The sequence below is a fragment of the Hyperoodon ampullatus genome (assembly GCF_949752795.1).
Source record: "Hyperoodon ampullatus genome assembly, chromosome: 15".
NCBI lineage: Eukaryota > Metazoa > Chordata > Mammalia > Artiodactyla > Ziphiidae > Hyperoodon > Hyperoodon ampullatus.
Genome location: NC_136928.1, coordinates 69,539,018 through 69,668,586, shown reverse-complemented (window position 1 = coordinate 69,668,586; position 129,569 = coordinate 69,539,018). Strand labels below are relative to the sequence as shown.

At 48.9% G+C, this 129,569-nt stretch overlaps 3 protein-coding genes across 4 annotated transcripts; 1 reads left to right on the top strand and 2 right to left on the bottom strand.

Moving 5' to 3' along the window:
- Window positions 1-10,761: 10,761 nt before the first annotated feature.
- Window positions 10,762-13,641, bottom strand: PTRHD1 (peptidyl-tRNA hydrolase domain containing 1; the record flags this gene model as incomplete). Its single annotated transcript, XM_079721288.1, has 2 exons — window positions 13,327-13,641; window positions 10,762-10,932 (listed from the first exon to the last, which is right to left on the bottom strand). Exons 1-2 carry the CDS (start codon window positions 13,576-13,578, stop codon window positions 10,762-10,764), a joined length of 423 nt encoding a protein of 140 aa, XP_079577414.1. The 5' UTR covers window positions 13,579-13,641.
- A 457-nt stretch (window positions 13,642-14,098) lies between these two features.
- Window positions 14,099-25,592, top strand: CENPO (centromere protein O; the record flags this gene model as incomplete). Its single annotated transcript, XM_079721287.1, has 6 exons — window positions 14,099-14,144; window positions 15,718-15,887; window positions 22,502-22,619; window positions 23,313-23,572; window positions 24,530-24,701; window positions 25,456-25,592. 6 exons carry the CDS (start codon window positions 14,099-14,101, stop codon window positions 25,590-25,592), a joined length of 903 nt encoding a protein of 300 aa, XP_079577413.1.
- A 1,428-nt stretch (window positions 25,593-27,020) lies between these two features.
- On the bottom strand, window positions 27,021-117,733 carry ADCY3 (adenylate cyclase 3; the record flags this gene model as incomplete). Of its 2 annotated transcripts, none has more annotated exons than XM_079721136.1 (21): window positions 27,021-27,767; window positions 28,557-28,681; window positions 29,325-29,445; window positions 31,465-31,584; window positions 32,154-32,300; window positions 32,823-32,981; window positions 33,978-34,059; window positions 35,542-35,607; window positions 35,902-36,161; window positions 37,974-38,090; window positions 38,935-39,022; window positions 40,310-40,471; window positions 40,631-40,773; window positions 42,390-42,509; window positions 46,426-46,603; window positions 47,369-47,527; window positions 48,840-48,967; window positions 49,145-49,256; window positions 49,648-49,778; window positions 76,282-76,431; window positions 117,059-117,733. In XM_079721136.1, 21 exons carry the CDS (start codon window positions 117,731-117,733, stop codon window positions 27,585-27,587), a joined length of 3,426 nt encoding a protein of 1,141 aa, XP_079577262.1. In that variant the 3' UTR covers window positions 27,021-27,584. The 2 variants fall into 2 exon arrangements, with proteins under 2 accessions (XP_079577262.1, XP_079577263.1); XM_079721137.1 differs by having other exon boundaries at window positions 35,902-36,023.
- Window positions 117,734-129,569: the final 11,836 nt, after the last annotated feature.

Here is a 129,569-nt window from a genome sequence, read left to right as displayed (position 1 = left end):
CATTGCCACAAGAGCTCTTAACAAGATTGAAGAAATGCAAAGCTCTGGCCTCACTCAACACATTTTATTGTCTTTATCCAAGGCGCTAAGGATATGGTAGGATCCAGACAGATGTGAACCCTGCCCTCCCAGAGCTTATATTTACATGGGGGGACGTACATAGTTATAATCACAATTGGATTAAATGATATAAAGGAGAATTAGAAGTTGCTTTGTGAGTGAGACCTTGTCTGGAGAGTGAAAGGTTTCCTTGGGGAAGAAATGGCATTTGAAGTGAGGTTTGCAGGATGGGGAGGAAGTAGCTCAGTGAAGAGCAGGCTGAGAATTCTGAGGACTAGCTCGTGTGAAGGAGGGCCCGGAGGCAAGAAGGAGCCCTGGAGAGTTGCTTTTTTAAACTGTGAACCAGTGTTCTGAGTTCTCAAACATGTTATTAGAATTATGTTACCTGGTGGGCTGCAAAGTAATTTAAATCAGCCTTTGGCTCCAGGAGGGACATGAACGGGCTTTGGGATCCTCACTTGGAAATTGTGTCAGCCAGTAGCTAAGGTCTCTTCCATAACTAGGCCTAACCAGCCAGAAGTGCAGGCTTTTACATCTTTTACATAATCTGTTGGAGCTGATGAGAATAATTTTTAAAATTCAGGGAAAATAAATTTGCACTGTAACATTTCTAAGGTGCTTTTAGGTACATTATCTCATTTAATCCTCTGCAGTCCTTCAAGAGAGTTGTTAAGAGAAAGGTCAGGACACAAACACTGTCTTTCAGTAGAATTGGGACTGGAACCAACTCTTCTAATTCCAAATTCTGGAGTAACTATCCTGAACTATATGATTTAAGATTCATTTGGAGTCTGCAGACTTTAATCTCATTGTGTGACCTTAAGCAATGCTTTTTTACATGAAATAACTTAAACAGGCTTTGAAAAGAGGCCTGAGAACTCACGGGTCTGCACGGGCTGAGAAGAGAGCACCTGGCCCCTTCTCTGGAGGCAGTCAGAGAGCCTGACCTTTGAAAGCCTAAAAGAAGGTGAGCTTTGGCGTGAAGTCAGCAAAACTGTCCCGATACAGTTTTGGGAGAGGCATTCTGTCCCTGCTTATCTTAACAGAAAATGAAGGAGGGGCTCCATGAAACTGCAGTGTCATCCCCTTAGCTTAAAAGAACTTTGGAAAATGTGGGTTCCTTGTGGGGCAGGTATAAAATGACTGGCAGATGACCCCTTTTGTGAGGTAAAAAAATTTGGTTTCTTGGAGGAGATCATGGAAGCATTCACTTTTCCCTAACTCTTGATCCTTTTGCAGACAACGAATCTTTCTTTTATGCTGGAGTTTAGCTCTGGTCTAATCATTTGTGCTTATCTCAGAACTTTGGTAGTTTGTGCAACCAGCAGAACTAAGCAGTGTCTAGAGGTATTTGTAGCAAACCAGAGACATTGGCTTGAGAAAAGAAGAATTAAAATGTTAAAAGGAATAATTTCTATTTCATCAGGTTTTCCTCCCACTCCAATGCCCAGAGGTCCTCAGGTACAGAATAAAACAAAAAACTTTAGACCAAGTTTTCAGTACTTATGCCATTTTTGATGAGCTGTTGCAGTACAGACACTGTGATAGGAAGTGTGGGAAGTACAGAGACACTTGCCTGAAGCTGCCTCCTTCCTAATAATGGAGATTATTATAATCAGTTAAATACTTTCCATTTCTACTCTGCCAGGCAATATGCTAGGCTAATACTCTTGTGCTAATAATTTCTTAGTTTGTACAGCACATTCACATACAGTATGTCATTTGGTCTTCAAAATCCTATGAAGCAATTAGAATAGGTCATAGTGCCATCTTACAGATGGTGAAACTGAAGCTCAGATGAATGGTCAGGTGGCTGGTAAGTGCCAGACCCAAGAGTCTGTCCTTGGGCTTTGTGATGAAACCTGCCATTGTTTCCACTGCCCAATTCATCTATTAAAGATAAAAGCACCCTTAGACAGTGACACATAAACACTAGGAATCCTGATGAGTTAAAAGTTTTTCTCTAGAATTCAAGTTCCTTAAAAGCTTGTAGGGGTTTCCGTTTTGAAAATAAAACCTGGGCACTAATTTTGAATGTGTTAGAGTACTGATTTTTTTTTTTTTTTTTTTTTTGTATTTTAAACTTGTGTGAGGGTAATAGTTCTCAAGCAAGTCCCTGCCTCTCCCTGAACAATTTCACCTTTTCCCTTGAACCCAGTACTGCTTACATTTATATGCATCTAAAGTCCACTCTTCTAGCCAAGATCTCTCTTCAAGATCCAGTCTCTAATTTCCAACTGGTGAACATCACAACGTGGATGGCTCCCACCCCACAGTCAGCACCTCAAACTTAAGCCCCAAACCAAACAACTTATCTCCCCACAAACAGCTTCTTTGTCCCTTACCTGAATTAATTGTATCATCATTCTGTTAGTGGTCCTTTTCAACAACTGCCTCCTACTCATATTACCGAATTGCAAAAAGTTGTCTTTTGTAATCCTCATAGCTGTCTTCTCTTTTCTAAGCCTATTGATCAGAGATCGAATTCCAGACTTTTTATGGTGGGGGTGATTATAGTAACTACCTTCATATCTTTTACATTCATCCATCACACGGTCATCAGAGAAGTCTCTCTAAACACAGCCTTCAAAATCTGTTGGTGACTAATTCTTGCCTATAGTTGATCTGAAATCTACCTGCCTTTTAAGCTTCAGGACCCTCTACACCCTTTCTAAACAAAGGATCCTGCCACATTGATCTGGTCTTTATTCTTGGATTTACTATCTGTGTTCCCACTTCCATTGCCACATTCATTCTCTTCCCCCCAACCTGTAATGCTCCTCCTTTCTCCTCACTATTCATCCTTCATGGCTTCAATTTATTTTTATTTTTTTGAATTTTATTCTTTTATACAGCAGGTTCTTATTAGTTAAACATTTTATACATATTAGTGTCTACATGTCAATCCCAGTCTCCCAATTCATACCACCACCATCCCCCACCGCCACTTTCCCGCTTTGGTGTCTATACGTTTGTTCTCTACATCTGTGTCTCTATTTCTGTTCATGGCTTCAGTTTAGATGCCCTTTCCAAGAAGCCCTCCCTGGACCCCACACTTAGATTAGTCCCCTCTTCTGTACTGCCTTGTGCAGTGTTGGGGCCTCCATTTGGCACTTGGCTATATGTACATGTTTCTCTCCACCAAATTGTAAGCTTCTTAAAGAAGAGGTTCACATCTCTCTTCCCCGCCCTCCAGTGCCTTCCACATAGTAGGCTCTCAACTGCTGATTGAAGAAATAGATGCAGGAGCAGTATTTTAAATAAGGGAAACGAGCTGATAGACCAGGTGCTGAGTTGTCTTCCTAGAGTCTGGATTGTTAAGCTAATGGAAGGTTGCAAAGTATCCAAGAGTTCAAGACAAGATCATGATTCTATCATGATGATTGTTTCTTTTTTTTTAATGAAATATGAGCCTCTACATATTTGGAGAATTTACAAAACATTAGCAGTTATCTTTATTACTTCCATTTTTTTAAGGACCATGTCTAAAAAAAAATAATGCACATATAAGTTACTCAAAAGTAGTACTTCATTACTTACATGCTCAAGCTTTATATTTATTGATGATACATGCTGCTGTTAAACCCTTTACTTTCCTCAGAAATTACTTCCCCACTGAAGATAGCTGATTGGATTGACTACACTTAATGAGAAAATAGAAAAAGGCAGATCAGGAGAGACAGTCCCTTCTGGTTTTCCTTCCCAAAGTGAGTATATAGAATGTCCTACTAGTCTTTCACCTACAGTATAATGCCACTGAGAAGTGATTCATGATGAAATTGAACAAGAATAAGATGGCTTTTTGTGAAATTTCTAATTGGCCTTTAAAACCAGCGCCTCTGGAAACTGAGTGACTTAACTTGGAAAATAAGACAGATGGGAAAGGTCAATGAGCAGGAAGACCTTCCTCTAACAGAACAAATGTGGAATTTTCCTCATACCTGAAGAGCCAGCCCTACTCAGTTCTGCTTTGTTTGTTTTCAAATCTAAAGCAATTTATCATACACCTGCCTGTACTAAATTTTAGGCTGCATATTTCCTATTCATTGTCCTTTTTAACTTGCAAACTTTTATAAAATAGGTATTAATTTTTTTTAATTAGCTTTTCTTTTTAACATTCTTCTGATGTTAGCAATTGTGTTTTAAATGATAATTACTTAGTAAGCTAGACTTTAAAGTTCAACCAAACCAACTGGGAAAAAGGCTCTACATAGAAAATGCTCTGTTTAAAGACTCATGCACGTCTAAGCCTCGGCTTTAAAATTTCATCCTACCTTCTCTTGAAAACTTTTTTAAAGCTTTTTAAGAACATTTTCACGTGTATGTGAAAGTAGAAAGATTAGTATAAGGAACTAGTTCTAGGTTTTTAAATCAGCCTTTGGTATGTAATTTTTATAACCCCAGATAAAGAGGTGACTTCAGTCACTCTTTCCACGTCAAAAAGTAAGTTGTAGTTAGTCTTGGGAATCTTTAGACTTAAGGGTTTGTCTCTTAAAACATTGCACAATAGCTACTTTAAAGAATGAATATTTTTAATATAATAGTAATAACAACACATATATTTTCAGTCAACAGGTATTCATTTAATACCTAGTATTTCCCAGGCACTATTCCAGGCACTGGGGCTACATCCATGAAGAAAATGAAAATCCTTGCCCTCATGGAGCTTGCATTCTAATGAAGGTTGACTGACAAATGAACAAAATATGTGCTGTGCCAGAAGATTAGTGCTATGAAGAAAAATTAAGTAGGGAAGGAGGGATAGAGAACACTACTGGAGGAGAGTGGTTGCAGTTTAAAACAGGACAGTCAGGTCTTCAGAGAAGGGGACATTTGAGTGAAAATATGGAGAAAGAGCTTTCTAGGCGGAGGTGTGAAAGTCTTGAGGCTGGAGCAGAGTGAATGCAGAGAATTGTAGGAGATGAAGTCAAAGAGGTAATGAGGGCCAGGATGCTGTAGGGCCCTGTAGACCAATGTAAGAACTTTGGTTTTGACTCTGAGATGGGGAGCCATTGGAGGATTTTAAGCAGGGGAGTGACCTGATCTTACTTGGGTTTTGGAAGGACCACTCGGGATTTTGTGTTGAAAATAATTGTGGAGAAGGCAAATGCAGCAGCAGGTAGACCTGTAGGAGCCTATTGTCATAGTACAGCCGAGAGAAGATGAGTTGGACCAGAATTGTAGCAGTGGAAATTGTGAGAAGTGCTGAGGTTCTGGATGTATTTTGAAAGTAGAGACAACAGTATTTGCTGACATATCAGATGTGGAGTGAGAGAAGAATCAAAAACAACTCCAAGGTTTTTGGCCTGAGCAACTGGAAGGATGGAATTTCCATTAGCAGAGATGGGGAAAAGAGGCAGGTTTAATTTATTTTCTGTCATGATAAGTTTGAGATTCCTATTAGACATCCAAGAGGAGGAGATGTCAAATCTATTGGATACAGAGGCGGCTGAAATTTAGGGAGTAGTTGAGGCTAAAGATACAAATTTGGAAGTCATCAGTACATAAATTGGCTTTTAAAGCTATGAGACTGAAAGGTAACTGGAACCCAAGTCTCTTAACTAGGCCATCTCCCTCATATTAAATAATCATGCCAAAGTAGGGTTTATTCCAGGAACAAAGATGGTTCAGTATTTGAAGTCTTACACTGCAAATCACCACAGTAACAATGGAGAAAACCCATATGATCATCTCAGTAAATGAAAATATATATATATATATATAAATTTTTTAGATTTAGCAAACCAGTGGCAGAAGGGAGCTTCCTTAATCTGATACAAAGAATTTGCTGAAACGTTCAACAAATTAACATACCTAACAGTGAAGATTTAAAAGCATTCCCATTGCAGTCAATAATAGCAAGTCAGGGATACCTATAAACACTGCTAGTATTGTACTACAGGTCCTAGCCAGTGCAAGAACCTGAACTGACCTCTCCATAATGCAATAAAATGAGAAAAAACATTGAGTATAATGATTGCATTGAAAGAGACTAAATTGTCTGTGGTGATGATAGATATATAGTGCTTTTGTAGGGTATTGTTTAAATTGATCCTTACATTTGAATTGATTAATTCCCGTTAGGAATTATTTGCAGATAAGGAAACTGAAGCAAAATTGCATAGCCATTAAGTAGAAGAGTTCAGCCTAGCCTTAATCTCAAGTCTTCTGGGACTGTCACCTGCCTTGCTCTTTCTGTTTATACCATAAGGAAGTAATTTCTTAACGGCTCAATTTTCATTTTGTAACCACATCATCAGTCTTGTGCCTTGATTATTTCACACAGCTTCCTTACTGATGTCCCAACTTTCCTTCCCATTCCCAGCAAATACATCTTGTACCTGTTGCCAGAACAGTCTTCCTCTTGGATCATTAGTACTTCTTCAGAATTCCTTACATCCAGTGCTGAGGAGGAGGTGGAATGCCTTATCCCCACTTCTTCCTTTACAGAGTGAGTTTAATAAACATAATGCTTCTATGGAGTCTATTGTTCCACCCCTTGTTCTTCTTCCTGCAGTTTGAATGAATAGTCTAGTTGGTGGCTGATTGCTTTTGGTCCATGTTTCTCATTTGGGTGGAACTAATCAAAGTTTGATAGATTAAATGTGGGGGATTTATTCTCTCTCTCTCTCTTCTCCATGTGACCAGTAGGAAGGAGCAACTTTCGTGAGTATCAGGACAGGAAATTAGCAAGCCCATTCAGGCTATCACATAAAGCTCTATCATCTAACCTACTGATGATAATAAAAGTGATATTTTGCTTCATCACCTGCTTTTTATCTTATTTCTCAAAAACCTAGGTTCAGAACTTGGGTGCCACTTTTTTGGCCCTTGCAAAGCCCCCAAAGCTAAAACTTAGGCCAGCTTTTAAGACCTACCATATCTAGATCTCAAAGTAGAAGAGAAGCTGGGGCTGTGCTAACTTGACCTCAGAGGACAGCTAAAACTTGTGAGGTCATAGTAGCTGAGGGCAGTGGTTCGTGGTTCTCAGCCATTTTTCCACACTAACACCTTCTCATCAGTAACAGTGGCTCACCACTGCCATTATTCTCAACCAGAGAGCAGTGCACACCTGTAGGATGGCATCTCAGAACGTGTGGGGAAGATATGTTGATTAAACAACAATAAAATGAGACTTCAACATGCCCCTCTAGGGGAGCCCTCTGCATTCTGCCAGCCCCATGAGAAGCATTGATCTAGGTGTTGATCCTCAGCTTTACAAGTTCAAAAGCTCAATTTTGTCAGCTCATCCACTTATAATTGTTCCCTAGGGTATTGAGTCACACAGCTCATAGTCACAGGAGACTGATTTATAATCCAGAATGTCAATTAACCAATTTAAAATGGAAGATACAGCTTCCCAGCGCTTGAACTACTCATGACCCCTTTTCAAACCACCCTTTAACTAGTATCTAGATGGCTGAAAATCAGATGAGTAACCAGCTATGAGAGGTTAAGAGAAAATTGGACTGACAAAAGACCTGATTTTCAATCCCAGTCCTGCCACTGACTTTGATCTTGGGCAAGTCAAAGCCTTTCTGAATCAGTAACCTTGAGACAAGACTGCCTGCATCACAAAACTGTCAGGATTGATTAACACATATGGAAGCACTTTGTTCATGATAAAATATTTTTTCACATGTAGGAAACTTTCCAAAGCATAGGAGACTCTTTTTCAAGGATTTGTCACCTATTCTAGGTCTTGCAGCACAGACTTTGCTCCATTGGAGGATCTGTTTTTTTGTAAATTTGGTATACGAGGCCAGATATAGTGTACTTAGTGCCAGATTCTTACTCTCCATCTTGACTCCTTCCTGTAAGCACATCATACACTATCCTAATGTGTTGATTCTAAATCACACACTTTTATCATACCCTTTTTAGGTTGCCTGCCTCCTGGAACCAGGCTGCTTCTAGCCAACACCAGAGTTTCCCATTCAGTAGGTCTGGGGTAGGGCCTGAGAATTTATATTTCTAATAAGTACCCAAGTGATGCTGATCTAGGAACTATGCTTTGAGAACAACTGATCTAGTTCAGATGATAATGAGCTTAGCTGATTCTAATAAGAAAATCTGCCACTTCCCTGCTACTGTTTTGTTCTCACTTGGGTCAGCACATGAGTGCCTGTCCTTTCCTCACTTGGGTAGAAATTTATGCTATTTGTGCTCCCTGCTTTAGGGATTTACCAGAGCGCTATTTCCCAGCTGTGTAGACACTCATCTCTCTCTGGCTTTCTCACTGTCTTACTGCAGAATTTGAATTTTAAAAAATACATTAAAAAAATACAGTGTCATTTGGAGACGTTTTCCTAATTGTCTTGAAAGGAAGTAGCAGGGAGTGGCTGGCATCACTCCCTAGCAGAAAAGGAATTAGACTGGCTTACGTGACTCATGGCTTTCCCTTAAGGAAAGCTCCTTAAGGGCCATGTCTTATATTTTTATGCTCAGGTTCTAGCACCAAGTGCCCCAACATTGTTCCAAGGGATTTGTACATACAGACACATCTAATCCACATAGCACTCCTGTAAATCGCTGTTGTACAGATGAAGGTCCTGGGGCTCAGGGAACTTGAGTGAAGTGACTTGCCCAAGTTCACACAGCTGAAATATATGAGAGCCAGGATTTGGACTCAGGCTGTTTGCTACCAGAGTCTGAACTTTAACCACTATGTTATGCCGTGTAATACAGTGCTCAGTAAGTTTGTTCAGTGTTGTGAAAGGCTATGTGCTTCCCGCTTCGTAGAAGAAAATTAAGTCAACAGGTATTTCTTCCACTATAAACTTATGTATATTCATACCTTTTCCCCACTTCCTTTCTTCTAGTCTCAGAAAAGTTTTCTCTCTCTCTCTCTGTTCAAGGCTTGTCCTTCCTTATGCCCTTGACCCCAACCTCTTCTCATTTTTTCCTGAACTTCTTTTATCAGTTATTCCATTTAGTAACTTCAGTCTCCCTTCTCAGTTATTCCATTTAGTAACTTCAGTCTCTCTTCTCCTTCTCCTTCTCACCTATTAACTTGCTCAAGCATCTAAGAAAATTCCCCTTTGGGACCCAGCATTCACCTTTCCAGCCCCCATTGTCCTCTCTCCTCCCATTCAAGCTTCTTAAAATAGTCCCCACCTCTTAGCTCCCCTCCCATTCTTGTCCATAGGTTCCAATCTGCTTCCCACCTCATATACTATTTAAACTGCTTTCACCAAGTTAATCAACATATTCCCAATTGCTAAATGTTTTCATTTCTTATTTAGTGAAATTCTGTGCTGCCCTTGATTGCCCTCTCCCCCTTGAGACTCTATTCACTTGGGTTCCTGGGGTTGGTTCTGCCCTTAGCACTCTACCAGTTCTCCCTGGGAGACCCTATCAACTCTCCTAGTTTCAAGTGACCATCTCTTATAAAGGAAAATCTTCCTATCTAGTAGCTTGGCAGTCTTGGTATCTAGAGGGTGGGGAGAAGTGTACCCATTTTACCTTGTACATTTCTCTCTGTATTAATATCTATATATCTGTCTTCTCACTAGATTCTTCACTACCTGAGGGCGAAAACTTTTATCCATCTTTGTATCCTCAGCTCTTAGTACAGCCTGCCACAGTAGACATGCAACAGATATCTGTTGAACAAATGACCCTTTATAAACTTCGCTTCACAGATGTCCAAACAATTTCAGTAGATGTCTCCAAATGTTTATAGAACTATTTTAAGCACTCAACAGTGTTATAATAGATGTTCAGAGAAGGGAGCTATCATTTTTGGCTGCGTAAGACTTTGTGACAGTGATAGCACTTGAGCCACAAAGTTTCAGTCCAGAGGCAGGAAAGGAAGGGGGAGAGTACTAACATTCGACTCCCAGGCCAGAGACTAGAGGGCAGCAACTGGAGTCTTCATTGATACGTCAAGTTTGGATAAGGGAATAGAAGATTCACCTAAAAAGGTAGGTAGGAAATATAAACGTGGAGGGCCTGAGGGCTAAGCTAAGGAATCATGACTTTATTCCTGGGCAAGTTGGAGCCTATAGTGAAAAGGGTGCTCAGTGATCCTATCAATACGTGAACCTGGTGGCAGAACGCTTGCTGCCTTGTAACCAGGATACGCTAGATGAGCAGACCAGTGGGACACTCGTGAGTGAAATGAGAGCCTGATTCAGGGTGGTGGCACTGGAAACTATAAGGAAGTAGATGTAGTACTTGACATATTTTATTAAATCAAATACATTTTAACATCTTTGAAATGAAATTACATGCCTCAGTTGGCAGCATTTCTTCTTTCTTAACAACATGTAAAATAATGGTGTATCTTAAAGTTGATGGTGTCCAAGATTCAATGATTACAATATCTGGATGTGAGTAAGAAATAGGGAACTCAAAGGAAAAGTTTTAAACCTGGGTAACTGGAAGAACTCTATTATTCCTAACAAAAAAGTAAGGGTATTTCCTTGATCCCTATATAGGAGTCTAACCAAATCTTCTATTTGATAATGACCCATAGATGATAATGCTACTCACCTACTTTCCCCATCTGAACTTATAATTAAAAATACTTATTAATGACAACTTTAATATGAACATGTTTTGACCCTCAAGAAACTGTCATAATTTAAAGGGAAGGGAATTGCCACTGAAAGGAGTACACAGTGCTTAGGGATGGACGGCGTGCAGTTTCTGGATCCAGCTGATATTCAAACATATCAAAGCAATTGATAACTTCAGTCATTTGAACAATCGGAACTTCTTCAAATACTGGTTCACTTCTTCCTTGGGGTAGGGACGGAGTGCAATGCAAGTGGGGATGTTCTCTGGCTGCTCCACCCACAGCTTGTGGTCAATGTTCTTCTGTTGCAGTGTCTCTGCCAGCAACTTTAAGGTGGTCTCATCTGGGGCCTACAAGGAGCAGAACGCAGACTGAAAAGCCCATTTGGTAAGTGACAAAAGGCAAAGGAAAAAAAAAAAGGATGGAGGGGGGCTCCTCTTAACTGAAACTGGAGGAACAGCTCCACCAAAGAAGGAACTGTAGAGCATGTCTCTAGAAACAACAGCTTCATTGCTCCATTTGCCATTCACTCTCTGAAGGGGTGGGAGTGGGGGTGGGATTGCATTGTCAGTAATTGTGCTCTACACATTTTCTAGTTCTGGTGCCTAAACAGCATCCCTAATCCCTCAGCCAGCTCTGACTTTAAGAGCTGACTACTGGAAGGATTTCTAAAATCACATCACCCCCACCTCCCTCCTACTTCCACCCTAGTCCACACAAACCTAGAAGGATTTTCTTTCCGCCAGGATAGTTCCCAGTTTTTAACTCAAGCGTGGGCAAACTATTTTCTAGTGTCCTTCTGAAATTGTCTCTCATCATCTTTATCACCCATGCTGAATCCCATTACAGCAAATAGTATAGCTATCACTCAGAAAATAAAGATACTTAGTGTGTTACGTTGCATAAGGTATATTTTTTTGCCTGTAGGCAGAAGCCACTAAGAAAACTAGAGGTTTGTCTTGATCAAATTAGAGGATGCCGGGATTGCCACTCTTAATCTAATGAGTCCCTTGGGCATGCGGAAGAAGAATGCATTGACTTCCCCTCCCTCCTTCTTCAGCACCAGGAGCAGCACAGTACAAGTTAGAGTGAGTCCAAACCCTTGCTCTACCACTTGCTGATTTGTGTGCTCTTTGATAAGTTATGTGACTTAGCTGAACCTTTGTGTCCCCGTTGTAAAATGGGATGATAATGCTTCCTAGTAGTAGTGAGGTTCAATGAAATCAGGCTCAGATCTGTGCCTGACACAAAGCACCCCGTAAATGGAGTTAATCTTGGCACTGTCTTATATTTTATTGGTCTTTATGGCTACAGCACCACCTTTATTTAATCAGTGGTGACTCCTACGTCCCTTTCTTGAGTCATAGCTAACAACAGAATCATGAGATGTCTTTTAAATTCAGAGGAGTCACTTAATCTCTGTGGGCTTCAGATGTCTCATCTGAGAAAAGGGGTAAATATTTTATCTGCCTGAAAGCAAGGGAGTGGGGGATGTCTGAACTACATGATTTCTTGAAGCCTTCCTATAAAATCCTTTAAAAAGAATCTAAAGGAAAAAGCTATATGTTTCTTTTCTGCCTACTTATATAGACTCTCAAGACATTTTCCTACAGGTTACAGTTTAATGTTTCATTACCCAACAGCAATTTTTCTCTTGAAAAATGATCTGCTTTTGCCAGCTGGCCAAGAAGGAATTACCCAACCCCTCCACCCCAGGTTTATTTATTAAAATAAATAAATTTTATGAGAAGATTGCTTTAAAATGAAAGCAATATTTTTTTCATTATAAAATGTGTGCTTAATGTAGGAAACTAAAAAAAAACAGAGAAACATTACAAAATAACCAAAATTCCACTACCCACTCACTACTTAATATTTGGATATATTTTCTTAGTTCTTACTTTCAAAATCTGGATCACTTTGTATGTAGAATATATAGTTCAATTAGAATCGCATCATGAGCACTCTTCCATGCCAGGTAAATATGCTCCCAAAACATGATTTATGCTAGTTTCGTAATAATCCATTATAAGGGCATAAGTTTAGACAATTCATCGTACTGGAAATTTAGTGATTTCCACTTTTTTTACTATTATAAAATGCTCCTATTCTTGTACAACGCTCTTTGGGTGCATCTTGCTATTTTCTTAGGATACATTTCTAGAGGCAGAATTGACAGAAGGTAAGGGTAAGACCTGTTTGGCTATCTGTAAAAAGAACCTTACCTCTGATGCTAGGTTCAAATTATACTAGGGTTCACATTTATTTTCAAATAATTTGGCGTCAGAACCAGGTAAATGCTCCAGTTTGACTTCACTTGCAATAAGGAACCCCGCGTCCTTACCCTTCTGGATCGGTTTTGCGAAGAGGGTTAAGGACAGTACTTTTCTGCGCAGCCATTAAAAGGCCGGCGCAGTGCACAGGTAGAAAGGCAGGTGTCGCTCCACCAGCCTCCGCCCTCACAGGCATCTGTTTAAGAGGGACGCAGGTAAGACCGAAGGGGTGCGGGAAGCATTTATAACGGGCCCGATGTCCACTCTTCACACCGTCAGGCCCCGCCCAGTCAAGGTAAGGCTCCTTGGGCAATAGCTCAAGCCCCAGAAACCTTACCAAAACTTGTAAGTCAAACACCCCTCCCCACTAATGCCACACCCACTCCATGAAGTTAGGCCCTCCGACTCAAGACCACACCCTCTTCCGGTCTCGATATCCTCAGGGCCCCTCCCCCTCCGCCCGGGCCTCACCTCGAGGACCACTTTGCGCATGCGCCCTAGCTCCCGGAGGTAAGCGGCCGTGTGTGGGTGGTCCCGGTGAATGTGCAAGGCCGCGGTGGCTGCGTGACAGGCCTGTGCTACCAGTGCGCCCGCTGGCCAGGAAAACGGCGCCTCTGATAGATCCTTTCGTAACACCAGGTACTGTACCAGTATCTGCGGCTCTGCGCCAGCGACCGCCATCCTCCCGCACAACTGAAAGGCCAGGCCTATCCCCCGATGCATGCCGGGATCAGGGAGGGGCCTTGAGCGCTGCCATGTTTTTGTACGGCGGGAGTGCAAAGCACGCTGGGACCGGTTGGCTTGGATTTGAAGGTAAGCGGGAACTCTCGGCCCTGGCCTGAGTGAGCCAGAGGAGAGGAGATAAGGGAAAGTAAGACCCAGTGGCGGAAGGGACCGTGACAGGGTGGAAAGCTGAACGGCATTCTTACAGCCCCTTCCGTGTGCAAGGAAGCCCGGAGGAACCGGAGGCGCCGCGCTTTAGGAGCGCGCAGGGGCGGGGAGTAGACGTGGACACCGCCGGCTCGGACCCGGGGAGCGGACCGGGCGGGTCAGGGAAGGGGTCCTAGCGACGACACTTGGGGTGTCCGGGGCGCACGGGTGCGTACCTGCGTTGCGTGTGCCTGCCCTCTAGGTTTGTCTGAATGTGAATCGATTCTTGCCATTTTATTTTGTCTCCAAGGACAGCCCTATTACTGGGGCTTGGACAGCTTTCTAGCAAGGCTCTTGGAAATCTGAGGAGGAGATGGAGCTGGCGAATACTCTAAGTCAAGACGGCGAGTCCAGAGGAGGTATTCAAAGGGTCGCCTTTCCCCCCTTACTACTGCTGCCCAAACAACGCGCAGGTTGAAAGTCCTTTCCTCCTCTAACCGAGTGTGCTGTTTGGGAGCAGGATGGTGAAAGGAACTAACATTGAAGACTTAAAGGGACAGGCAGCTAAGATCATTGGAGCAAGAAAAATTACTTCACATATTCTAGGCTCTTATCCCTTTTTAGACCAATAGGTTGCATTCCAAGTATGCTAAGCGTTCATATTCAGAGCTACAGTTCTAGCCAATGAGCTTTCTTTACTCTTCCCAGGATTTCGGGGGAGCCATTTATGCATTACTCCCGTGGAAGAGGCAGTGACTGGTATTGGTCAGACCTGGGTTGGAGTCCTGGCTCTGCCATTATAAATACTGTGGCCTTGGGCAAGTTATTTTACTTTTCTCTGCCTCAGTTTTTTCATCTGGAAAATGGAGATGAATAATAGCATTGTGGTGGTGGCTGTGGAAATTAGATAAGTAATTCTTTTAATGCTTTTCAAGTGAAGCATTTAGCACATGCCTAATGCGTAGGAAATATTAAATAAATGCTTTACTTTGCATGCTTTGCAAGTAAAGGATCTAGCACAAGTGTCTCTTTTTTAATAAATTTATTTAGTTAGTTTTGGCTGTGTTGGGTTTTCGTTGCTGCACGCGGGCTTTCTCTAGTTACGGTGCGCGGGCTTCTCATTGCAGTGGCTTCTCGTTGTGGAGCACGGGCTCTAGGCGCGTGGGCTGCAGTAGTTGTGGCACACGGGCTCAGTAGTTGTGGCGCATGGGCTTAGTTGCTCCGCGGCATGTGGGATCTTACCGGACCAGGGCTTGAACCCGTGTCGCCTGCATTGGCAGGCGGATTCTTAACCACTGTGCCACCAGGGAAGCCCCACAAGTGTCTTAATATGTAGGAAATGTTCACAAATGCTTCACTGCTAGAGTTGATTAGCATTATGAAACTGTGAGCTTTACTATATTGGTCTTTAGTCAGTCTCTTAGGATCTGAGATTGCCTCTGAATTTCTATCTGTTGGTGAGCTTGTTTTCCTGTCTGATACCCAGTAATATTGGTGGGTAATATTCAGTGTGTGCCTTTATAGTCCTATGCTCCTAATACTTTTCAGAGCTTCAGAGTACTTATTCAAGCCTCTGTGGACGTCTAAATCCAGTTATGCATTAGCACTTTGGGAAAACATGCGTAAAACCCAAAAAAACAATTCTGCATTAAAAAAAACAATTTCTGAGAGAGTCTGAATTTGGTGACCCTGTTTTCCTCTGGGTCACTATTATCATAGATGACTGAGATTAGCCATTTTCAGATGATGCCCTTTTTGAACAGTGTCTTGGTCAGGGACTGCTTGTAGGTCAGTGTTCGGCCTAAGAGGTTGATGATCATTGACTTCTATTGTGAGCTCCTCTTGTTTTATAAATTGTTGGCAACGTCTCCAGTTTAGCTGACCACAGAGTTCTGGAAAAAGGGTCACCCTCTGTTCTTCCCTGAAGTGCTTCCTGTTCCTGGGGTTAGAAATCCTTAGCTTCTTGTGAAATTCCCTTTTTACTTCCCTCAGGTGTTTTAGCTCACTTGGAAAGACTAGAGACTCAAGTGAGCAGATCCCATAAAAAACTGGAAGAGCCACAGAGCGCACAGGCAGTGGAAAGTGCTCTTGGAACCAGGATTCATGAACTGAGACGTCTGCGAGATAAGCTGAGGGCTGAAGTGAAACAACATCAAGCTAGAGTGAGTAAAGGGTGATGGACGTTGGCAGGCTTTCCTAGAGTGTAAAAAACAAACATGATCTGGGAATTAGCAAATTTGTGTAATATGTTTTACCTGTGGTCTTACTGGATGGATTTCAGTCCTTGATCCCTCAAGTGATCAAACCTGTAGAGTCGGCTAATGTCAATACCAGCTAACAGTTGGCAGGCATTACTGATGGGCCAGGCGAATTCTTCATAATAGTCTCTTAAACCTGCCCTCATAGACATGAGCCTGTTATCTTAATCTCAGCCAGGCTTGAGTCATTGGTACTTTTGTCATTAGCACCATCTTTCTGTAACCCAACCTGAAACCTCACAGTAAACTTTGACTTTTCCCTCTTTTCAGCTTTCTCTCTAGCCCAGGTTCAGTTAGTAAAACCTGTCAAATTCTTCTTTAGATTGTCTTTGTGCCCCTCCCCCACCCCTTGCTGTAGAGCACGTGTTATCCACATGGGTCCTAAATATTTACCAGGTGATTTAGATGGCGGTATTATTGCAGCAATCTACTAGTTCGTTTTCTTCTGGTATTTATACTTCTCTGATAAATTCCGCACAGCCAAGAAAATCTTCATAAAACACTACATTCTTCATTAAATTACAAGTTTCCTTGCTCAAAGTGTCAGTAATTAATTATTCATTGCTCCTGGGTTAAGGTCAGCCTTCTTTTTCTTATCTTCCCTCCCTCTCTTCCTTTTCCCCCTTTCCTCCATTTCTTCTCTTCCTCCCTCTCCCCTTCCTTTTCTATTAAAGTAAAAAAAATATATATATATATATATGTATACACATACACACATATGTGTATATATGTTGTGCACAAATCTGAAGATCCTTTTACAGAACGAACACACCCTGGTAAGTACCACACAGATCAAAGTGTAGACTACTACCAGCACCCCAGAAGTCTCCCTCTTAAATCCTCCGAGTCATTTCCCTCAAGGTAACTGCTATTCTGGTTTCTGTTACTGTACATTGGTTTTACTTGTTACGGAGCTTTACATAAATTTAAAAAGTATAAACTCTGTTATGTCGGGCTGCTTTTGCTGAATGTTCTCTCTGTGAGGTTCATCCGTATTGGTGCATGCTGTGGTCATTCTTTTATATTGCTATATAATTATTCCGTTTAAGAAATATCCCACAATTTATTTACTTATTGTACTTATTGGTGACATTTGGGTTATTTGGGTTGTTTCACTTTGGGGCTATTAAGAATAATGCTGCTGTGAACATTCTTGTTCCTGTCTTTTGATGTAAAAATATATACTTTGCTATTGAATTGCTGGGTCACAGGGTATGCAGATTATCTTTAGTAAATACTGTCGAACAGTATTTGAAAGTTATTGTACCAATTTTACATCCCCAGCAACAGTGTGTAAGGTTTCCATTGTTCTGCGTCTTTACCAATACTTTGTGTTGCCAGTTTTAGAAATTTGTCATTCTAGAATGTGAGAGTAAATCATTGTGGATTAATTCGCATTCGCCTAATAACTGATGATTTTAAGTACCTGTTTGGACACTTGAAAATCTTCTCTTGTGAACTTCTTAAGACTTTTGCAGAATTTTTATTGGGTTGTATATCTCTTATTAAATTGTAGAATTCTTTACACATTTTGGATGTGAGTTCTTTGTTGTGTATCTGTATTCCAGATCATCTTTTAAAGACCGGCTTGCCTTTTCACCCTCTAATGATGCGATGAGAAGAAAGTCTTCGTTTTAATGAAGTTTGATTGAGGAATCTGACTTTTTGCTTGCCGTTCTTGTTTCCTTTTAATCTTTGCCTAACTTTAAGAACATGAAGATATTTTGTGTTATTTTCTAACAGCTTTATTTTACTTTTTATTTTCAGAATTACAGTCCCTCTGAAATTGATTTTTGTGTATGGTGTGAAATAGAGGTCATACTTCTTTTGTTTTTTTCCATATGGATATCCAGTTCATCCAGTACTACTTCTTGAAGACCACTCTTTTCCCACTGTATTGCAGTGGGTCTTTGGGTCCACTGTGGGCCCGTTACTGGGTTCTGTTCTGTGCCATTGGTCTGTTTGTCTTTGTGCTAGTACCAGAGGTTTATTACTGAAAGTTTTGATACCTATAGTTTAGGTCTTCTTCACGATCATCTTGGCTATTGTTGGCCCCTCGAATTTCACATAAATTTGGGAATTGGCTGTCAGTTTCCAAAAAGAAACCTCCTGTACTTTGATTGGAATTGCACTGAATCTATATATCGATTTGGAGAGGATTGAAATCTTTATAGTATTGTGTCTTCCAGTCAGTGTACATGGCGTATCTTCTAGCTTCTTGGGATGAACACTTATTGTTTTTAAAGTCTTTTTTTCTCCTGTATGTGTTTAAGGTTATAAATTTCCCTCTAAGCATAGAATCTTAGTCCATATGGGCCACAATAACGAAAGTGCCATAAACTGGATGACTTATAAGCAACAAATATTTATTTTTTACAGTTTTAGATTCTGGGAAGTCCAGGATCGTGGCACCAGCAAATTCAGTGTCTGAGGACTTAACTACCTCTTTGATTGTGGTCTCACTGTAACCTCACATGACAGAAGAGGCATGCTAGCTCTTTGGCATCTCTTTTATAAGGGCACTAATCCCATTCATGAGGGCTCCCCCATCATGACCTAATCACCTCCCAAAGGCCCCACCTCCAAATACCATCACATTGGGCTTTAGGTTAGGTTTCTGAAGTTTGAGGGACACAAACATTCAGTTCATAGCACATGGCTTTAGCTATATCCCTCAAGTTTTGGTATATCATGTTTTCATTATCATTTCAATTCAAAATTTTTTTTTTTTTTTTTTAAAGGATGAGACTTAACTTTATCTGTAACACTTTATTTTTTTTTTATTTTTTTAAAGAAGATGTTGGGGGTAGGAGTTTATTAATTTATTTATTTATGGCTGTGTTGGGTCTTCGTTTCTGTGCGAGGGCTTTCTCTAGCTGTGGCAAGCGGGGGCCACTCTTCATCGCAGTGCGCGGGCCTTTCACTATCGCGGCCTCTCGTTGCGGAGCACAGGCTCCAGACGCGCAGGCTCAGTAGTTGTGGCTCACGGGCCTAGTTGCTCCGCGGCATGTGGGATCCTCCCAGCCCAGGGCTCGAACCCGTGTCCCCTGCATTAGCAGGCAGATTCTCAACCACTGCGCCACCAGGGAAGCCCCTCAAAATATTTTTTTTTTTTTTTTTTGCGGTACGCGGGCCTCTCACTGTTGTGGCCTCTCCTGTTGCAGAGCACAGGCTCCGGACGCACAGGCTCAGCGGCCATGGCTCACGGGCCCAGCCGCTCCGCGGCATGTGGGATCTTCCTGGACCGGGGCACGAACCCATGTCCCCTGCATCAGCAGGCGGACTCCCAACCACTGCACCACCAGGGAAGCCCCCCTCAAAATATTTTTGATTTCCATTGTAATATCTTCTTTTTCCCATAGGTTTGTTTTAGAAATATATTGCTTAGTTTCCAAAAATTGGGGGATTTGTTAGTAATTTTTTTAGTTACTGATTTATAGCTTAATTCCATTGTGATCAAAGAACATGACCCAGCATGTGGTCAGTTTTAATAAATGTTCCATGTGCATTAAATGTGGGTTTTGCATTTTTGGGTACTGTATTCTCTCTATCAGATAGACCAGATATGTTCATCATGATGTTCAGATATTTTATATCCTCACTAATTTACTTGTCAACTTGTTTTATCAGTTACTGGGATAAATGTGTTGAAATCTCCTGCTGTAATTGTGGATTTGTACATTTTTTTCCCTTTCATTCCATTTTGCTGTATAGTTAAGTACAAACAAATTTAGGATTGTTATATCTTCCTGGTTGACTTAACTTTTATCATTATGAAATGTTCCCTTTTCTTTTAGTTAAACTTCTTAAAGTCAACTTTGTCAAATATTAGTATCACTACAACAGCTCTTGTTCTTGTAAGTATCAATAGCATATAGTTAGACATTTTTAATCCAGCCTGGCAGTCTTTGTCTTTTAATTAAAGTATTTAGTCCATGAACTTTTAATATGATTACTAACATATCTGGATCTCAGTCTACCATGTTATTATTTATTATCTTATTTGTCCTTTGTTTCTCTTTTGTCCTTTCTTTCCACCTTTTGGATTGATCTTTTTTTATTATTCCACTTCTCTAATTATACATGCTTTTAGCATTCTTTTCGTGGTTATCCTCCACAAAACATGCTTTTTTTTTCTTACTAGAATATACTTTAGATTAGTACTTGTACCACTTTCTGGATAATTACAGAACCTTCTAACATCCTTTCTTTCCCACACATGCAGCCTTTCATGTTATTATTATCATATGTTAATTCTACATATACTTAAAACTGTATGAAACACTTTTGTTTGTATAGTCACTATGCCTTTAGAGTTATATATATATATATTTACCTTTTTCAGTGCTCATTACTTGCTGCATTTTCAGATTTTCATCTGGGATTATTTTCCTTCAGTGTAAGTAGTTCCTTTTGATACTACTTTCAGTGTAAATTTGCTGGAAATAAATTCTCTATTTTTGTTTGTCTGAAAATGCCATATTTCACTATATTTTTCATGTTTAAAGGAGTTTGTTTGTTTGTTTGTTAGTTTTTGCGGTACGCGGGCCTCTCACTGTTGTGGCCTCTCCTGTTGTGGAGCACAGGCTCCGGACACGCAGGCTCAGCGGCCATGGCTCACAGGCCCAGCCGCTCCACGGCATGTGGGATCTTCCCAGACCCAATTATAGATTGAATTCAATCTATTGAATTCAATTATAGATTGAAATTTATTTTCTTTTATACTTTAAATACGTTTTTCCATTGTCTTCTAGTTCCATAGTTTTTGTCAGATGTTAGTCTTACTGTTTGCATGTAGTGTGTCTTTTGCCCTTTGGCTGCTTTATGGTTCTGTCTTTGGGTTTTAGCAGTTTTGTATCATAATGTGGCTAGGATTGGTTTTCTTTCTTCATCCAGCTTGGTGTTTGTAGCACTCCTTAAATTAATTACTTGCTGTTTTTCATTTATTTGGAAAATTTGGCCAGCGTCTTTCAAATAATGCATCTGCCTCATTCTTTCCTTTATTTCTGGGGCTCCCAAGTGTGGAGTTTTTGTTTTGTTTTACTGTGACCTATGTCTTATATCTTTAATCTAGATTAAAAAATGTACCTATTTTCTACTTTTTCTGTGTGTCCAGTCAGCTTTTAAACCTGTTGAATTCCTGATTTTGGTTATTGTATTTTTTTGGATTTAGGATTTTCATCTGACTCTTTTTAATAGATTCCAGCCCTTTGGTGTGAGTTCTCCATCTTTTAATCTATTTTAATGACTATGCCTAATAACTCAAATAGCTGAATCCCTTTGGATCTGCTTCTGTTGTCTTCTTTTTTCTCCTGGTTTTCAGAGGTCTGTTCCTCTTCCCTGATATGCTTCATAATTTTTTTTTTCAGTGATGGGTATTGTATGAAAAAATATAGGGATTCTGAACTATGTTCTCTTCCTCCAGAAAGAATTTCATTTTTTTTTCTGACAGGCAGATAGCATATGGGCATATCACCTTAATCCAGTTGAAGTAGTCTGTTTCTGGTTTGCCCTTACTCCTAGGGTGTAGTCCTTTGGTGGGGGGCGGGGGGACCTCACTTGAAAGCTTGGGTGTGTTGGGAACAGATCTGTCAAGATCCCTCTTCTTTGGCAGGCCCTGATCTCCAGAATCTCTGCTTAGCTTTTTAACTTTCGGGAGCTTCTTTCTGTTTTGGTTTCTAAGTACCCAGTCACACATAGGCAGTTTAGGATTTGGCAAATGCCTGGAGGGCAAATTGTATGCAGAATGTTGGGTTCCCTTTTCTATAGTTTGACCCACAGGAAGGCTGCTCTGGTAACCTTGATCTCCAGTTTTTGTTTCCCTGGCATGGTGTGACTGCTACAAAATTTAGCCTGCAGCTTTCTATTTGGCCTGTATGCCTTGTGATAAAAATCAGCAAATGCTCTGAGGGGGAAAACCTCAGGAAATCCCAGCTAACTTCAGAGCATTTATCTTTAGTCTTCAATCTGGCTATTTTGGTGATTCTCCAGTGCCTTCGGGCCATTTTCTGTTTGTTTACTTGCATGATTGCTTATTCCTCTTTGGTATTTGATCCAGCTTGTGTAGTTGTCTCAGAGGGAGAGTTAGTCCAATACCTCCTACTGGGCCATATCTCGCAGCGTGTGGCTTAGAGTCAGTATTTCTCATCCTGGCACTTGAAAACCTGCACAGTCTGACCCAAACCAACTTTCCCAGCCTTGCCTCTCGCAGCTGTTTTTGCTTACCCTAGACTTTCCTGACATCCTTTTCTTTTTCCTCTCACAGTACTCTCCATGTCAACCAAATTCATTGTTGTCCAGGCCAGCACAATTTCTACTTCTGATTCCTAGCACTGTAACCCACAAGATTCTTCCTCTGCTGTGAATTCATAGCACCAGGTGGCTGGCCACTGTAGCATTTCTTGATCGATTATATAATAAAAAAATATTCTGCATTTAAATTTTTTCCAGGTAGGTGAGGGCATGGGACTTCTATTATGCCTGTTTGTACACAGTTTGATCTGCTACATATCTCGCAGGTTGAAGCATCTACTACCAACGTAGAACCCGACCAAACATTAGAGATTACTGAGCAAGAAATTTTGAAGAGAAAACTGGAAAACATGAAAGCCATTCTGCAGGCATATCGTTTTACAGGTATAGTTTTTTTCTGACCTGTTTCAATCTGGGTCTCTTGTCTCTAGTGAGTTAATTTGCAAGATTTATTATAAGTCCTGGACTTACTTCACGAACATTGACTTTTGCCCCCTTCAATATACACACACAGAGCTGGCCTGCTCTTCATAGGCAACTTTACCTACAAGATTGGCCTCTTTGTGCAGCAGAAGGTTGATTGGTGGCTGGCTTAGACTGTTCATTTTTAGCAATTTGACATGTGCTAGATGGTGTGCTAGAACTTTCTTTACTGCTGGCTTGCTTTATGCCACCAGTCAAATAGTTTGAACCCCTCAAGTCTCTGTTTCACCATTAAAATGAGGATTTATTTACCTATTATCTGTATCATAAGAGGATTGTGGGAAGACATGGGGACTACCATAAATTATTTGACACTCAGGAAAAAAGAAGCATAGGTAAACTGAAAAGTTCAAAATCTCTTCCTCAGTAATTTAATATTTAGGATGCTTTTTCTTTCCCCCCATTCTTCTGTGGTTTTATCAACTCAAAGTGAGCCAGAGTCAGTGAGAAGAAAGAGTCTGTTGTCATTCATTCAACGAGCATTTGAGCCCATGATGTATGTAACTAGGCAGTGCTGAGGGGACTGGGATGCACAGATGAATAGGATACTGCCTTTGCCTGACATCTCTTAAGGTATCGTCTTATTTGTCTCAGGGATCAGTGGGAAACTGACCAGCCGAGGAGTCTGTGTCTGCATCAGCACTGCTTTTGAGGGGAATCTGCTGGATTCCTATTTTGTGGACCTTGTCATGCAGAAACCACTTCAGATACATCACCATTCGATTCCAGTCTTCATTCCCCTAGAGGAGATATCTGCAAAATACTTGCAGACTAATATTCAGCACTTCCTGTTCACTCTCTGCGAGTACCTGAATGCTTACTCTGGGAGGAAGTACCAGGCAGATCGACTTCAGGTATCTGCGATCTTATAAAGCATTTTGTGAGCCCAGATAAGCTTAAAAGGAAAAAAAGGGACATGTACTTTCAAATGTTTCATAACTCTGAGCCGGAAGTTTGACCACTGTCCTTCTAATGCTTGTTTCTTATTAATATACAAGCTATTTTTCACCTTCTCTTCTGTTGAAACTCTGGATGATGTTGAAGCATGGATACCAGTTAAGGGATTATTCACTCATGAATGGCGATTCTCAAGCTTTTGTACTTGACCCTTCCTTCGCCTCACAAAGTGGTAGGGTACAGTTGCTATACTTTTAATTCAACAGGAACTTATAGAGTACCTACTATGTGCCGGGTGTCTTGCTGAACCTTGGGTATAGGTGCAAAGCAGAGTAATGGTTTCTTGAAATACCACAGAGGAATACTCTCCATCTTTGCCTAAGCTCTGGCTTACCTTCTATTTAGGGTTGCAGTTGAGCTTAGGGTTGAGGGAAAAAGGAACAAAAAAAGGTAGACAGGAAATGAATGCAAATAGGGAATAAGTGACTCTTAAAATAAGTGACTCTTATACCTCTTTATGCATTTGGAATGACTCTGAAGCTCCTGGTTGTCAGATAAACTTAAATTGATATGTAGTCTGGTTGTCAGATAAACTTAAATTGGTACGTGAATGTAGACATGAAGCATCTCAGCCATATATATGTCAATGCAGTTCTTGGCAGAAATAGTATCTCCCCTGTATCCCCAGCCCTTGGCCATTTACTTAGACTCTAGGCTGCTTCCAGTTCTTAATTATCTTATCAATCTCTATCATTTGTCCTTTTTTCAGGCCTTTCTCTGTCCTTCATTTATTTCTCTGAGAATTAATAGGCCCTGTTTTTGGTAGACATGTTTGAAGCGTCATAACCACTCACTGCCTTTGGAGTTGTAATTGTCATATACTTTGTGTCTCTTTTGATCCTCACCCCCATTAGAGTGACTTTGCAGCCTTTCTGGCTGGGCCCTTGCAGAGAAACTCACTGTGCAACTTGCTGTCATTTACTTACAAAGCGGAGCCGGAAGGCCAGTCCTTCCCATTTTGTGCTAGACTGCTGTATAAGGACCTCACGACAATTCTTCCAACTGACGTCACTGTTACTTATCAAGGTAAGAGGAAGGACACCTCCAGGAAGAAATTACAATATGCCTGGGTTCCTCAGGGTGATTGAAACAGGGTGAAATAGACTACATCAGCTGGGCCTCTTGAGACACTTTCTTCTGTTTATGTACTATGAACAGAAAAATACGAAGACAGATACCAAGAATATCTTCCTTGTTTCTACCAAATTTTCCTCTCCTCTCTGTAAGTAGTAAACATAATTATCCTAGCTTTCCTTTCTCCTTTGCTCCATCCAACTCCGCCAGAGTTCTTTCAGCTTATGATTTGTTTTCATTGGAGACGCCTCTTAGAGAGACAGCTAATGAGGCTGTCATAGGGTCACCGTGGTGGAGAGAGCCAAGACTCGTTTCACTGTGAAACCAAGTAGACATGACAAGTCAGCATATACTTAGCTCTCCAGAGACTCTTCTCTAAATGAGAATTTTTCAGGGATGGCTGAGACATTTGCTGTGACTTTGTTTTCATTAAATGTACCATAGTACATGGGCGATAATGAGAAAAAGGATAAAATGTTTTTAGGAGGCAGAAATTTTGAAGCTGCCACAGGTTTCACATCATAGGCTTTAGATTTCTCTGGGCAGAGTTTCTGGTCTCAAAATTTCATTGGACCAGTAAGGCGCAAGCCCCTCTCAGCTCCAGACCAAATTAAAAAAAAAGTTACATGGGTCCAGAATATTAGTGATCCAAGTTCTGATTCCTACAGTTGCACTAAATGAGATTGATAGGTTCTATCTTTTTTAGGGACGGATGCATTATCCACCACAGGGGAAGAACAGCGAGCAGCCCATGAAAATCTGTTTTTTACAAAGCCCCTGCATCAAGTGTTTACTTCATTTGCAAGAAAAGGAGACAAGTTGGATATGAGCCTGGTCTCCTAGAATATTATTTTCATTGGGAACACATCAGAAGTGAGTAAACTAGTACTGACCACAGTTGCAAGCAAGGTCCTGGGAACTGAAAACTGTTGAAAGGCTCAGACTCCTTGCCCGGGGACCATCCTTGCAATGAGAACAGACACCCACCTCACCAGCATGGTTAGGGACAAGTTTGAGTCTGTAGACCCTGGCATTTTCAGACAGTTCTCCATGATTGCCTGGGCACTTGTTATAATGCTCAAGAGTATCTCTTCTCTTGAGATATTGATTTGATCATACGTTTTAGCTGAAAATCAGAGTGGTCTGTGGGGTAAGAGAAGGCATTTTGTGAAAAAGGGAGTATGTACCATTCAATTGAGTATTTCTAGCTTTTATGATACCTTCAAGTTAATTTTGCCTTACTTTCCTTATCTGCGACTTTTGAAAAGAAAGTTCTTAGAACACTCTAGGTTCATGATATGACATGAATCATATAGTTAAGGGAAGTGTGTTTAATCTTTGGTTTGGAATGGAATATTCTAGGTCACTGCTTTACAAAGAATATGGCATGAGAAGGTACTATGGATAAAATAATCGGGGTTCCATGTATCTAATGTCGTTTCCTAGAACATGTTAGTAGAGCACAGAATGTATTAAGCTCAGCAGTAAAAAAGCATGATCAGAAGTCTCATAATTGGATCACTGCAAAGGGAAGCAGACCCCTCTCCTTTATCTCTTCCCTCTCCTGCAAGCTCCAGGCCCTGGCTGTACACGTGTCTTCCTCATCTCCTAGTCTAGTTAGGGTACCACTTGTAACCATGGCCTCTGCTCTGCTGGTGCTTTTTATTCCTTGGCTTGGGAGTATACGCAGGGCTAGTGCTGGGATGTAAAAACCTGTCATCGTGCTGTTTTAACTCCTGTCCCGTTTCCCGCCCCACCCCACCCGCCCAGTCACAAATAGGAGTCATTACCACCCGTATTGCCCAAGGCCAAGACCTGATGGCCATGCAGCAACCTGCAGGTGTGGCAGCCCCCACTAACTCTGGGAGGAGCGCAGGGGAATGGTCAAGCCAGCTTGGACCACCATTTAGAGAGAAGCAGCTTAAGAAGAGAGTAAGGTCCTAGTTTAAGCTCTTGCCTTGCAGGCACGTGGTGAGGACCAGTGTGGGAGGGAGCAAAGCACTTCTCAGGTGAGGGCTGTTAACAGAATTTTCCCAATGATCACATTCAAGCTGAATAAAGCTTTTAATAAAACAGTCTTGTTCTTTATCAATACCTGTAAATTCTCTTTTAAAGCAGTAGCAAACGCGACTATAGCAAGAGCTCAAAAGGCAAGGCAATATCGGAAAGTTTTTTAACAGAAAGTTAAAAATATAAATGTAGAAGATCTGTTTATATATTTTTCTTTCAGAAATAAAGTCCCTTTCCCTCCCTCCCTCCCACCAGGTAAAAGGAAATATTGCACTTTCTGCTCTCATGACTAAGGTGACTGGGGTTCCAGAAGAACCTTTCAAGATTATCAGGATGAGGCCCATTTCACGTAACTCGGACCACAGAGGCAAGCAGGTCTTCAGAATGAAAAGCACGGCTTCCAAGTTCGAGCTGGGGACAGAGCCGCTGCCAGCCCTCGCCGTAAACAGAGCTGCCCCACCTGTGCTCCCAGCCGGGCCCAAAGGCAGCAGCCTTGTTCCGCCTCTGGTACATTCCTGCTCACAGTGGCCACGGCCTCTCTGGGGGAGGAGGGCTGGTCAGAACTAGGGCTCTGGAAGGATTATTCCAGTACTATATGCCCAAGAGCCCTACTCTCTGGGGGAGCTACAGGCACACCAAGGAATACTATGGCCGCCCTCAGAGCCCACACATCCATAAACAAATGAACCTAAAGTCTATGTGAGTGTGCACTTCAACAGCTTGGGAATGTTGGGACTTGGTCATTTGTCCTTTCCCAAGGCCTGCCTTTGATTCCAGAAAATAAACTCTCCCTCCCGTGTGGACTCTCGTAGGGCTCGAGGCCATTCAGGAGTTGTCTACCACCTGGTGGGGCAGTGTAACCGAGGAGCCGTTAGGGAACGTGGCCGGCTTCTCTCGCCCCTTCAAGAAGAAGGTTAGCAGCTCCCCCTTCCCTTTCACGAAGATGGGTCCTCTCCTCACGAAGCGGAAGCCGTACTCTCGGAGGATGACTTGAGTTTCTTCCACCACCTGCAGAGGGAGAACCGAGAGCGTGGGCTTAGAGGGTGAACCTGGGCCGAGGGGCCCGGTGGTACCCATGCAGGGTCCCCGTCCACAGGCTCACGGCGCTCTTCTCCGGCCCCTTCCAGCCTGTGTACCGGTTGGGGGGTGGGGTTTGCCTGGCCCGCCCCTCTGTAACCTTCGTGCTTCCTCTCCTAGGAGGTCAGCCACAGGTCGCCTTGTTTGGCAACTTGTATGCCTGCTTTTCTGTCCCCTTTGCCCTTCTTGTGGAGCTTTCCTGCCAGAGCCAGTGATACAGATCAGGGTGGTTTTGGGGGGAGCTGTTGGAGGCCCAAGGTGTCACCGGTTCACACCAAGAGGCAGGACATTTTTTTGTTTTGTGGTACGTGGGCCTCACTGTTGTGGCCTCTCCTATTGCGGAGCACAGGCTCCAGACGCGCAGGCTCAGCGGCCGTGGCTCACGGGCCCAGCCGCTCTGCGGCATGTGGGATCTTCCCGGACTCGGGCATGAACCCGTGTCCCCTGCATCGGCAGGTGGACTCTCAACCACTGTGCCACCAGGGAAGCCCGAGGCAGGATATTCTTATCCAGAACTTAAACCTACATTTTGCAAATGGGGTTGAAGTATTTTCTCTGTTTTACTGAGGCATCTCTTCCCACTCTTGCCCTTGATCTCAGCATTGCCAAATTAATGTTCTGGGCCAACAGAAAGGAGGCAGTAGTGCCCTGCAAAACATGCATTATTCCGATTCCACTCCCTGGATCTGAGCACATGGTCGGCTCTGTTGCTGGACGTACCTGAATGTTGCCCATGACCCCTGTGGACTCCATCCTGCTGGCTACGTTGACTGTATTGCCCCAGATGTCATAGTGTGGTTTCCGGGCTCCGATGACGCCAGCCAGTACCCCTCCTTTGTTCATGCCTGAGGTAGAGGCACAGAATTCAGCACTGTCCCATCTCAGAAGCCACCAACTCTTCTCACAGAATTTGCCACCTGGCTCCCACCACAAAGCTCCTAGTTATGTAACATACTCCTCGTCAAGCCTAAGCTACCGGAGGACAGAAGTCACGTGTCCTTCTCACCCTCCTCACTCTGTGCTCGGTAAATGTCAGCCACCCCGATATGCTAACTCATTTAGTACAGAAGTTGCCAGTTTCTCTCTTGACACACCTGGTACTTCAAGTCTCCTGTGACCTTGCCCAGGATCGAGACCCCCTTCCCAGTAGTGGGTGGCAGGTGACATGAATCCTAACAGGCTGGACTGAGGTGCACAAGGCCCTCAGGCACAGAAGATTCCCTGGAAAGGTAGACAAACTCAAGTCCCAGCCGGATTGAGAAGGAAGGCCATCATTGTAAACAGCGTGGGACAGGGATGGCTGACCATTTCATCGCACTTTCAGTTTGATCATCAACCTAAAGACCCTTAAGGTCCCTTCCAGCTTAATGAGTATGATCCTCCCCAGCCAAAACGCCTAGGGTCTTTCTAAGCCCCGTCCTCCCTGATTTGCCAAGCCCCCTGCACCAGGGGGAGCACGGCAGGAGTGGGCGAGCCGGGAGGCCTTACCAATGCGCAGCATGAAGTTGTTGAAGGACTGGTTGTTGATATTGGTGAGCGTGTCTTTCATGGCGAGCGCGAAGTCGGCCAGATCTGCCAGGTGCTGCCAGCGCTCCTTGTCTGACTTCTCCTGCACGAGAAAGCAACCATGAGCGCCAGGGCCAGCCGGGCGCCTGCCTTCCCTTCACCTGCTAGTACAGGCCTTGTTCTGCACTTCCTCCCACAGGGGAGCCAGGGACCTCTCTAGCTCTGACTTGTCACTGTGACAGCTCAGCTGCGTCCCTCTGGGTCCAGGGCAAGGATGGGCAGAAATGGTGGGGAAGGCAAATCCCTCCCAGCCCAGCTGCTGTCTGCCATGCATCTGGCAGGGTCGTGTCACCACCCTGTCTGAACGTGGCCTTTGAATTTTGTATCGTTGTCCTCATTTTGTTTCTTCAAGTAGATTGTAAGCACTTGAGAGTGATGACCATTCTAGATGTTTCTTTAACCTCATCTATAAAGTGGAGATGGCAGTAGGACTGTACAGCACAGTTGTGAGATAACCTAGGGTAATGTTTTAAGAACAGCCCTTGGGACCAGGGTAACCATAGTTCATTTCCTCTCCCTCTGGCGCTAAGCACAGCTGGCCTCACAGGGCTGAGCTAACAGGAGAATAATCTGTCAGCCAGTGAGCGCTGACGACTTCCCTCCTAACAAAACCATTTCCCCAGCCTGGACATCTTCACTGTTACATAACTGGGTAGATAGTTCCTGCTCCCCGGTTCTTATGAAAGTATAGAACATTAAGAGGGCATGGCCACAGGCACATGAAAAGATGCTCAACATTGCTAATTATTAGAGAAATGCAAATCAAAACTACAATGAGGTATCACCTCACACCAGTCAAAATGGCCATCATTAAGAAGTCTACAAATAACAAATGCTGCAGAGGGTGTGGAGAAAAGGGAACCCTCCTACGCTATTGGTAGGAATGGAAATTGGTGCAGCCACTATGGAGGGTCCTCAAAAAACTAAAAATAGAGTTGCTATATGATCCTCCAGTCCTATTCCTAGGCATATATCTGGAGAAAAATTTGAAAAGATACATGTACCCTGATGTTCACTGTAGCGCTATTCACAATAGCCGAGACATGGAAACAACCTAATTGTCCATCAACAGATGAATGGATAAAGAAGATGTGGTACATATATACAATGAAATATTACTCAGCCGTAAAAGAATGAAATAATGCCATTTGCAGCAACATGAATGGACCTAGAGATTACCATGCTAAGTGAAGTAAGTCAGGAAGACAAATACTGTATGATATCACTTATATGTGGAATCTATATGATACAAATGAACTTATCTATGAAACAGAAACAGACTCATGGATGTAGAGAACAGACTTGTGGTTGCCAAGGAGGTCGGGGGTGGGGGAGGGAGGGACTGGGAGTTTGGGGTTAGCAGATACCAACTATTATATAGAGAATGGTTAAACAAGGCCCTACTGTAGAGCACAGAGAATTATTCAATATCCTGTAATAAACCATAATGGAAAAGAATATGAAAAAGAATGTATGTGTGTATAACTGAATCATTTTTGCTGTACAGTAGAAATTAACATTGTAAATCAACTATACTTCAATAAAATAAATTTAAAAAAAAAAGAGAATATGGCCACAGTTGCATAAATGATCTCATGCCCTGCCTAAGCTGTGGAACAGCAGTGGGGGGCCATGTGTGTTCCCCTCTCTCTGCTTATTAAACTCGTAAACCTGGTTTTATATTTGCACCACGTGGTGCTAGTTGGGTGTGTGTCTGTGACCCCTTCGCACAACAGTACTTAATGGCAGCTACTTTTTTTTTTTTTTTTTTGCGGTATGTGGGCCTCGTGCTGTTGTGGCCTCTCCCGTTGCAGAACACAGGCTCTGGATGCGCAGGCTCAACGGCCATGGCCCACGGGCCCAGCCGCTCCGTGGCATGTGGGATCTTCCCAGACCGGGGCATGAACCCGTGTCCCCTGCATCGGCAGGCGGGCTCCCAACCACTGCGCCACCAGGGAAGCCCAATGGCAGCTACTTTTATCCTGACATCATTTCCCACGTGCTCCGTGTAGGCCGCCTCTCTCTTGCCCCATCTCCTCTAGACATTGAGCTGGTTAGCTACCTTGTTGGAGCTGGTAAAGCCGTTGGTGTTGACATCTGGGGTGACTCCTGAAGCTGCCATGTAGGTGCTGCCAATGGTTTTGATCTTGGTGATGACCCGAAACTTGGGATTGTCCAGGAGCTGAGGCCAGTAGGAAGGAAGAGAGAACTATCAGCAGTCAAGGGAGATGAATGAGCCAACTAAATGACAGATTTGCCTGTTTACAACAAGCCCACGAGACATCTAAGATGTTTTCCTGTAACAGCTTCATCCAGCCGACATCTGCCACATGATCCTGGGCCAATGTACTGATATTCTGAGCCTCGGTTTCTACCACCTTAATACTGGGATGAAAGTGCCAGTCCCCTAGGGTGGGTAAGCATCTATGTAAAAGCATTTCCCCTGGTATACAAGTTACCTGATAAATGTCTACTGAATCTGAATTTGAGGGGAGGAGGAATCAGAGGGGCCTCAGGATCTTGTTTTGGCCAGACCTATAAACTTGTAGGTGATTTCCCAGGCTCTCACCCAGGACCCAACCTCTCCAGATGGCTGCAGAGGCCCCTCAGTTATGCGGACAGGCTTTTATGGGGAAACACAGCAGCCAGAGTAACTCTCTAACTTCTCTCTGACTTCTGCAGCCTTTCCTGGGCTGCAATCTGGAAGGGCTGGCTCTGTGGCAGGAGGAGGGGCGCGGGATGGTCACTCACAGAGTCAAAATCTGAGATGATCTCATTGAGGAAGCGCAGACACTCAATGCCACCGTTATTGATGCTCTCCTCCGTGTAGAAGTCAGCAAAGTTGGGCAGGGAGGCAAACATGACTCCAATCTCGTCATAAGACTGACTGTACAGCTCCTAAAAAGAGGCGGGGCCAAAGTGCTCAAAAACGTCTAAGTGAATAATGTGCTATAGAAATGAATCTGTCTTCCATACCCCTGACATGTGCACTCAGCTTTTTGGACACACACGTCTCCCAGACTATCCCAACTTTAAATTATTAGAAAGTAGCTCATCACAACATTTAATAACTAAAAAAGAGCTTCACTAGTCCCTGCAACAGCTCCAGCTCTGAGAAGAGGGTGGGGTGGAGCTGGGAAGTGAGGCATGAGAACCAGTCTGAGATGATCAGTCGACAGAAAGGTGGGCTCCACCAAGGCCTTGGCTTCTGAAATGGGCCTCCCAGAGGTGTGTGGCCCATGGAAGCAATGTCTATGGCAGTGCCCTTTACCAAAAGCCTGTGAAATTCTTCTTTTGTTTCTAGTATTGTGGTGCTGGGTAGGTCCAGCCCTACCTGGGCCCCCAGGCCATGTCATAAGAAGGCAGAAAGCCAGAAGATGACACACAGGCTCGTGGCTCCAGCACAGGGCCACCCCTCACCTCGTCTCTCTTCTTGGACCCCAGGAAATGGCGTGCCACGTGCTCAGGCAACATGTTAGTGACCAAGGCCTCGTTCCAGCGTCTCATTTCATAGACACGTTCCTTCTGGTCGTGGACCTCAATCTTCCATAAGAACAGTGTCCGTGCCAGCTTCTCCACCTACGGACACAGACATAGGTAAGGTGTGAGCTCTAAGCTGGCCATCTGAGGGAATTCCATCCTGGCCCAGTGGTTAGGACTCCGTGCTTTCACTGCCGTGTCCCGGGTTCAATCCCTGGTTGGGGAACTAAGATCCCACAAGCTGTTCAGCACAGCCGAAAAAAAAAAAAAAAAGAGAGAGAAAGCTGGCCATTTGATGGGAAGACGAAAAATGGGAACTTGATAAGTTCCAACATGGAAAAACTGAAAGGAAAAAGGCTAATGGCAAAGGAAATGAGACCCAGAAAGATTCACCTCATCAAAAAGGCCACCCTACAGGTGCAGTGAGGATCCCAGCCCCTTTGGTTACAGGAAGATGTGAGAGGTATTCTGGATGTGTGGGGCGTCCTGGGACCTAATTTTAGCTACAGGTCTGCCCTGTGGGTGGTGGCAGCAGTGGGATCTCCTAGCCCAGGGAGGAGGAGTCCCCATTTCCAGCAGGCTCCATTTGGTCAAGAAGTGGCTGGGGGTGGCTGTAGTTCCCCGACAAGCCACTGGGTGGCACCTGAGCTAACAGGGAAGTAAGTCCCTCACAAGGGTACTTCCTTCCCTCTTCCTCCTTTTCCTTTTAACCAAACAAAAACTTCATCAGCTTCTTTCCCTTTATTTTCCGGCTCTGTAGTCAGTGTGTTAATGACCCCCAGAGCCAGGGTGAGTGGAGATCCAGGAGCCGCTGGCCTAGGGAATAGAGATTTTATCCAGGCTTTTGTGCCCCTCCCCCAGGCTTCCTTCAGTTTCCCGCAGGAGGTCAGAAGGAAGAGGTAATAAGAACTGTTACTCCTGTACTACTGAGGAAGAAACCAGAAACTTGCAGAGGTGGTGGCCTGACCAGGGTCACATGCCACGTGGGGTAAGGGAACCAGCATTCCCCAGGAGCTTGGGTTCCTAGGTCCCGGGGCTGCTTCTCCAGAGGCCCCGACAGGTCCGCGCAGAAGAGGAGGGTGTGCAGGCACTCACGTGGCGGGAGAAGTAGTAGAAGCTGAGCATCATGACGAAGATCATCACCGTCATGGAGCACTTGGAAGGCACCAGGGGCAGCCTGTGGGGCGGAGAATAATTCAGCTGAAGGGCCCCGTGCTGCCGCTGACAAGGGAGCTTTATTCCCTCTCATCTGGCTGTGCTGTTTCCTGTCACCCAGAAAGTTTTCTCAGCAGCTTAAGCGCCTTCGCATCAAGTCCAGACGCCCACTGGGCAGCAAAGCTTTCTGAAATCATTGGGTTTTTGTCTTAACAGCCAACCAACTCCTGGCTCCTCCCGGCTGCACTTGGAATCCACATCAGGCCTTCGGGGATGCTCGCCAGATGTTGAATAAACATTGCATCACCTGACTGATCAGAGAAGTAGCTGCAACCATCTAGGAATCTGGAGACGGGAGAGACTAACTAACATCTCAGTGATGGGATGAGGGCACAGTTCCACCATGCTTTTGTATGTTTGTGTGTGGAGCTGTACATCATTTCCATTACTGTACAGTATTCTATTACATGACTATACCACGATTTATATATCTGTTCATTGTTGATGTCATTTGGGTCGTTCTCATTTGTTTTGGATGTGTGTGGCTATTATAAACAGTGCAACTGTGGACATTCTTGTACATGTATCCTGGGACATATATATGTGCATTCATTTCTCTAAGGTGTACACATAGCTGTGGAATTGCTGGGTCATAGGTCTACTTTCAACTGTACTTCTTAACTCCAAATTGTTTTCTAAAATGGTTGTACCAGTTTATACTCCCACCAGGAATGTATGCATTACCATCATTATACATGATGTGATCAGACTTCTTAATTTTCGCCAAACTGGTAGGGGTGTGATGGTCTTTCACAGTGGTCTTAATTTGCATGACCTCGGTTACCTGAATGCCTTTCATTTATTAGTGCCCAGTTAGATTTCTTCTTTTGTGAAACGCTCTTCAAGTCTTCTACCCACCTTCTGTTAGGTCATCTTTTTTTTTTTTTTTTTTTAACTTACTTAAAAGCCTAGTCAAGTCACTGAATCATACAATTCTAAAACTTTAGAGCTAGAAGGGACCTTGAAGAACTTCTAGTCTGATATCCTCTTCAAGAGATGAAAACTGAGACTCAGGAGAAGTGGCCTGCCTGAGGCCCCCCAGAGAATCACTGCGCAGGGTTCAGAATCCAGTTCTAGTTTGAATGCGATAGTGCTCCTTCCTGCTCCTGTTTCTGCTGTCTGCTCTGCCAGCTGGTAAACGCAGCTGTCCTCCATTTGGCTGTTCCTCTTTTCACCTCAGCCCAGCCTCTCTATCCCACCCTCTAAACCACACTGCTCGCCAGGCCTCGGTCTCTTTGACTCAGGAGAGGCCAGTGTGGCCAGATGAGCACTAAAGTCTGCTGCAGTCTCCTACAGAAACACACACTCACTTCTCTGGCTTGACTATCCGACATCACGTGCCTCTGGAAGGATGAGACCATGGGGCTTTGGCCTGTTGTATTCCCTGCCTCTAGAAGAAAGGGGCCGAAAACACAGACCAGGACGGGAAAGCAGTCACCCTTACCTGTCAGTGCCATTGAGCCCAGGGCTGGAAAGTACCTGCATCTTCTCTAAGGCCACCATCGGAAAGCTGTTGGGACAGATAATAGCACACTCAGGCCCCATTGGGTACAAGAGACTGGTGCCCAGCCAAACACTGAGGTGACCCAGGTCTTCAACTCCTCAAGAAGGGGAAGGATGTGTCCTGGGATCACAGCCAACCAGTGGCCCGTCTGTGAGAAACCACAAACCCTGATTCCCATACAAGCCGTGGATGAGCCCTAGAGACAGACGGCCAGCTCAGTGCAGACCCATGACCTTGAAACGGGGCCTGGGGGGTGGGAGGAAGGAGACTATGCAGATCCCCAAACAGGCTTCATCTTACTCGTGTTCCTGGAAGCGTCTGCGGTCGTATTCATCAAAGATGGGGCGCCAGGCGTAGATGTTGATGACGGCCACAGCCCCTGCGATGAGTAGCATGAGTGTCAGCTTGACCATGTGGCTGACCTGCACCAGCATGATGGTGGCGATGAGGGACAGCACAGCGACGTAGTTGTAATACTTGGGGTTCTCCACGCAGCCGTCCTCTATCTGCACCCCTGAGGTGCCGTTGGTGGGTCCCATGTAGTACTGGAGACAGCTAAGCTGGAGGCCAGGACCGTAGGGGAGAGCGCGGGGTGCAAGGGGACAGTAGACACTGGTCAGAGAAGGCGGGGCTGTGGCAGCTGCCACTTCCCACGGCTCCCTCAGAAACACCGAGAAAGAAGAAAAATTTACCAGGGGACAGTAATACAAAAGGCAGTTAATTCCTGCTAAGAGCTTTACCATTATCTCCTCTGATGGTCATGAAAATTCTCTGAGTATTTTAGTGCTGCCACCATCATAGGGAAAATTCGGAGAGGCCGCCCTTGCCCAAAGTGGGGCAATTAGCAAGCCGCAAAGCCAGAACCAGGAGTCCACTCGTTAGGTTTCAAACCCAACATGCACTTGCCCACAGCACTCTGTTGCTTCCGGAGGGGCCATGAGCCAGCCAGGCCACCCCTGAGAGCTTCACTGCGACGGCAGCCAGTCTCCACTCACAGACCCTTCATTTCTGGAGTCTGGTCGCCGGTCCCACTGCTGGGCAGACGTGGTCAATGGAAAGTGCATCCATAAACCAAATCGAACCTGCTTTTCTTCATTTTCACCCACTGGCGCTTGTCTGGCTTTGGGGAGGCTCTCAGCATGTGAGTCTAGCACGTGGAAATCTTCACACCTCCCTAGTTTTTCTCCCCTCCACAGGATTTCCAGATGTCCTGCCAGTGTCCATGACCCTGTCAAACAGTGGCCCCCAGACCTCGGCACCAGGCTCCAGGGGGGTGTCCTGACCCGCAAGGGGCCCAGGCCTTTTCTTCCCGACCCTGTGGCCACCAGCAACCCCTGGGCATGTCAGGTTCTGGAGCTCCTAAGTCCATTCCTGTTGGACTTTGGATCAATTGGCCCTAGGGCTTCTCACGTATACTGCTACCAGAATAAGTCTCCATTCTGACTTTTCTCCCATGCTTCAATTGTTAAAGATAATAAAGCAAATAATATAACATTATATTTGCAAAAATCAGGACTCTAAGAGAGTGTATCTAGTACAGTACTACCAACATTGAAGGGCGCTGGGAGGCCTGACCAGAGAGCACCAGCGACAGCTCCAAGTGCCCAGTGCTCAGCAACTGGCTGGTGGCTTCCCACTGCCATCCCTTCTCCCCAAGAAAGCCTCTGCTGCCCCCTCACGGGACCCGCATGAACTGAGGACAGCAGAGCAGAAGATTTTGTCTACCGCTAGCCATCTGGGCTCAGTGAACCTGCCGTCCCAGTGACCCACCTCTGGAAGGTGTGGCCTTGTTCAAATGGATGAAGGCCAAACAGGAGCGCTCCTCTGGTGGAGCCGGTTTACCTCCCTCGTCCTGATGGATGCCTGATGCTAGCCACACTGTAGGGAATACTTAAGATACACAGAAAGCTTAGGAGTATTGGGGCCCCTGAACAGTGAGACATGGAGAGAGAAAACACAGGACGGGGATTTAGAACTGCTTCAATTCTCCCCTGTTACTTACTGGCTGTGTAACCTACAACAAGGGATTTAACCTCTCTGAGCATCATTTTTTCACATGAAACTACGGATGATACCGACCTCTCGGGACTGTTACAGAGATTAAATGAGACAACAGATGTAAACCACCCAGAAAGGAGCTGGTGCCTGGCGCTGGGCTCCTGGACCTGGGGAGAGCAAGGAACTGGGGAAGACGAGGCATCCCGGGGAGGAGGCCCCGCCGCTTGGCCAGGATGATCGTTTAGGAACCTAAGCGCCACTCCACACCTGTGTCTACGGGGGGTGGGGAAATGGGCCGGCAACTGCTCATGCAGGCTAATCCAGAAGCCTCCTCTAAGAGTGGGCGTCCCTTCAACAGGACAGCAGGGGCTCACCATGTCCACGACGTTTGCCATGACCAGAATGAAGATGGCCAGCATGGCCCAGGTGTTCCTGGCCCAGCGCGTCCGGTCGATCCAAGTCGAGAAGGCCACGATCTTCTTAGGAAAGGCCTACAAGGATGGAATTTCCAGGCCCTTGTGTCTTGACAGCCTTCCCCCCTGTAAACATGACTGCTAACCACTCCGCTTGCTCCCATACTTCCCAGGAACCTGGAAAGTAGTGCCGCGTGTGTGCGTCAACCAAAACCTGGCTGCGGCACAACTGAGAAGGTACGCGGATCCCGGCTCTGTCTGCCCGTCCTGCTGGATGTGCAGGTGACACACCACGGCTGCCAGATATCAGAGCCCTTCCCAGAGCTGCTCGGTGACCGGCCTGAGCCTGCGGGCAGCACCAGCAGCAGCAGTCCACTCACTGTCTCTGGGCGGCAAAGCCACGTTAGGGGAGAATTTTCAGGGCCGGCCGTCTTTGCCTGGCTACTTACTCCTGCTTTCCCTGGGTCAGTGTACCTAAACCCCCCAAGTTATTCACAAGCCACTTGCCAGATCAATTTTCCTAAAATGCTGCTTTTCTCTTTCTTTTCTGATCAAAAACTCTGCCTGGCACCCAGTGCTTATAGGAGAAAGTCTCAATCCCTGTGTGTGGCTTTCAGGGTCCTTCACAACTGGAGCCAGTCCACCTTCTAGCTGGGCCTCCACTGCTCTTCTACACAGGTTCCCATTTATGTAGACTCTGGCTCACCCACCCACGCGCGCTCCGCGGCCTGGCCCAAAGTGGGTGCAGAGCCGCTAATGAAGACGCGCGTAAATGAATGAATGGATAAGTGCCTGAGCCACCCCCATGGCAGTCCGCTACTTGTCAGGATCTCACAGGACACAACTCCATCAATACCCACTTTCACAGGGAGCGATGCTCACTTCCAGACGGCTCTGAGCCAAAAAGAAAAGTGCTTCTTACCCGAGGAAAGATGGCAGCCAGCGAGCAGACGGTCAGGGTCAGGAGCAGGACCTCGCCAACCACGAAGGTCACATAGTTTGTCATCAGCCTGTAAGAGAGAGAAAACAACCCAGGAGAGGACCAGAGGGAGTAGTGGGCTGGGTCAGGGGCCAGGACAGTAAAGGAAGGGAGACAGAGGGCAGGCCCCCTAAGCAAGGCACAAGCCTGTACCCGAGAAGTCCCATGTGATACCAGGGAGTTGCTGCCGGCTGTGTGCAGGGCCTGGGGACATGGGACCCTCCCCAGCTGTAACTGTTCTTTGGGACATTTCTTAAAGAAGGACAGACTCACAGATGCCCTGGGCAGAGCCCAGTAAAACCTGGGAAGGGATTCTTAGGAACAAGCACTCTGCCGCGTTGCAATGATGACAGAGGCGAGCACAGAACAGAGCCGCTTATTGCCGAGGGCTGCTGAGGGTTACAGCCTTCACCGCTGTCTCCCTAGACCTCAGCCCCAGGCACAAAGTAGACAGCAAATATCTGTGAAGTGAATGAATGAATTTGGTCCTCACAACAATTCTGATTTAGCGAGGGCACGTTTTATTGTCTTCAGATCATCATCATCGTCATCTTTCACTTTACAGATGAGTAAACCGATGCCCCAGGAACCCTTAGTGATGCGCCCAAGGTCACAGAAGAAATAAGTGAGCAAGCCGAGTCCAGAACCTAGGACCGTGTGACAAGTCCAAGGCTCTTTAAGTTCCCCAAACTGTGATCAGAAGAGGGCTCCACACCCCCTCCTTTCTGGCGGGGAATCCCTGAGCTGGAGGGAGCTGCTGACCGGCCACGGGGAGAAGGGGAGGGAGGGGCAGCCATCCTTCAGCTGGGCTTCAGCAGACACGGCACGGATTCCAGAACACACAGCCTGGCCCCAGAGGACCTGCTGCTGTGAGAGAGACCAGTCCGCACCCAGAGCCTGAAATCTGTCTTTTATAACACGAGCCAAGAAAGGGAGCCGACGAGCCGTGGTGACCGAGACTGCGGAGCGTCCCCGTCCTCTCTCCTTGTCTCCTTGTCCCAGAGCCACTCGGACCCACCCAGCCAAGGTCTCCATCCCCCCGGACCCTTCCTCCCTCAGCCTTCTCAACCCTGGTGTGACCCCCCCTTTGACGCGAGTGCTATTCTAGGACCCAGGAGCAGAGAGAAGGAAGGGGGTCCAGGGCGCAGTCCCAGCATTCCCGGGGGCTGCTCCGGGGGACGGGGGGCAAGGAACAGAGCCTGCGCCCCTGCGTCAGGCTCCAGCTGAGGCCCACACCCCGCAGGCCTCTGGCCTAGGAAGCTCGTCGCCGTCCGCCCTCCTCCCCTGGCTGCCAGGGCCTGCCCTGCCCCTCCCTCACCAGGGGTCGATGAGAATCTCCACCAGGGCGCTGCAGAGCAGGACGACGCAGGAGCAGCTGAAGGCGGCCCCACTCTGCTTCTCCTTCTCCACCGAGTAGCGGGTTTCCATCTCGCGGTCCATGAACCGCATGGACAGGAAGAAGGTGTTTCTCTTCTTCACTCTGCAGTGCAAACAAGCCCTATGAGATGCAAACATCACATCTGTCTCCGCCTGCCAGGAAGGGGCCGTATTTACGACAACTGACTTCCTGGACCCCACGCTGGGGCCACACAAGGCACGTGCCAAGGGCCAGGGGCCAGCTTCCTGAGGGGCTGCTTACACCTGGGCGGACTCCCGCTCCAGCAGGGCCTCGTTGAGCAGCTGGTTGAGCTCGTGCTCGTCCTCGGAGGCGTCCACCACGCGATCGGCCAGGTCCTGAAGCCGCAGCCTCCGGCGAGGGTTGGGGAATGAGGGGTTGTCAGCCTGCAAGGCAGTGTGGCAGAGTTGGGGGGCAGGCGGGATGGAGGGGGGAGAAGTTGGGGAAAGACAGGGTGGTGGTGGGGGGAAGGGGAACTAAAGGGATCACACGAGCACCAGCCCCTTGACTCTCAAGATCGTTTCTCGGGAAACGTCTTCCCAGGGCTCTCACATGGCTCCGTCCTGCTTGGGTGTGGACCCAAAAGCCACAGTCCCTCCTGGTTTCCCTGGGATTCCAGGTCCCAGGCCCTGTGGCCCCCAAGAGAAGCTCTGCAGTGATGGCAGCGTGGGGAGCAGCCACCGGGTGCCCGAGTGGGAGACCTGGAATCTGAGACTGTGCTGGGTCAGCAGGGTCCCGGCACCTCCTGCTACAAGGATGGGGGTGTCACACACCATACCCTTCAGCATCCTTGGGGGTGTAAAAGACCCCCAACCCTATGCTTAAGGGCGCTCTTAAAGGAGCTCAGATCTGGCTCACTTGGGGGAGGAAGACCTGAGGGGGAAAAGCTATGGAGAGAAGATAACATCCTTATTACTAGTGGGGTGGTAGCACTGGGGAACCCCCCACCATTTTTATTCCTGGTCACAAAGGAAAAGCCTCCGCTCCAAACACATGAATCCAGACTATGATTACACAGCCATCAGCCCAAATAACAATTGGGAATGGGCTGATAAGAGCTGTTTGAACGGGTCTAAGAGTGTATCTGGAAGCCAGAATCAAGATACCCCGGGCTTAAGCTCAGGCGTGCCGCTGGTTGAGTCTGACCCCCTAGAATCCATGTCCCCCCAGCCCCAATTTTCTTCTCTGTAACATGATGTGGATGTTCTGTTCCAGCACCAGGAACCTCTGTCCCCGAAGCGTATCGGGAGCAGTGCGACACTGGCTAATTGTGAGGATAGAAAGAAATCACAGGCTGCTAAGCCTCTGTGTCCTTCTTGTTAGTGAGTTACACTGAGTCTGTATTAACACTTTCGATCAAGAAACTCACAACAGGGAAAAGTTACTGAGTGCTGTGGTGCTCAAGGAAAACCCAGTTTATCCTCAGCCCTCTACCCTCTTGTCTTCCAGCACCTGATCTACAGGCACGGGGCAGTTCTGTCTCCCCTGCAGCCAGACTAGCGGTGTGGCCGACCAGCTCACGGCAGCCTCCGCGAGGCCGAGACCCGTCTCAGCACTGGCCTCTGTTGGTGGATATACTCAGGAAGCTCTTTAGTAGTGGATGGATCCTGGACGCTCTCCCAAGGTGCACCCCATCCTCAGGGGGCCAGCCTGTTTGTCCCTTTGGAAACCCCTCATCTGTGCACAGGACTTGTGGGGTTTGGACCTAGCCAGAGAGGTGAGCCCAGCCCTTTGGTGTCACTTCTGAAACAGCCCTGGATCCTAGAGAAATTTCTGTGGGTGTCCTCACTGCCCTCAGATCTCTAGGATTCTGGGACATGGGGGCCAGACAAGGCCTCGGAGGTGAGCACCCCTTCGGACCTCAGCCACCTCCACCCCATGTAACTGACGAGGAGACAGTGAGGCCAGGGGGCGGGGCGGTGACCAGCCCAAGGTTACACAGCCACCGAAGACAGAGGCCAGGCTAGGGGCCAGGCCATCCCGGGCCTCGCCTTGCACCTACCTGGGCCTCTGGCTCCTCGGACGTGGAGCCGCTGGTGTGGATGCTCCCGTCGGGCTCCTTGGTCTCAATGAGGGCAGGGGAGCCGGGCTTTGAGGAAGGTGGCGCTCCGTTCGGCAGAGCCTGCAGCAGAAGGGAGTGGCCATCAGGAGCCCCCAGGCACTGCCAGATGCCCACCCAGCGCGGGGTTGGTCTACTCTCAGTCTGGAATCTTCCCACCAGAGTTCAGAGGCCTTGTAACCTTAGAAATCTCACTATTCAGTTCCTTCTCTAGACCATCAATTTTAAAACGCTGTAATTTTCTAGTATCCATTTCTAGTATTAAAACTTTTCTAAGCAGAGAAAGACCTTATTGTTCCAACTCCTATTTTTAAAACAGTAACTCAGTGACACAGTGATTCACAGAGATCTTTTCTGGGGTCGAGGCCTGTCAAATGCCTTCCAAAAGTCTGAATAAATTCCGTAAACCAATTTCCCCAATGATTATTTAATTTACTCTGTCAAGGAAAAATACTACTCTATACAGGAAAACAGCTCATTCATTCATTTACCAAGTATTTACTGGGTACCTACTGCGTGACAGGAACTGTTCTAACTCCTGGGGACACAGAATGTCCTAACCTCAGAGCCCACCTTCTAGTGAGGACGGGCGGACATCAGCGAAGTAAAGAAGTAAATGATTACAGGAGGTCAGAGAGCAGTGCTCTGGAGAGGTGGAGTACGCAAGGGACACAGGGATTGCTGGGGAGTGACTGTAAGGGGGGTGGGGGAGGGGTCACCATGAAGATGACATTTCCGTGAAGATCTGGAGCACATCACGCGGCTCTCAGGGACCGGTTCCAGCAGGCAGAAGCCCGGAGCGGGCTGGAGGCCCGGAGTGTCTGAGCGGCAGCCAGGAGGGCGGTGCTGCCCGAGCTCAGTGAGTGAAAGGGGTGGGGCGGTGAGGACCTGCTGGATGGGGTTCCTGACCTCAGGGGACTTTGGCTCTTCCTCTGAGTGAGATGGGGACCGAAGGAGGGTGTGAGGAGAGCGGGGCGAGAGCTACAGCGTGCAGGAAGGGGCTCATGGATTGTAGAGGGGGTCAGGATGTCTCCAAAGGTTTGGGGCTGAGCAGTTAACAGAATGGAGTTGCCACTGATTGAGATGGGGAAGACTGAGCAAGAGCGGGTTTCAGGGTAGAGAGAAGCTCAGGAGCTCAGCTTTGGACCTGTCATGTACACAGATGGAGAGGCACACGCGGCTGCAAGTTTAGTGCAGGGATGCCGGTTGGGGCTGAGATCTCAGTTTGGGAGTTGTCGGAGATGGCATTTAAAACCACTGCATGAGGGCTTCCCTGGTGGCGCAGTGGTTGAGAGTCCGCCTGCCGATGCAGGGGACACGGGTTCGTGCCCCGGTCTGGGAGGATCCCACGTGCCGCGGAGCGGCTGGACCCGTGAGCCATGGCCCCTGAGCCTGCGCGTCCGGAGCCTGTGCTCCGCAACGGGAGAGGCCACAACAGTGAGAGGCCCGCGTACCGCAAAAAAAAAACCAAAAAACAACCAAATGAGACTAACAGCAAGGTCAGTATAGATGGGAGATGTCTTTTTAACACTTGGAAAGGATCCACTGTGACAATTCCCTCACACTCTCCTCCTTATCACTTTGTTCAGCTAAACCCCGGGGAGAGGCTTCTGCTGATGGAATGGTATTTGCTCCTATGAGGCCCAGAGAAGCCACCATCACCACTTTCCCTACTGCTTCCCGTTATCATTCACACATCATTCACGTGTTATCTCTGCGCTTGACTACTTCTGACTGACTGCTGAGCAGGTTTGGTGATTTGCTGACATGGCCTTCTCGGAGCACATCTTGAGTTGGAGACATCTTAAACAATTATTGAGCTAATCACATGGGCTTATGATAATGGTGTTAAGTTCTTCACTTAAAGCACACTGGGGGCTGACAGTTGCTGCAGCGCCTTGTAGGGAAGACAACTGGTATAATCTACAGCAGCTCAACTTCTAAGTTCCCCGAGACAGATGCATCACAGTGCTGGGCACGAAGCGGATGCTTGATACACAGCTGATGAACATCGTATGACAGAAGGTTCAGCTCTCTAATAAACAAAAAGCGTCTACAAACCAGAGATGGAAAAAGCCCTCAAAGGTTAGATATGAATATGCAATGCACAGAAGAAAATCACCAGGCTGACAACCATGTTAAAAGTGTACAGTCTTGGGCTTCCATGGTGGCGCGGTGGTTGAGAGTCCGCCTGCCGATGCAGGGGACATGGGTTCGTGCCCCGGTCCGGGAAGATCCCACATGCCGCGGAGCGGCTGGGCCCGTGAGCCATGGCCGCTGAGCCTGCACATCTGGAGCCTGTGCTCCGCAACGGGAGAGGTCACAACGGTGAGAGGCCCGTGTACAGCAAAAAAAAAAAAAAAAAAAGTGTCCTGTCTTACTAATAACTAAAGAAATGCAATTAAAACAATAATACCCTGGGTTCATCTTTCAACTGAACGAAGAAAAGAAGTGAGGAAAGAGCCAGCAAAGGCACGGGGAGGGTGGCAGGAGGTGAGTAGCAGGCACATGGGTTAAACTTTCAATGTACAGAACCTTTAACCCAGCTTTTCCACTTCGCGACATCTACGTTTTTTAGGTAGGGTCACTAAGAAACAGTTAAAAGTCAACTTTACAACAACACACTGAAAACCTGGATTGCCCCAAAACGTCAGGAAAATTAGTTTTTGAAGGGAACAGTCCCCATGTTTTCATGAGAAATGGGTCTCCTCATTTGTCTGATGGAGCATTTACGAAGAAGTCTAACTCCCGTTCATTGGAAGCTGTCGCCTGCACTCCTGTCCTGTGTGGCAGCACCCAGGCCACGGGGCTCAACGGCCCACAGCCCGGACCCCACTCCTACTCACCCAGAGCCTCTGTGCTAGTGTTTTAAGCTACACGTCCACAAACGCAACTTTTCTCTAATTGGAAAACTGAATAATGACTCCTGCACACCAGCTTCATAAAGACACTGCTGCCAGGGCCCCATCCGTACCCCTCCCAGGGGTGTCAGGTGCCAGGAACAACCCCTGAGTCAAATGATGCACCGTGCAAGGGTTGATTAAATAAAATGAGAAAATGCAAGATTAGAACGAACAGGAATGAGTGTGGTTGTCACAAAGATACGTTTGACTGCTGCCCTGTGACTTCAAGGTGGTCCCCAGTACAACCAAATTTGTGGGTAATTTTTTAAAGGAACAGCATTTTTAAATGTACTAAAATCGTTTTTTGCCAGAAATGGTAAATGTTCCATCACTTCACAAAGGTAGCTGATTTCTCAAATTATAGTCAATCACCATTTTGTAGAATAGCTTAGAAGATGCATTGTTCATTTGTTCCGGTGAATATATTGAAGTTGTGCATGTAGCACTCTTTTTTTAAAAAATAAATTTATTTATCTATTTTTGGCTGCATTGGGTCTTCGTTGCTGCACGCGGGCTTTCTCTAGGTGCGGCGAGCGGGGGCTACTCCTCGTTGCGGTGCAAGGGCTTCTCATTGCAGTGGCTTCTCTTGTTGCAGAGCGCGGCCTCTAGGCGCACGGACTTCAGTAGTTGTGGCCCGCAGGCTCAGTAGTTGTGGCTCGCAGGCTTAGTTGCTCCACGGCATGTGGGATCTTCCCGGACCAGGGCTCGAACCCACGTCCCCTGCACTGGCAGGCGGATTCTTAACCACTATGCCACCAGGGAAGTCCCCTAGCACTCTTAAAATATGAAGACTCAATAATTTTGTGACAAGGTCAAGTCCCATTTCATGGGGCTCCACTTTCCGCCGTGACATTTCCTAATTTTCTGCAGGACAGCTTCCTACTTTTCTGAGTTCTTTAGAGCATTTACTGTAGCTCAAACTTCACATTGGGCACGAAATATTTACCTCGTACTACCCTTTGCTCTAACACTCAGCAGCTAGCGGGACCTCTCATAGTCCTGCCAGTTCTTCTACAATCTCGCCTCCAATCCCTTCCTTTCCCTCCCCCAGCCCACAGGGTGGGTGGAGGACTCACCGAGCCACTGAGACCATTTTGGGCGGCTGTCCTCTTCACCTCTGGCTTGGACGCAATGATAAGGTAGGTTTCGATGCCCTTCTCATCCAGGTAATCACAGCGGCTGCCCCCGTCGCCTGGCTCCACGTCGAACTCGCCTTTCAGGCAGTCCATGGTGCTCTGGGAGATGTGCACGCGCCTGGGTTCCGTGAAGAGGGGCCCTGAGCACAGGCCCGGAGGCAGCCCCCGCCCTACCCCTGGGGACAGAGGCGGAGCTAGTCCTGGCACTAAGTGGCTGTGTAGGCAGCCCGGCACCTCCCCTTCTCTGAGCCTCAGCGGTTCAATCCATTAGACAGTTTGTCCTCAGGCTGCTGAGGGTATCAAATGAGATAAGGAATTTGAAGTCTGCTCTGAACACTAAGGTCAGAAGGCCTGGTTATCATCCACCTGGTGTGATTCTCCGCTGCAACACCTCCTGTCAGTGGGTAATAACCCATTTCTGGGGAGTCACCACTAGGGAGAGAACTGTCACTGCCTCCGAGGGAAGCCCCCTGACCCAGGCCGGGAAGGTTTCACCGCATCCTTGGTCCACCCTGAGGGTGGAGGCTGCCCCACCTGACTGGCCGAGTCTGTAAAGAACTCAGGAAAGATGTGCAGGTGCCTTAGAGCCTGGTAGGAGACTCTCACTGCTAACAGTGCCCTTCGGGGTGACCTGCACACTGAAGGAGCTCCAGCCCTGACCTCAGAGCCCCGAGGTCCCGCAGTGGGTAAAGGGGGCAGGAGGACAGACTCCTGCAGAGCCCCAGGCAGGAAAGGCCCAGGAGGCAGGCCCTGGAAGAAGAACACTGCTCCTGGGTGGGAAGGGCTGCTTCTTCGAGGTCCCTTGTCCCTCGTCTGGGCCACAACCCTGAGGGATGGATGGGACGGTCCCCTCCCCTGGCCCCAGGAAGGAACGCGTGCTCACCCGGGGATGCCGCCGGCCTCCATCTTGTTGGCCACGGTGACATCGGTGGACCACACGTCGTACTGCCAGCGCTTCTGGCCCAGGACACCCCCCAGCACGGTGCCCGTGTGCACCCCGACGCGCATGTCCACCCCGGTCTTCGTCTTCTCCCGTACATACCTGCCAGGCACACACAGAGAGGAGGAGGGTCGGGCCTGCCCACAGCCAGGTGGCCAGCTCCCTCCCCAGCCCCCCAGCGGGAGGAATTCTGCACAGCCTTCCTCCCCTCCAGGCTGCAGGGCCTACAGGCTGCCCCCATTGCTTTCTGCCCACATCTGGGTCACCCACAGCTGGGGCTACAGCAGGCAGTGGCCAAGGCCAGATTCAGCAACCCCAGGCCAGTGTGATTCGGGGTGCGGATGGCGGGGCAGGAAACAGCAGAGACCCTCAGCCCCTGGGGGACAACCTCCAACTGTTCTCTTCCAACCATCCGTTTACTCATTTGTGCAGCTGACCTTCACTGAGCGCCTACTATGTGCCAGGCCCTGCACTACGTGCTGTGTGTGCAGAGGGGAAATGCTCCTTGCTTGAGATCTCCAGGAGGAGACAAACACGAATTTCAGCACTTTGCCCAACAGTGATGGGAGCAGAGGTAGGAGTCTCTAAATCCTGAACTATGGCCCCAGGGGAAAGGCAGCATCTGCTTCTTGCCAGCCAATCCTAGAGGCGGCTTTAACCTGGAAGACAGTAAAAGTGCAAAACCACCCCCTTGGAGATGGTGGCGAAGCACACGCCCAATTCCTGGACTCAGCAAGGGGCTTGGGGGGGCTGATAACACCCAGGGCCCACCACAGGCCTTGAGTCGATGGCAGGGAGCGCCCCCCTGCCCCCCCGCCCCGCCCCCGAGGGATCTCCAAGCCCACAGGGGCAGTGACAGCAGCCGGGAAGAGCCGGGGAGGCAGAGTTCACCACCCTAGAGGCTCACAGTGGTGCAGGCAGGAGCCTTGGCCGGAGCTCAGAAGCCAGGGTTCCAGTCCCATCTCTGCTGCCCAAACATCTCGTGACCTCAGCAGTCACTTCACTGCTGTATTTGGGCTTCCTGATCCAAGAGATGGGCATGGAGATCTCTGAGCCTACCTGTCCTGGGGGGTCATGATGAGAAAACTCGGAGAGAAGAGATGCGGGGGGACACTTGGGAGGAAAAGAAAGCAAATGGAAGGGGGCAGAATTTCATGATGACTGCACCTTCCAGCAGAAAAAACTACTGTGGACTAAAGCTAGAAAAGCATCCCTTGGAGGCTGCAGTTTCCCTCAGCTGTGAGGAAGGTAAGCCTAGCCCGACTTCCCAGAGCCTGGGACTGACCATGCCACACCCACCTCATCCCCTGAAGAGCCCGGCTTGGGGGCCTCGGGATGCACAGGGCCCACCAAGACAGAGCAGCGCGGAAGGCGTGCTGGCGCCAGAGCCAGGACCCACGCTCCCCCCACTTACGAGATGGCCTCCACCATGGCGAGCCCCATGAGGATGGAGCAGACGGCGTGGTCCTCCCGGTAGTCAGGCAGCCCACAGATGCAGTAGTAACAGTCGCCCAGAATCTTAATCCGCAGCTGGTGGTATTTCTGAAAGGGCAGGTCCTGAGTCCCTCCTCGGCAAGGGGGGGACGAGGGGCAAAGAAAGCAGAGGACGGATGGGTGGGCGGAAGTCCTGGGAGCCGGGGGAGGAGGCGCAGGCCCAAGTCATGAGGGTGGCGCCCCCACCCCCCCCCCGGAAAGCTGGGCGAGCGTCAGGGTACTCACGGCCGCCAGCTTGTCGAAGCGGGCAAAGAGCTCATTGAGGAGCTTCACGAGCTCTTGGGCGCTGCAGGCTGAAGACAGCTGGGTGAAGCCCACGATGTCGGCAAAGAGGATGCTGCGGAGGGGGAGGCAGGCCCTGGTGGTGAGGACCCGGACGGCACGCCGGGCTCCACGCCGCCCACCGCCAGCTCCCGCTCCAGCCCTCAGCCGGCCAGGTCCCTGCTCGAGCCCCGAAGTGGTGAGACCCTGGCACGTGCCGGGCGCACTCAGGGCTCCGGCGTTTAGCTTATCTCGCAGGTGGCGTCTGTACAATGACGGGCCTGGACCACGGGACCCATCTAGGCCCCAACATCTGGCAGCAAGGCGGCCCCCGCGGGGACTGAGACTCACACTGTGGGGTGGCCGTGTTTCCAGTGCCCAGGAAGACTCTCGAGCCCCGCAGTGCTCCGCCGACCCCCCCAAAGCCTCCGTCCTGAGCTCAGAGCCCAGGCCTGCAGCCGGCGCACCTGACGTTCTCGTGGCGGTACATGTACATGGTGTTGAACTGCTGCCGGTCCTTCTGGCTCTCATCCTTCTTCATGTCCTTCAGCATCTCGTCTGCCACGTGCTTGGGCAGGATGGAAAGCATAAGGTTCTCCTGTGGGGGAGGAGAGAGTGAGTGGGGTGGGCGGGGCAGGCGCGGACACTCTGGGAAGAAACGCCTGGTGACAGGCGTCAGCCAGGAGCCAGGTGACCCTCTGCATAGACCTTGCAGTGCACGCCCCTCACTGGGGAGCAGCCAGAGGCCCAGGACAGGCCGGTTTCTGCCCTGAGCAGGCTCAGCATCGTGACCTGAGCACCTTCAGAGCACGGACAGAGCTCAGAAACCCGTGAAGCACCCCAGGCGTGGCTCTGTGCCTCCAAGGCATCCCCAAAACCACAGGAAGGGTGACAGTGCCTACGTGTGCCCGTGAGGGCAGGGCTTCTGTGTGACACCCCCGCCCCCACCGTGCACAGGGCCATCACTCGAGAATCCAGATTCAATGTGACTGGAGACCTATGATGTGCCAGGTGCCACGGTAGGTGCCAGGCTACAAAGACCAGTGAGCCCCTCCCTCCGAGGGCTGCAGGTCTCGTGGGGGAGATGCTAACGCACCCATCACAGGGCGGTGAGATCCGCGCTAAGAAGAGCAACGGACGGCAGAGCACTGAGACAGAAGGACGGAAGGACGTGGGGGGCCGTCAAGGAGGCTGCCTAGGAGCGAGGCTTGAGGACTGAGGACGTCCTGTCCGAGGGAATGGCGGGCACCACTGCACCAGCCTCGGGCCGGCAGGTGTGGGCAGAGGCGGAAACAGCGCACAGCGCGGCGGGAGAGCGCAGCTGGGTCAGAGCCAGCAGACTGCCACCTGGGGCCTCACCCGGCTGCTGCCCGGTTCACAAATCAAGTCGTGCCGGCCCCGTTCACCCATTGTCTGCAGCCGTTTTCTTGGTGGAACAGCAGAGTTGGGTGGCTGTGACAGAGACCGTATGGCCCACAAAGCCGGAAAAACGTACTACCTGGCCCTATTCAGAAAGCGCCTGCCGACCCCTGGCTCGGACGCCGAAGGGCCTCTCGAGCTGGGCCAGGCATCGGAAGTCCTTCCCGAGGGCTGGGGAAGCGACGGGCCCAGGCAGAGGGCGTGGGGCAGAGACGGAAGCAGGGAGGCCAGTTAGGAGCCCCCGCCGTTCTCCAGGCAGAGCCAGGCCCGAATGAGGGCGGCCGGCTGGGCAGGACGGGCGGCCTAAGACCCCGGGCCGGCAGGATCCGCGACTTGGTGCCGCCTGCACCTGGGGTGATGGGCCACGGCCTGGGTGTCCGGCTGGGAGGTCCACTCTCTGAAATACGGGCAAAAGTAGGAGGGAGAGGTGGCGGGGTAAGATGGGAGTCTGGTCCAGGAGGTGCCTTGGAGGGCCCCGTGCAGGGCCGCCCTGCAGGCAGATGCTTGGTGGCTAGTGGGCTGAGCCTGTAGCTCAGAAGCCGCGGGTTAGACCCAGCAGCAGGAACAGGAGAGAGGAGACAAGCGACGGCGGGGGTGCTGGAGGGTGGGTCAGAGGAGGGGGAAACGCAGGCAGCGGCAACTTGTCGGGAAACCGCCCTGTGCCCCCGGGAGGGGAGGGAGGTGACGGTGGTGCCCGCTGGAGGACGGTGGGAGAGGCTGGAGGGAGAACCTCAGGTGCAGGTCTGCAGGATGGAAACGGTAAGGGAGCAAGAGAACTGCGCTAATGGAGAGGAAGCGACTAAACCGAGGCCATGGGATGAGGCAGCGGGAAGTGAGGTCAGCCTGGGAGAAGGGTGGGTGCAGAAGGAGGCAGAGGGCTGGGGGAACAAGAGATGTGGCTGGAGGGCGCAGCCTTTGACCCCGGGGTGGAGCAGTTCCGGGTGACCAGGCCAGTGCTGCAGGGTCAGCCGCTGAAAGGGGAGGAGGGGACGGGTGGGGCGCGCGCATCCGGGAGTGCTATGTCCAGTCACCTGGGGCCGGGAGCTACCTGGGGCAGGAGGGGTGGCCAGAAAACCAAGACCCGCGTCCTCGGCACCTGGGGTCTGACCAGGGGTCAGGGGCCACAGTGAAACTCAGGCCGCAGGTCCTGGGCCTCGGCAGTGAGGCCAGCCCGGCGGTACAGGAGCGGGGACACACCTCCGCCACGGCCCTGCCCGCTCCTGCCCTTTGTTGTGTTCAGTGGGCCCTGAGGCCAGAAAACCCAGCTCTACCTGCCTTTCAGACACACCTGCTCTGGGGTAGGAGCCTGAGGTGTAGAGGTCGACTCCTCTCCTCTGGTGGGCGCAGCCAAGAGGCCCCCAAGGGTCTGGTGTCGTACCTGGGCCTCTGTCCCCACTGAGCCAGAGGGCTGGGGCCTCAGCTCCTCTGGAGGGGCGGCCCCTCCCTCCTCCTCGGAAGGTCTGCAGGCCAGGAGCCCCCCACCTGCTCACCATCACCGAGGGAGGTGGGTCCCTGTGCCCTATCTGTTCCCACAGGGAGAATCAATCCTCTCTCTTGCGGTGAATACCACCCTAACAAGGTGAGCCCCCTGCGCTCAGCATGCCTGGCACTGGCTCCAGCCTGAAGCACGGACAGTGGTTATTCCTATTACCCTGCCATTTCCACAGCAATGTCTCTTCCACTGTTAAGAACCTCGCGAATGGCACCATTACAGTTCAGGAATGAGAAGCCAAAATAACCCCAGTGTGCCCTGCCTGGCTCCACCTGAGCCCAGGAAGCAGCAACCGAGCCTCCCGGGGCCCTGCAGCCCAAGCAGAGCAGGTGGCAAAGCTGCTGCCGTGGCAAAGCTCTCAGCTTGGGAAGAAGATGAGCCTCCGGGAGGATTTTCAAGAAAAGCCAGAGACACGAGGCCCTGCCTGCTCTCGAGGGTGGCCTGTGGCGAGAGCTGCTGGGGTCCTGAGCGGGAAAAGGAGCCGGGGCTGGGGGGCGGCAGTGAGGGCTGGGGCAGGAATCCCAGGGGCCCCAGCCCGCCCCACGTGTGGCCCTGCCCGTGCCAGGCTGGCAGGGACAGGGTCCGACCGCCTGGCTCAGACCCGAGCCCTGCCACTCGCCGTGCGATGCCAGGCCATCATTAAACTTCCCCGTGCCCTGGTGTCCTCGCCTGTAAAACAGGAGGGCTGAGCGACTGGTTACCGTAAAACACTTAAAACGGTGTCCAGGGCCTCCCTGGTGGCGCAGTGGTTGAGAGTCCGCCTGCCGATGCAGGGGATACGGGTTCGTGCCCCGGTCCGGGAGGATCCCATATGCCGTGGAGCGGCTGGGCCTGTGAGCCATGGCCGCTGAGCCTGCGCATCCTGAGCCTGTGCTCCGCAACGGGAGAGGCCACAACAGTGAGAGGCCCGCATACCGCAAAAAAAAAAAAAAAAAAAAAAACGGTGTCCGCACATGGCAAGTGCTCCATATACTTTAGCTGTTCTTGTGTCACTTGATGTGAAGTGTCACTGAGGCACTGAGACAGAAGGTGTCTCAGAAAGACAAGGTCTAAACTTCCCCTGGGGCTTCCAAGCTGGCCGTAGATTTATCGATGAAGAGCTCCAGCGGGATGTCAGGGTCAGCAGGAAACCTTTTGGTCCCTCGGCCAGACCCTGTGAGCTCTGTCTGGTCCAGACAGGATGATAAGGGGACACCAAGAAGGATCCTGCCTTCCACGCGCATCTCAGCCTTTCTCCCCTCAACGTGCGTGCGGGATACACGCCAACGCAGGGAAGAGGCAGGCATGTGAGGGGCGTGGGCAGGGCCTGCCGGGCTGGGCAGAGCAGAGGGGGGCCACGGGACGCCGAGGATCAGGAAAGCCACGGCGCGGCGCCGCCTGCCTCAGCAGCCACCCCTGGCACAGGCAGGCCTTTCCCACGCCCCCCTCAGGCTCTTCCACGGAACTCTGTCCTCCCAGAAAAGCCACTCGGCTCCCTGGGAACCTTGGGGACATCAAAATGCAATCCGACCCTGTGATGTGCCCGTGGCCCAATTTCCCTGGAAACAAGCTGGGCCTCCCCAGAGGCGACCCGCGCTGCCCTATCCTAGCACGGCCTGGACTCCAGTACTGTCAATCAGGGCAGGATAAAGGCAGCAGCGGAAGCACAAAGCAGGGCAGCCCTGACACCCAGAACCCAGGTGTCTTGGAGGTCCACAGAGTGAGGAGGCCATGAGCTTATCTCTAGGGATGCCACGTGGGGAATCTTCACTTTTTGCATCACGTGATTCTGTAACTTTTTGCAAGAGAAGAGATGAGTTCTGGGACTTCCCTGGTGGTCCAGTGGTTAAGACTCTGCACTCCCAATGCAGGGGGCCCGACCGATCCCTGGTCAGGGAACTAGATCCCGCATGCATGCCACAACTAAGGGGCCCGGGTGCTGCAACTAAGGAGCTGGCGAGCCGCAACTAAAAGGCCTGCGTGCCGCAACTAAGACCTGGTGCAGCCAAATAAATAAAGAAATGCCTTTTTTAGAAAAAGAGAGAATAGACGAGTTCTGAAAGCAGGTAACCCTTAAGTGTCAAATTTTCAAATAACAAGAAAGCAGCTGTGGTTGTAAATGAAGGCTACCAACTGACCCACGTGGTATACGGCAACCCTATGGTCAACCTCAAAAGGTTAGCAGGCAGAGTCCACCTTAAGTCACTCTGATAAGACGAGTCTTAAATAAGAAGTAGACGTACACAGAAAAAAGAACAATTTGTCAGATGAGAAAAAATGCAACAGGCAGCTGTCAGGGGACTGGACAGGAAAGAACCTTCTAGTAGGTGGAGGGCAGGGGCAAGAAAGTGGCCGAGTGGGCAGCGAAGGGGGGGCCAGGCCCACGTCGCAACCCCAGGACCTTTGTGACAGCCAGGCTCTGCTCCCCTCCCCCTGCCACCTTCCACGTCTGAACTTCACACCGTGGATGGCTCCCCACCCGCGTGCTTCTCCGCGGCCCCGAGGCCTCCTCCCCGTGACACCCAGCTGCCTTCCTGGCCCCAGCTCCCCCTGATCTCCTCGGTGGCCCCTCCTGGGTAGACAAGCTGGACTATTTGCTTTTCTCTGCTCTGGCGTCACTCTCTCTGGAACGCCCCCTCCTCACCCGCCTGCCACCTCTCCAGAGCCCCCGGCCCCCGCCCAGGTGTGCTCATCCCCTTCCTTACCTACACCCACTTCATACCAGTGTCTCTACTGATGCTGACCTTGTCTGCCCTTACATTTCAGAGATTCTCAACCCATTCCTGGATCCTGGCCTCTTTTAAGAGTGTATGATGCTAATGATGGATCTTCTAGAAAAATCCTCACACACACACAGAGGATCCTTGACATCCATTCTCAGAGTCCAGGCTGAAGACCCCAACACCTCCCTCATCTATGTCCTTGGAGAAGGAAGGAGGCTGGGATCCAAGTGCACTTGCCTGGTGGGTCCCACAGAGGGCACAGGGGTGGACAGGACAGGAGCCACCCAGGGCATCCTCGGGGCCCAGAGCTGGGGGATGTGTCTTGGTCTCCCCAGCAGACAGGCAGAGCCTGCTCTCCCTAACACAGCAGTTGCTATATGTTTTGGGAGTCGTAAAAATGTTCTAAGCCTCTGACCCATTAATGACTCTTCTGGGAATTTATCCAACAGAAATAATCCAAAAGAAGTAAGAAGATCTATGTGTAAGAACTTGAATGCAGCATCACTTACGCTTGTGGAAAGAACTATAAGCAGCCCAAATGCCCAGAAAATGGCTAATTAGATTGTGACACATCCTCTGGATGGAAGATTATGCAACCTTAAAAATGATATTGGTGAAAACTGTTACAAGAAAATGATGAGAGAGAAAAGCAAGACATGAAATTGTATTCTGTGAAGGTGACGCTGGATGCACATGCATCGAAATAATGGCAGAAGGATGTATCCAAGAGAGAAAAGGGTAACAATGTGAGAGATGGAATTAAAAGAAAACTTCACATGCTTTTCAAAATTGCTATATGGTTGTTATACTGCTGCTGCTTCTTTAAGTATGTTTTAAACTGGAAATAAACACAAAACTTCCTGTTGCCTCCAGCTGTGACCCTGACCCCAGCTTGTCTGTAACTACCAGTTTTCTTAGAAATGGACCATCCCTGCAAGGCCACTGAGCTGCCTCCAGACTCCCACATCTGCTTGGCTATAACCTGAGAAAGGAGACTGGCGGCCAGGTGCGAAGCAAGCAGGAGACCACAGCCCCCCAGTGAAATGGGAAGGAGGCAGTGGCCCTCTCTTAGGGAGCCATGCGATAGAACCGGCGCCCTGGGCTGGCTTCTTCCTGCAGTTCTCAGAAGCACAGCAAGTCGCCAGGCAAGTGGACACTAACGACCAGTATCAAGATCGTCCCTCTTCTTCCCTAAAACTTTCTCACCTACCCGATATTTTCACAAACACGTCATATTGCCTCCATCTTGCAGGTGCCCAAATCAAGGTGTGGAGTGGTTAGGTGGATTGTCCCGGTTCCTCAGCCATAGTGGCAGACCCGGAACGTGGACCCAGGGCTCCTTGACCGATGGAACTGGTGGTTTTTCTCCACCAAAAGACGTACTTTTCACACTCTAACTCTCTCACCTGCACCGGACGTTGTTCTGCTATGAATGTGAAGAAAAAGAAGTGCCCACATCTTATCTAGTAAGGACGTAACAACACGGCTCCCCTGGGGATGAGCCCACCAGAACATCCTGCGGGCCCCAGTCCCTGTGCTGTTGTGTGGGAGGGTGGGTCCTCCGTGGGTGCCTCAGCATTCTGGCCCAGGCTCACCAGACCACATCGGGGCACCGGGAAGAGCGGGCCGGGCCAGGGCAGCTGCTGGGGCTCTTCCTGACAGTCAGCAGAGAAGGAGGCGGAGAGTGCTGCTGGGGCGGACACAGGGGAGGCCTGGGCTCGGTGCTGGGCAGGCCGGGAGACTGCCCTGAGCGCCCCGCGCCCTTTCCCCATGGGCCGAGGGGAGGAGGAGGAGGGGCCGATGCTGAGAGCCCTGCCTCAGTGACTGACAGCTGGCTCTGGATGTGACCAGCGGTGAGGGCCCTGAGATGCCGGGTCACCCCAAAGCTGCAAGAGAAGCCAAGTGCAGCAGCTCCAGAGGGGCTCACCTGGACGGGGGTGCCACCAGGTCTCCCCTGTGGTCCAGTGAGCTGCCACTGGACTGACCGCAAAGGGCCCAGAGGTGCGTGGTTCCTGTGCGAAGCTCGGCATCACTTGACGCTGATACTGGAGGAGCAGAAACTTCTGATGAGTCCCTGGACATCTAGGCGCTGGGAGGTCCCCTGGTACAGCTGAGCCCATCCCACGGGACCACGGCCTCATGACCCCAAGTCTGGCCTGCAGAGGGGAAGCCTCAGCATCACCTGGGGCTCACCCAGCAAGGCCCAAAGATCCTCAGGTGACTGGTGAGCACACTGAAGTTTGGAAGCACCACTTTATGAGCATTTGAGAAGGATTTGAAGGAAAGGAAACCAAGGGGAAAGGCACAGTCACGGTCCTGTAGTGGAGAGGAGCTGATCGGTACACCCAGAGAGAGATCCTGCTGCCGAGGTCACTGCTGGAGACCCCCGCCTCCAAGGCCATGTCCGAGCAACAGGCAAAAACCTCAACCGGGACTTGTGGATTAGAAAGAAGCAGAATGGGAACTTCCCTGCTGGTCCAGTGGTAAAGAATCCTCCTTCCAATGCAGGGGATGCAGGTTCGAGCCCTGGTCAGGGAACTAAGATCCCACATGCTACAGGGGGACTAAGCCCACGTGCCACAACTACTGAGCTCACGTACCTCAATGAGAGAGCCTGCATGCCACAAACTACAGAGCCCACGCGCTCTGGACCCCATGCACCACAACTAGAGAGAGAAAACCCACATGCCACAACTCGAGAGAAGCCTGTGTACCACAAAAGATCCCACATGCCTCAGTGAAGACCCTGCATGCCTCAACTAAGACCCAACACAGCCAAAAAAAAAGAAAAGGAAGGGGCTTCCCTGGTGGCGCAGTGGTTGGGAGTCTGCCTGCCAATGCGGGGGGCGCGGGTTCGTGACCCAGTCCGGGGGGATCCCACACGCCGCGGAGCGGCTGGGCCCGTGAGCCATGGCCGCTGGGCCTGCGCGTCCGGAGCCTGTGCTCCGCAGCGGGAGATGCCGCGACGGTGAGAGGCCCACGCAAAAAAAAAAAGAAAAGAAATAAAATAAATATTAAAAAGAAGGAAGATACTAAAAAAAAGGAAAGAAAGAAGCAGAACCCTTGAAACCCAGAGGATAGGAGAGCAGTGTGAGTCATGTCAAGGTGGAAATGGCAACACACCTCCAGAAACTTGGACTCATACGGTCGAAGATGCAGGGGTCCAACACTCACCCAGGCTCCTCCAGGAAAGCCAAAAACCACTGATGACCACAGTCCCAAAGAACTGGGAGTAAAGAGGGAGATGTGATCAAAGTTTATCAGAAACTAATATAGTAGGCAGGGGGAGGATGCTCAATAATTTGGATAATCTTTTCATTTAGTTCTTCTTCTCCCTTAACCCTTTTTTATTTTTTAAATTAGTTGTTTTGTAATAGTTTCAAAACTGAATTGAAACTGTCACTCCCCCCCCACCTCTTTAAAACTCCTGGTATTTTGAATTCTAACGCTCAGCATTCATTATCACGTGAATTCTTGTGATCAACTCCAGGCCCCTTCCTATCATCTCTCCTTTATAAAAATGACATGAGCACAGAGGGCACTTTTTTCAGGACTGTGCCTTTTCAGGCTTGTGGTGCCCTGAAGTTCTGGCATGTGCTTGCTTCACTCTTGAACCATGACTTTAAGTGACACAGTGGAAGTTGGCCAGAAAACTAGACTGTGGGAAAATGACATTTCCTTACCTTAAAGCTACTTTTAAAATCTGATGGTCTGGACCGAAAGAAGGAATGGAAGTTGAAGGCTGAAGAGACAGATGTGGCGATAATAATGACTAACTCCAAATGACTTTGCTGAAGAGACGAAGCATTTTAAAGATTTAAAAATCTTGTCAGAAGGAAGAGGAGTAGCTTTGGGGGGTAAAGCAAAAAATCACTGAGCTGGGGTCAGGCCGCTAAGGCCCCTGCGACCTGGGGCATACACTTTGCCCCTTTGGCCTTGGTTGCTCATGTGTAAAATGGGTTCTCTCTTAAGTATCTCTTTCTTTGTTCGAAGTGGAAATTTTTCCAGAAGGAACACTTGAGAAGGTACAGACCATGTATCTATAAAATGTGTGGATGGCATGTCACTAGGACAACTGGTTAATATGGACTTTACTCCAGAGCAATCTGATAAAACGCAGAGGATCAACTTCAAAAGGGGTAAATGTAATAACCTCTACTTGAGTCCCCAAAACCAACTGCCAGAGAACAGAATGGGGGCGGGACACAGTGTATCAACCCTGGGGGAAAAGTCTGGCCATTTGAGATGCTATTAGATTTTAAATGAATTCACAGCATAAAATGATGCCTACACAACCCCTTGGCCCTTAATAGAAGTTAAGGTCCCGAAAGAGGAGGTGGTGGAGCTTCTGGGTTCTCCCCCCAACAAAGAAACAGATCTCCTGGGCCTTGGTCAGCGAGTGACCCTGTGGTGAGGGAGCCGGAGTCCGGTCACCGGAGGGTGGGTGGGAATCGGCCCAGAGAAGAGGGCGATCTGTGCCCCCATGGAGAATTAAAGTCTGAGAAACGCTGCTGTGCGGAAAAGGGATGAGCTTGCTCTGAAGGCCCCAGGAGGGAAGACTGCGGGGAACAGAGTGCTGCTTCCTGCGGAGGGAGAATTCTCTAAAAGTCAAAACAGTGCAAACAAAGAATGTGCTGCCCCAGAGGTGGCGACCTCCCGTCCCCAGATACCGCGTGAGAAGGCGGCAGGAGGGGGCAACCGCGGATGGAACCACCAGCAGAGGACAGGGACTCAGGGGCTCGGGGGCTGAGACACGGCTCCACACAGAGAAAGAAGGAGGGGGAAGGGCCTCACGCAGCCTCTCCCCAGCCCTCAAGGCTCATCCGCAAAACACACGGCAACGGAAGGCAAGGCCCTGGCCCTCTGGGAAAAGAATCAGACACGGTCCAGAAAGAGACAGGAAGTTTCTAGTAGGCTTCATGGGTAGAGCAGAAAACTACCCAGATCCTGGGGAGGACCCAGGCCCGCCCCAGGCAGGTGAGCAGACCGGGTGGGGCAAGGGGTCCTGGTCCCGGGGAGAAGAGACCACAGTGCCCCGGGGCAGGATGTTCGGCCTCCTGGGCTGGGGTCTCCTCATCTGTAAACGGTTACATGCCGAGCTGCTCAGGTGAGCCGTGAGCCCGGCCAGGGCACTGTCAGCATGGTCTCGGCCAGGCTCTGGGAAGGGACGGATCAAGCACGCCAGGCCTCGCCTTCCTGCTACCCCAGGACTGAGACAGAGGAGGAGGCCAGCACCTCTCCCAGGGGCCCTGAGTTGTCACAGCTGATACTCTGATGAGGCATATTCAGGAGTTAATTACAGCAGGGTGGCCGCCAGGGACGTGGATCAACGAGCTTGGCTGATGAGAAGCTAAGTTTCTACAACATCCTGGTGAAAGGGGCAGAGGGAGGAAGACAGATTTAAGTGGAGAGACCTACAGCGCCCAGGTGGCCGGTACTGTGCCTGTGCGCCTGTGAGTGTGTGTGTCCAGTGTCTGTACAAAGTAAGCCTGCTAAGTCTGCTTGTCTATTTAAAGAATGTGTGTGTCCTGCTGGGTACACACACGCACGCACACACGCACACACACACACAAATACATGTCACTACAACAGGCTGTGAGCAGACCCACAGCTGTCTGCAAACGTGTCTGTTCTGGTCCTGATCTGCCCACGTTCTTGGAGTTTCCAGGCCACTTAGAAGCCAAAAGGTCACTGGACGCCCCCAGGTGCCCATCCTGGCCTGAGCACCTGAGCAAAGGAGGCAGCAGGAGGAAGGAATTGCAGGGCAGGACCTGGCCTTTAGCCCAGGGAGGTCAGGGCCCAAACAGCTCCTCTCCCTGATGAGAAGACACAGGACCGCATCACGTGAAATCTGGACGCCCCGGTGCTGCCGCTTCTATGTGAGCAGACAGCCGCCCTGTAGGGTAGGGGCCCACACGTGCTGCCCCATCTAAAAGACATGGCCATGACCTCGGTCACTCAACGTCATCAAAGAACAATCACTGGTCATCTAGGCAAGTCCGCAAGCTACATGCTGTGAAGCTCAAAGGTAAACAGTACTCCCAAGAGCTTGGATGAGCAGAGCAGTCAAGTCACTCGCCGACTGGTTGGCCTCACAGGACAGGAGTGCTTTGCTGTCTTCAGCCAAAGGCCACGAGAGTTCAGAGGAGGGAGAGGCTGTGTAACTCAAAGACCCGCATATCTTTAAACAAGACCTTCCACCGCAAAACAGGCTCCACGCCAGCAGCCCAGAGTCTCCCAGGTAGACGGGCTCCAAGACGGAAGCAGGACCACATTCAATCTCAGTGTTGGGAGAACAGCCCAGAAACCACACAGACCCAGGGTCAGCCCAGAACCCTTACCCTGCTGGAGTGGGAGAGGGGCTGCTGAGCCAGTGCAGCTGCTGGTCATCTGCCTGGCTCCTGCGCAGTCCCCAGAGACGGGCCCCTGTGGGCCAACGTGTCCACTGTCTCAGGAGACTGCCCTTTGGGCCCAAAGACAGCCCACACGTGTGGCATCTGGAGCCCTCACCAAGAGCCTGGCACAAAGAGGGTGCTCCTTAGAGGTGTGATGAGTTAATGAGCTGTCAACTAGGAGACGTGGCCCAAGAGGCAAGCCACCACCCTCTAGAACGGCACTTTCGGCAGTCATGGAAATGCCTGTAATTTGTGCTCTCCAATACGGTGGCCACAAACCAGCCACATGCAGCTACTGAGCGCATGAAACGTGGCCAGTGCAATGGAGGAACTGACTTTTTTGGGTTTTTTTTTTTAGTATTTATTTATTTATTTACTTAGCTGCACCAGGTCTTTGTTGCGGCACGTAGGATCTTTAGCTGCGGCGTGCAGGATCTTTAGTTGCGGCACGCAGGATCTAGTTCCCTGTCCAGGGATCAAACCTGGGATCCCTATATTGGGAGCGTAGAGTCTTAACCACTGGACCACCAGGGAAGTCCTGAGGAACTGACTTTTAATTTAAAAATTTTAACTAATTTTAATTTAAATAGCCACAAATGGCTATGCAGCTCTAGAACACTACCGCAGCAATTAAGTCCAACTCGGAGGGACAGAGAGCAGCTGCCTGGAGCACTGTGTTGAGAAGGATGCCGAGGTCACGTCTGTGATCAGTGGAAAAGACTGCTACTATGTCTGCCATGGAAGCACACGTCACCTGCTTCCGTCCTGGACCCGAAGCAGCAGCTCACCTGCAGGCTAAAATCCTTAAGAGCCATCATGGACTTCCCACTCTCTCATCTCCCGTCTACCCAGCAGTAAGTCCTGTGGCTCTGCCTTCAAAACATACCCAGAACCCTCTGTCCTCCTCATCACCTCCATCCTGGTCTGGGCCATTATCCTCTCTTACCAAAATTACTGCAACGCTTCGAACTGGTCTCCCTGCTTCCACTGCTATCTCTTCTCCACCATAAGCCAGACTGATCCATTTAAAACCTACAACCCTCCAATGTCTCCCATTTCCCTCAAGGGAAAAGCCAAGGTCCTAACGAGGCCTTGTAGAATCTGGCCCCCATCACCTCTCTGCCTCATCTCCTACCTCTCATCCCCTCACTTCTGCTCCATCTGCACTGACCACCTTGACATCCTATGAACATACCACAGGGCCTTTGCACTTACCGCTCATTTCTCTGATCACTGCATGGCTCACTCCCTCACTGCCTTCAGGTCTCTGCTCCAATCTCATCTTATCGGAAAGCCTTCTCTGGCCACACGATATTAAACAGCAACCTCCCTTCACTTCTGGCAGGCTCTATGCTCCTTCCCCTGCTTTGTTTTTCTCCACTGCCTGTCCTACTTCCTAACATAGCATTTGTTTAATGACTGTCTCCCCCACTAGAATCTGTTCTGTTCACAACTGTATCCCCAGTGTCTAGAAGCGTGCCTCAAATATTTGTGGGATGAATCCTCTCTTTTAGACAGTCTGACAATCCTATTCTGTTCCCATTTTACAAAGAAATGGGGGCTCAAAGGCCATAAGTAATTGGCTCAAGGTCATGGGGCAAGTAAGTGGCCTGGCTCGGATGTGAATGCAAGCTTCGCTCTGCACCCTGTGTTGTCAGACATTTCCATTTCTCAAGGCAGTCAGAAATACAAGTTTTTATATAGAGTGTCCAAATTTTTAAGTATTAGAAATTTTTGAAGCTCTGGGCAGGTCAAACTAAACAGAAACTGACAGGCCACATGTAGTCTGGGGACTACTCACCTAATTCTCCTCAACAGTAAGTAGATCTGCCAAATAGAGGCCCTCACTGGGAGGGAGGGCCAACTCCCCTTCTGGGTTTTGTTGTGATGATTAAATGAGATAATTCAGTAAAAACTCAGCTCAAGACTGGGCAGAAGTAATTGTTAAAAAAAAACAAAACAAAAAAACCCAACTCCTATTACTAAACAAAACTTCCATCTTTACAGCCAGATAAAGGTGGGGACGCACCACAACCCGGACCAGACTGGACCCCGACCGTAGACTCTACAACTGTGTGGAGAGAAGAACACTGCTGGAGGACGGCTCTGGGCCCAGGATCCTCCAGAGCCCGGCAGGGAGCCAGCGCGGAGGCCACAGCCCAGACACGGGGCCATGCATTAGCAGCACCACCAGCGCCCAGTCCCCCTGACCCAGCAAATGTTCCCCCACCGGCGGGGGCCTCCACGGCCTTAGAACAGCTTGTCCTCTGTGCGCTCATCATGTGCACCACCTAACATGGGCTTGTTGTGCTAAATCCTGGAATGTCAGAATGAAGAACATTCTGTGAAATCCAAGAGGTGAGAGCTGGAACCGACATAAGCACTAATGCCTGCTTCATACCATGGGAAATTCACCTTCTGGCTTTTCTCAAACCAAGAGGCCTTCAAGGCTAAACTAAAAACTAAAAAATACTCATGAGTGGTTCTGTGAAGCAGTTAAGACAGCAAGCATTTCGGAGGCTGCTGTCAGGGGGTTTTCTCCATGGTTCCCGTCAAGTAAACAATGGGCTTGTCCTGCCTCCATCAGCTGTGACGATGTGCGGTGACACAGGAGGCAGGTCCCCAGGCCCAGCCCCACTGTTGACAGGGCAACAGCTGGCGCTTTGAGGGCTGACACTAGAAACCCACCCCCAGGCTAGGAGGCAGTCACTCCCCCTCAGCTCTCTGTCGCTCTCTGTCACTCTGACTCCCCTCTCACCACCAACTGAGGCTGAGGTCACTCTACACCTTATCCTCACAGCTAAAGGTCTTGAAGGGAACAGTGAGGCAGGCTTGGCCAGAGGTCAGAGACCTTCAGAAAGACCAGAAACTGAGCTTTTGAAATGGCAGCAGTCCCAGTCCCAAGCTGCTCTTACCGGAGAAGTCTGAGTCGCGCGATAACGGGGTGACCTGCTCGAGGGCAGAAGGTCACCCACCCAGGGAAACACTCCTGCACGAAGAAGAACCCCCCCCCAGTCAAAGGTGCTCCGGGCTTTGGGTTGGGGTAGCAGGAGAGGCAGCAGCGACTGCCCCGTCTGCGTCCCCCCGAGGTGAGGGCCCCCAGCACTCACCCACACCGAGTTCCCCAGGGCACCACGGAAGAAGGTGATCTGACCCCTGGCCCTAGGTGGGTACGGGTGGCGGTGGATGGTTTTCTGGCCTAGAACCCGGCACAGGCAGCCTCGGGCTCTCCCCCAGACGCCCGGCCGCAGCTTCCTCCCCCAGGAGGGTGGGGACCAAGGGCAGCTCTCCTCCCCGGGTGAGGACCAGGTTGGTTTCCTAACTGAACGTGATCCGAAGGAAGTGCAAGCCTGCGGAGTCTCCGTCAACCCCCCATCCTCCCCCCACATCCTCCTCCACCCACCTCCCACTCCCTGGGAAGTAATTCCGAGTATGTGCTTCAGAAAGGCTCAGAAGTCTAGAGTTTGTACCTGGCGACGGGTGTGTACTGGGTGGATTTCCTGGGTGCCTGCAGTTGTCAGGTGGCAGTCGGGCCGCTTAGCAACCCCCAAGGTCCCCAACTAAACCCTCGAGTTATGGTCACATGGGAATAAAGAAAAACGACTCCACCTCCCTCCTCTGGGCCTCCTGCTCAACCCTAACAGGCCCGTGGAGCTGAGGAGAAGCTGGAGACAGGCCTGAAGTCCACCCGGACCACCCTGTGGTCAATGCCACTGGACGGCCTAAAGCTCCAGGTACGTGCTCGGCAATGCAAGGAGAGCCCTCGTCTGCCAGGGCCACACTCACAGAGCCTCAACTCCACAAGGTCCCATCCCTCCCGGCAGAGGAGACAAGCTGAGCACCTGCCAGGGATGAGGCCGGCGGCCCACCCACCGGGCGTCACCTGCCGTCAGCAGGAGGCTGCTCATCTTAGCAAAGGACAGCCCAGCCTCCCAGGTGACAGCAGCCAAGAGGACAGAACCAGAGGATCGGGGTGGGCTCCTGACGCCGGAGAGGAGAGTGACGGCTGGAGGCCACACACAGTGCCTCCTCCCAAAGCAGTTTAGAAGGCAAGATAAACACTCGCCGGCAAAAGAAACAGTGAGACAGGGACCCTGAGAACTAAATTCTGAAAGGAGGTCTCCCCTGCAAATTGGGAACGTTTAAAAAAGGCATTTAAACAAATGTGAGTACATAGGTGACCAAACCAGCTTCTGTTTCCTCTCCCACTAGGACTTTCTGCAGTCCTTTCCAAAGCGTGTTCACGTCTATTATCTCATTTTTATTCTCACGAGGGGCTTTCACAGGAGGAAAAGGAAATGGGAGTGTGCAACCTCTCCAGTGGCCTGCACTCAGCTCCAGAGACACATCAGCTGACATTCCTGGGATGTAAAATCAGCCCACACACCACTCGCCATGTCAGCCCCGACGCCTGGGGAGGGAGCAAGCTCTGTCCCGACTGGAACCATGGACAAGGGTGCACCGGCCCCAGCCGGCTCCCATCCTGCCTCGTGGCTCCTTCTTGGCCAGCGTCCCCTGGGCTGGGGCCATTGCCATGTACTAAATTGTACAATATGGTTAATTTTATGTTACATGTTGTTCACCTCAACAAAAAGGGGAAAAAAATCCAGTAAAACTGAAAGCCTTTTCTCGCCGAGTACCCAATTTAACACACTATTTTTTAAAAATTATTTTTAAATGTAACCCCTGGATTATGGGAGGTTTTATTCTACTTCTCTGTATCTTCAAAATGTATCCAACAACAATAATATGATGGTAGACAGTTCACTGCCTACTCTTTAGCACTGTGCTAAAAAACCCTTTACACTGAGCTTCCATAATAACCATACGAGACGGGCATAAGACTTGAATATCTGGTTCTGAACTGCTACATCTGAGAATAAGATGTTACTTTTATAATCAGGGTTAACACTCTTTCAAACATAGAAGAAGGAAAAAAGACTTGAAGGAGTATGCCTCTATCAGTATTTTTTCTTTATACTTGTCTATTTTGATCAAATATCATACAACGAATACTGAAAAAGAAAAGAAACTCTTCCAAACATGTGTTTACCTGGCTGTGACTTGAGCCAAATAAGGAAACAGCAGGCAACAGCTCACAGGATGTTACCACTGCCTTGGGGCCTGTTCCCTTCCCTGCAGCTGGGGTTTTCAAATAGGCATCCCTGGGGGGAGCTGCAGGGTTCCAAAAGCAAAGAAGTCTTTTCTAGATAAACAAGGAAAACTTAAGTGCCTAAGTCCACTCTCATTCATTCCTGGGAAGACTGTAAATTGTTTGAACCTCTATGAGACAATCTGGTAATATTTATCAACATTAAAAATGCACGTGCCTGGTTCCTCAAAAAGTTAAATACAGAACCACCATATGACCCAGCAATTCCACTTGGATTTATACCCCAAAGACTTGGAAAGCTGGGACTCAAACAGATACTTGTACACCAATAGTGCATGGCAGCATCATTCACAAGAGCTGAAAGGTGGAGCCCGTCAACAAATGAATGGATAAACAAAACATGTTACATACATACAATGGCATATTATTCAACCTTAAAAAGGAATGAAATTCTGATACATACTACAACATGGATGAACCCTGAAGACATTATTCTAAGTGAAATAAACCAGTCACAAAAGGACAAATATTGTAGGATTCTACTTATATGAGGTACCTAGGACAGTCAAATTCATAAAGACAAAGTAGAATAGTGGTTGTCAGGGGCTGGCGGAGAGGAGGAGGAGGAGTGAATATTTAACGGGTATAGAGTTTCTATTTGGGATGATGAAAAGGCTCTGAAAACGAACAGTGGTGACGGCGGCACAATGTTGTGAATGTACTTAATGTCACTGAACTCATACACTTCAAAATGGTTAAAATGGTAAATTTTATCTTCTGTATATTTTACCACAGTAAATATGCATATATATATGTATATACACACATATATGTATACACATACACACACATATATACACATATACATATATATATATAATTTTTAAAATGCACATGCCCTTTGATCCAGCAATTCCACTTCTAGGTATTGAGTTTTCAGATATATTTGTACACGTATAATATGGTGTCCCTATAAAGATGTCTATTACAGCAATGTTTGCAGTAGCAAAAAATTGGAAATAACCTAAATGTCTATCTACAGGAGCCCTTTTAAATAAATGATGTTACCTCTATACAATGGAATACAGCACCGTCACAAAAGGCATGAGGCAACTGCAATATGGACTTAGAACCCTCTCTAAGGGATTAGGTGAATAGATGGAGTGCAGAAGAGTGAACATACTACCATTTGTGTGTGAAAAGTCTGTACAGGCACACCTCAGAGATACTGTGGGTTCAGTTCCAGAACACTGCAATAAACCTAACATCGAGATAAAGCGAATACTGCAATAAAGCGAATACGTGAATTTTTTTGGTTTCCCAGTGCATATAAAAGTTATGTTCGCACTATACTGTAGTCTAAAGTGTGCAATAGCATATCAAAAAAAAAAAATGTATGTATCTCGATTTTAAAAAAGACTTCATTGCTAAAAATCGTTAACAATCACCTAATCCTTCAGCAAGCTGTGATCTTTTTGCTGGCGGAGGGTCTTGCCTTGATGTTGATGCTGCTGACTGATCAGTGGTAGCTGCTGAAGGTGGCAGTAGCTGTGGCAATGTCTTAGAATTAGATGGCAATGAAGTCTGCAGTGTCAACGGACGCTTCGTTTCACGAATGGTTTCTCTGTAGCATGTAATGCTGTTTGATGGCATTTTACCAACAGTAGAACTTCTTTCAGAACTGGAGTCAATCCTCTCAAACCCTGCCGCTGTTTTATCACTAAATTTAGGTAATATTCTAAATTCTTTTATGTCATTTCAACAATCTCCACAGCATCTTTACCAGAAGTAGAATCTACCTCAAGAAACCATCCTCTTTGCTCATTCATAAGAAGCAACACTTCATCCATTAGTTTCATCAGCCATTCAGTCACATCTTCAGCCTCCACTTCTTTTTTTTTTTAAATAAATTGATTTATTTTATTTATTTATTTTTGGCTGCATTGGGTCTTCGTTGCTGTGCACGGGCTTTCTCTAGTTGCAGCGAGCGGGGGCTGCTCTTTGTTGTGGTGCACGGTTTTCTCATTGCAGTGGCTTCTCTTGTTGCGGAGCACGGGCTCTAGGCGCGTGGGCTTCAATAGTTGTGGCACATGGGCTCAGTAGTTGTGGCTCACGGGCTCTAGAACACAGGCTCAGTAGTTGTGGCACAGGGGCTTAGTTGCTCCGCGGCATGTGGGATCTTCCCAGACCAGGGCTCGAATCTGGGTCCCCTGCATTGGCAGGTGGATTCTTAACCACCGCGCCACCAGGGAAGTCCCAGCCTCCACGTCTAATTCTAGTTCTCTTGCTATTTCCACCACGTCTGCAGTTACTTCCTACACTGAAGTCTTGAACCCCTCATTCACAAAGGTTAGAATCAGCTTCTTCCAATCTCCTGTTAATGTTGATAGTTTGACCTCTTCACATGAATCACGAATGTTCTTAATGGCATCTAGAATAAAGAATCCTTTCCGGAAGGTTCTCAATTTACTTTGCCCAGATCTATCAGAGGAATCACTCTCTCTGGCAGCTATAGCCTTACAAAATGTATTTCTTAAATAATGAGACCTGCAAGTTGAAATTACTCCTTGATCCATGGGCTGCAGAATGGATGTTATGTTGGCAGGCATGAAAACAACAGTAATCTCCTTGTCCATCTCCATCAGAGTTCTTGGGTGACCAGGTGCATTGTCATTGAGCAGTAATATTTTGAAAGGAATCTTTTTTTCTGAGCATTAGGTCTCAACAGGTCTTAGCATAATTCTTAAGGGCCCTAGGATTTTCAGAACGGTAAATAAGCATTGGTTTCGATTTCAAGTCACCAGCTGCATTAGTCCCCAATAAGAAAGTCAGCTCATTCTTTGAAGCTTTGGAGCCAGGCATTGACTTTTCCTCTCTAGCTATGAAAGTCCTAGATGACATCTTCTTCTAATAGAAGGCTGTTTCATCTACATTGAAAACCCACTGTTTAGTGTAGCCACCTTCATTAATGATCTTAGCTAGATCTTCTAGATAACTTGCTATAGCTTCTACATCAGCACTTGCTGCTTCATCTTGCATTTTCATGTTATGGAGATGGCTTCTTCCTTAGAACTTAGACCTCAGGAACCAACCTCTGCTGGCTTCAGTCTTTTCTTCTGCAGCTTCCTCACCTCTCTTAGCCTTCACAGAACTGAAGAGAGTTAGGGCCTTGCTCTGGATTAGGCTTTGGCTTAAGGGAATGTTGTGGCTGGTTTGTTCTTCTATCCAGACCACTAAAACTTTCTCCACATCAGCAATAAGACTCTTTTGCTTTCTCATCATTCTTGTGTTTACTGAAGTAGCACTTTTAATTTCCTTCAAGAACTTTTCCTTTGCATTTACAACTTGGCTAACTGGTGCAAGAGGCCTAGCTTCTGGCCTATCTTGGCTTTTGACATGCCTTCCTCACTAAAGCTAATCATTTCCAGCTTTTGATTTAAAGTGAGAAATATGTGACTCTTCCTTTCACTTGAACATTTAGAGGTCATTGTAGGGTTATTAATTGGCCTGATTTCAATATTGTTGTATCTCAGAAAATAGGGCTCCCGAGGAGAGGGAGAGAGATGCGGGAATGGCCAGTCAGTGGAGCAGTCAGAACACTCATATTTATTAAGTTTGCTGTATCATATGGGTGCAGTTCGTGGTCCCCCAAAACAATTACAATAGTAATATCAAAGATCACTGATCAAAGATCACCACAACAAATATAATAATAATGAACAAGTTTGAAATATTGTGAGAATTACCAAAATGTGACCCAGACACATGAAATGAGTGAATGCTGTTGGAAAAAATGGTGCTGATAGACTTGCTTGATTCAGGGTTGCCACAAACTTTCTTTTCCTTTTCTTTTTTTTTTTTTTTGGCCACACCATGGCTTGTAGGATCTAAGTTCCCAAACCAGCGATTGAACCCAGGACCTCGGCAGTGAAAGCACAGAGTCCTAACCACTGGAATGCCAGGGAATTGTCGCCACAAACTTTCAATTTGTTAAAAAAAAAAAAATTCAATATCTGCACAGCACAATCAATAAAGTGAAGTGCAATAAAGCAAGGTGTGCCTATATACAACGACTTGGAAATAGAATAGCTCTGAAAGGATACACAACAGAGATGACAGTGGCTGTCTGAGGGATGGGAAAGTGGATGGTATACAGAGGGAAACTTACTGTCCATGGTACAATTTTTTTCATACCTTTGTAATTTTATAATATGTACACTTTTAGCTACTCTGAAATAAACTTTAAAATATTTTAAGTAATGTCCAACTCTTGCTTCTTATAGAGGAGTTTATATCAGACCAACCCTTTAGCCAAGAACTATAAAAGCTGGATAAAACACAAAAGAACAGCTATCCGAAGGCAATAGGAAACAACCAAGACAGCTAGGACTTCAGGGCACAAGCTCTCTGAGGGAAGAGAGACACATTTAAGTGAGCCCAACACACTCTGCTACTTTTTTCCTTGAGACCAGGGTTCAGAGTCTGAACAGAGGGCAATGGCTAGAGCTTCCGAGGGGCTGGAGAAAGAATAACTGGTGGACAAGGATTCCAACGCAGAGTAGAGGGGTGAGATACTGGACAGAAGAGAACCATAGAAAAGTAAGCCTGACTTTCTCTAAAACTACTCCCCTTGAGGCATTTGCCAATCCCTAAGCTGTATGGGGTAAGAGACCGAAAATCCAAGCAGAAAGTGACAGAAAGGAGGCTAAAAATCAAAGGATAGTTTTGGCAGTCTCTTAATGCTGAGGAATTCAGGGTCCCTCAAGAGGAGGACACCCTTTCAGTCAAAACCCCTGAAGGGATATTTCCTAAGAGTAGGCACAGAACAGAAACAGACCAGCCCACTGAACGCAGCTTTAAATCTTCTCACCCCCAAGAGATCAATCTGAGCTAACCCTACTATAACCATCTGCTGCAAGAAAAGTAATCCTGTCTGGAGAGACACAACATCATTCAGGGCTGCTATTATTTTCAATACACAATATCCAGTGTTAATTAAAAGTCCAGGATGCCATAAGACAGGACCAGAAGTCAAGAGAGAAAAGCGGACCCACCAGTATTCTGATACCATGGTTGTCAAAGACTTTAAAATAAATGTTTAATATGGTTCTAAAAATAGATGACAAAACGGGGAACTTAACCAGAGAATTCAAATCTATTTTTTAAAATCAAATGGAAAATTGTTTTTAATAAAATAAAATAAAATGGAAATTCTAGAACTGAAATAAGTACAATACTGAAGTTAAGGATTCAAGAGATGAGCTCAACCATTGAGTTGACAAAGCAGAAGAGAGGATTAGTAAACTGAAAGTTAGGTCAGTAAAAATATTCAGTCTGAAGCACAGAAAGAAAAAAAGGAAGATCCAGACATTTATGGAACATGGAAGAAATGTCTAATAAAGATATCTAGAGTCATAGAAGGGAAGGACAGAATGACGGAGAAGCTACAAAAAGATACTGGCTAAAAATTTTCATCAAGCCATCAACGCAAGAAGCTCTTTGAGAACAAAACAGGATAACTTCAGGGGCTTCCCTGGTGGCGCAGTGGTTGAGAGTCCACCTGCTGATGCAGGGGACGCGAGTTTGTGCCCCAGTCTGGGAAGATCCCACATGCCACGGAGTGGCTGGGCCCGTGAGCCATGGCCACTGAGCCTGCACGTCTGGAGCCTGTGCTCCGCAACGGGAGAGGCCACAACAGTGAGAGGCCTGCATACCGCAAAACAACAACAACAACAAAAAACAGGGTAACTTCAAAAGAAAACTCCTAGGCAAAACTAAAACCGAAGACAAAAAAAAACAGTAAAAGCAACCAGAGGAAAATAATATGCATTAGTTTAAAAGGAACAACAGTATTATTGTACAACACGGGGAATATAGCCAATATTTTATAATAACTATAAATGGAGTATAATCTTTAAAAATTGTGAATCACTATATTGTACATCTGTAACTTACATAATATTATACAGCAACCATACTTCAAAAAATAAATAACAAAAGGAGCAACACTATGTCCTACAGCTGGAAGCCTGAGGATAATAGAAACACACATTCAAAGAGCAGAAAGTAAAAATCCAGAAAACTTAAATTCTATATCTGATAAAAAAATGACTTTCAAAATTGAAAATAAAAATAAACACACTTCTAGCAATTAGAAATGGAGAGAATTTAGTGCCAACAGACCGACTTGAAAAGCAATATTAAAAGGAATTCCTCAAGAAGATGGAAGCACAGCAATGAAGAAGAAATGGAGTGTAACTGAGAGGGTAAAATATGGGCAAACATAGGTAATGAATATTAACTGTAGAAGACTATAATATAACTTTACAAGACTGTTTTGTGGGGCTTAAAACATGTTGAATTACATTACAATCGAATTACATAATTACATAAAATACATTACAATCGAATCACAATGTTGTACATGTGAAACTAACAAAATATTGTAAATCATCTATACCCCAATTTTTTAAAAAGCTAACTAAATAAATAATAAAATCAAATATATTACAGTGGCCAGAAAGTATTGGGGAGGGGGAATTAAGTGTTGTGAGGTCTTTGCACTGTGACCAAAGAGGCAAAATATACTTTGGGGTAGATGCAAATGAATCCTAATTGACATTTATTGACCTTAATTCATTTTTTTTTTTTTTTTTCGGTACGCGGGCCTCTCACCGTTGTGGCCTCTCCCGTTGCGGAGCGCAGGCTCCGGACGCGCAGGCTCAGCGGCCATGGCTCACGGGCCCAGCCGCTCCGTGGCATATGGGATCCTCCCGGACCGGGGCACGAACCCGTATCCCCTGCATCAGCAGGCGGACTCTCAACCACTGCGCCACCAGGGAGGCCCGACCTTAATTCATTTTTGAAAGACATCTTGATACATTTTGTAGAATATACATTATTCTTAACTGCATCAAAACCAATCACATGTTAGGTCAAAAATCAAGTTTCAACAAACTTCAAAGGGCTAAAATCACACAGAGCATATTCTTTGACCGCAGTCAAATGAAGCTAAAAATCAATAATAAAAAGATAACTTTTAAACATTCCCCAGATATTTGGAAATTAATGTACTCCTAAATAGCTCATGGATCAAAGGCATCTCAATGGATTTAGAAAATATAAATTTTAGAATTTAGAAAACGGAACTAAATGACAACAGGAATATGACATATCAAAACTTGCGGGATAAAGCTAAAGCACTGTAATGAGGGAAATCTATAGCATACATACATACTTTAGAAAAGAAATGCTGGAAATTAGCTATATCAGTTCCATTTCAAGAAGGTAAAAAAGCACACTCAATTAATCCCAAAGAAAGGAAATACAAAGTTAGAAGCATAAATTAATGAATTATAGAAATGCAAAAAGAACCAAAAAGGTGTTTCACTGAAAAGGCTAAAACATTAATAAACCACATTAATAAACCTTAGTAAGACAAATTAAGAAAAAATTTAAAAACAGAAGGCACAAATTACCAATATCAGTAATGAAAAAAGGAACACAAATCCCATACACATGACACATAAAAAGAAAATATAATGAACATTATGTCAAAAATTTGAAAACTTAGATGAAATGGACAAGTTCTTGAAAAAACAAAAATTTTCCAAAACTCATGCAAAAAGAAATGTAGAACGTTCTATCTTTAGATGAAACGACCTTCTCATAAAGAAAACTCCAGACCCAATAAGGCTCCACTAGTGAATTCTTGTAAACATTACAGGAATAACCTAAATCTTCCTTAAACTTCTCCAGGGATTAGAAAGAGGGAACATTTCTCCAATTAATAAGTCTGGCATAACCATGATACCCAAACCTGTCAAGGACATGGAAAGAAAGTTAAAATGGCAAGCAGCTCTCATGTCCATAGTCACAAAAGTCCTAAGGAAAATATAGCAAATTGAAACTCACAGGTGGCAGAATTCCAGCCCTCCTGATGGTGATAATGCTTTTCTCACTCTCAAAGCAACTGACACAGATTCTCCCATGTTACCGCCAAATTTATTATCATCTACTATTTACATATAGGGAAACTGAGGCCCAAAGAGGGGAAAGAACTAGCCCAAGGTCACATTCAGGCTAGAGTCCACTTGATGGACATTTACAGCCACCTGCTGTGGCCCAGCAAGGCCTGGGGATGAGGTCTGTGCCCCTCCTCCCCCTGCACCTCCCTTCTGCCTCCCTGGACCCCTTACTCCTGGGCTAGCGTCTGAGCAGGTAATGCATAGGAGCAGCAGCATGGCCTGGGCAGGCTGCCAGTGCCCCCTGGCCGCTCCATGGTGTCCAGGAGGCCCGGAGCACACAGGGGTGGTTCTCTCAGCCAGACCCCAGGCTCCCCGCACTGATCCTGCCCAAAGGGGCATTAGAAAGTGGGCCTTGTGGCCTACGTACCTCAGCCTGACCATCACTGTTTCCAGCTTTACTGGTTACAAAGCACTTCTGTGTTTCCCATCTGACCCTCAGCAAGATGAGTATCAACATCTCTACTTTGGAGTATCAATACCCCCACTTTGCAGATGAGGGAAGTGAGGCTCTATGGGGTGGATAACTTGTCTAAATCATCCACCCAGAGACTAACAGATCCAGGGTGAGACTCAGGGCCTTCCTCACCACACCAGGAGGCCCCCACCAAGCACTACTGAATGTAATTGAAGATGTCCTGGATTATACATTATGAGACAGACAAGATGAACACAGATGGGTATGCTGAAAACTGCACAAACTATATAAAAAAGAACTCCCCAGTCTAGCTCAGTGGTGACACATCATTTTTTTTTAATGTAGAGAACCCAGAGGGCTGCCTCCACATTATGAGAGATCAAATGCAAACAAGAACCAAGACAGTATAAAAAGCAGAAATTAAAGAATGCCTTTAAAGGAACTCAATAAAGCCAGTAAAGCTTTACTGAGGATTCTTTAAATATGTTCAAGCCACAGCAGCTCCTCGGTAACCACAGGATACAGGGCCAAGGAGAAGGGGACGAACATGACGGGCCCTTTGTCACAACGGAGGTAGGAAGGTTCCCCTTCTAAAGCCTGTCTTCTGAAAGAGATGAGTCCGAGGCCCAGCTCAGGAGCTTCTAGATCTCATTGGTAAACAGAGAGAGAAAGAACCTCCCAGGACAGACAAAGCTAGGACACATCAGCTAAATGACTCAGTGTGTGCCTTCAAATAGCACTGTCTACAGAACATGAGGCCCACCAGTGGGGCCCCCCGAAACTAAGGCCCCACCCACCTGGGTGGCAGGGTCTATGAAAACAGCAATTTCAGTGAACCCACTGGAGGAAACAGCACCACCTGAACACAAAATGACATGGTTCCCAGAGCAGAGAAATCATATGTTTTCAACCTATTGAGTTTGTTTGTTCAGGGCAAGTCAACCTATGGATAACAGGAAACTGGTGGATGTAATTTCTGAAATCCTTCAAAAAGCATGTGAGATGAACCCAGACCAAAAACTATTTAAAAGACTGAGTCACACGAGAGCGGGGAGTCTCTGCAGTGGATCAGGCTGGAGTAAAGCCAGTAAACAGAGAGGGGACAGCAGGCAGGCACTTCTCTTGATGGAAAAATGTAAACCGTGGGCTCCCCAGGGGTTGGGCTCAGTTTTAGGTCTTCACAAATGACTTAGCAGGAGAAGGCAGTGGGGAGACTGCCCTGAGCCTGTGGGAGGAGGGGTGAGGGGCTGACAGACTTCACACACAAGGGCCCCCGAGGCCAGGGGATGGGTCTCCCACGCCCACCCCACCCCACCGCAGGGAGAGGAGCCCTGAGAACAAAGTAGGTGAGCAATCTGCCCAGGGGTGTGTGGCAGAGGGAGCGGGGAGAGGAATAACACAGAGTGATGCCTCCAGAGAAAAAGAATTCACATGGCGCCCTGGGGTACCCACAGCAACTGGGTTCACGTCCTTCCGACAGGCCCCAAACCCAGGCTCCAGGCCGGCACTGCCCCAAGGCCGCCCCCAAAGAGCCTCACCTGCTGCTGGCTCTGCTCCTCCAGGTTCATCTTCACCTCCAGCGACTGGCGGGCCTCCAGGAAGGCCTTGCGGTGCTTGCGGTCCGCCATGTAGTAGGACATGATGCCCACAACGATGGCGCACAGGTAGAGGAAGACATTGGCCAGAATCTGTATCCAGAGGAGGAAGAGAGGAAAGGACAATGGTCAAGGCATGTCTTCAGAAGGATGGAGGAGGTGGGCGGGTGGTGACCAAAATCCAACTGCAAGTTGCCCACTGTCCAGGGAGGTCCCCAGCCAAGCTTCTGACCTCGAGGGGGTATTCAGATCCCTGAAGTAGACCCTGCCCCATCACCATGGATGAGTGAGGGGCCTGCGGTTCTCCCTTCCACCTTTTCATGGTAGGGAAGCTGGCCAATCCTGCCTACCTGTGAAGCCTGAGCAGTCCTTCTGCTACTCATCTATTCACTCACTCACTTGTTCAACCACCACTTACTGCACCCGTACTTCGTAGGCGCATTCAGGTACTGTGCTGATTAACTGGGGAGGAAAGTGAACCAAGCCCAGATCTACTGGCCAGGGGTGTATAATCCTAACAGCTGCAGATCATATGGAATGTCACAGGAGACCAGAAGAGGTCCTGGGCTGATTTAGTTGTCACGATGCCACCTAACACGTGTGCCGCAGGCTACAGGCTTCTGGGATTCACATGCATCCTCTGAGCCAACTGCACCTGCCAGCAGGTGAGAGGGTGGCCAGTACCAACATCCAGGTCTCATGAAGAACTGAAGCTACAGGAAGGGGATGAGGCAGGTGGGATCTGACGTCTGTCCGGTGAACTCAGTGCATTGGCACCAAGGGCTTCTTTGGGCATCAAGAACCTGCTCCTCCACCCCTGGCACCCTGCAGGCTGGCCTAGGTGTCCTTGGTCCCCAGCCCGCTCCCACAGGCCACCAGAGGTAACCTTGGCTATGGACCTGACATTCAAACCACGCCTGATTCCCTGGCGCTGTCTGCTGCCGGCTCCGATCCTTGACCTGACTGGGCCCCATCTGGGGCTGGACCAGGTTCTAATTCCTCCCACTTCTCCAAGACTACTGGCCATGAAGCTTCTCCAACAAGGCCTGTTTCCAGGTCTGGTGCCTCCCACTCCCCTGAGGCTGCCCCACGCTCCCTGCCTTGATTCCCTGAGGTCCTGCCAGAGGTGGACAGACCCCTCCTCCCAAGGGTGTGGTTTCTGGAGCAGAAGTTGGAAGTTGAGAGGCAGGAAGGGAGACAGAAGTTCTTAGTTTCTGACCCTAGGGGAAGAAAAGATTGGCCCAGCGGAACATAATAAATTCTGGGGTAGGTGAAAAATGCAGGGAAGTCAATTTTAGATGTTGAAACAAGATAGTTTAATAGACAATAAGGCAAGTTAATTCTAACATTAATTTCCTGGGTACTCTTGGTTATGCTGTATCCCTCTGACTGTTTTTATGTTTCATCGGGGCTGCCGGTCAAAACTAACCAGGAGGACCTACCACCCCCCGCAGAAGCTTCCTGAAGAGTCTGTACTTGAGCACCAGTCTAAGCCCAGGGGGCACTCAACAAAGGCCCGCTGAGCAATGAATTGATTAGTAGGTGAGGTGTGTCTTGGTGCTGGTCATGAAATCACTGGGTGAACATTTCACGAGCTTCTTAGATGGCTGGTTCTAGCAACTAACAACCAGCTGTGTTCTTGGGCCTGGGCAGCCTGATTGCCTACACCGCCTGCGGGGCAAGCAGGGCATTTCAAAGTCCTGTAGGACGGCTCCTACACCTTCTCCTGGACCATGACAACCCATTCCCATCGGAGTGGTATGAGTATGCTCTCAGGCCACTTACTATACATCTGATGATCGGAAAAGCTGCCAATTAATCATTTATGTTCAGTGAGTCGAAGCAAATCACACAGATCATTGGGTCTCAAAGCCAGTCTAGCCTGAGGTCTAGAAACCTCCACCTCCTGTGGGGTCCGTGTGGCCTTAGAAACCTGCCCAACTCCAAGTTCATGGTGCAGGAAGCTGGTCAAGGTCAGGCTGCACCCCGTGCATCCTCACCAAGCAGTGGCACTCCACCGAAGCCCATGCGGGGTCCAGATACAGCAGCCACCAGGCCAAGGGTCTCCGGGCTGACAGGGCTTGGGGTCCTGGAGAGCGAGGGAGGAGCCACACGTCTGGACCCCACACCCGCCAGTGTCAGCAACTGAACCAGGGGCTCCAGACAAGGCAGGCTGACCTGGAGCCACAGGCCTGTCTCTGCCCTGGCCACAACCAGCCTGGGCTGTCACACGGCTGGGGACAGAGCTCCTCACTCAGGGGTCTTCCTGACCACCTCACGAGGATGCACGAGGCAGGCTCTGTATAATGTACAGTGCTCAGCCTGTACAGTGCTGAGCTGCTGTCGTTACCTACAGGGCATCCACCTAAGAAAACCAAACCTGCAGACAGGCTGTCAGAGAGCAACTCTAGTGGAAAAGTTTCAAACCAAAGATTATAATACAAAAAATAAGAGGATTCAGGGACTCCTCTGGTGGCACAGTGGTTAAGAATCCACCTGCCAATGCAGGGGACACAGGTTTGAGCCCTGGTCTGGGAAGATCCCACATGCCATGGAGCAAATAAGCCCGTGCGCCACAACTACTGAGCCCGCGAGCCACAACTACTGAGCCCACGCACCTAGAGCCCGTGCTCCACAAGAGAAGCCACCGCAATGAGAAGCCTGCACACCGCAATGAAGAGTAGCCCCCGCTTGCTGCAACTAGAGAAAGCCCCCACGCAGCAACGAAGACCCAATGCAGACAAAAATAAATAAATAAAAATAAATTCATTAATTTAAAAAGAAAAAAAAAGAGGATTCAGGTTGGGTTCATGCCTGGGGAATGTCTAGGCAGGACAGCATTCCTTTCATTGAAGTGCACATTTAAAAATAAAATGTACTTTTGCACTCACTTGTAGGTACAGATGATCTAGAAAGTAAATTTAAGAGGAGCACTGGACTCCGGTACTGCCCCTCGCTAGCCGGGTGGGTGCCAGGTCGAATAACCTCCCTGAGCTCACTTCATCATCTATGAGCGAGGGAGGGACTGACTCATCTGGAAGACCCCTCGGTCCTGACACTGGTCCTCATCAGACCTCACTTCTGAGGGCAAAGGTTGGGATTGGAGATGACCTGGCCCCGAGAGGCCAGGGCAAGGAGAGCAGGTCAGTTCCAAGTTGGCCAGAGTGCCACGCTGCCTCCCGGGCCCTGGGCATCCCTGGACCCAGAGGCCTCATCCCCTTCCTGACCTGCACTCTCGGCTGCAGGGATGCGGAGGGAAACGGCCACATCTGGACCATGAGCTGCAGAGTCAGGTGGGTCCTGCAGGTGCCGTCCATGACAGGGAACTCCCTCCCGTCTTCCAGTGAGCACAGCTGTTTCCAGACAATTCTCCCGACAGTCCCAGGCCTTGGGTCTCCTGGAGCTCCCCCAATTCTCTAAATTTGCCTCAGCTGAAGAAAGGGTCCTCAGGGCACTGCTGCTCTGGTCCACCCGACCTCTCTCTCCAGTGCTACGAGGCCCGGAAGGAGTGCGGCAACCCCCTGGTGCCGGGCAGGGAGGGGGACAAGAGGCTCAGCCTCCAAGTCCAGGGCACAAATCCACTCAGGCAAGGAGACCTCCAGCCGAGGAAGCAGCGGTTCGCTCTGGGGAGGAGGGTTGGGGACGGAGCAGGAGCTGCACTGCAACACGGTCCCCTGGGGTGGTGGGGGCCCAGAGGTGCACAGGTGACCGGCGGGGCGGGGGAGGGTGTGGACAGCAGTCCCCACGTGCAGCCGGGGCCGGGGGCCCCTGATCCCGGTGACCCTGATGTGCAGCCGGGGCCGGGGGCCCCTGACCCCGGTGACCCTGCTGTGCAGCCAGGGCCGGGGGCCCCTGACCCCGGTGACCCTGCTGTGCAGCCAGGGCCGGGGGCCCCTGACCCCGGTGACCCTGCTGTGCAGCCAGGGCCGGGGGCCCCTGACCCCGGTGACCCTGCTGTGCAGCCAGGGCCGGGGGCCCCTGACCCCGGTGACCCTGCTGTGCAGCCAGGGCCGGGGGCCCCTGACCCCGGTGACCCTGCTGTGCAGCCAGGGCCGGGGGCCCCTGACCCCGGTGACCCTGATGTGCAGCCAGGGCCGGGGGCCCCTGACCCCGGTGACCCTGCTGTGCAGCCAGGGCCGGGGGCCCCTGACCCCGGTGACCCTGCTGTGCAGCCAGGGCCGGGGGCCCCTGACCCCGGTGACCCTGCTGTGCAGCCAGGGCCGGGGGCCCCTGACCCCGGTGACCCTGCTGTGCAGCCAGGGCCGGGGGCCCCTGACCCCGGTGACCCTGCTGTGCAGCCAGGGCCGGGGGCCCCTGACCCCGGTGACCCTGCTGTGCAGCCAGGGCCGGGGGCCCCTGACCCCGGTGACCCTGCTGTGCAGCCAGGGCCGGGGGCCCCTGACCCCGGTGACCCTGCTGTGCAGCCAGGGCCGGGGGCCCCTGACCCCGGTGACCCTGCTGTGCAGCCAGGGCCGGGGGCCCCTGACCCCGGTGACCCTGCTGTGCAGCCAGGGCCGGGGGCCCCTGACCCCGGTGACCCTGCTGTGCAGCCAGGGCCGGGGGCCCCTGACCCCGGTGACCCTGCTGTGCAGCCAGGGCCGGGGGCCCCTGACCCCGGTGACCCTGATGTGCAGCCAGGGCCGGGGGCCCCTGACCCCGGTGACCCTGATGTGCAGCCAGGGCCGGGGGCCCCTGACCCCGGTGACCCTGATGTGCAGCCAGGGCCGGGGGCCCCTGACCCCGGTGACACTGATGTGCAGCCAGGGCCGGGAGCCCCTGACCCCGGTGACACTGATGTGCAGCCAGGGCCGGGAGCCCCTGATCCCGGTGACCCTGATGTGCAGCCAGGGCCGGGAGCCCCTGATCCCGGTGACCCTGATGTGCAGCCAGGGCCGGGAGCCCCTGATCCCGGTGACCCTGATGTGCAGCCAGGGCCGGGAGCCCCTGATCCCGGTGACCCTGATGTGCAGCCAGGGCCGGGAGCCCCTGATCCCGGTGACCCTGATGTGCAGCCAGGGCCGGGAGCCCCTGATCCCGGTGACACTGATGTGCAGCCAGGGCCGGGAGCCCCTGATCCCGGTGACACTGATGTGCAGCCAGGGCCGGGAGCCCCTGATCCCGGTGACCCTGATGTGCAGCCAGGGCCGGGAGCCCCTGATCCCGGTGACCCTGATGTGCAGCCAGGGCCGGGAGCCCCTGATCCCGGTGACCCTGATGTGCAGCCAGGGCCGGGAGCCCCTGATCCCGGTGACCCTGATGTGCAGCCAGGGCCGGGAGCCCCTGATCCCGGTGACCCTGATGTGCAGCCAGGGCGGGGAGCCCCTGATCCTGGCCTGTTTCCTCGTCCGTAACATCCTCTCACATCACAACCTTACGTTCTAGACATGGTCACACACTTCACCCACCTCATCTCGCTTAATCTTCACAAGGCAGGTGACATTATTCCAATTTTACAGGAGAAGGAATTGAGATTAAGCAAGGGCTCAAAACTAGAGGATAGGGCTTCCCTGGTGGCGCAGTGGTTGAGAGTCCGCCTGCCGATGCAGGGGACGTGGGTTCGTGCCCCGGTCTGGGAGGATCCCACGTGCCGCGGAGCGGCTGGGCCCGTGAGCCATGGCCACTGGGCCTGCGCGTCCGGAGCCTGTGCTCCGCAACGGGAGAGGCCACAACAGTGAGAGGCCCGCGGACCGCAAAAAAAAAAAAAAAAAAAAAAACTAGAGGATAAGGTTTCTTCCTGCACTCACCTCTTATTATTCTCTGATGCAAAACCCCATCCTACAAGCACCCCTCAGCTAACTTACATATTTATAACCCCACCTTTCCCCAGAAAGGCTATTAGATATTTTTTAAAACTAAATTAAAATTTCCACCAAAATACCAGCCCTAAAGCACTTGTTGTGAGCTGCTTGCATTTTTAATCTGAAACAAAGTAGTACATCTACAGATTTCCACAACGTCCATACACACGGGTGGTCATTAGCTCTAGGCTCAGGAATCCCTAAATTATGCCTGTAAGTGTGTCTCACTGAGCAAAAGGGATGTGCTCCTCCCAACACGCTTGGAAAAAATGAGTTGTGCTCCTTCAGCAGTGGGCCCCGAACAGCGCCAGCACCGAGGAATCGACGGTGACCAGGATGCCACCGCGGCGCCCAGGAGCCCAGCGCTGCCAGAGAAGGTCCAGGTCAGGCCACAAGGAGGGTAAGTGGGGCAGCTGTCACCTCTCTACCACATCCGTTAGTACGGCCTCTCGCTACAGTTTAAGAGCTGCAGACCCAGGAAAATCTTTGGCCACCAGGAAAGGCTGAACCCTAGAGAGAATCCGAAATGTGTCTCTCACGTGACTATGATGAATGGGCTCCTCCCAGCTGAGCCTTGACCTCTGCAGGCCTGGGATGAATTTTCTGGTGCTCCTACCCCGGTGAGGGGCGAAGGGCTCCCTTGTCAGAACTCGTCTCTTCTCCCTCCAGGACTGCCTTCCCAGCACCCACTGCTGCGCAAATACCCTGCAACCCTCAACGCTCCAGCCACAGCCGGCCCACCTGGCAGCCCCTCTTCCTGCTCAGCCTCCCATCTCCCTTCCTCCCTCTCCACCCCTTCCCCATCCTCCTCACACACGTCTGTCCCCTCTCTAACACACGGGGCACCTGTTAAGGCAGGCACTGCTGTCCTCCTCACCCCTGTGTCCCCAGAGCCCAGCCCAGGCCTCATCCAGCACCTGGTGCTCAGGAACCCAGAGCTGCTGGGCTGGACGGACCAGGTAACAGAACCACGTCACAGACTCACCCCTCACCTGACCCCTTCAGCCTCTGGCCAGTAGACGAGAAGCCAGCATAAAGCCCACCACTGGCCCCCACCACCTCCCCGGGACCCGCCTTCTAATTAATACCCCATCTGCTGCACCCCACCCTAAGAGCAGAGAGGAATGGGGCTTGGTCACTCCCCCAGGACGGAGCAGACCCCCAGGACAGCAGGCGGGGGACAGTCCAGGAAATATCCAGAGTATAAGGCAGAGCATACAAAGCGGTGAGAGAAGGGTGGGGATGGGTGGCGGGGTCTCATTCATTCAGGAAGAGGTTAGATGGCTTCACACATGCGCCAGAGAGAGATGGGGTCTTAGAAACATGACGACGGGGCTCTGATACCACAGCCAGTGAACAAGCGTGGCCTGAAGGCTTCTGCCCTCTCTGGTCATCCAAACGACGTATTTGGAGAGTTCCAGCTCCACTTTCCAGGTCTGAAGTGAGCAGGAGCCCCGATGCACAGACCCTCACTCCTGGCTCTTCCCAGTGGTCCGGGGCCAGCGACAGCCGTCCACACTAGACGGGCGATGCCCGCCGCATCTCTAAGGCTGAGAAGCCCTGCTCTGGGGTGCCGTCGAGGTTACCTCTTCGTGTCCCAGTGGCCTCCTTTATTTCAAACAAATTGTTCTTTTTTTCTTTTAAACACAAGGTTTTAAAAATAATGAATAAAATGAATGCATCTCCCAAGTGGGTAAACATTCAGCCTAAAGCTTCATCTAACCCATGGCAGCTGGATAGTGTGTTTATAATACACCCCAGCTCAGAAATGCAACCGTGAGAAAATTCCTTTACAAGATCCTTCTTCTTGGAATCTGATGAGTCACAATGTCCCACACATTTTCTAACAGCCCACAGGGACAGGGACTGCTCTTAGTGGGGCTTTAAAATGGAAGTCACCCCATCAGAGGCAGGTTCGTGGCTCAAATGCCTAGGCTGACCTCTCCCTATAAACTCATTCCGGCCTGCAGATTCCAGAACATTCCCGAACAGGGAAGAAGAGACCGAGGGAGAGACAGCAGCTCTGGGGTGTCAGTGTCCATGTCAGCTGCCCTCGGAGATCTTGTGATGCTCTGCTGCTCGGGGGAGGCCCCTGTTCATTATAGCTAACTTAGATGTTTTCGGAAAAAAACTCTCCAAGGAGCTGCAGGGCAGGAAGGAACAGGGAGAAGGCACCTCTGAAGGCAACCAGCCTCCCCAACCGAAGGAAGACTGGCCAGAACCTGCGGTGGCAGCCACAAAGTGCCCGTGGGGTCCCCACCTGTGGAGCCATGCTCCCTGCAGATACTTGGAGGGGCCAGTAGTGGGTGAACGCATGGCAAAGAGGTTGGGCCACGCCATCACAGAGACCTCCCACACCACCAGCAGGCTGTGTGACCTGGAGCAAGTCACTTAACCTCTCTGAGACTTGGCTTCCTCATCCTCACGGTAACCCTGAAGGCTGTTCCACTAAGATTAAAAGAGAGATTCTAGGCAACACCACCTAACAGAGGGCTTGGAGTAAAATGTATTCTAAATGACTTTCTTTTCCTTTTCTTCCAGAAAGGAGAAAGAAAATTGGGACCTAATGATAATACTTTAATGAAGTTTTACAAGAGACTTCACATTGATTATCTTATTTGTTTGTCACAACAGCCAAGTTTTCTTATTCTCATTTTGTAGAAGAGACTTGAAGCCCAGAGAAATTAGGTTATGAGCCCACAGTCTCCCAGCAATGCTGAAACTGGAACCCAGATCTCCTTCCTCTTTTTCTCCCCCTACATACACAGAATTTAAATTTCAAGACATGAAAAAAGCTCTGTCCCAGCTCAGAGGACTGAATATCAGAAGCCAGCCTGACCAGGCACATGTGGCCTGGGGGCAGATCCACCACTGCTTTCTTGGCCAGCAAGCACACCACCCAAACATGAGTCCAGGGCCCCCTTCCCTATGTTACTGTCTCTGTAGCTGAGTTGTGATGAGGGTCGGCAGAGGCTGGGCGAAGTCCTAGGTGCTAGAGGTCCCCAAGGAGCACAGAACCCAGTAAGGACCTGGAGCATCTCTGTGGGTTGGGAGGTCCGTAGACAGTGGGGTGACGCTCCCGTGCTGCCCCAGAGCAAACACCGGCGTCTCTCTGCCAAGAGGTGACTGGGGTCTCCAGTAAATACAACCCTGCTTGACACAATGCAAGGTTCAAGCCTTGGGGCACTGTGACATGCCCTTCCAAGACAGACATTTGTCAAGTTTCCACCACGTGCCTCAAAAGGACGTCCAGAAGCTTCCTACTTGTTTAATAGCTGGGACAAGCCTCTGCTAAAAGATATGCAATGTTCACCCTCTTCCAAAACAAAGATGACTTCCAGATAGGCATCCACCCATCTCGACATGTGACACAAGGTCCCTCATGACCTGCTGGGTGGCCAGAACAGCTTCCCAGGTTGTGTACTGCACACCCCTAGGGGCACCACTCCAGACTCAGACACGATGGCTCCCCCGAGAGACGCAGAACAGGGAAGCCCTGACCATTGGGCTCCAGTGTCACTCTTATGTCTTATATCTGCCTGCTGCCCACCAGGCTCCCCTCACTCCAGCCACACTGGGCACCTCTCCAATCCTGTAACAAGATGTGCTATTTCAGGGCTCTACAGCTCTAACCAGAACATCCTGCCCCTGCTGCCCACACGGCCCCGCCCCGGCCAATGGAAGGCTACACATTGTAATGATGCCTTGATTTCACCAGGTCGAGAACGAGCACGCAGCACACACCTGGCCCTTAGTCATCCCTCAGGAACTGTCAGTTGTGGTTACTATTTCAAGATTATCTCCAACACCCCTCCCTGATTCCCCAAACGGAACCATCCAACCAACCATCCGTCCATACATCTATTCATTCACAGATTTACTGAATGCCCACCTTGTGCCAGGTTGGTACTTGGTATTTAGCAGTGAATGAGGCAGAAAAAGGTCCCTGCTATCATGGAGCTGATGATCTGGTAACAACAGACAAATAAGAAATAAGTAATTCGGGCTTCCCTGGTGGCGCAGTGGTTGAGAGTCCGCCTGCCGATGCAGGGGACACGGGTTCGTGCCCCGGTCTGGGAAGATCCCACATGCCGTGGAGCGGCTGGGCCCGTGAGCCATGGTTGCTGAGCCTGCGCGTCCGGAGCCTGTGCTCCGCAACAGGAGAGGCCACAGCAGTGAGAGGCCCGCGTACCGCAAAAAAAAAAAAAAAAAAAAAAAAAAAGAAATAAGTAATTCAACAAGCAGAGTACCAAAATCCAGCAGACAATAAAAATGAAAAAGTGACTGGGTGGCTGCTTTAGACTGAGTGAGGGAGACTGCTGGCCCCATTTCTTCACCCCCCTGTAAAGTACTGTTCAGCCACGGCTTTGCCATAGCCTCAGGGAGAGGGATGTGTTCCTCCCTCCTGCTGACTCGGACTGTGTGATTTGCTTTGGCCAAATGGATGTCAGTGCATATGACATAAGCAGATTTTTGAAATACACTTGCTTTCCCCTTTGTGCTTTTGCTGTCACCATGAGAACAACATCCACCAAAAGTTCAAAGGTCCAGCAGAATGAGAGGCTCATGGAGCAGAACTAAACTCAAGCTGCAGCTTGGAGCCAAACCCAGCTGAGCCCAGCCTAGATCAGCCACACCCCAGCCAACCCAGACACGTGTGAGCGAGAAATATGTGGTTGTGAGCCACTGAGTTCTGAGCTGTTTGTTACAAAGCCTTAGGTGAAAACAGCTGACTATGGTTAGGTGGTTAGGACTGGTCTCCCTGGAGCAGTGTCACTTAAACTAGAATATGAATAACAAAAAAGTCCCAGTCACAGGAAAAATCTGGAGAAAGAGCCTTCTGGATGGAGAATATACTGGTGCAAAGGCCCTCTTTCCCATGAGACACTCACCCACGTCCTGATGCATCTGCATGTATCGCCCCGACAAGGAGGCAAGGAGCACTTGAGGTCAGGGTGTGTCTTTTACATTTGCAGCCGCAGGGCCTGGCACAGCTACTGGCACAGAGCAAAAGTTAGCTGCACGAATGACTATAGTAGAAAGAAGCTGAAAGAACAGTCCATTCTCCACTGAGGTGTCCCCTTTAATAAGAGAGCCAAAATCCAGCTACAGAAAGGCTGAGCAGCAGTTCTTAACTGGGGTGGGGGGGTGATCTGGGCCCCCTGAGGAACATTTGGCAGTGTGTCTGGGGACATTTTTGATTGTCACGACTAAGGGGGCAGATGCTCCTGGCATCTACTGGGTGGAGGCCAGGGATGCTGCTGAACACCCTACAGTGCACAGGGCAGTCCCCAAAATGAGGAGCTGTCCGGCCCCAAATGTCAATAGATCTGAGGTCGAGAAACCCTGGCCCAGGCAATGCCGTCTTCCTTTTTGATTCCTGAGTCTTCCCTTGAAACTTTCTTAAGCTTTTGCGCTGAAGAACAAGGAACTCTGAGGACAAAGACAGCACAAGAAGGTTTATTTTTATATCAATCATAGACCTCGCGGGCTAAGAGGAAAACACTACTGATACTTGTTGAACATAAGGACACAGTAGCTCGATAAATGCACCCACGATGGAAGGCAGGCCCAAATCACAGGGGTAGAGACGACCGCCTGGTCTGTCTCCCTGGAGGGGCAGCTGCAGGAATGAACATCTCACAGTTGGCCTTTGATACTGACCAAGGAATTATTCGCTTGAAGTCTGTGGACCAGGTTAGGGGGAGTCAGTGAACCCCTAAAATTAAGAGCAAAGTGTTTCACCCTTTTCTGGGGAGCAAAGTCCATTGCTTTCACCAGATTTCTCCAAAAGGTCTGTTAGCCCAGATGATTAAGAACCACAAAACGAATCAGAAGCTCCCCATTTCCTCTTGTGGCTTCTTGGCAGAAACAGAAAACATCAGGTCACAGCCCTTTGTGTCTTTTCTTACACATGTGACCCCATTAGTCACCGTGGTCTTTTTCTGCAGGCCAAATACCTCCCCTTCTACTTCAAGGAATCTATTTTAAAATGTTTAATCATGTTTGGCTTCAGATTTTTTTTTTTAACTCCTGAGTTCTCGCTGAGTGGTGGACCCCATGTTGGGTCCTGGAAGGTAAAAAAAGAACCTCAAGAGCTCAAATCTACTAGGGGTAAAGAAGCTACAGGAGGGACTTCCCTGGTGGTCCAGCAGTTAAGCCTCCATGCTCCCAATGAAGGGGGCCCAGGTTTGATCCCTGGTCAGGGAACTAGATCCTGCATGCTGCAACTAAGAACCCGCATGCCGCAACTAAAGATCCTGCACGCTGCAATGAAGATCCCACATGCGGCAGGCAGCTAAGACCCGGCCCAGCCAAATAAGCAATCAATCAACCAGTATAAAAAAAAGAAGCTACAGGAAAGGGAGGAAGCATAGATTGATCCTGAGGTAGAGGAGGACAGGTCGGCAAAGGTGTTATTTTCTACTGTACAGCAAAGTTATTCAGTTATACATATATATACTCTTTTTTATATTCTTTTCCATTATAGTTTATCATAGGATATTGAATATAGTTCCCTGTGCTATACAGTAGGCCCCACGAGGGAGTAAAACGGGCTGGACACACTCAATTGTGGGTTTTCACAAATGTTGACAACACGGAGCTTTTACATACATATTAATATATGGATGCTGGATGGTAAAAGCAATTTAAAGCAATTTCTCACTGAGGACCACTGTTAAATAAAGGAAAGGCAAGAAGTAATAAACTGTACGCTTATGTGAGTTACCAGAACAATGAAAGGGTTCCACGCTGCCTGCTCTGGTCTTCTCACCTCTAAGTAATCCTACTTGCATTTAGTGCAGAGATCCTGACTTTCTGGAATTGTCTTTGAGTGAACTTGAGAACAAATGTACCAGCCCAGAGGATCATATAATCTGGAGACAGAAGAATTCTAGAATCCCAGCAGTATGATCATCACACAAACTTAGCAAAATGAGAAAGGGATCCCCAATTCCGCAAGCACACTGAAGTCCCTGCATATACGGAACAGAGCAAACTCGGGATTCCGAGGACTTCGTACCTCTCAATTCAAGATGACATATCTTGAGAGTAAAACTTTTTGCAGACTCTCAGCTGCAGAAACCAGCGTCACAGCTTTCTCCTTGGGGATCCAATTGCCTCTCTTCTCTCCCTGAGTGCTTCTGAGGGATTACTCAGCATCCCTCATCCCTGCAGCCTCTCAGAGCCTGCCTGGAGACATCTGGGATGCGGTTTTTTAGTCACTGGTTCTGACTTGACCCTTCAGTGCTTATTCCTTAGTTGCTATTTCTCTAGTTTCTGATCCAGGTGTGTTGGCATCCAAAGGGTAAATGATTAAGACTCGGGAATCTAAATGTCTCACTCCCCCAGGTGATTCTCTTTTATTCATTGTTCTAGGTGGTGTAGTAAATAGCAAAACAAAGCCAAGATCCTCCAACCTTCCTGGTTCTTTAAACCAAACTATAAACATATGCGATCGCTTTCCGTTATCTCCCAACGCCTATTGCCTATTTTTCTTCCATCTGTTTTTTCTCTTTCCTTTTCTAACAATCTTCTGATCCCTGGTGCACCCTCACCCAGAGTTACTGCACTTCCTTACCGTCTTTCCCTATCTGACCAGCATCTCTTCCACGCGTTCAAAGCCACATCCACTGAGATGTTTTCCATCTGTTCACCCTGTTTCGTGTGTCCTACATTTAATTCAGTTCCCTGGTTCTCGATTCAGACCTTAAGTCAGTTTCCAAGTTTCCTTCTGACTGTCCCAACCCTGTCTCCCACTGCCCCCCATCCCCCTGCTCCTGGTAGAGCCAGTACACACTCCCACCAGAGACTCCACAGCCCGGTCCTCTCCATGCACCGTCTCGGTCACATGACAAACAAAAACGTTCCAGTTCCACAATCTGAGCCTAAAGCCCTGGCAAACGATCACCACTCCTAAATTTCTTCAGCCTCAAGTGTCTTGAATTAGCGCCACCTGAGTGTGCTCCCTCCCCCTCCCTCAGAGGCTCCCAACCCTGCAGCACCTGAGAATCACCTGGGGGCCATGCCCCGGCAGCATCCCAAAACAGTGAAACCTGAGGCCCAGACGTGGCACCGTTAAAAGCCTCCCAGGTGACTATGTATGTGTAGCCCATGGTCCATGGGAACACCCAAGTCTGTCACAGTCTCCCCAACCATCCCCGAGCTGAAGGTCCCATTTCTGCCAGCCAAGGGTTGGGACCAGAGCTCACCCGGGCATCTCAGATAATTAGCACCCAGGCCTGAGTGTGTCTGCAGTAACTCTTTGTGGACTGACTGTTCTCCCTGTCGCTGGTGCTCCTTTCTGCACCTCCGGCAGGCCATTCATTCCATCCGGTCTTTCTGGGTCTTCCTCATCGTCCTCCTCCTGCCATCACCTGGCCCAAACCCTCACCTCCCACGAGGCTGGGCAAAGACTCATCTCCCTGGCCCCTCTCTGGTCCTGCTAACCCACCCCCTGGTATCAGGTTAATCTTCCAAACTTACCTTTTTGCAAGTTCCACCGCCTGCTCAAAACACCTCAAGAGCTGACAATTTTCCGAAAGGTAAAGTTCAAAATCCTCATTCTGGCACTCAAGGTCCTACATACTCTGGCCCCTGTGACCTTTTCTAAATATCGCCCACAGTCCCCTAATGTAAACCATCTGCTTTAGCCAAGGTGATGTCCCCAGCGTTGTCACCCAGCAGGCACTCCTGACCTCAGCACATGTTGCAGCCCACACTCCGACGGCCCTCAAACTTTTCCACTGAAGTACGTGGAGAGGAAGCTTCACCTCTTCCCTTGCTGGGGCACGTGGCTTTTGCATTCTATTCCATAAAAATCCATGCTTGTAATTACTTTTTTTTTTTTTTTTTTTGGTCGCGCCGTGTGGCATGTGGGATCTCAGTTCCCCGACCAGGGATTGAACCCACACACCCGGCAGTGGAAGCTCAGAGTCCTAACCACTGGACTGCCAAGGAAGTCCCTGTATTACTTTTTTTTTTTTTTTCCGGTACGCAGGCCTCTCACTGCTGTGGCCTCTCCCGTTGCGGAGCACAGGCTCCGGACGCTCAAGCTCAGCGGCCATGGCTCACGGGCCCAGCCGCTCCGCGGCATGTGGGATCCTCCCAGACCGGGGCACGAACCTGCGTCCCCTGCACTGGCAGGCGGACTCCCAACCACTGCGCCACCAGGGAAGCCCCCTGTATTACTATTTTGAAACGTCTTAAAATGTTTGCCTTTGAGTAAAACACATGTGTCTGTCTGTTATATTACACGCTCCGCCAGGGTGGGGACAAGATCTGTTCCAATCACCACTGTGTAGCCAGCACTGGACAAACACCTGGCACACAGGAGGTGCCCAGTGACTACTGGGGGAAGGAATGAATAGTGGGGGAAGGAGGGAGAGGATGAAGGAAGAGGGAGAAAAGGAAAAAGGTGAGGAGAGGAGGGCAGAGCGAAGGCAGATGTTAACACGATGCCATAGTTATCCTGAGGCCTCAAGTACACCGTAGGCAAGCACACCCCTGCATCCTCCAACGTGAGAAGCACCCCGCCTGCACTGGCCCCCGGACTGTATCCCCCCATTACCTTCAGCCCTTCCCTCAAGATCTAGCTAAACCCTGCCTGCTCCGCAAAGCCTTCCCGGATGGCCCCGCCCCTGAGCTATCACACACTCCTCGTGTTTCTCCTCTAGTTTCTTAACGAGGATATAAGTGCAAGATAAGTCATTAAGAGAAAAAAAAAAGTTTAAATACATAGCCACACTCTGCTCTCATTTTCAGAGTAGAAATGAAACAGGGCAGGAGCAGAAACACCAAAACATCAACAGTGGTTATCGTGTACGGGAGGGAGATTTAGAACAATTTCTGTTTTCTTCTTTTTGCCTCATCATCTTTCTGCAGCTAATCTCTCTGTAGAGACAAAGAAGACAAGGGGCACCATCTGAAGTTTCTACTGTTCCTTCCACTCGCTTGGAACACCCTGACGGCCAGCAGACCTGGGGACCCTTAACATCTTTTTTTTTTGGCTGCGTTGGGTCTTCGTTGCTGCCCGCAGGCTTTCTCTAGTTGCAGCGAGCGGGGGCTACTCTTCGTTGTGGTGCGTGGGCTTCTCATTGCGGTGGCTTCTCTTGTTGCGGACCATGGGCTCTAGGCGGGCGGGCTTCAATAGCTGTCGCTCGCGGGCTCTAGAGCGCAGGCTCAGTAGTTGTGGCGCAGGGGCTTAGTTACTCCGCGGCACGTGGGATCTTCCCAGACCAGGACTCGAACCCATGTCCCCTGCGTTGGCAGGCGGATTCTTAACCACTGCGCCACCAGGGAAGCCCCCGGGGACCCTTAGAAACAGAGACTCTTCTTCACGGAAACTCCCTCCTTGCACTCAGAAGCCCTCAGTAAACACCCCGTGGTGGGGAGCCCCACCCCAGAGCCGCTGAGAACCTCCCCTGGTCACCTGTTTCTACGGGACACACCTCGCCTTCTGCCAGACTTCTCAAAGGGCCAGCTGGGAAGATAAACCTTCCGACAGCCTTCAAACAAGATCCGGGCGCAGCACCCGAGGGCCTCGCCCCCTGCCCTCCCCGCTCTGCTCGGTGAAGGGCGGGAATTCGGAACCACAGGCTCACAGCCACCAGGAGTGAAGGGAGACGCCCCGCCCCGAGCTGCCCAGCCAATCGCCCGTCACTCATCTTTCAGTGCCAGCACGTGCAAAGGAGGCACCCTCTCATAAACTGGAGCTGGTTCGGGTTATCCCCACAGAATCACCATCTCCTCTCGCTAATGAGCCTTCCCTGGGGAAAGGCAGGGGCAAGGTGGCTGCAGTCAGTCGCCATGGTTCCACACAGAGTATCGGCTGCTGGCACAGAGGACCTCTCGCCATAGCCCTCGAGGTCCCGTACAAACAATGCACACGGCTCACTTGGTCTAAGTTCTCCTTTGGACCTGGTTTTCTTCCTCTTCCCTCAAATGCTTTGTCCACCCGTGAGTGCCACCCCCCGTCCTTTCCCTCAGAGACCGGCCACCCAGCTGGCAGGGATTTTTTCACCCTGGGAACACACATAACCCAGGTTTCCAAAAGAGCTCTAAAACCATCCCCTGGCTTCCGGAGAAGTTCCCGACTTTAAAAATATTTCCCTTTGGTTTTTGCCTAATTTTCCCACTTATCAGCCTTACACTTTTGACACATAAGAGACCAGATCTTCTCCCCCGAGTGGAGGACTGAGGCCCATCAGCAGCATCGCCAGTGGTCTGCCCACAAGGGCATCTGAGTCTCTCCCAGCTCATGGCCGGCACACTTCCTGTGGCATCTTCCTCTATGGGCCCCTGAGGACCATCTGTCCCTACCCTTCCCAAATACATTCACACACACACACACACACACACACACACACACACACACACACACAGACACACACGCCATCTCTCAGTAAGGTAAACACTCGGGGACAGTAAAACACAGCAGTTAGAAACTGGGCTTGAATTCCAACTCTACCACCACTGGCTGTGGCCTTGGAAGATGTAACCACTGCTCTAAGCTTGCTCCCTCCTCTATGAAATGAGAAGAACATGATTCCTACCTCAGGGTGGGTTTGAGAATTTGTGAAGACGATGCATGTAACGCACCTGGCACAGTACTGTGCTAGGCACACAGCAAGTCTTAATAAGTGTTAGCTATTATGATTAGGTGTATTATAAATTCCCAGTATCCCTACAAAACTTTGTTCCCAATTCTCCAGCTTTCTTCATCTCCTTTAACACGTCTTCTCAACACCTGGGAAGGCGGTAAGTACCAGTGGCTCCCAAACCTGTTCTAAGGTTCCACCCTCAGACATTCTGCTTCAGTATATTTGGAGGAGGGCCAGGAATCTGCATTCTGAAAAGCGCTCCTCCCCCACCCAGGAGATTCCAGTGCCACCAGTCCTGTAACCTGATTGCTGCATTGTACTATTTAAATACGATTCTGTGTCCCTTGGCATTGTCCTACAAAGTTCATCCTGATGTGAGCTCACGTTGTCCCCCCATGTGGCTCTCATTGTTTTCCTGCTGCCACGGCCCTCCCCCATTGCCCGTGAGCTCTCCCCGAGTCCGCTGTGTGCCGGCTGGGCTGCAAGGCTGGTGATGCAGCTCCATCCCAGGACCCTGCTCCCAGCTGAAGGGCTCAGTCCCTCTCCTGTCCCTCTGCCCAAACCCTCTGGGAAGCCCCTTGTGGCAATGCCAGCAGCTGCCAGAGCCAACTGCCCAGACCATACTTAGCAAGTACTTTCCTAGCCCACAGTGCTGCCTGCTGTCTGGGGACACCAGTAAACCTCGAGCCATTCGTCAACAAGTCCTCCTCCAGCCCCTACCCGGGAGGCAGAGTGACACCATGCAATGAACAACAGCTTTGGAGCCAGACAAGTTCCTAATTTATCATTCCTTAGCAAGTCCCCTAAAACTTCCCTCTTCGATCTCCACACATGGAAAAGAAGGCTAACAGCTTCAAGTTACTTCCATTTAAGAAATCTTTGCCCATCCCAAGAAAATCACAATGATTTTCTCCTATGCTTTTTTCTAGTTTTATAGTTTAAATCTTACTATGATCTATTTCAAGTTAATTTTTATATGGGGGGTACGGTATGGATTACGTTTTTTCCCCCATATGGATACCTGATTATTCCAGCATCATTTGTTGACAACTTACCCTTTTTCCACTGAATTACCTTGACACTTTTGTTGAACATTACTTGATCACAGATGTCTGTGTTAATTTCTAGACTTTATTCAGATTCATTGATCTAAGTGTCTACCCTTACGCTGATACTACACTGTCTTGATTACTATAAATTTATATCTCATAATCAGGTGGTGCAAATCCTCTAATCAAAAAAACATTTTTCTAGTTTATATATCCTAATAAATTTTATAATCATATTTTTAACTTCTAAAACAAGACTGATGGGGGTTTTGGTTTTTTAATAATTAAATTTAATTAATTTAATTTTTTTTTTGGCTGCATTGGGTCTTTGTTGCCGCACGCAGGCTTTTCTCTCTAGTTGCAGCAAGTGGGGGCTACTCTTCATTGCGGTGCATGGGCTTCTCGTTGCGGTAGCTTCTCTTGTTGCAGAGCACGGGCTCTAGGTGCGCGGGCTTCAGTAGTTGTGGCACATGGGCTTAGTTTCTCCGCAGCATGTGGGATCTTCCCAGACCAGGGATCGAACCTGTGTCCCCTGCATTGGCAGGAGGATTCTTAACCACTGTACCACGAGGTAAGTCCTGGGGTTTTGATTTTGATTGAATTGAATCTATAACAATTTAGGGAGGATTGACATCTTAACAATATTAATTGTTATCTGTGATCTCTCCACTAATTTAGGTCTTCTTTTACTTCTTTCAGCAATGTGTTATAGTTTTTACATCTTGCATATATTTTATTAAATTTAGCTTTAAGTATTTCATGGTTTTGCATGGTACTTAAAAGGGATTTTTTTGTCAATTTCCAATTGTTTGTCACTAGTATATAAGAATACAATAGGTCTTTTAACATTAATCATGTAACTTTCAAACTTGTTAAACTCACTTCTAGCAGCTTTTTGTGGATTCTTCAGGATTTTTTTTACATAGATGATCATATCATCTGAGAATAAAGAGTTTCATTTCTTTCTTTCCTATTTGTATGACCTTTTTTTCTTGCTTTATTGCACTGGCTACGACCTCTAGTAAAAAACGGTGAAAGAAGTAGTAAGAATGAAATTTGTTTCTTGCCTTGTTCCTGATTTTAGGGACAGGGCCAGCTACATAATGTAGAGGCCTACTGCAAAGTGAAAATGAAGGTCCCCTTATTCAAAAAGAAAAAAAAAAGAGCCAAAAAATATACTAAAATATAAAGCTTTATCCTTTAAGGTCTTTCTTTCAACCTATGGTAATTTTTATCTGCTATTTGATGTTGTTCTAAGAAAAGTTAAATTTTAAAATTATTAGCATGAATTTTACCATCAATCTATATTGTACAATGCCAGTTTTAAATGCAAATGTAAGCCCATTTAACTCATATGAAGAATCACTGCAATGAAACAATTAGTATATTGTGGCTTATATGTACATATGTGTATGTACAGTCGAAACTGCAGAAAACTAGCTCAACTGTTTTTATTCACTTCTTGATATGCACACATTCTACTGACACTGTCTACATTCAGCTTACTAATGAAGAAGGACTAAAAAGAAAAAGAACTATGGCTTCTCTCATATTTTCCTTTCTTTCTGCATTAAGTGGGTAGCTAATACAGGCAAGCAATACATGTAAGAAAGCAGTGATGGAGTTCCTCGGACAGTCACGTTCCTTAAAGTGCCACTACTTTCTTTCTGCATTAGAAGCAAGATCTAGTCTGAACAAAAGTATGTCCTCTCACAGTCTTCAGGACCTCCACTGAGTCATAGATACAATATGGTACTTTGTATTTGCTTTGCATCTTGCTGAACTCCCAGACATTGTGAGTTCACCAGAATTCCAAGCTGTTAGGGCACTGCAAACTCTATATGAAAATGAGACAGCAAGGAGGAACGGAAGACACACACATTGTGCATATTTCCTCTGCACACCTGCATGTTCCATTATCCCAGTAGACTCTAATTACAAAACACAAGGTCAAAGATAACATTAAGAATTTCAAAACTGCACAAGTAACACTCCTATAAAGCTAACCCTGCTTAAGAGGACAGCATTCAGATTTTCACTATTAAATACAATGTAGGTTTTTCACAGATGGTTTTCTCAGGTTGAAGACATCTTCTTCTATTCCTAGTTTGCTAAGAGTTTTTATCATGAATAGGTGTTGAATTTTGTCAAGTGCTTTTTTCCATATTTACTGAGATGATCATATGGGTTTTCCTTTTAGTCTGCTAATATGTGGAATTATACCGATTGATTTTAACATGGCATTCCTTTGAAAATCCCCACCTGGTCATTATGTGTTATTATTTTTTATATATTGCTGGGGTTTGTTTGCTAATGTTCTATTAAAGACTTTTTTGGTGTACACAACAGGGTTATTCATCTGTAGTTTGGGTTTTTTTCTTATAATGTCTTTTTCTGCTTTTGATATCAGGGCAATGCTGACCTCATAAAATGAGCTGGGGAATGTTCCCTCCTCTTCTATTTTCTGGCAGTTTGTATAGAATTGGTATCTTTTCACCCTTAAATATTTGGTGGAATTCAGCACTGAAGCCAACAGGGGCTGGAGTTTCTTTGGGGAAGGTTTTTAACTGCAAACTCAGTTTCTTTAATGTAGATAGGGCTATTCAACTTTGGTAGTTTATGTCTCTCAAGTAATTTGTCTAATTTATCTAAATTGTCCAATTCATTGGCATATAGTAGTTTATAACATTACTTTATTGTTCTCTTAATGTTTACAGGATCTGTAATAATGTTCCCATTTCCCTTCCTGGTATTGGTAATTTGTATCCTCTCTCATTTCTCTGATCATCTAACCAGAGGTTTATTAATTTTATTGCCTTTTTCAAAGAATCAAGCTTTGGATTCACTGATTTTTCTTTATTGTTTGCCCACTATTTTCTGTGCTTTTTTTTTTTTTACTTTCTACTTCTTACTCTGGATTTACTTTTTCTACTTCACTTGAAGTGGAAGCATAGATCATTTATTTTAGACCTTTCTTTATTAACACAAGCATTTAATGCTATACATTTCCCTCTTGGTACTGCTTTGCCTGCATTCCACAAAATTGGTATGTTGTGTTTTCACATTAATTCAACACATTTTCTAATGTCACTTGTGATTTGTCTTTATCCATGGGTTATTCATGCACATGTTGTTTAATTTTCCAAATATATTCTGGAATTTTAAAGATATATTTCTGTTATTTCTACTTTAATCCATCATTTTTGTCAGAGAACGTTATACTTTGTATGATTTTAATCATTTTTTAATGTACTGAATCTTGTGTTGCAGCCCAGCAGATTGGGTGTCTTCATGAACATTTCAGTGCATTTGAAGAGTACATGTATTCTGTAGTTGTTGAGTAGAGGGTTCTATAAATATCACTTTGGTCCAGCTCGTTGTTACAATCTATATCCTTCTAATTTGTCAAGTACTCTATATACTTCTAATTTGTCTACTTACTTTACCAATAACTGAGAGAGGTGTGTTGCAATCTTCAAATATAAATATGGATTTGCCTATTCCTCCTTTTAGTTCTATCATTTTTTGTTTTGTGTAGTTTAAAGCTTTGTTATTAGGTACATACATATTTAGGATCATAATGTCTTTTTGATGAATTGACTCCTTTACCATTATGAAGGAGTGGATACCTCTTTATCCCTGGTAATATTCCTTATTCCAAAGTCTACATTGCCTGTTACTAACATAGCCATACACTCCAGCTTTCTTTTGATTAGTGTATACATGGGATATCTTTTTCCATCCTTTTAATCTGTGTCTTTATGTTAAAAATGGGTTTCTTTATGATAGCTTATAGTTGATTCTTGCTTTATTATTCATCTGATATCTGCCTATTAAATAGTCATTACACCACATACATTTAATATTATTATCAATATGGTTGAATCTAAAACTATTTTCGTCTTCTATTGGTCTCATTTGTTCTTTGTTACTTTTCCTGCCATCTTTTGATTTTATCATTCCACTTTATCTCCATTATAGGCTATGTGCCATGCTTCTTTGTTATGCTTTTTTAATGGTTGCTTTGAGATTTACAATACAGGCATACCTCAGACATGTTACAGGTTTGGTTCCAGACCGCCACAATAAAAGAGAATATTGAAATAAAGCAAGTCACACAATTTTTTTGTTTCCAAGCGCACATAAAATTATGGTTACACTATACTGTAGTCTATTAAGTGTGCAATAGTACGTCTAAAAAAACAGCATACATACCTTAATTAAAAAATACTTTAGGGCTTCCCTGGTGGCACAGTGGTTGAGAGTCCGCCTGCCGATGCAGGGGACACAGGTTTGTGCCCTGGTCTGGGAAGCCACATGCCGCGGAGCAGCTAGGCCCGTGAGCCATGGCCGCTGGGCCTGCGCATCCGGAGCCTGTGCTCTGCAACGGGAGAGGCCACAACAGTGAGAGGCCTGTGTACCGCAAAAAAAAAAAAAAACTTTATTGCTAAAAAATGCTAACAATCATCTGAGCCTTCAGAAAATCATAATCTTTTTGCTGGTGCTTTGATATATTGCAAAAGTTACCAAAATGTGACACAGAGACATAAAGTGAGCAAATGCTGTCAGGAAAATGGTGCCAATAGACTTGCTTAATGTAGGGTTGCCACAAACCTTCAATCTGTAAAAAACACAATGTCTGAGAAGTGCAATAAAGCAAAGTACAATAAAATGAGGTATGCCTATATGCATCTTCAACTTAATATAGTCTACTTCAAATATTATTACTTTACATATAGTATAACAGTGTATTTTCATTTCTTGCCTCCTGTCTTTTGTTCTATTGTTGTCATACATTATTCTTCTATGTTATAAACTCCACAGTACATCGTTTATATTTTTGCTTTAGACAGTCTTTTAAAAAGAGATTAAAAATGAGAAAAAATAACTTTCACTTTTCCACAGATTTACTATTTAGAGGCCTCTTCATTCTTTTGTGCAGTCTAAATTTCTATTTAGTATCATTTTTCGTCTGCTTGGAAAACTTTCATTAATACTTTTTGTGGTGCAGGTCAGCTGGTGATGAAGTCTCTCAACTTCAATTTGTCTACAAAAAAGGCTTCACTTCACTTTCATTTTTTGAAGGACATTTTATTGGGTATAGAATTATAGATTGACCTATTTTTCAGTTCTATTGTCTTCTGCCCTGAATAATTTCTGGCTAGACATCTACAATCATCCTTATCTCTGTTCCTCTATGTAATGTGTCTTTTTTTTTCTTCCTTTCTGGTTGTTTTTATGAGTTTCTCCTTAACTACTAGTATTAAGCAACTTGATTATGATGTGCCTTGGTATGATTCTCTTTATTTTTACTCTTTATATTTCTTTGAGTTATTTTGAGCTTCTTGAACTGTGGATTTATAGTTTTCATCAAATTTGGAAATGTTTTCACTATTAGAAAAATGCTTTTTCTGTCTTCTCTCTGTTCTTCTTCTGAGACTCTGCTGCTCGCACTGCCTACAGACTGTAGTCAAAGCAATCTCAAATAGCTTTCTAGGTCATCCATTTGAGATCCCAAACTGCCTTCCAGCCTTCTCTTTTACTCTCTCATACATCCAATTCTGCAGTCAAAAGTTGTGTGTGTGTGTGTGTGTGTGCGTGTGCGTGTGTGTGTGTGCATCCCCACACCACTGCCCACCAGCAACTGTCTCTGCCCCTTACCAATCCAGGGCTCAAAATCTAATTTCCCCTTCATGGCACACCTCGGTACTGCCTCCTCCGTGAGAAGTTTCCCAACCAAGACAGAATGATGCCTTTTCTCTGTACTCTCACAGGTCTTGTCTGTCATAGTGGCTCCTTGAGAGCTTGCAGACATCCTGTCAAGTCATTTTGGGATGAGTCCCACCCTCAGACCCGAAAGAAAGAAAGCTATTGGACCCTGTGATGGGAGTAAGAGCGATGTTATGTCAAAATGCGCCTATGTGAGACTTTCCAGAGGAAGTTGAACACACAGTATTTTAGGAAAGAGTGAGTCAGGCAGCATCTCTCCTTTTTCCAAGGGAAAAATGAGACACACAGCAGATTAAGTCAATTATACTGAGCCAGAGGAAATATCCTCCAAGGATCTTCACTCTCAGACCAGTCTCCCAATGTAGCCTCTCAAGAGTTGGAAAAAAAACCATTCCAGCTTCTGACTTCCTTCTTATAAAACCAGGGGAGCAGGAGCAGGCAATCATGGTCCAGGAGGCTACTCAGCTCTTGGATCCAGGTCTCCGGGGAGAGAACCCTGGCCTGGTAAGGTGTGGGAGGCCCCAAGAAAGCAAACAGAATCCCCACAGTTAGAAGACCAAAAGCAAAATGGACCATGCAACCAAGAGCAGCTCACCAGCAGAAGACATGAAGCCTGAGGCCATCCCAGTTTTACACTGGGAAGTCTTTCGATGGCCCAGAACTCCACACCATCCCTTCAGACACGCCCACACCAGGTGACCTGCGCTCCTCCCAGCTCCACCTCTTGATCTCCTCATTCTCCCCACACAGCCACATGCCCAACAGCCTCCCACCTGAACAAACTCCTCCTACCACCCCAACGGCCCCTCCCTCACTCCTTTCACTCCATTACCCCAATGTGACCTGCCTGCCATGCCCACTTACCCCTCCCAGCCACCCCCCTCTGAAGCTCCCATCTCCACCTAAGTTCCCAAAGCAGAGCCACTCTGGCTGCTCAGGAACAGACTCTCCATCTCCTTCCTGTTCCTGTCACGGGTCCCTGCTCCACCACACGGTGGGGCACAGTGGAGCACAGAGTTCCCTCTCTGAGGGGTCAGAAGAGTACTGGCCTAGGGGCCAGGAGACCGAGGCTACAGACAGAGGCACTGAGCCTGTCTCTCTGTGGGGCCTCAGGCAAGTCACTTCCCCTCTGGGCCTCAGCATCCCCTCTGGAAACGCTCAGTAATATCTCCGAGGCCACCCCTCCTGGCATAAGCAGTATGAGCAGCAGGGGCAGCAAGCAGCAGCAACAAGATCCTCTTAGGTGCAAACCCCAACTCCTCCAGATCTGTAAGTACCACTCAAGCACAGTGCAGTTTGGCACCTCCCAACAGGGATACAGTTTGGGGTTTCACATAGTGACAGATAAGCATATAATCCTAGTAACACCTGCATCTGAACGGGGCTTTGTGGTTTACAAGGCGCTTCCACTCACCCTCTCATTACAACCTTCGCCACAACCCTGGAGGAGCCAGCGCGTCGTCGTTACCAGCATGGCAAGGTCATGAGTGAGCACTATTCTAAGAGCTTTATCAGCTCACTGAGAGATTTAGTAACGAAGGCCCAGAGAGGACTAAGCAAGGTGACCAAGATCTCAGACCTGGACGAGGCAGATGCAGCCGCTGGAACCCAGCATCTGGGCTGGCTCGTGCTCACTGGGCTCCCACCCTCTGTTCTCATCACTTACTGAGGAGGAAACCAAGCTCAGCAACATCAAATGGTTTTCCTGAGACCTGCGCCCACAGGGGCAGAGTTTGAACTCAACTCCTGTTCACTGAAGAGCTGGTGATACAACGGGCCAAGTCACAAACACAAAGGATTTCAGCACTAGGCGGGTACGTGGATACCATGGCGCTTCCTCAGCTAGAGGAGCGGCTGCAGGTGCCCGCGAGGGGCCACCAGAGTGGAGCCCACGTGGGGGCCCCTGGCTGAAGGAGGGAAGGGCTGCAGTTCATGGGGACACGTCACCACCTCGAGGGGGACACCAGCTACCGGAGAGGAATGTGTGGACGTTAGCGCTGACAGGTGTGCTTTGCTGATCTGCCGAAACTTACATACATAATCTCTCAACCCTAAATGTACATATATCACATAAAAATGCAAATTCACAGAATGCTCTCTGGAAGTTTACCCACCACACACTTGGCAACGGTTGCCTATGGTGGGGGGGCGGCGGCAGAGGAAAGGGGAGCTTTCACTTGTATGCTTCATACTGCTGCCTCGGTTGAATTATCTCTTACAAGAAGCACAACACATGATATGGAAGAAAAATCAATCGTCACATCTATCTATCTGTAAAGAGGGACCCAATGTTAACAGCAGGTATCCTTGAAAGATAATATTATGGGTAGTATTTTCCCGTACTACTTAGTATTTCCCAGGCTTTCCACAATGAGCACATCTATTACTTTTATATTAAATAGAACCATATGAAATGAAATTGCCATTGTTTGCACGTTGAAAGTGGTTGGATATTGGCCATTTCATGTGATTCAGCTTACTAATAATTCATGCATCAACATTCAGCAACTATTTATGGAGGGACTGCTCTGTGCCAGGCCCATATCCAGACAACGATTTTTTTTTATTTTTTATTTTTTTTTAAAGAAAGTAAATAAACCGGGACTTCCCTAGTGGCACAATAATTAAGAATCCGCCTGCCAAAAAAAAAAAAAAAAAAGAATCAGCCTGCCAATGCAGGGGACACGGGTTTGAGCCCTGGTCCAGGAAGATCCCACATGCCGCGGAGCAAGTAAGCCCGTGCACTGCAACTACTGAGCCTGCGCTCTAGAGCCAGCGAGCCACAACTTCTGAGCCTGCGTGCCACAACTACTGAGCCTGTGTGCCACAACTGCTAAAGCCCACGCGCCTAGAGCCCGTGCTCCGCAACAAGAGAAGCCACCACAATGAGAAGCCTGTGCACTGCAACAAAGAGTAGCCCTGGCTCACTGCAACTAGAGAAAGCCTGTGCGCAGCAGCGAGGACCCAATGCAGCCAAAAATAAATAAATAAATTTATTTTTTTTAAAAAGTAAATAAACCAAGCTGGGCCTCCCTTGTAGGCAGGACCCGAGGTTACTGTCTCTGTATCCCCAGGAACTTGTGTAAACATGTGTCCAGACCATACGTGTTTGGCTGAGTGAAAAGATAAATTTGTAGACAGAAGGACAATAGATGTCCATCAACAGGCACACACATGCAATTATACATCCTAAGTAATCAACAACAAACACAGTATCCCTGTAGGAAGAGGGCAGACAAAGAAGAGGATGGGTCAGACTCTGGGTAACCTGATAATCGTGCTGATCTTTATTGCTCTGGCAGGGCGACAGGAACAGAGAAGCAGTGGGGAAGGGAGAGGTATAGGGGGCGTGCAGGCTGCAGAGGGACACGGCCGTGGTCAGAGGGTAGCCCAGGGAGGCAAACACACCTCCAGCCCCGAGCAGCAGTTCCAGCGGAATGGTCCCTGGGAACAGCTCCTCAGCCGCCCCCAATCCCTTAAACAGCACATCCTGCCAGGCCGGGAACATTCCGTCAGTCTCTGGAGAGCTGTCCGGCCATCTAAGCAGCAGTGGGCTTCTCTATATTAACTTCAATTTTCATGTGGACTATGGTTCTTTTATTAAGACCTGATGCCTAAATTTTCCAGGAGTGGAGACCACCCTCCCCACCAAACCTCAAATTACAGCTGTAGAATTTTACCTCTAGCATTTGTGTCCTGCAACAAGGCAGGATGGGCAGGGTTCTTAGAGCAGGCAGGGGGAAATGCGTGTAAAACGGGAGAAGACACCCCGAGCACCACGTTTCAGTTTGCAGCGAAAGAGAAGTGCTAGGATGATGTCACCTGAGGACTTCTTGAAAAAGTTCAATGGTTTAGGCTGAAGAGGAGGCAGAGAGAGAGCAAGATGGCTGAACTCAATACTAGGAGGGCTGCTGGGTAGAGAACAAGAGGCAGACGTGTGTACTTCCTCCGGATAAACTAGAACCAGGACCAGATGCTAAGAGGGGGCAGGATGGGGCTCCAGTAGGAGGGCCAGGAGCAAAGGACCGCGCTGAAGCTTATCCACCCCCTGTAAAACTTGCTGACCTTACACGCACAGCTGGCAGGATTCTCTCTGAAACTTTCCTGCACATCTGCTCCGACTTCTGGAGTGTTTCCCAAAGTCAGTTATGTTTAGTCCCAGACCTGCTTATGTCAGTTGTTTTTTGGTATTATATTTACATAACTTAATGAAGAACCTAAACAGATAAAATATGAGTATGAAAGACAGTTGTTATTTCTAAGAAAAGTAAAGTGAACATTTTGGAAATTTCTGAATAAATGTAAGTAGCTAATAGAAATGGCTGCTGAATTAGACGTGGGCAAGACAACAGCAAAAATTTAGCCAAAAAGAAAAAAGTCATAAAAATCTAGGATTCTGTACCTAGATTATTTCCAAGTGACTTTTAATCCTCCCTCCACTTTAAGGAAACTAGAAATTACAGAGGACACATCTCAGCTACAGAAGGCCACGAGGAACACCAACAAGAGCACCCAGATGCAAAGGAAAAATTTTTCCTTTCCACAAAAGATGAGCAGCTAAATGTTTTCAATTGAAATAAGCTATTTTAAATGCATATAAATGTATATATTTATGTGCAATTTTTTGTGATTGCTGGATTCTACTGACTTTTAAAAATGTACTTTGTTGGGTTATAGTTTGCATACAATAAAAAGCACCCATGTAAAATGTGTATTTTGGGAATTCCTTGGCGGTCCAGTGGTTAGGACTCTGCATTTCCACCGCAGGGGGCCGGGGTTCAATCCCTGGTTGGGGAACTGAGATCCCCCAAGCCACGTGGCACGGCCTAATAATAATAATAGTAAATAATAAAATGTATATTTTGATGAGTGTTGACAAATTCACACAGCTGTGTGACTACATCCACAATCACCACAGGGAACGCTTCCTTCACCTCAGAATGTTCTTTGTGCCCCATCCAAACCCCCCCGCCTCGCCCCACAGCATCTAAGGCATCATGGCTCTTACACACACAATGTGTCAAGGTCATCCAATGACCACCGGTGCTTACCACCATCTAGCTTTGTTTTTACTCCCTTTTTTTTCACATACAGTAAAATTCACTCTCTTTGGTGTATAATTATGGGTTCTGACACACAGCTGTGTGACCACTATCATAATAATTTAACTTTTTGTATTAACTGACCAACCACCTGTCTCAATCTCATCAGATTAGAGGATTTGCACTGCATTTGGACCTAGAAGGCTTGGACTTGACACCAGCCACCCTGCATCTTCACTCTCTGATCCTGGGCACTTTATTACCCCTGTAAATTGAACTGTGAGCTCCATGATCTTTTCTACCGCTAAATCCAGTGATAAGTGTCATGAGGTGTGCATGAGAACGAACAAAATGAGGCCACCCAGGAGCAATGGGGACACCCCACAGCCCTGTGTCCCCTTTATTCGCAATAAAGGAAACAAGCTCCACACAGCTCTAGCATTCAACCTAATGGAAGAACAGGTTTGACACTCCTCCAGTCCAAATCATTCCAGAGACTTCCTTCACTGTCTCCCCCACCTGCCACTAAATTTTCTTTGAACATCTTTATTGGAGTATAATTGCTTTACAATGGTGTGTTAGTTTCTGCTGTATAACAAAGTGGATCAGCTCTATGTATACATATATCCCCATATCCCCTCCCTCTTGCGTCTCCCTCCCACCCTCCCTATCCCACCCCTGTAGGTGGTCACAAAGCACCGAGCTGATCTCCCTGTGCTATGTGGCTGCTTCCCACTAGCTATCTATTTTACATTTGGTAGTGTATATATGTCCATGCCACTCTCTCACTTCGTCCCAGCTTACCCTTCCCCCTCCCCGTGTCCTCAAGTCCATTCTCTACGTCTCCTGCTCCTAATCTTAACTGATTCCTCCAAAAAAGAAGGAATAAAGGAAAAAGATATTAAGTGAAAAGCCACGGCTGTGATGCAAACCAACAACCCTGCATCAAAAGTACAGAATTCTTTGTCCTCGTAGGGAACTTCAACCAAAAAGTATGTGTCTCATTTCTAAGACAACAAGAAAAATGGTGGCCCAGCAGAAAAATAAATAAATAAATAAATAATGGGGTGATGAGTGTCTGGTGACCCAATCCAGGTGCCCTCCAGACATCCAGAGCATGGAGCTGCTCTTCCCTCCCTTGGGGTTGGCCCCAGCTTTTTAAAAATTCCTCTCCATCAGAGCCAGTAATACTAATGACAGCGACAGCCAAAGCAACAAGCATTTTTCTAGCGCCAGCTGTGTATCCGGCCCTGCACCAACCAAAAGGACATGTTTTCATCGCTAGTGTGTGTTTCATCCCTACACTAACCCAGCGAAGGAGGTGTTATTAGGCCACTTCACAGAGCAGAAGCTAGACTTAGATTGAATAATGTACACAGGATCCCCCAGCTGGTAAGTGGGGGGAGCCAGGAAGTAAACCAAGCCAATGACTATGAAGCCAGGGCTCTCAGATTCCTGAAGCAGAAAACCCACCCATGGGTCAGGCTTCCGAGGCCCCTTCATTGGTTTAAAATGTAGAGGTCAGTTGGTCTGAGACAGGACACTGAAGGGAGAGGACATGGCGGTTCCCTAAAGTAACCACCTACATTGGGCCCTTTACTGAAATACAGAGGCAGTGTCCCAGATGTGTGTCCCCAGAGATGGGCAATATAATATTAACAACTACAACCCCAATTTAGGGAAGGGGGGATTAATGTGTCTTCCAGAGTGTTTAATACTGCACAATGAAAGATAAACTGTAATCATGCGTAGGAGTTTAGAAAACAGAGTGCTGACAAGTGTGAAATTGTGGCACTTTTCTGCCTATCTGGGGGAAGCTGTGTCTAGCTGACAGCGTTGCCCAGTGCTGGGAAACGAGCCTAGGGGCGGCAGGGGGCAGCTCCCAGCCCCAGTCTGGGAAGATGACCGCCCCCCATCACCAGGCAATGCCCTTTGCTCAGATTCCCCTCCAGGAAATTACTGATTTGGTTCCTTAGGAATTTGCAGTAAATTTGTGCCAAATAACAGATAAGAGTATTCCCTTTCCTGGGAGGGCGGGAAGGGCCACCTACCACCAGCAGGTCGGTGACTAAGCCTTGGGCTTATGGGTCGGTCTCTTAAGAATGAGACCCAGGGGGATCAATTCCCCAGGGCCCGGTCCCCTTGGGTGAAAAACTCAACCTTCCAGGGGCAGCCGAGGAGCCCACCTAGAGCCAACTCTGGCCTGGAAAGGTGGCTGCCCAGCCTGACGCTGCCAGCTCTGACTCAGCTGGCCCCAAGTTACATTTCATGGGGACCAGTCCTAAAATGACACGGAACACAACCCACAACCACGGAAATCTTGCAAGGGTTCAAATCCAGTCTGCTTACGCTGGGGTTTTGAATGGGGGTAAAGTGTGGGGTGGGATTTCTTCTGAAACGTGTCATTTTCTTTTCTGTTTACAACAAAGAAAGTGCTCTTGAAGAGAGGAACTGGAAAGGGGAAGACAAGGTTTCATTACTAATCAAAGCAAATTTCTTCGGAACCACAAAGAGGAATTTTGCTGGGAGAAACAGCTGAAAACGTGATCAGAGGAAGGGAGGAGCATCAGATATAAAATCACCAGGAGGGGACAGGAGAGAGGCAATGGGCCTGCTAGTATTACATACAAATAATAATAAGTAAATGAAATATAGATGATAAATACATAAAATTAATAAATTAAGAGTAACCAAATGCCCTACAGAAGAGGAACAGTTGAGTTAATTATGGTACATTTAGCCAACATCATATTATGCAGCCATTAAAAATGATGATTGCGAATACTAATTTAAAATAGAAAAAAATCTGTGCTATAAAGCTAACTAAGAAAAGCAGGAGTAATGTACAGCTTGGTAAGAATTTCTAGAAAGGAAGGACTAGAAAGGAACACAGAAAAATTGGTTATTATAGGATTATGATAAATTTCTCTTGCTTCCAAAGTTTCTGCAACATTAGATAGCATTTTATAATTAAAAACATTCTTTAAAAAATTCTTTAAAATAATCCTTTCACAATGAGAGAAAAAGAGCCAGAAAAGAGATGAGAAAAACAACAATGAATAAACTTGGTCTGATTCATTCACAGATCAAAGATCAGAGATGGTTTGCCAAGATTAAGTGCAATAAAGAAATAAATAACTAGCATTCATATGGTGCTTTGTAGTTTATAAAGTGCCTCTATATACATAGCCACCCTTCCCACACAAGGTGACAAACGAACACTCCCATGCCCTTGTTCACCAGGTACAGTGACACCCCACCTGACACCCTCGCTCCACCTCACCTTGGCTTGTCTTAAGCTTCCCCAACGCAAAAGAACCAAAGGTGTAAACACCATCAGACAGGGGTTGCCTCCTGCTCTCAAAAGGACCACCCACCCATCACAGGCCACCTGGGACAAACACGCCCCAGGCAGGAAGCAGAGGCTGGGTGGAGCATGGATGTTCCATGCTGGGGACCGCCCCCCACCAGGCTGCTCCCTAGTGTTGGGTCCTAAGCCCTCTTCCTTTTTGATTTTACACACTCTCCTTGGGCAACCCCTCATCCTCCCTATGGTTTTGGGTGCCACTTAAATGCTGATGACTCCCAAATCTAGAGCTCAAGACCTCTCTTCTAAGCTCCAGATCTTGAGCACAGGGCCCGGTATACATAAGGTGTTCAATAATTATCCACTGAATAATCTGATAGTTCCACTTGGATATCCCACCGGCACCTCAACCTGAACTCATCCATCCTCTGCTTCCATCTTGGTGGGTGGTCTTCACGGTGTCATGCCTGGACTACTTCAATAGCCTCCTAAACAGTCTCAGCCTTACTCAAGTTCACCAGAAAGATTCTATTAAATGCAAATCAGACCCTATCTGTCCCCTCCTTGAACTCCTTCAATGGAGCTCCATCATAGAGGAATAAAGCCTAAATTCCTTAGCCCTTCTGCTACTTAGCTTCTCTATACTTTGTCTCACTAGTTCCTGCCACCCACTCATGCTCCTGTTACACACAGTATCCTCACCAGTCCAAAGCAAGTTAGAATCTTCTATGACTCTGACCGGAAAGCCCTGTTCCCACTGCTCTACCTGGTAAACTCCTAATCATCCTTCAAAACCCAACTCAACAGTGAGCTCTTAGGAAAACTTCCTGTTTACTTAGGCAGGCTCCCTTTCACTAACAGGACTTACACCACAACCTGGGAGCTCCCTGATGGCAGGGGATGAGTTTTACTCATTCTTTGTATCCTCTACCTAGAACAATGCTTGGTAAGTGATGCAGGGAATAAAGTTTCTCTTTAGACTGGAGGAACTAGCAGGAAGGTGGGATGGTGAGAGCTCCAACTCTGCTCAGCCGTTCTTCTACATGATCTTACGCAAATCATTTTTGCCAAAGGGCAAGATTAGAACTAGGCCAACAGGATATCAATGACTCATTTTCTGGGCTCCTAAGAACGGTGCTCTTTTTTGCTGCTTTTTCCCTAGACAAGAAAACCTTTATTAACAAGTGGCAAAGGAGTACTGATTAGCACTCTTGAAGAGTTATATAAGTCTTGCTTTAAAAACATCGTTCTCAAATCACTTAGGTTAACACCAGAACACTTCCCTAGCCTGGATCTAACCAAAAATTTACCGAACTGTCAACCAGAGTTGATGAGGAAGGAAGTAAAGATAAAAGCATAGCAGGAATCTTTTTATTCAACAAACATTTATAGAGTGACAGTCAGGACCAAGGCACTGCAAGAGGCTGCAGAGGGCCTGTGCTATTGGTCTTACTCTCCTTGAGGCAAATAACAACCTGCTAGGAAGACAAATTCGACATGTTTCTGAAGGATGCACACAAGCAAATTCCCACCTCCTGGGAAACGAATACAAACGTCAGAGCCAGGCTGCCCATCTAGCTGACGTGTGGAGAGAAAGGGCCGGCACTGGTGCTGGGGTCGCGACTAGAGGCAGGTGTACCTCCCCGTAACCTAGTGCAGTGCCCTGGACAGAAAGGGTATGCGTGTTGGAAAAGTTAAGAGAAAAATTCTTCTTCTGAAGGTAAGGTAAGGCAAAGCCCATGCAGGTGAACCACGAGCCATCATCTTTTCATGTGCAGTGCAGTTTCTAACTTTCTGAAAAATCTTAGAAATGATGTACTGGCTCTCATAGAGAACCAATACCTTCAAAAAGTTGTACACAGCCATCTCTCAGTATCTGCAGAAGACTGGTTCTAGGGGCCTCCAGGGATAACAATGGCATATATAAAATGGCATAGTACAACGAAGACAGTCGGCCCTCCGTATCTGTAGGTTTCACATTCACAGATACAGAGGGCCGACTATACAGCCGACTATACAGTGGACCACATTTCTCACTTCTCAGGCATCCTATGGTGCCCACCCAGACTCACGGCTCTCTTCATCTCTTCTCCCCAACATCCACCATGTGCCACCTGGTTTAGTAAATAGCCTCAGAAGACGGCTGCCCTCCATTCCTTCCTTCCCTGGATGTACATATCACCCTCATGTCAAGAGGTAGAATCAATTTCCCCTTATCTTGCACCTGGGTTACCCCTGTGATGCGCTTTGACCAATAGTGATGGGTCTAGCCTTTAAAACCTCTGATAGCTACCACTGTCTCCCAGACACCACCATGCTGTGAGGAAGCCCAAGCTAACCACTTGGAGGGGTCACTGGAGAAGCTCGACGGCTTTAGACATGTGAGTAGGGCCTTCTTAGAGCTTGCCAACAAAGCTGTCAGCTGAATGCTGGCAATGAATGAAATAGTCCAGGCAGCCAAGTGAGTGACCTCGGCCAGTGCCATGTAAGGCAGAGCAGCATCCAGCTGAGCACAGTCAACCCAGAGAATCATGAGATAAACCGTTACTGTTTTGAGCCAATAACAGTTGTTATTGTTTTAAATTTTGAGGTTATATGTTATATAACCATGGATAACTGAAACAGGGTAAATGAAGGAACACATGTGCAGTAATGCCACTGAGAAACGGGCCAACCCACATTAGTGGACTTCCTAGAGAGCCAAAATGTAATCCTTATTTGTCCAAATGTGTTCTTATCCATTTCTGACAAAAACGTTTTTAGAATGCAGTATTAGACCCCACTTTATACGGACTGTAATTTAATATTCTCTTGAAGTGGGCGTCACGATTACAGATATTGGTTACTACAATGTCCTGTAATGTAACAATGCCTCCTAAAGGCGTATGAGGAATGTCGGCTGCAACACTGAACCCCCAGACAGCTCTGCCCCTGGATCAGCGGCAATACTTCTGCCCCTAGAAACACCTCCCCAGCCCCCATGTTGTTCCTTCTGATGGTTGTGGGTGGAGAAACTAAAGACCCAATCCTGCTGGAACTGTATCTCAACAGACTCTTACGGAAGACCTTTTATGACTGCAGAAGAGAAGGAACTCTGGAATCCCACTGACCTAGATTCGAACCCTGTTCCTCTATGTGGCTCCGGACAAGCCGTTTCACTCATCACACATTTCAGTTTCCCCATCTGTAAAAAGAAAATACTTTCTACCTCTTGCTGGAAAATACTTGACTGAAATACAGCAAGAGTTCAGTAAACTGAGTACCTTGTCCATCCCCATGTTCGCTGGGTTTCCACCTAGGGGTTAACTCTAAGCTCACACATCTGACTGTCGGTCAGGACTGTACCCGCGGTAAAGTAGATCATCACGAGTGCATATGTTCATGAGGGGACAGCTGGGGGTTGGCTGAAGGTTTATTCGGGGTTGGAGCACCCTACTGGGATTCACTGCACATTGATGAAGAAATTGCAGAATAACCTGGAGTCCTAGCAATTCTGCCTCTTGGAGATTTCGCCAGACCTTGGCATGGAGACTGGTGCCTGCACCTGGCCCCACTGACGCGGCCCTCTCCGGAAAAACCCAGCTGATGACAAAGTGTTGATTTAAAATAATAAACCTGAGGACTCCGATGTGCATGGCAAAATGTCAGTGAAATCATGTGGGTGAAAGGTGGGACCTAAAATGCATTTGCATGATGATGCCAGATTGGAGACACTCTGTTTACACACAGAAAAGGATCAGAAAAGGCCCCAGAGAAATGTGACCAGGGGAAGCATTGAGGGGGGAACTTTCTGCAAAGTTGTTTACATGTTCAATAATTGACTATTCTTCCCCCACGTGCGGCTGGATTCGATGGCCTCCTGGTCCCCTTCTGTGCATTTCCTTATTATCCCGGTTCCTGCATGATACCCGTCTGCACGCTTTTTGTAGGGGATGAGCCACCTGTGGGACAGGAGCAGCGCCCAGGGCCAAAGGACCAAGAACTGGGTTGGCTTTGCCCCCTCCCAGCCTGTGTCCTGCACACACGCCTCAGCTGCTCAGAGCCCCAGGCTGCTGCCTCCCCGCCCAGCTCCCGTTCCTGCTTCCCCCACTCACTTCTCATACACTCCTGGCCATGTTCCCAACAGGAACATTCTGTCACAGGCTTCTCCCTGCCCTTGCAACCAGTTCCCAGGGGAAAACAGAGGGGCGCTTCCTATGATATTTTAGGTCCTCCCACCTCTTGGCACTGTTCTTCAACACCGCTTATAGCAAAGGCATCTGGGGGCAGCCAGAGCAGGAAGGAGGCCCAGATGCCAACTTCCAGAGAAAAAGAGGCTTTCAGGGAAGCCCCCTGCCCTCACACCCACCATCTCACTCACCAGTGACCCCTCCCCAGTTACCCAGCCCCTCTGTCTTCTCTCATCCTCCTGAGTCTCAGTTTCCTCATCTGTAAAATGGAGCCAGTAACACCCAGGATTAGTTGAGACGATGTGTATGAACTTTAGCTCCAGCCTACACACAGGGCATCTGAAGCATTAGCTTCCTCACACCCTCCCCGCTGAAGCCCCCCGGAGCCGAATGTTCATTCACTGGGCGAATGATTTGCTCTGTGATTTGTAGGTGTGAAAGGAATCACACATCCACTGCTCTATCATGTTCTCATCTGTGAATAAAGGTCTTAACAGGCTAGTAACTCCATGAGAGAGTTTTGCCCCTAAATAGCCTTTCTGCTGTGAAATAAAGCTATAAAATATTTTTCGGGGGTTCCTCGCTCCTAACTTGCCACAGTCTCATTCCTTTAAGGACCCTGTCAGAGGCTAACAGGTGTCTGTGGGCACATGTGAGGGTCTTGGGAGCTGCCACGGGCCACAGGAAGGTTCCCCACCTCGGCTGCATTTTCTCCCCACTCCCATCTCCCCTTTCACCCTCCCCCATCAGCAGCTGCCTGGTCCTGCCCTCCACCCCCTCCGGCTTCATCAGCCCACCCCTTGGGCAGCGCGGGGTGAGTACAAGGCAAGCTGGGCCAGGAGCCAGGCAAGGGCAGGGATGTGGGAAAGGCCTGCCGGCTGCAGCTTCCTCCTCCCTCCCTCCAGCCCCATGCCGCCTCTCCTCCACCACAGCCTCCGACGACATCATCTGACACCCTTCAGTCCCGGACCCCACAGGCTGCGAGGCCCGTACCTGTTGCTCGGTTAGAGCCACCCCATTCACTGATAAACGAAGCCCCAGCGTCGTCCCATCCCACAGCCCCGGACTCCAGTGGGAACCCTGACCTGCCTGCCTCCCAAGAGAAGAACCCAGGCAGGGCAGGCTGTGTGGCTTGTCTCTGACACATCAGGCTACCCTGAGGCCCCTGTGTCCTTCTGTCTTTCTCCCACGGAGCCAAATACAGGTTTGAAGGGATGAAGGGTGCAGAGGAAGAGGACCTGGGCATTGGAAAGGTTCCTGCGGTGCTGCGGGTGACAGCAGCACTCACAAACCCCCAGAAATCCAGTGTCTGCTTCTAGCTGTGAAACTGGGTTCATCCCCCCACCAACCCAGAAGGGGGTCCCTGGCTGGAGCCAACAGGTGACGGGAGAAGAGAGAGAAAAAGGGAGTCTATGGGCAGAAGAAAGCAAAGCAAGGAGGTGCCGGGGGCTGGTGCCACTCTGACTGTGGGGGGAGGGGGCCTGGTTGCCGGTCCTCACATCCCTGTCCTCCAGCCCCTGCCCCCTCCTATCCCTGACGGTGTCCCATGCCGGGAGGTAACAGGGCCCCAGGGGAGCCGCAGGCAGGTGAGCGAGCCTCATTCCATGGCCGGTCGGTGTCTAGGTGCTCTCTCCATGACAATACGGGGCCACAGGGGGCTCAGAGTTCCACCGTATTCTGAGAGACCAAATGCAGGGACACTGTGACTTAAGACTTTGGTGGGTGGGCCTGGGAACCCAGGCACCTTTTAAAAAGTCACATGATGGGACTTCCCTGGTGGTCCAGTGGGTAATAAGACTCCACGCTCCCAATGCAGGGGGCCCAAGTTCGATCCCTGGTGGGGGAACTAGATCCCACATGCATGCCGCAACTAAAGATCCTGCATGCCGCAACTGAAGATCCTGCATGATGCAACTAAGACCTGGTGCAGCCTAAATAAATAAATATTTTTTTAACTATTTATACATATATATATATATATATATATATATATATAAAGTCACATTAGTCCCAAACAAGTGACTCAGAAGTTTCTGGAACACAGCCCACTGAAAGCTGGGGTCTCCTGCATTCTATCTCAGGCTCCCAAATGGACCTTGGGAGTCACCTTTCCCTCCCCATCTAGTCCCAAAGCTGCATCCAAGGCACTGCCTCCATGTCAAGGCCATGCTCTCCTGGGAGGCTAATACTGCCATTCTTGATTTACTTATTTTTCTATCTTTTTTTTCTGTTTTCTAATATTTTGGAGTTTTTGTTTCTTAGCAGCGCCCAAAGGACGCCAGCAAACAAGGGTTTAGCCTCTTGGGCTCCAGTGGGGAGAATTTCTGATTTGCTCCCTTCATGGGTAGCAAAGCATACGGGAAACTCCTGTGGTCCAGGGGCCCTTGCAGAGAGGAAAGGGCTAGAAGTGACTGTTCAGTAAAAGGAAAGGGTTCCGAGTTTGATCCCAGGCCCCAGAGGCTGCCATGACCACCTATCTGCCCCCAAGCTGTGCTTGTCACCGATTCCCGATAGGAATGCCTCTCGCCATTCTTGCCCAGACAGCTTCCAGCAGGGCCCTCAGCTGGCAGCAGCACAACCTGAAGTTCAACAACCCGGAAGTCGTGAGGGGAATGGCAGACTGTCACCCTTTACGCACAGGGCATTGGGAGAAAAAGGGACCTCTCGGTGTGCCTGCACCAATCCGTGTGCACCAGCCCAGGGCTGGGCCCCTGCAGCATCAAGACACAAAGCTTCTGTGAGAGAGGACGCTGTGTGAGCCAGAGTGGGAAAACAGGAAGAATAGTCGTCCAAGAACGAGGAAAAAGTTAAAACAGAAGAAAAACCTGTTTTAATCTAACTAAGCGGGAGGCAATGGGACGGCCCCACAGGTGCCTTGCATCAACCACCAACGGCACTGCTGCGCCCCTGGACACTCAGCCCCCAATCCCAGGAGACTAATGGCTTTGGCCAAGATGGCGGTAGCAGTGTGACGTAGTAGCAAGAGCACTGAAATGGGAATCTAGAAATGGACGTTCCAGCCGCTGACTGCCACAACTAGCTGTGTGGCCTTAGAGAGGTCACTCTCCATCTCTGGGCTCATATATAAAATAAGCAGGTAGTGGGTAGGACACACAACTGTGGAATTCATTGACTCTAAGCCCTGTGGAGCCCCCGCCCCCAGATAGGTTACCAGATAATAAGTGCAGAAGGCCAGGAATCACACCTCCCGATCTCTGTAGCCCCTCAGAACCCACTCAGGGTCTTGGCACCCAGTGGGAGCACAACACTATCTATTAGTTAAGCTGAGGCCAAAATTTCACCCCTTCCACAGGAAGGCATCCTCCGGAACCAGCAGACACCCCCTCACTGTGGCTGGCGACCCTGGCCCCGTTTGCATCCCCATGACATGCCTTCTGTGGGGAGACCACCACTCCCTACATCATCTGACTGCTCGGGCACCCTGAGCTCCTAGCAGAAGTGGGATTTACGACAATCACACAGTCCTTCACATCTCCTTATTTGAGGTTACCCACAATCTTTGACCTTGATAACAACCACTTCAGGCAGGCCAACTCTGTCCCCATTTGACAGAGGGGCACTGAGCCCACACACTGAGTCTCTTGCCAAAACCAGTCAATGACAAGCTAGAGACCAGAAGCCAAGGGTGCCCTCTTTCCCCACAAGAGGTCTTCCCAGCAGAGCTCAACGACAAAGACAAGGCTGCCTCGCTCAAGACCAGGCCCAGGCGGGCCTTCCTGCCACCCACGCGGGCTGGGCACAGGTGACAGAGTGGCCAATGTCCAGAAATCCTCCAACCCCTAAGGCCAACCACAGACAAGCTCTATTGCAAAGCCAGGGGTTGAGGGAGAGCTGGTCCTTCCTGCACAGGCAGATGAGAACCCCAGACCACGACCCCTCCCCCCAGACATTCTGACTCAAGGGCAAAGAAAACAATGCCACCCCCACCTCCAAAACGGGTACCACCTCAGCTGAGAGCTGCTGGGAAGAGAAGCCACTGGAAGCCAAAAGGTGGGACTCACCTCCCTCAGCAACTGCATCCCCTTCAGCCCGTCCCGCTGCTGCTGGGCCACGGTGACCCCCAAGACGAGCGTGTGCACGATGCAGGAGACCACAGAGATGATGACGATGGCGCTGAGGCTGAGCGGCAGCGTGATGAAGAAGGAGAAGACAAAGAAGGCCTGCCAGCCCACCGTGTCGCTGGCTGCATGGGCGCGGGAGAAGTTCAGGCCCAGGTAGGAGAAGACCTGGGCTGTTATCAGCAGCCACAGCAGGTAGGGCACCACTTTCCGGGTGACCCGGTTGGGCAGCAGCCCCTTTTTGCAGAGCACAAGGAGGACGATGACCAACACCAGCCCGACCCCGGCCACGGCAAGGGGAGCCAGCTTGTCCCTGGAGAAGACCACTGCACACATGACCACCACGTAGCAGTCGAAGAGGGCCGCAAAGACCACCAGCACCAGCAGCGTCTCGTGGCGCTGCCTCTTGAAGTAGGTCTGGTACAGGTTCTCCAAGGACTCCGGCACGAAGGTCAGCCGCATGAAGCGAGGCAGGCACAGGCAGGATCCCGAGTTCCGGACAGAGATCTCATGGGTCCGGCCCACCCCGCGGTCAGGGTCAGAGGGCAGGCTGACTGAGTACTCGGCTGAGTACTCGGCCGAGTACTCAGGATCGGAGAAGCCCTGGGTCCTCGGCATCCTGGCTGGTGTCTGCTTCTACTGGCTCTGGAGAAGCGGACGGGGAACAGAGGAAGGACTCTGGGGCCACCTACCAGGGCTCTCGGGGACCTGGGGCAGGCTGACGGCCGGCCCCCTCGGGCAGGAACACAGAGCTGGCTTCCCCGGCACAGGCAGCGCTGACCATCTGGAACTTAAAAGGACATCACTGAGTAGAAGCCCCTCTTCCTTCCCACCTGTGCTTTCTCCACGACCCACCCCAGCCGTCCTCAAAGAATCCTTGCTCCAAGAGGCTCCAGAACCAGGGCCATTCTCCCGCCACCCCCATGCTCACGCCACCACCCGACCACACACACTTAGTCCTGTCCGCCCACAACACTCCGTCTCCTGTCTCTGCCTATGGACGGGCCTGGCCACCTCTCAATCCGTCGCACCCCTGGGCATCTCATCTCTCTCAGTCCCTGACTTCCTCACGTAAATCTCCTCCAGGCCCAAGCCTTAGAAGATCTAGATAAAACATGCTAGAAAAAAACCAGAGCCATCCTGGGGGTTCCCGAATCTTCCTCTGTTTACTTCCTTTCCCACCCAGCCCCTTGGCCACTCGGGCTCCCCACCTCGGGGCACCGTTTGCCCTCCGGAAGGCTGGGCCTGCCCCTCCGTTTACCTGTGCGGGAACTCCGGAGCGGCGTGGTCCGGGCCGGTCCCCTCGCGGGCTGCGAGGCCGAGTCACGCGTGCAGCGGGAGGGGGCAGGAGGGCTCAACGCGCCCGGGGGCTGCTCCCCGCGGAGCTGCGCCGACCCGCCAGAGCCACGGTCCCCGGCCGGGGCGCGACTCTCCCGCCGTCAGGCCGGGAATCCGGCCGGGAGAGGAGCAGGGCTACCCCTCAGCATCCACAGGCGCCCGGCCGCAGGAGGAAGGAGGAGGAGGCGGCGACGAAGGCTGGAAAATTCGGGGGCGCCCGCCCCTAGGGCTGCGGCTCGCGGGGCCGGCGTGCGCGGCCGGCCCCCTCCCTCTGGCCCCGCAGTGGTCGCGACGGCGCGGCTAGGGGCGCACCCGGGGCCCTCCGCGGCGCGAGCGAGGGCCGAAGCCGGGGAAGCCCGCCAGCATCCTCTGGCCCGCCCGCGCGCCGAGCGGAGCCAGCCGAGTCAGGGCGCTGCGCGTTGCACAGTGAGTCCCCGCGCGGCGCTGGCGGCTCCGGGGCCACGAGCGCTCCAGGCCCCGGGAGGCGGGCGGCGCCCCTCCCTCCCCGCAGTCGCCGCCCTCTCGGCGAGTGCGTCCGGAGTAGGGGGGTGCGGGGGTGAAGCTCCCGGCTCCAGACCTGGCCCGGCGGGGGAAAGGAGGAGAAGCGTGAGGAGGAGCGCGGGGGCGAGTTGCAGGGCCCCCGGCGGCGAGCTGGCGGCTACGGCTGCGTGGAAGCTGGGGGTGGGCGGTGGCAGGAAGGATGGGCTAATCAGCGCCTTCCCCCCGCAGGCCCGTCTCAGAAGATAAAAGCCCGGGACGGGCCCTCCCGCAGGTGAGGCGCGCTAGGGGCATCCCGGGCGCCCCCTCCTCTGCCGCAGCTTCCTTCCGGGCTCGGAGAGGCGGGGGCTGAGGTTTGGGGACGGCTCCCCCCGCCGGTGCGCCGGGCCTGTGTCCCCGCCCACCCTGGCAGCTTTCCGCAGAAGGGCCCGCAGCTGAGCCCGTTTCTTGAAGGAAGGGGGTAGGAGTGGCCCAGGAGGCACGTGGAATTGGGAGAACCTGCTTCAAAAAGAGCTCTTGTGCACATTCCACCTGTTTGAGGCGTTTTTGAATTTACAAACTGTTAAAAACTCAAATGCTCCTTTGAATGGTTAAGTCGTTCAGTCTCTTACACGTTAGTATAAATTACTTTCCTTGGATTTGACAGAATATCTTGCCAAGATCAACCACGGGCTTTAGGAATTTAGATAAAGGGAGAGGAGGGAGATAGGTTGTTTTGGAGCAAAAGAAAGAATGTGGGGGAAAGAGTTGCTGAGGACAGCCAGCAGCATCAGAGGGTGGGCTCCCTGGGGAGAGGAGAAGATGTAGGTAAGAGAAGAGAGAAACTCAGCCATCCAGGCCCTGGATGAAGATGCCTCCTGGACCTCTTGAGATCATCCTTGAGGGCCCTTTCCAGAACCTCAGGTGTCAACTCACAAACCTCAGGGAATAGATTCATCAGCGAATTGATCCTATCACAGCTGTTTCTGTCCGACCCTCATACTAATTCGGAAAAGTTGCCAGCCTCAGCCCAAACTTGTTGGGGCTTTGCTTCCAAAGGTGTGGAATATAACATCAGATTTAGGAGGACGGTAATTTCAGTAAAGCAGCATTTCTCCCCATTGTTTCAGTTTGTTTGGAATCCAAACATTTATTTTGAATTGTTATACAGTGTTAAAGGAGGCATGATTTTTATGTTTAACAAAGGGACATGTGTTAATAAAGGGGAAAAAAAGCTGATAAATACTGTTTGGGCCTGCTTGGGCACAAGCGACACCCACATTGTGTCTTCTGTGAGTCCCTCCCCTTTTCCTGGCACACATGCCAACCCTTGGGGTTCTGGGGGGCTCCCCACTCGGCAAGGCCACGCCCAGCTCCTGGGCCCTGTGGGTTTTCTGCTGGGCCTTCTGCCACCACCTGTGCCCCAGCCTCTCCCCCTAACACATCCTGTGAAGGAAGAGGGTTCCACACAGAGATACCCCTGGTAAAAACCCCGAACTCCTGCCCTGACTGCTGAACTCACTGCTCCACTCCCTGCCCTTCCACAGTCCTCCTCTCTTGGCCGTGGGCACCTCTTCAGCAGACCTGAGCTGGGAGCACACAGGATGCCCAGCCAGGCCAGGCATCAGGAAAGACCAGAGAAAACACCCCACCCCTGCCCTCAGGATGCTTGCCAGCTCTGCCGGGGCACCACGTCCACAAAGACAGACCCTCAGTTGAGCACAGGTGACCTGAAGCAGGGCCTTTCAGGACCACAGGGGAGCATCTGGTTGGCTGGAGCCTCTGCAAAGGCTCAGCAGCAGGACAGTACCCACAGCACACTCCCGTCCCTGCTCGGCATTCTGGGTTATGCGCACAGCCCTTCCCTATGGATGTGGGAAGCCCAGCAGGGCAGCTGCAGCCCCTCTCTGGGCCTCCCTGGAAGCCAGGGGCAACTGAGTGAATATTCCAGAGCAAAAGAGGTGATTGGGGAAAACACAACTAGTCAGAGACAGGCAGTGAGGCCACAAGTCTCATCCGTCCCCCTCACAGCTGCTTCTCCAGTACATGGCACCTAGTAGATACTCAAAGAAGCTGTTGAATGAATGGATGGTTTCCTTAGGAAAAAGTGGCACTTTATAAGTGTCCCTGAGCAGACCAACAGGACTTATTCATTGATGCTGAACATGTCCTCGTCCAGGAGAAATTAAAAATAACCACACTCAAGTGAAAATGGAGGGAGGTGCCTTCAGTTTCTAAGCTATATATTTTGCATTGTCACCTGGAGAGCTGTCATGCATTGCTTTTGCAATCAAAAGATACAGTAAATCTATCTTTAAAACACATACCAATGCACACATGCACACACCCACACAACCGAAGACCATGAATGGCTCTGTGGGTGACCTGCCTATGGCACGTGTCCTAAAGTGAAGACAGAATCACGGGCTTGGGGAGAAGCTTGGAGGGCACCCCAACCCTAGCCCAGGATCCCCTCGGAGAGGATACCTCTTTGCAGAAGGCACCTTTTGTTTGTATGGTTTGAGACTAGAGATGGATTGCTGAGAATTAATTGTTATTGGATAAACAAGAGTGGTTTGGCCCCCTGGTGAAATGTGGTGGCTCCTGAATTCAGCAAACAAGAGATCAGAGCAGGACCCTGGTGTCCTGGGGAAAGAGAAGCGGGAGGAGAGACAGTCATCAGCTCCCCTGGTGCTGGGCCCTGGGAGAGCCCTGATTGGGGCCTTACCTGAAAGCAAAGCCTGCATGCAGGTGGTTTAATTGGGAGAGTGATTCCTGGGGAAAGAAGGCAGGAAAGCCGGTAAATACAGGGGGGGTGTGCCGGAGCGGTCACTGCCATGGGCAGTGGGGCTTGATCCTTCTGGGACCCTCTGAGGAGCCTCGCAGAAGGCACCTCAGCCTGTTTGGCTGGGTGGCTGGAAGTGGGGAGTATTTGTCCAGCTGCTTCCCTCCCACGTTGGTTAAGGGTCACGGGTCGGTGGGTTTCCTCTCGAGTACTTCCAGGTGCATACAAGCCTCAGGGAGGCTGAGTGGTGGGCACCTGGGCAGGAAACAGGACACTTGTGCAGTGAGGCAAGGTACCCGCAGCAGTTGAGGAGTAGATGGAGGGGCCACGAGGATGACCCGTACAGCGTCCAGACCTTCATCAACTCCTGTCAGCTCAGAGGTTTGGAGCCTTCATCTGGGAGACAGGAGCCCTCAGTCGTCAGCAAGCTCAGCCTCGGACCCTGACCTTGATGCTGCGGGGGACCTCAGACAAACGATTCCACTTCCCCAATTCTCAGTGTCCTTGTGGTGGGGTGACACAGACTGACCCTAGGAACAGGGGCTCATGGACATCAGAATGGTTGGCAAATCTCCGCAGAACAAGTCAAACGGGTGTTACGGTCCAGCTCCTGGCCAATGGCCCAGCTGCTCTGGCACTGCTGTTCCAGCGTGACCCGTTCGAGGCATGGCTGGGCTGCCATCGTCCTCGGGCTGTCCCTGTGGTTACACCTGGGTCCCTCTCTTGACTCCACGGCAGTTTTCCTCTCTGACAGCATCGGCCCGAGTGCCACTTCTTTGTCTCTCTCTTTCCTTCTCTGTGTCTCTTGGTGCTTCTGCCTCCACGTCAGAGTCTCCCTGGTTCTGCTCCTGTCTGGGTCACTCCTTGGACCACTGTGGATGTGTACAAGTGTGTGAGTATTTGTGAGTGTATGCATACGTGTTTTGTGTTAGTGTGTGACCGTGAGAGAGTTACGTGTGAGTGGGCATGTGTGATGAGTGTGATGGGTGAGCGTGAGCACATGTGCACACTCCTGGCCGAGCTGCACTGCCCCGCCCTAGCAGGTGGGCTCCGGCCTCACCTCCTCCCCCGCCATCTGACAGCCCCGGTGCGCTGCTCCCTTCCTCGGGCCTGTCCTCTGGCCTGTGGGCGGGCAGGGGGCAGTGGAGCCCAGAGAGACAGTGAAGACCACATCCGCTTTCCTGGGCTGGGGTGTTTCTGGGTCTGTCCCATCCTGGGTGTGAGCATCTCCTCAGGAGCCAGACCAGCTCTCCTGGCCCCTCCAGCCCAGCAATTGAAACAGAGTAGCTACTACATAACCTGCGGTTGAAATAACTTCAGTTTAACACTAACCAGTCATCCCCTTTCACTCACTGATCTGTGCTTCCCAAAGGGCGCTGATCTCGCCTCCTGTGGGATCCTGCCTTCAGGCACTGGGGGCCGTGTGCTCTCCTTTAGCTCTATGACAGAGGTACTACTAATGTCCCCATTTTACAGGTGAGGAACAAGAGTTGACTTGCTCCTGAGCCCACATCTAGGAAGGGGCGAGTGAGGGCTGGAATCCAGGTGCTCCAGACGGCGCACGAGTGCGGCTCCAGCAGGAATCCTCAGGAAGCTTGCACCAGGCAGGACACTGTGATCTCAGACTCGGTGCCTAATATATGGCCAGGGGCAGCCTGCAGAATCGTGGCTCCCTGGATGTCAGAGCTGAAAGAGACTCAAAACATCATTCTGCTCCAGCCTGGATGGGGAAGTTGAGGCCCAGATGGGTTAAATTTGGGGCGAGTAATACACATGCCCACGGAGTGTGAAGCAATGTGTGAATGCTGCGTAATCCCGAGGCCTCTACGGAAATGTCACGTTTCCAAAAGCACTCAAGCCCGGGCTCCTCCGAGAAGAGGCACCATAGAAATATGTGCTAACAACCTCTCCCAGCTGCTGGGGATTAGATGGAGCAGAAAAAGATTTTGAACAAGAGGTGGCTAGACAAGGCCCAAGCCGGCACGAGATGGAGGCCTCCACCTCCCGGGTGCCTCTCCCTCCCTCCGGTCCCAATACCCAGAAAAGCTGAGTCCTGGGGTGGCGGCGGGGGAAAGGTGGTCAGCAGGCTGGGGGCTTAGAGAAGGGCTGGCAAAACGTCCTGGTTGCAGATGTTAAAACCCAAACCATCCCAGCAGTTGTTTCCCTGCCCAGCACCCCATCTCAGGACTTGGTAAGCATCCTTGACCCTGCTCTTCCTCTCCCCTCCCCCCACTCATTCTCTACACCCCAACCAGGGCAATCGATTGGTTCAAATCCAAATCTGATCTTGTCCCCATCTTCTTTAAAAATCTGGTCACCGGCTGTCCCTGCCCCAGGATAAGAAGACTGCCCACCTCTGCACATGCTAGGGGATCAAATATGATAATACTTGTAAAAGTGCTCAGATGTCACTGTCCTTTGAAGTTGTCCTCAAGGAACATTGGTCATTTTGGCCTGGAGATCTGTAGTGGGTTGGATGGTTCCCCCCACCCTCCCCCCTCCCCAGAAGATATGTACACATCCAATTCCCTGGAACCTACGAATGTGACCTTATTTGCAAAAAGTGTCTTTGCAAATGCAATCAAGAGATGAGATCACCCTGGATTACCCAGGCAGCCCTAAATCTAATGACAAGTGCCCTTAGGAGAGACACACAGAGGAGAAGACAGGCACAGAGGAGGAGGTGCTGTGAAGATGCAGGCAGAGGTTGGAGAGATGTGGCCACAGCCCAGGAACACCTGGAGCCCCCAGAGGCTGGAGGAGGTGAGGAGGGATTCTTCCCTACGGCCTCCGGAAGGAGTGCGGCCCTGCCGACTGACCACGTTGATTTTGGACTTCTGGCCCCCAGAACTGGGAGAGAATAAATTTCTGTTGTTTTACGCCATCCAGGCTGTGGTCATGTGTTTTGACAGCCACAGGAAACTAAGACAGGATCCACATTTCCATACCTATACTTAACACTTGCTACAATTTATTGTAATTTTACATGACTGTCACCCCAATCACTAGACTTTGAACCCAGGGTCAAAGCCTTTATTCACCTTCGTACCAGGAATGCTAGCCTCCCAATAAACCTTGTTGAATTGTAAGAAGTCAGTCAGACCTTCTTCTCCAAGTAGAGGACACGTGCCCCCCTGATACTCCGAGACAGGCCAGGAAGTGGCATTTCATTGGAACAAATGACATGTCCTAACCAGCTATGTTCTTTCAGAGGGCTGATTTGGGATAAAAGGTGATTCAGAAAAGGATGAGATCATCAAGGGAAAACTGACAAGAAGGCACGAAATAATAACTACCAGAAGACAGTGGTCCAGATTTAAGTAACACTCTCTAGGATTCATTCCACAAAGTTCCCAGGCCCCACGCAAAAGATGTCAGGCTGACTTACACTCAAATTAGACACACGCAGGTTTGTGGTTAAGCATATCCATGTGTTTCTGCACATAGTGATTTTTATAACTATTAAATATCTCAGGCTGGCATTGTTCTCCCTCTTGCATTCTTTAAAAAGATGCTGTTTACTGCTCAAGGGGTGACGGAAATAAATTAGCTACTCGCTTTGCCATCCCTCTTCTAATTCTGCTGTGCCACATGGGGGATGCCAGGCACAGCCAGGCACCTTTCTGAAAGTGTTATATTCAGTGGGATCGGTGCTAAGCTTTTGCAAAACCAGACAAGAACTTGGTCCTTTTTTAAAAAAAAAAATTATAGCTTTTATTTTAAATTTTTCTTTTTTCACTCTATTCAAACTCATTTCCGTGAAATGAATTCAGGGTGGGTTTAAGCAATTCTCTCACCCTTCCTCCCCTCCTTGATGCCTCTGGCTTTACATGCAACCAGCCCTGCCAAGTGGGAAGCAAGTGATGGCTCTGGTCGTAGCTGAGTGAGGACCCAGAACCCCCAGTGTAAGGCTCTCTGGTCGAGACGGCTCTAACCCTTCCATTCATGAATAGCCCCGCACTACCTGCCAGCTTTGCGATCTGTTTGGACAGGAAAGCGTATAACTCTGCTCTGCTATTTTTAGCAGCTGCTAGCGTTGAGTCAGTCTTTCTGCTGGCTTGGAGCCCTCTGCCCTTTCTCGTGCTGTCAGAGACTTGCTCACATCTCAGGGCAGTGAGCTCCCATGTCCCTTGCCCGCACCCCTCTCTTTATCACTTTCTTAGGGCAGGGCAGATTTTTAGGGGTCTGTATTTCTGTGCTTCTCTTAAAAAAAGCCGCCCCACAAGTCATTTACATTAATCTGGACGGAGCTGGAGACTTGCCATCTTGTTCACAATTTTGCATTAATGTAGCTAAGTGGGAATTCTTTTTAAGTCAAGTCTAAGTTCAAATATGCCTTTAAACAAACAAACAAAAATTACATTTAAATAACTTTAGAGAGAATAATATAAAGGAGGATTTAACTGTTAGCTATAAATTGATACTCATTGTTCATTGTTTTTTTTTTTTATCCCAGAGTCTAGCAGAGTGCCTGGCGTTGAAAAGGCACTTAATAAGTGCTTGATGGAGGAAGGAATGCTTAGGAATAAATGGATAAATTCTAAGGTGTTAAAAGCTCAGTGCTTAATCCCTCTCAAGGGTAAAACTTATAATTTAACACACAGAACTTTTCTTTAATAAATTGCAAATGGTGGAGTTCTCAGGTATCTCTCCTGGGGTGTGGTCAGAGATGTTTTTGGGCAGTTGGGCTGTATTATAACTGTTGGGATGATTTCTGTCCTAAGTAACCCCAAACTTAACTCACAATGGCTTAACAGTAGAGAAAATGTATCACTTTTATAACAAGTCTTTGGATAGAACAGGTCTAAGGTTAGTTATTCGGTGGCTCAAAACCATCTTTAAGGTGCATGTCACTTTCCATCTTCTGCCCTGCCATCCTTAGGGTATCAGTTTTGCCATCACAGGCTAACTTTCCCCATGTTTGCAAGATGTTACTACAATCTAGCATCATATGCAGATACATTATTCCACAGAAGAAGAGAAACAGTTTCCTCCCATGCCTCTCTTTTTGGGAGTATGAAAGTGTTTCCTGGAAGCTCCCTAGAAGAATGTCCATTATGTCTTTTTGGCTAGAGCAGGGTCACGTGCCCACTTCCAAACCAGTCACTAGCAATAGAACTGGTACCACCATAAACGGCTTCAATCACTCATGATTTACCCGGAGCCACACAGTGGAGGGATAGACACCTGGACAACATTAGGACTCTGCCAACAAGGAAGAAGGCGGGAATGACCAGTACTGACTCTGGTGGGCCTCAAGGGCCAGACCTGATTCCCGGCAAAGCCAACTCTCTTATCATTTTTCCAAGGAACTTCTATAAACCTGGGAAACACTTAAATTTCACCGAAGAAATTATGCCAAGCTTTGATTAGTTAACGAGCAACATATTTGGGCGTGAAGGACATCCACGCTTATTTTCTTATCCTCCATTAGGCCCCTTTTAATCAACATTCAGTTGTGTTCTGTGACTTTTTTCATAATCAGTCGGGAAACATGTGGTTTCAGTTTAGCAATTCATTAATTTATCAAACATTTACTATGCTTTTATTAGGCACCAAGGACACAAAGGTAGAAAAGATAAGGTCTTCGTCCGCCAAGAAGTAATACACTGGAGAGCCCCCTGTCCTGCTGAGGAGAAAATCTATGAAATGTGCCTGGGCAGCAGAGGTGAGTCTAGAGAAATTTCAGAGGAAGAGGCATTTGAGTTGGATATAAAAGTTCAGTAAGAGTTTGCCAGGCAAAGAGGAGAGAGGAGCGAGGGCATGTGCCTTAGTCTACTCAGACTGCTATAACAAAATACCACAGCCTGGGGGGCTTAAACAACAGACATTTATTTCTCACAGTTCTGGAGGCTAGACGTCCAAGATCAAGGTACTGGCAGATCCAGTTCTTGGTGAGGGCTCTTTTCCTGGCTTGCAGACAGCCACCTTCTTGCTGTGACTTCACATGGTGGAGAAGAAGCTCTGGTGTCTCCTCCTCTCCTTATAAGGACACTAATCCCATCACGGGGCCTCCACCCTCATGACTTCATGTAAACCTAATTACCTCCAAATACCCCCAACTCCAAATACTATCACACTGGGGGTTAAGGCTTTAATGCATTTGGAGGGGACACAAACATTCAGTCTATAACAGCGTGTCTGGCCGAGGGGGGCAGCAAGTACAAAAGCACAAGGCTATGAACAGCAGACTGTGTTCAGAGAACACCAAGAAGTCCACTGAGCCTAGAGCAGGGAGGGCAGGGGCGGCAAGGAGATGGAGGCGTCGAGACAGAGGACGGGAGGAGGCTGGGTTATGCCAGGCCAGGGCAGTGTGGTGCTACAGCAAAGAGCAGAGGTGCTGAAGTCAGGCTCCAGTCTGAACCCAGGTTCCACTCTTACAATAGATCAATGTTTGTTCTGGTTTCCTGGGGCTGCCATAACACATTTCTACAAACTGTGTGGTTTAAAACAGCAGAAATACATGTTTTCACAGTTCTGAAGGCCACAAGTCCAAATGAAGGTGTTGTCAAGGCTGGAGGCTCTGAGGGACAATCCATTCTCTGCCCCTCTCCTAGCTTCTAGTAGCTGCCAGCAACTACTGGCATTCCTTGGCTTGGGTCTTTATAGCTCCAATCTCTGCCTCTGTCTTCACACAGCCTCCTTTTCTCTGGTGTCTCATTTTTTCCCCCTTCTCTTCTAAGGGCTTGTCATTGGGTTTAGGGTCCATCCTCACCTAGGATGAGCTCATCTCAAGATCCTAACCCTAATTATATCTGCAAAGACTCTATTCCAAATAAGGTCACATTCTGAGGTTCTGGGTGGACATATCATTTGGGGACCATAAGGCAACACTACAGTGTTGTAATATTAAACAGTTTACTTAACCTCTTTGAGCACATTTCCTTATCTATACTATGGGGATAGAATATTTATCCTGAGGGATCATTTTAGAGTCAAACAAAATGCTTTTAAGTTGCTGAGGAAGTACTTGGTCTATAGTAAGTGCTCAAGAAGTGCCACGAACTTGGATTTTATCCTATAGGCAACAGAAGGCTTGAAAAGTCAGTGTCTGAGCAGGGTGGGGGAAAGGGTGTTACTTCCCAAATTCTTCCTCTTTTCAAAGGCACAGGGGAACCGGGCTGGGCCCCCTATAATGTTGGACTCAGTCAGAGGCTTCCAAGGCAAGAACACTGCAGAGTTACAGCTGTCCCAGAAAGGCAGTGGTGGAGACAGTGAGAGTTTCAGGGTGAAATGGACACATGAAGATGGTGGGGGGTGGAAGCTGCCCAGTGCCGCCGAGCCTGTGTGAGCTGTACATCTACTTGAAAACCCAGAGTTACTTAAACAGAGTCCCTCTCTGTCGTCCTGGAGGTACTAAGGCTGCCCCAGCAGTAGAGGCATAGCCAAGGGCTGTGAGAAGTAAGGGAAATGAGTGAAATGAAAGAAGCCTGTAGACTTGCAGAAATGCTAGAGATGGGAGCAGAGAGACCTTTAAGAGACTCATTGATAAGGCAACAGAAGCCTGGAGAAGTCAGATGGTTGCCCAGGGTCACTGAGCTTTGATTGACAGACCCAGATTTTGAACGCACAACGTTCTCACTATGTGACGTGTTCTTTCCTACCACTCTGGTCAACTTAAGCAGGAAAGATTTAGTGGAAGGATGTCAGGGGACAATCAACTCTATGTTCTTTTAGAGCAGCCTGTCCTATATGAGTGGTTCTCAAACAATATAGTGCATCAGAATCCTCTTGTGGGCTTGTCCCAATACAGACTTCTGTGCCCCCAAGAATCTGGTACATAAGTCTGGGATGGGGCTCAAGAATTATCGGCATTTCTAACAAGCTCCCAGGTGATGCCCACGCTGCTGGTCC